This window comes from Protomyctophum bolini (assembly GCF_963924005.1).
Source record: "Protomyctophum bolini genome assembly, chromosome: 16".
Lineage (NCBI taxonomy): Eukaryota > Metazoa > Chordata > Actinopteri > Myctophiformes > Myctophidae > Protomyctophum > Protomyctophum bolini.
In genome coordinates this window covers 2831310-2975488 of record NC_137877.1, presented here as the reverse complement: position 1 = coordinate 2975488, position 144179 = coordinate 2831310, and the positions used below count along the sequence as shown (strand labels likewise).

The 144179-nt window shown below is 43.4% G+C and overlaps 4 protein-coding genes and 1 long non-coding RNA gene across 20 annotated transcripts in view; 4 read left to right on the top strand and 1 right to left on the bottom strand.

Moving 5' to 3' along the window:
• spegb (striated muscle enriched protein kinase b) overlaps window positions 1-3931 on the top strand; it is a 103353-nt gene extending 99422 nt beyond the window's left edge. For all 5 annotated transcript variants that reach the window (XM_080786189.1, XM_080786186.1, XM_080786188.1 and 2 more), the window contains 3 exons: window positions 1-48; window positions 2162-2311; window positions 3035-3931. The exon at window positions 1-48 is cut by the window's left edge and continues 28 nt beyond it. In XM_080786189.1, coding sequence (XP_080642315.1) covers window positions 1-48; window positions 2162-2311; window positions 3035-3296 — 460 coding nt within the window. In that variant the 3' untranslated portion in view covers window positions 3297-3931. The remainder of the gene's footprint in view (window positions 49-2161; window positions 2312-3034) is intronic.
• Window positions 3932-3993: 62 nt separating this feature from the next.
• Window positions 3994-7440, top strand: LOC308330650. Its single transcript, XR_013965511.1, has 2 exons — window positions 3994-4980; window positions 5251-7440. It is a non-coding gene; the product is annotated as an uncharacterized lncRNA (long non-coding RNA).
• An 876-nt stretch (window positions 7441-8316) lies between these two features.
• On the top strand, window positions 8317-11414 carry LOC308331083 (SPEG neighbor protein-like; the record flags this gene model as incomplete). Its single annotated transcript, XM_080786229.1, has 4 exons — window positions 8317-8426; window positions 9289-9605; window positions 9755-9896; window positions 11183-11414. 4 exons carry the CDS (start codon window positions 8317-8319, stop codon window positions 11319-11321), a joined length of 708 nt encoding a protein of 235 aa, XP_080642355.1. The 3' UTR covers window positions 11322-11414.
• Window positions 11415-39190: 27776 nt separating this feature from the next.
• On the top strand, window positions 39191-57275 carry LOC308331072 (uncharacterized protein). 2 transcript variants are annotated; one of them, XM_080786209.1, is made up of 7 exons: window positions 39191-42595; window positions 44880-44981; window positions 50789-50845; window positions 54042-54134; window positions 56054-56239; window positions 56783-56924; window positions 56976-57275. In XM_080786209.1, exons 1-6 carry the CDS (start codon window positions 39206-39208, stop codon window positions 56912-56914), a joined length of 3960 nt encoding a protein of 1319 aa, XP_080642335.1. In that variant the 5' UTR covers window positions 39191-39205; the 3' UTR covers window positions 56915-56924; window positions 56976-57275. The 2 variants fall into 2 exon arrangements, with proteins under 2 accessions (XP_080642335.1, XP_080642334.1); XM_080786208.1 differs by having other exon boundaries at window positions 56783-57275.
• Window positions 57276-62461: 5186 nt separating this feature from the next.
• On the bottom strand, window positions 62462-142543 carry obsl1b (obscurin like cytoskeletal adaptor 1b). 11 transcript variants are annotated; one of them, XM_080786195.1, is made up of 38 exons: window positions 142166-142543; window positions 139198-139246; window positions 137926-139128; window positions 132172-132441; window positions 129391-129651; window positions 128223-128534; window positions 127193-127459; window positions 126235-126510; window positions 125746-126021; window positions 124955-125230; window positions 124345-124620; window positions 123658-123975; window positions 123109-123429; window positions 122916-122990; window positions 120887-122122; window positions 120088-120369; window positions 118377-118658; window positions 116745-117026; window positions 115950-116228; window positions 115389-115667; window positions 112480-112755; window positions 112078-112350; window positions 110998-111273; window positions 109790-110065; window positions 108148-108423; window positions 107497-107775; window positions 105745-106017; window positions 105003-105269; window positions 103448-103723; window positions 100487-100753; window positions 97173-97439; window positions 89995-90107; window positions 86339-86492; window positions 81510-81671; window positions 79523-79627; window positions 76554-76820; window positions 72302-72577; window positions 62462-63165 (listed from the first exon to the last, which is right to left on the bottom strand). In XM_080786195.1, the coding sequence occupies exons 3-38, from the start codon at window positions 138944-138946 to the stop codon at window positions 63155-63157; spliced, it is 10683 nt and encodes a 3560-aa protein (XP_080642321.1). In that variant the 5' UTR covers window positions 138947-139128; window positions 139198-139246; window positions 142166-142543; the 3' UTR covers window positions 62462-63154. The 11 variants fall into 11 exon arrangements, with proteins under 11 accessions (XP_080642321.1, XP_080642318.1, XP_080642323.1 ...); XM_080786192.1 differs by having other exon boundaries at window positions 137926-139246; XM_080786197.1 differs by lacking the exon at window positions 115389-115667 and having other exon boundaries at window positions 137926-139246.
• Window positions 142544-144179: the final 1636 nt, after the last annotated feature.

The following is a 144179-nucleotide window of genomic DNA, read 5'->3' as shown; positions in this document are numbered from 1 at the left end:
GGGACCTCCGGCCGACATCTGGAGCGTGGGCGTCCTGACTTTCATCATGTGAGTAGTGTGGCTTAACACAAGGGTTTCTCCCACCCCAGTAAAAGGCCTCTTAAAAAGGCCTTACACAAGGGTCTCTCCCACCCAGTAAAGGCCTCTTAAAAAGGCCTTACACAAGGGTCTCTCCCACCCAGTAAAAGGCCTCTTAAAAAGGCCTTACACAAGGGTCTCTCCCACCCAGTAAAGGCCTCTTAAAAAGGCCTTACACAAGGGTCTCTCCCACCCAGTAAAGGCCTCTTAAAAAGGCCTTACACAAGGGTCTCTCCCACCCAGTAAAAGGCCTCTTAAAAAGGCCTTACACAAGGGTCTCTCCCACCCAGTAAAAGGCCTCTTAAAAAGGCCTTACACAAGGGTCTCTCCCACCCAGTAAAAGGCCTCTTAAAAAGGCCTTACACAAGGGTCTCTCCCACCCAGTAAAAGGCCTCTTAAAAAGGCCTTACACAAGGGTCTCTCCCACCCAGTAAAAGGCCTCTTAAAAAGGCCTTACACAAGGGTCTCTCCCACCCAGTAAAGGCCTCTTAAAAAGGCCTTCCACAAGGGTCTCTCCCACCCAGTAAAGGCCTCTTAAAATAGAAGATATATTAGTGATATTACCATGAAACCCTTTTGGTGTCTAGAGTTCTGGCGCTGAAAACAACCTTCCTGAATGATGTTTGTTGTAAATAAATACATGTAAATGTGAACAACGGAATTCTATGTACTGTAGATGATGATTAAAGTTTCTTTATTAGGAAAAAAGACCCCTTGAGATGTACCGTCTCGTTTTCGAGGGGCTCCCAACACAGATACATGCCACAGCATTATTGTACATGTAAAACAGTAAAACAAAACAAATTACATACACCTCACATGGACAGGACAAAACACTGAAACCTTGAAAACCTTACAACCTCATTACGGCTTTGAATCCAATAATATAATGTAGCACATTATGAAGATTCTATGTCCTATACAGTGAGTGCAAAAAATAAAAATAAATAAAATAATGATAATAGTAGTAGATTGATTTGACATCCGTGTTAGACTGTCAGCCCATTTATACAGATGATGGATCAGATCTGGACGGTCGGACACATGTACAAATCAGTCAACCTATTTTCAGCTAATGTACACTGACTGACACACAGGAGGTGTAAGTTGAGACAAAGTGCAATACTGTGGTGACTTGCTTAGAATAGAAACATGCCGGAGTTATTTACTATTAGGCCTGTAAAAACGAAGCCTTTGTTAGAATGCTGTCAAGCAGCCCAGGGGTTCGGCCGGGGGGTAGCTCCTTATCTTGGTAAACAAGGAATCTCAGGAACGCTATAATGTGTTGACAGCTGGACGTATACAGTGTGACGTATATTAGCAGCGACATTGCCTTCATATGTAGTTTCAAGGCTACATTAATTCCATTTTCTCCAGAAACTGGCTGTATCAAATATGAATGGACATCATTAATAACGACGCACAGCCACACCCCCCTGACCGAAAGGCCGGGGTGGTCGGTTTATTTTTCAAACACAGTTCTTATATGAAGTGAGACCTAAAATCGCCCTATGGAGATTTCAATGTCAGACTTCGGTGCTCTATATGATATAATATATCCATATTCTGATGCCAACATTTAAAGAAATAGTCAATCTATCAACTCACAATGAGTGGCTGTTTTTTTAGTTTAGAGCAGGGGTGCCCACACTTTTTAGACTTGAGATCTACTTTCAAAATGACCAGCTAGCTCAACCAGATCTACCCACCAAAAAAAAATATATAGGCCTATTATCCCATTGCTGAAAATAGTTACATATTAGACAAACACACTTGGAATGGGAAATAGAGGAGGAAATGAAAGAAAAAAAAAAAGAAGTAAATAACTTTGTAATACTGACGTTTGTGCAAAACTCTTGAGCTTCCTTTTTTTGTCTATTAATCAAATGAATCAAGTGAAGTCACTTTAATTCAAATGGGAGATGACAAAAATAGTTTTTATTTATTTAAATTATATATTTTAGGCTGCATGTCATGTGGTCTACCTGCACAGCCTGTGTGATCTACTAATATACAGCCCTGGAAGACTTTATCTTATATGGTTCAAGCAGCAGTTTCACAAAGATTGTGGTTTGGTTTCCAGGCTGAGCGGCAGGTCTCCGTTTACGGACAACGACCCCCAGGAGACCGAGAGCAGGATCCTGGCGGCCAAGTTTGACCTCTCCAAGATGTACCAGAACGTTTCCCAGAGCGCATCTCTGTTCCTGAAGAAGATCCTCTGTAGCTATCCTTGGTAAGCTGCGCTTCAGCCTTATTTACACCCATTTTGACCCGAGATCAGATTCTAAAAATGTCTTCTACAGTTTTCTGAAAAAGCTATATGTTTCTGTCAGTCGTTCTTTGATTTTTCAAAAATAGCAGACCTACAAGCTCGTAGCGCTACGAGCTTGTAGGTCTGTTATTTTAGCTTGTAGATCTGCTATTTTCAATAGCTAAAGCATAACATAATGCTAACGCCAAAAGGGGTTCCCGCCCAGAATGGGTTAACGTCCATTATTTACATGAAATCTCTGTGCTTATAATATTAGCTGCTTATGAGATTTTGCTACAGCCTGGACTGAACAAAGTTAATGGCTTATATTAATACAGATGCTTAATTATTAAACATATTTTTTGTCATTAAGACTAGGTAGGAATATTGTACATTTTAGAATACATTTTTTTATTTTTAAATCACGTGGGTATGCGTGCGAGTTACGGCTGCTCAACAGTGCCACTCAGTGGTCACAGACGGTACTTTTTTTTACTGCATACATAGACACAGACAGACAGACAGGACACACACAAATGCAGGCCTCAATAGCTGAAACAGTTGATTTACAAGCTAACAATGTCGCAATGCACAACGTGTTGTGAGCTTGAAAATCTGCTGTTTTCGAACTGCTTTGCCTACAATGGCAATGCCACGCATGCATACTGTGTATGACTGTTCCGGGTCTCGTTCCAAACCCCACAGGGCCCGTCCGACCGTCAAGGACTGCTACAACAACTCCTGGCTGCAGGACGCCTACCTGATGCGCCTCCGGAGGCAGACGCTCACCTTCACCACCACGCGCCTCAAGGAGTTCCTGGCCGAGCAGCAGCAGAGGCGCGAGCTGGAGGCCACCTCCCACAAGGTGCTGCTGCGCTCCTACCAGAGCTCGCCACACACGCCCACCAGCCCCACCTCGCCCGTCCCCTTCCCGCCCACCTCGCCCGTCTCGTTCGTCGCCCAGTGAGGAGGACGATGTCCTCTACGACGACGCGACGAAGGGGGGGGAGGGAGGGGGGCGCTCGGCCTCACACAAGGCAAGACACCCAAGACACGGGGCCGAGAAGGTTTTAGAGGAGGGTCTCTAGTCTCCGGGTCATACGTTGTTGGGACAGCTGAGTTGGTTGACCAAGAGGTAACGACAAACACAAAGAAACCAGCACTGGCTCCTCCTGTCTTCTCATCTAGCTGAAGAGGCTCTGGGTGAAATGAGGTGTTTTCTGGTTCTGGGAGAAAGAAAAATGTGAAAGAATGCTGTCAAGAGAAAGGCGCGATTCATACTCCTGTTTTAGACCCGAATAAAAGTCGGTTCGGCTCGGGGGGGGGTACCGTCCTAAAGTCGTCTCTTCGGTGCTACTGAAAATTTCTGACGAGCCGAAATCATTTCGGCACTACAGCGGTAAAATAGGAGTATGATTCGGCCCTAATTAAGACCCAGAGGAAATTAGGAAACGGTACCTGGGCTTGATGGCATGGCTTTAGTGTCAAATTGTCAAATTTTAGTCTAGGTTAAAACAGCTCAAGGTTTGTACCTTTTTTGACATTTTTATATATTTGACCTAAAATATTTTCAGATGAGATTGATATTAGATTGGTGAGCATTGTTTTATTGTGAAAGTGCATCAGAGAGAGAGAGAGAGGGAGAGGGAGAGAGAGAGAGAGAGAGAGAGAGAGAGAGAGAGAGAGAGGGAGGGAGGAGAGAGGGAGAGAGAGAGAGTGTCTAGCTAGGTAAAGCTTTAATGTCAACAAAATAACAGAACTTTAATGTTCAAGACAAAAAAATAACAGAACTTTCTTAATGTACAGCGTATGCAGCAACTTAACTAAATAAGGAACACAAAGAGAGGTATTTATTGCAGTGAGGTGTTTTTGCTGTAAAGGGCTGTGACTTGTAACCGATTATAAGTCCTCATACAGAGCAGTGCAAATCGCACAATCATTATCATAAAATATCTCTTATTGTTCGCTGTGGAGATTATATAGTGTCATCTGACCTGTAGTGATGCATGGCGCCCAAAGCTCTGAACCCGGGAGTTTGAGGCCACAAAATCTCACTGGCAAAACCTTAAAACCTTAAACCACCTCCAAGCCCACGTCTAAACCATCTATAATGGAAATAATTCAAATTATTACCTGAATTACCTGAATGAATGAATGGATGGATGGATGGATGGATGGATGGGTGGACCTGAATTGTGTTGTGAATTGTGGATATGATGCTGCCAATTTCAGGAGCCTACGTACCTCAAGCAGTGACCTTTAACAGATTTGGATTTTAATCATTTTGAAAAAGAACTTGTATAATGGGGTTCTAGAAGAGGTTATATTGGATACTCTGTAAGGGCTATCGGCACAGGGCAGTTATGCAAAAAAAACAATCCTAGACTAATATTCTCTCATTTTCAAAGACAAAGAAACCGAAGAGAATGGAGGAAAAAAAATCATTATCTTCCAGTTTAAACGCCCGTGGTCATATACCTGCTAAAGCACAATGTTAAGTGGATATGAAACCATATCGTAAGCCAAACCAACAACCACCAACCATCACATTAGTGCTCCAACTCCGCTGAGATTATTGAACACACATTTTTATAATAGTGACCCAATGTACTGTAAAGCCACTACAGTAATTTTTGATTTAGGCATGCTTTGTTACTCATACTGTAGCCTCGATACCCAGGCTTTCATTTCGTCTGCGCGAAAAATGGAAGCCTGGAGGAACGCATTGGCTGCCTTGGTCTAGAAGTGGGAGTCAACGCTTCCGGGTGGGTGTCGCTCCAAATTATGTGACGTAGCGCTTCACTAGGTGGGAGAGGAGTGACCAGGGCTGACGGACAGATCGGTCAGATCCAATCAGGGCGTGCGCAAATCTCAGCCGCGACCCAACCCCTATAGACCAGAAACTTAACACGTTAGCTCAGGCTACTCATACTGGTGATTTCACTCCGAATGGTTTACTGTTGTGCTGAATGGACCGGTCGGTCATTAAACGTGCTGTCATCATTACACAGGTTCACCCGACGTTTACAAGGAATGATACAAAAATGGGTTACACAAGACGAGACACGAGGGTGCTTCCCAAGTGCCCTTATTCACATGAACGGAGGGAATAGTCAATGGAGAAGCTCGCAAAACAAGTTGCAACGCGACCTGCTGTGAGTTTGTAGATTGTTCATTTTTCCCCCCGAATATATATATATATATATTTGGTGTAGAGGGGCCCTAGACCAGTGGTTCCCAAAGTGGGGTCCGGGGACCCCCAGGGGTCCTTGAGGGAGTTCCAGGGGGTCCCCATCAGCTAAATGATAGTCAGGAACCAAATGGACCCTTATGGGTCTGTAACTCTGAGAGTGTACAAATGGAACCTCTCAGAGTTCAAATTAACTTTGATTTTACAATAAAAATGTGGGGGTCCCAGAGATAGAAATGCCATTAAATGGGGGTCCGAGTAGAGTAGACTAATGCATGTCAAACTGGGGGGTCCTTGAAATGAAACTGGTTGAGAATCACTGCTCTTATGGGGGTCCCTGGCATGTCTCTTCAAATGGGGGACTAATTGGTGTCAATTTGGGGGTCCTTGAAAACAGTTTGAGAACCAGTGACCCCTGGGGGTCCCCTGCCTGCGTACAGTATTGGGGATGAAGTGGTTTTAGAGTTATAGCTCTAGCATTAGCTAGCATGAAGGCCATTTATGAGATGTATTCTCAACACATTGCTGAAAGCAAGCCCGTTGATTTCTGTTATTATAACTTACATTCTTATAGCAACAGCTTGGGGAAATGTTTTGTATTTGTTTTTTTTGTTTTTTTTGTAGACACTGACAGTTTTTTGAATAAGAGGTAGTTTGAGTCCAACCTTTTTGTTTTTCGAAACACAGGAAGGGCTGAGGGGGTCATGTTAGAGATTATATTAGCTTATATTATACAATGGTCATTTGGGCCATGATACAAAATGAATTCAAGCGATTAGATATCGTTGATAAGTCGAATGGTTGCATTTACATAACCTAGCCACCGCAGAGTGAATCAACCTTTATACATTTGCACCAATTTCAGGTCTTTAACAAAGTTTGGTATATTTTGGTTTCTTTCATATAGAGCAAGTATGGCAGTATATGACAGTGACATATGGCTGCTTGAGTGACATGTCACTAAAACTATTATGTACAAAGTTGAAACACGTTTTCATTCTGGCATTGGCTGAGAGGGAGTTTTAACAGAAAACATCATGAAATGGTTCATTCATTATAGACTGTGGAGTATTTTGCCCATTGCCACGTTAATCACTGCCATTCTTTTATTTATTTGTCTTTACTGGTTCAGTCAATGTATTTTAACCCATTCTGACCGGGAACCCATTCTGGTGTTGGCATCATGTTATGCTTTAGCTATTGAAAAATAGCAGATCTACAAGCTCATAGCGCGCCACCGAGTGGCGCGCTACGAGCTTGTAGGTCTGCTATTTTTTGAAAAATCGAAGAGCGACTGACATTTTTAGAATCTGATCTCAGGTCAGAATGGGTTAATCAGACCAGTGTGTGTCCAGTGGAAACCTCGTATGAATCTGATCTCAGGTCAGAATGGGTTAATAGGAACGGGGGAAAGGTTTATTTTCACATGAATTAAGAGCAAGGATGTTCAGCATGAAAAATACGTTATTGCGTAACAATGTTAATTGCCTCTCCGATGTATTCATTTGGCTCTGTGTAAATCATCTGAAATGAAGTTGCAGCCGTTTGTAAATTCAGAGCAGGGTTTAAAACGCAAGAGCTCCACATTTTTGTACCAAACAAAAAAGGGGAGAAAAATGAATCTACAGTATTTTGTGGAAATTGAATGTATTGCAGTGCCTCATGTGACGGGTATGATTGAACCCCCAAAAAACTAAACGGCTTGTTAATTAAATGACCGACTTTATCAGGTCCTTATTTTTAACATTATATATTAACTGGATTGCCTTTTGTGTGTGTGTGTTTGCCATTATTTATTTATTGATGGTGTGATTGTATTTTGGTGGTGCGGCTTCTGCTCTTTTTCCTTTTCTGTTCTGTGAAGTCTCAGAGTCTGGCATGGCTGATAAGGCTGTGAACAATAAAGGAAATCACATAAATATTATGAGTATGATGCAAACTTTTTGTTTTCAGCATGGAACCAGGAAAACACTGAAACTAATTTCCTCTTGTATACTAAAAGATTCTTAAGACTTTTAGCTGTACGTTTGATATTTGGGTTTATTTTGAGTTCTTTGTTTCATTCAGTATTCCTTAAGCTTATAATAATTATGAAGTGAATTTCTCAATTGATCATATATTCATACAGTAGCTTGTCTGTTATCTGTTGACAACACCTTAAACATTTTTAACTTGAAAAGTCTATAGACTTCATACTACTTTTCACCAAGCAGAACTTTAGTTAGGACCGACCACACCCTTTATAGCATGAAGGGTGTATCTCCATCTTCTTCACCTGAGGGAGCACTTCCACATCGCAATCTCATACTTCAGGCAATTAAACTAAACTATAAACTGCTCTAATCATTCTCTGGAGTATTTAATGTAGAGGACCATATAAGGATCGACAGACTCGTCGACTCCAGCATTTGGTGTGCGTCTTCAATCGGCCCTCATGGCCCTGGCCCTGGCTCATGGCGTGGCAGTTCCCAAATACGAAGCCCCGTAGAAGGAGAAGGAATGTTGTGATGTCTCTTTTCCTTGCCTTTGGTCCCTGAAGGGCCCGCCTGGCTCCTCTGGACCCTGGGATATAAAGCCCGGCCCAGCCTCATCGTGCCTTCAGTTCTGGAGTGAAGAGGAGCTCCAGAAGAGATCTCACTCTCTCCACAGGGTGAGACATTATTATATTATACCAAGTTTTGACCATTTTTCTAGTGTAAGTTGAGCATGAACTTTGAAGCTTAATTATGTGGAGAACTTTCTTCCCAGGTTCCCTCTCTAAGCGGTGACTTATTGTTATTGTTCTGACCGGCGCCAGATGTCCAAAGCAACGATGGCTGGGCCTCCTCCCGGCTGCGCTCTGAACATCAATGATCTTCAGATCCAGGAAGCCGCCATTCGCATCCAGGCGTCTTTCCGAGGTCACAGGTACCGTATATTCCCTTATTTTCTTATTATTTTAACCCATTTTGACCTGAGATCAGAATCTAAAAATGTCTGTTTGAAAAAGCTATGTTTCTATGTCAGTGGTTCTTCGATTTTTCAAAAATAGCAGATCTACAAGCTCATACCGAGTGGCGCTCTATGAGCTTGTAGATCTGCTATTTTTGAAAGATCGTGAAAATGTAGTGCAAATCTTTGAATATATATATATATATTCTTTCAGAGCCAACGTTTTTAACTCATATCTTTGCTTCTGGGGGGTCCCTGGAACAACATATTTTGGGGGTCGGCGGCCAAATACAAATAATTTTGGGGCTCCTTGACATGAAAAAGGTTGAATACGACTGACATAGAAACATAGGGTTTTTCAGCAAACTGTCAGGATTTAGAAGACATAATGTAGAATCTACCAGCTCAGTGGCCTTGTGGTTAGAGTGTCCACCCTGAGACTGGGAGGTCGGGGTTCGATCCCCCGGCCGGGTCATATCAAAGATACAGTCTGGGACCCAGTGCCTCCCTGCTTGACACTACTCAGCATCAAGGGTTGGATTGGGGGTCAAATCTACTAATCAAATGATTCCCGAGCGCGGCACGGCTGCAGCTCACCGCTTTAAGAGATGGGTCAAACGCGGAGAACAAATTTCACTGCCGTAACGTGTGTGACAAATAGTACGACTTTGACTTTGAACTTAGGTCTAAATGGGTGAATCATTGAATCCTTGAATCATTGAATCCTTGAATCCTTGAATCATTGAATCCTTGAATCCTTGAATCATTGAATCCTTGAATCATTGAATCATTGAATCCTTGAATCCTTGAATCCTTGCGGTCGGCCCGTCTCCCACAGGTCTCGTAAGGAGCTGAGGGAGAAAGGCCCGCCCCGGATCCTCCAGGACCTCAAGGACGTGGTTCTGCTGGAGGGCAGCGCCGCCAAGCTGGAGTGCCGGGTCAGCGCCTTCCCCGACCCGTTCATCGTCTGGTCCAAGGACGGCGCCGGCGCCAAGGAGCTGAAGGACGGCCCGAAGTACCGCTACGTCTTCGAGGACCCGGACTTTGTGGCGCTGGTGGTCCGGGACGGGGTGCTGGCGGACCTGGGGCGGTACACGGTCACCATCAAGAACCCGTTTGGACAGACCTCCGGGTCCGCTTGTATTCTGGTGGAGGGTGGGTACAGTTTTTGTTTGTTTATATTTTGGGTGGGAACCCCCTTTTGGTGTTAGCATCATGTTATGCTTTAGCTATTGAAAAATAGCAGATCTACGAGCTTGTAGATCTGCTATTTTTTGAACCCATGTTGTTGTTCTCCCTCCCAGTTCCTGCCAAGGTCACCAAAGGTCCGTCCAACGTGAAGGTCAAGAGGGGAACCACGGTGGCGCTCAGGGCAGAGGTCAGCGGTGAGCCTCCTCCAGACGTGGGCTGGCTGAAAGACGGAGAAGACATCGAGGAGGATAAAAGGTATCTTAAAACAGCTGCATTTATAGTCGTTGCATGGAGGCTGTCGCTCATAGCCAGGTGGTATGCTGCTGCGTTCACACCAGCAGATGCAAAAGATGCAACAGCTATATACACAGTGTATTTTGTAGCTTTGCATCTTTGTAGCTGAAACCAGCTCATCTTTTTGTAGCTTTTCTATAGCTTTTGCAGCGACTACAAATGTATCTTTGTATGTTCGTGTCGCTTGCATGGCTTCCATTGAAAATGAAAGGCGGACTGCATCTTTGCATCTGCCCGTGTGAACGCAGTAGAAGTGTTCATGTCGCTGCTGTCTTCCATTGAAAATGAAAGGTGGACTGCATCTTTGCATCTGCCCGTGTGAACGCAGTAGAAGTGTTCATGTCGCTGCTGGCTTCCATTGAAAATGAAAGGTGGACTGCATCTTAGTTTAGTTTTAATTTTTCTCGTTAACAACAGTAACTGAATATATATATATATATTTTTTTTTTAAATGGTAGGCTATATATATATATATGTTATGTTGAGTTTTTTTTATTACACAATAGGTCTCTTTACTCAGAACTTTTGGAATATTGCACCTGACAAACAACTCAAAGTATGGAAAAAGAACTAACACTAAAACTAATAAAAAACTAACTGAATTAGAAAACTAATTGTCAAAACTAACTTGATGTTCAACTCAATAAAACAATAAAACTAGGGACAGTAATATGGAATGGGTGACATTCTTAATGAGATAATGTGACATTGTGATGAGAAACTATAGGGAACAATAATATGGAATGGGTGACATTCTTTTTTTTAATATATTTTTTATCCCACGATTTTTGTAACCCATTTTTCACCCCTGTGTCAATCATCTAATGTGATCCTGGGCTCTACACACCCTCCACCAACCTAGTCCCCATATATGGGGGACAAGGGGAGAGCAACGGACTTGAACTCATGCTCCCTTCATGCCTGAGTGTCCAAGTTGCTCCTTTACAACCTGACAGGGGGGAGTTTCCCTGGTTGGACGTAGCGCGTGGATTAGGAACACGCTATTCCAACCAGTTCCTTTCCCCTCCATCAGGCGCCCCGGCTGGCCAGGGGGAGGCAGTTTATAGAGACCAGGATTACTGCATGTTTATGTGAGGGTACCTACCCTAGGGGACACGGGGAGAACATGCAAACTCCACACAGAAAGGGTGTACATTCTTAATGAGATAATGTGACATTGTGATGAGAAACGATAGGGGACAGTAATATGGAATGGGTGACATTCTTGAGTCATTGTGTTGCTCCAGGGTGTTCTATGAGGTCGGAGACAGCAGCTCCGTCCTCACCATCAAGAACGCCAATCTGTCGGACGCGGGAAAATATGAGGTTTTCGTGGAGAACAAGCTCGGGACAGACCAGTCCTTCGCCCGAGTGGACATCCTGTGACTGACGACATCATCCTCAGTACTGTGTGTGTTCTACTGTATATGTCTCTGACGACATCCGCCTCAGTACAGTGTGTTCTACTGTACTGTGTGTCTCTGTTCTTACTGGAATGCAACCGACAAATCACTGTTGCATTAACGAACATAACATACTGTATATAAGGCAAATAGTATGTTCAAATAGTATACAGTACATAATAAACCATACATTCTAATAAAGAGACCTTTTGCTATTTTGTGAGTTTTGCTATTTGTCTTCCTGATTGTAAATGTAGTAGCTAGTAGAAATTCAGAAAATGCACTTTATTTAATGCTATACCACAGTGATACTCAACCTCAGGCCCGCGGGCCACATCAGGCCCGCGGGACCATTATGACTGGCCCACAGACAGCTACTCATAGACAGACAGACAGCTACTCATGGACAATTGGACAGGCAGGAAGGCAGACAGCTACTCATAGACAGACAGACAGCTACTCATAGACAATTGGGCAGGCAGGCAGACAGCTACTCATAGACAGACAGACAGCTACTCATGGACAATTGGACAGGCAGGAAGGCAGACAGCTACTCATAGACAGGCAGACAGACAGCTACTCATGGACAATTAGGCAGGCAGGCAGACAGCTACTCATAGACAGGCAGACAGACAGCTACTCATGGACAATTGGACAGGCAGGCAGGCAGACAGACAGCTACTCATAGACAGGCAGGCAGACAGCTACTCATAGACAGGCAGACAGTAAGACAGCTACTCATTGACAGACAGACAAATAACTACTCATGGACAGACAGGCAGGCAGGCAGGCAGGCAGGCAGGCAGGCAGGCAAAGAGCTACTCATGTTATGTTATGTTATTATAACAGCTACTCATGTTATGTGCAGTTATGGAAACAGCTCTTTGTGTTTATGCAAGAAAATGTAACACATTTATTTATTTACATATTGTGTGCATGCACATTGTACTTTGATACATTTTGCGAAAATAAAGCAATTGAAAGAGAGAAGTTATCAAGTATCATTAATGTCGTAATTTTATCTACTGGCCCCTTGCCATTTTTGTAATGTGGCCCACAGGTAAATCTATTTGAGTATCCCTGTACCAAGTCGGCCATATTATGATTATATGATACCAACCATGACCACCACACATTTGCATTCTAAGACAGAAATACAGTATCTAACTTTGCCCTGTGTTTACATAACACAACAAAACATACATGTTTTACCCATCATCTCTATTCTACCAAGCCTGTGGTGGTGTTTAGTGTTTACGCCTGCTGAAACACACTGCCCTCTCACAGTATTAGGCAGGCCTGACGTCGAAATGTATAAAATGTTCACGTTTTTTTTTCTCCAAAAATAGCAGACCTACAGCTAAATTATAACGTAATGTTTAAGGTGTTTTTCACTTGTTTGTTTTGGTTGTTTTGGTAGCCCAAAAACATCCCCGTCTACAATTTACAATTTTAGATGTAACAGACGCTCTTGATCCAGAGATTTACAGTATAAAGCGCAATTAACACATGATAAATCAAATACATAGAAATGGTCATCAAGTTAACATTAACTTAAGGAACTGTTCATACAGGGTGTTGTCTACTATTCCAGGAAGTCTGCAGGCAGGCATGCAAGATTAAGCACACGCACGCACGCACGCACACACACGCACACACACACACACACACGGACCCTCAACGTGTGCATACAGGCACACACACACTTGCACTGCACATGCTATAACATAGCAAGTTAGCAACACAAGCACAATAAGGTCGTCGACCTTACAGGCGTATGGCATGCAAACAAAGGCTCAACTTATGTCACTTAGATAACATTTGACAAATAGCCCTATAGTGGCTATTTGTCAACAACAATAAACCTCCAAAGGCCACTGAGGCACCGGGTGTAGTGGATCTTACGCAGGGATAAATGAGTCGATGTCGAAACAGCTCTTAACAGGTTGGTGATATTTTATTGTTTTTCCTTCATAGACGAGTATGGCAAACATGATGGAAATAACTGCTTTGACCCTGTCACCCTGGTAAAAACCTGTGCACCTTCCCAGTGCCAAACTGAAATCTGACTGAGTGCCTGTCTGTCTGATGACAGTTAAATTAAATTCACCTGTGTACACCCAATACCTTCAAAATAAAAGCCTTTAACTGGAACACAAATAAACTGAAATAATAATGCATACAATCATTCTACCAAACAAATCCAACAAATAAATGTGAAATACAAGATAGTGAATATAGCTCCAACACCAAGCCCTATATATGCCGCACGGCTTACAGTTACAACTTTACAAAAATGGTTAGATGAGGAATCCCCCGCCTGCACATAAAGTTATGGTAGGAAAATATCATGTCGAAACTGCCAATGGAGAGGTTATCATTTGTATTAAGACTATAGGAACTCTTGCTGACTTTGTTAGAGATTGGTCACCTATTGCAAGGTTTTTAAAAGAAGAAGAGTCATATTACGTATGGGTGTGACAACTGTATGAGAATAAGTTAAACTGTATGATGGGAGTATATATACCATACGTGACTGCTACTTTTTTCTGGATTACTATTTGCTGGCATGTTGTTGAGGGGCCGGGTCCCCGGCCCGGACCCCGCGAGTACCCACACTTAATGGCATTTCTATCTCTGGGACCCCAATTTATATTGTAAAAATCAATGTTAATTTAACTCTGAGTGTGTACAAATGGAACCAAATGGACCCGTTAAAGAGTTTCAGACCTATAAGGGTAGATTTTGGTTACTTACTTACTATCATTTAGCTGGGGACCCCCTGGAACTATCTCAAGGACCCCTAGGGGTCACCGGACCCCACTTCTGAACTCTGAACCGACGAAACGTTGCTCAATAAATCTAACTCAAGTGAAGACACAAACACAAACAAGGGACTAAATTAATTTCGCTCCTATGCCACCAAAATGCGGAACGCCCTACCAACAGTCATTAAGACATGCGAATCCCTTGACTCCTTCAAAACCGCCCTCAAAGGGCACCTATATGGCTGCAATTCGAAACTGGCCCCCGTAAAATCTGAATCCCCCCCCCCCCCCCCACCCCTTTCCCCCTCACTGTATATTTTTATTTTTATTTTCATTTTTTTATGATGATTTCCTGTTTTGACTATATAGTTGTGTATATTCGTACGTCTCTAAATGTTTTGATGAATTGAAAATGGTGGACCCTGTTGTAAACAAGTGTAATGCTTTATGGTGTCGTCCACTCACAGTTGACAGTTGAATTGAGTTGTAATTCTGCAAACTGTTAATAAATCAATAAAAAACAGTGTGCGGGGATTATTTTTCCTCTACTTCTCAGTTCCAGTTATCCGTTATGGATGCATTTTGATGAATTGAACAATGTGGACCCTGTTGTAAACAAGTGTAATGCTTAATTGGGTCGTCCACTCACAGTTAACAGTCTTTGTATTGAGTTTGTGCTTGAAATGTACTGTAATTCTGCAAACTGCAAACTGCAGAAGGACTGCAGTGAAACTAAAAATAAATAAAAATACTTGAGTATTTCCATTCATTTTTACTTGATTGATTGAAGTATGTATTCACAGTAACTTATGCAGAAAGGGACTGGGTACACATGTATGGGTACAAACGAAAGCACAACTCAATACATAAACCTGTTACTGTGTTGTCCAACACCACATTATTAAAGCATTACACTTTACAATATTTCCCACCATTTCCAATTCATTAGAACCATCATTTTATAACAGCATGCATTTTAAGATGCAACTATTTTACGTTTTATTGTTTTGTGTCTTATTGCAGAGCACCCCCGGCGGCTGTGAGAGGAACTGGACTTTTTTATTTAACTTCAGGGTGCGCACTTTGACGACCGTCCCTAAACTGCCCGTCGGTTTCAAGGCCCCCCCGCTGCCCTTCAAAAGTTGGAAGTTGGAACACAAACTTAATACAAAGTACAAACAAACAACAATTAACAAACCTCCCGGTTGACTGTAGTTGACTTTCTGGGGAAATTAGAATTTTTAATTCGCTTCAGAATCATGAATAAATAATTAGAAATAACTGGGTTTTTTTTTTTTTTACACTCAATAATATCGATGCAGGGGGTTTGTCTTAAACGTATAAAACAACAGGCAACTGAAGGCAAGACAAAATGCCATGTCTAAAAAAAAACAATGAATTCCATCATTTCATAGTTTAAAATGTGAACCCAGCCGTAAACAGATGGTTGTACTACTAAACCGAAGAAACCCACATCCTGCATTGTGGCTTTAAGAATGGGGCTTCCTTGAAACCGTCAAGGTCCATGTTTGTATCGTGAAATTGATGAAGTTGTTGAACTTAAGCCCATATAGAAACAAAAAAAGTAATCGATTTGGTATTGGTTCTTTTTAGCCGTTGTTGTTTTTAAATTGTTTTTTATACGCTATTATTATTAAACTCGCTCCGAGATGTTCCGCTCTGGGTGAAGCTTCTGGACTCGGTTTTATCAGAATAATGTTCGGGTTTTACGCGCAGCAGTATGCGCGTATGTAGACAGGGAGTGGCGAAAATATAAATATTTTTCCCCCTTCCTTTTTTGGGCCATAACTCCCAGATCTATCCGTATTTAGAGCATTCAGCAACGGGGGGCTACTGTTATAAAGGATAGCGGATCTCTTCATGGACCATTCGTCGTCAATAATCACTCAAGTTACTCGGGATGAGGAGGAAAACAACAGCGCGGGTCGTCGAGAGGAAGGAGGTGAGTTTTGGGAGAGAAAGTAGTGTGTTGTTGTTTTTTTTTAAGTCAGTCTTCTTTTAGAATTGTCCGTGTTGGCGTTGCGCATGACACGCTGTTGTTAAAAAGTGGCAACAAGATATAGCGCTGCTTGCTTGGGTTGCAAACTAAGTATAACATTGTGTGTCATCGACATCAAAGCGTTTGACGACATTGATCGGATACGTGTTGATTCGCAATGCATCGGGAGAAACTTTTCCGCTGAGTGGAATCGACTTCTGAAGTTTACTGTAACTTATTGCAGCAGCCCCCGGGGCTGGTGTACTGTACTGTACTGTAGTACTGTGACTGTAGGCCTTTATCCACGGTGGGGAGCCGCCTTTTAATGCGTCATTTTTTTAATCCTTGTGTCGCCTGCCGAAAAGATCTGTAAAAGTGAGCTTGTAGATCGGTTTAGTAGGACTATAGGATCAGCCCCTGTTCGACAAGAGACACCCAGGAAGAGAATTAAGAGAGACATTTTAAACGGAACTTTTTTTACTGAAGTAAACCCTGCACTTTATGACTGTAGACCCCAGACGTGATTATGTAAACACTAGCTTGACGAACCTTAGAATGAAGCATGATACAGAGTAGTCTATATACATACATACAGGCCATCAACTAAACTTATTATAACTTATTAAACTTATCTAATGCAGGGGTGACCGGGGTCAGAGTTGTTGGCTATATGTTTTGACAGTTAGTATGTCAAAAGCTACTATGTTGTAGCTAGGAGGCCTATAGCCTATGTTTTGACAGTTTGTTTTGGACGTTTAGCTATTATCTTACACAAATCCTATTATTATTATTGTTATTGTTATTGTTTTAATATTGACAGATGAAGGACAGATGAATGTAAACAAACCATAGTGCTTTCTTGGGTTATACATCCTTTTAGCAGAACTTGTTTTGGACTGTACTTTCCTGCCCATATAGAACTGTTGTTTGGGTTTGTTTTCTACACAAACAGACCATCACAGTCTAGACATTGTTTTTAATCAACTATCTGTGAACAGCAAAACATTCACTCTTCTTTATTCCATTCATGGAAATTGCCCTTGATGTCACAAAGTCCCTAGGATATAACCACATCCATCCAGATTTCAGATAGCCCTATACAGTATATTATATTATATTAAGTAACTATAATTGAGATTGAAGTTTTATATTGTAATCGGCAAAATAATGCAGTGTCTTTAATTAATGGCACCGGTCTTTTAAACCTGCAATACATAATGCTGAAAAGCTAAATAAACAAACATAACACAATTCCTCCTGCTGTCTAAACATTTTGTCAAATAATATTGATTAGACTGTGATACGAACATATAAATAAACTCTACTCTTCTCCTGCTCTAGACGGGTTTATGTAGTGATGAAAATACATATTAAAAGCTTTATGGACAAAGTCAGAATTATAAGGCTGGGTGACAATCTTGAGCCAATTGAAAAGCCACATTATATTAAAAATGATGTAGAAAATGTTCCTGTAACATTCCTGGATTCACATTTTATGATTTTAACTTAAGTGGCGTCATCAATTCAGCAAAAAAAACAAAACATCTTGATTTATTATTTGTGAAATTCAGTTGTGTTTCTGACTACATAAAGCACTGACATCTTTTGACTATAGTGCAGGCCCGGCCCTTCCTACAGGATGACAGAGCAGGGGGGCGTTGTGGGTCGCCCAGTGACTCCCCAATGTCTGCCCAGTGACTCCCCAGTGCCTCCCCAATGCCTCCCCAATGTCTGCCCAGGGCCTCCCTAGTGACTCCCCAGTGACTCCCCAATGTCTGCCCAGGGCCTCCCCAGTGACTCCCCAGTGACTCCCCAATGTCTGCCCAGGGCCTCCCTAGTGACTCCCCAGTGACTCCCCAATGTCTGCCCAGGGCCTCCCCAGTGACTCCCCAGTGACTCCCCAATGTCTGCCCAGGGCCTCCCTAGTGACTCCCTAGTGCCTCCCCAGTGCCTCCCCAATGTCTGCCCAGGGCCTCCCTAGTGCCTCCCCAGTGACTCCCCAATGTCTGCCCATTGCCTCCCCAATGTCTGCCCAGTGACTCCCCAGTGCCTCTGCCTCCCCAGTGCCCAGTGTCCCCCCAGTGCCTCCCCAGTGTCCAGGGGGGGGGGGGGGGGCACGAAAAATCCTTCTTGGGGCGCCAGATTGCTCAGGACCGGCCCTGCTATAGTGACACATGTCCAGCAACGACACAGAGTTGCCATGTTGAAAGTCGTTAAAAGCATAGTGCGTGTTAACAGTGACGCTATAATGGGGTACATTTTGCATCCCAAAACGCAGATTATTGTCTCCACCAGGCCGAAGGCATATCAATCAATCAATCGAAGTTGACCAGAGTGCTTCACAACAAAAGACAACAATAAACAAATTAAAATACTATACAGTGGCTAAAAAGGTTAAAATCAGTTCACATTAAAAGCCAGGGAAAAAAGGTGCGTTTTGAGAAGGGATTTGAATATATTGATAGATTGAGCAGCTCTAATATGGGGGGGAGAGAGACTATGTTTTGCTGTGTGAGTGTGAGTGTGAGTGTGAGAGATTCAGTACCAGAAACACACAAAGCACTGAACGACCATATAAACGCGTCTGTAACTCTGAGAGCGTTCAAATGGAACCAAGTGGACCCTTACTTATACGGGTCCATTTGGTTCCATTTGTACACTCTCGTTCGTCATCATAGTTAACCCATTCTGAACGGGAACCCCTTTTGGTGTTTTAACTAAGCATATACTTTAGCTATTGAAAAATAGCAGATCTACAAGCTCATAGCGCACCACCGAGTGGCGCGCTACGAGCTTGTAGGTAGCTATTGGTAGGTATAGCTATTTGTGAAAAATCGTGAAAATGCGGCACAAATCTTTGAATATTTATTCTTTCAGAAGACTTTTTTTTATTTATTTCGACGTCAGGCCTGGATATAAGGGGGATCCCTGCAAATAAAACATTTGACAACCACTAGTACTAGTGCACTCATAATGTGTGCTAAATCAGTGTCATGTACTTATTCTGAGTAAAACCCTGTAGACTTGACAATAATTGGGTCTTAAGTTGTGATCAAAATGAGAACAGTGTTTTTCTGCAGGTAAACACCACCACACCACACTGCGGCGGGGACTGATAATGGCTGATGATATGGAGAGAAATGGTGGGGGAAACAATATTTATATTTTGTAAACATAGTCACATACTACGTGCCGTTTTTAAAAGAGTACCTGCAGCCAGGCATACTATAGCATCTGTCATGTGCTTCTTGTCTGAGCTTGCAGTTATTCCACACAGTAAAATATGCTCCTCAGTGCTCTTTTAACTACTTGTACCTGACGTCGAAATTTTAAAAAATGTTTATTTTTAAAATGTATTTTTTCCTCATGTTTTTATATCAGTGGTTCTCAATATTTCATGTCAAGGACCCCAAAAATTATATGTAATATGCCGCCGACCCCCATCTGAGAATATGGTGTTCCAGGGACCCCCCCCCCCCAGAAGCAAAGATTTGAGTTAAAAACTGAAACTCTGAAAGAATATATATTCAAAGATTTGAGGCACATTTTCACGATTAAAAAAAAAATAGCAGAACTACAAGCTCATAGCGCGAGCTTGTAGATCTGCTATTTTTCAAAAGCTAAAGTATAACATAATGCTTCAAACATCAAAAGGGGTTCCCGGCCCCGCCCAGAATGGGTTAAAGGTTTTCTTAATTTCCTGAATAATGTATATTTTTAATTTAACTGCAGCTAGAGATACGATCCTGAACAGTATTGACTTCACAGCTACTGGAATGCTGGCGCTGTTTGATTTGAACAGGGAAAATATTGCTTATCGTCACTGTGGTGAAACGGTACAGTCGTGCAACGGAGTCAGCAGACCACAAATTGTTGACAAACAGACAGAGAGGTCGGCCTGCGAAAATCCATAACTACAGTATCCATAAACCCTGCGTGCGTGACGCAATATGTGGTTGCCACGTTTACTTGGATTAACCTATTCTGGGCGGGAACCCCTTTTTGTTATGCTTTAGCTGTTTGAAAAATAGCAGATCTACAAGCTCATAGTGTGGCACTGAACTTGTAGGTCTGCTATTTTTTTTTAAATAGTGAAAATGTGGTTCAAATCTTTGAATATATATATATTCTTTCAGAGCAAACGTTTTAAACTCAAATCTTTGCTTCTGAGGGGTCCCTGGAACAACATCTTTTCAGATGAGGGTCGGTGGCCAATTCCATATCATTTTTGGGGTCCTTGACATGAAATATTGAGCACCACTGAAACAGAAACGGGTATTTCAGACATTCTTTTTTTAATTTCGACGTCAGGCCTAACTGGGTTAAGCCTCCTGCTTGTGACCAAAGTTGCCGGTCTGAATCCCTGACACTGACGCTCTAATTGCCTTTTGTCCCTCACTATAAGGTCCTATTATAGGACGGACTGGCCGCCAAATCCGCCCTAAATCAGATCTGCACCATATCCAGATTGAAATCTGATCTACACGTACACAAACGGGTCACATGGAATTCGAGTGCCGCGCTATAAGCTTGTAGGTCTGCTATTTTTGAAAAATCATGAAAATGTGTCGCAAATCTAGAAAATATGTATTCTTTCAGAACGAACGTTTTAACTCAAATCTTTGCTTCTGGGGGGGGGGTCCCTGGAACAACATATTTTCAGATGGGGGTCAGCGGCCAAAAACAGATAATTCTGGGGCTCATTGAGAACCACTGACATAAAACTCTCATGATTTAGAAGACGATTTGTAGAATCTTTTCTCAGGTCTAAATGGGTTCAAATCCGATTCCAGGAGATCCGTCTCAGTCTGAACGGCAGTAACCTGATCTAAACCACCCAAATCTGATTCCAGGAGATCCGTCTCAGTCTGAACGGCAGTAACCTGATCTAAACCACCCAAATCTGATTCCAGGAGATCTGTCTCAGTCTGAACATGCAGTAACCTGATCTAAACCACCCAAATCTGATTCCAGGAGATCTGTCTCAGTCTAAACGGCAGTAACCTGATCTAAACCACCCAAATCTGATTCCAGGAGATCCGTCTCAGTCTGAACATGCAGTAACCTGATCTAAACCACCCAAATCTGATTCCAGGAGATCTGTCTCAGTCTAAACGGCAGTAACCTGATCTAAACCACCCAAATCTGATTCCAGGAGATCCGTCTCAGTCTGAACGGCAGTAATCTAATCTAAACCACCCAAGTCGCATCAAACATTCCAAGACGTCACTTGCAGCTGCCGTCTATCCACGGTAACCAAAGCAGAGATGACGTCGATGTGGACGCAGGGCAGATATGTGGACGCAGGGCAGATATGTGGACGCAGGGCAGATACTGTATGTGGACGCAGGGCAGATATGTGGACGCAGGGCAGATATGTGGATGCAGGGTAGATACTGTATGTGGACGCAGGGCAGATATGTGGACGCAGGGCAGATATGTGGACGCAGGGCAGATATGTGGACGCAGGGTAGATATGTGGACGCAGGGCAGATATGTGGACGCAGGGTAGATATGTGGACGCAGGGCAGATATGTGGACGCAGGGCAGATATGTGGACGCAGGGCAGATATGTGGACGCAGGGCAGATATGTGGACGCAGGGTAGATATGTGGACGCAGGGCAGATATGTGGACGCAGGGCAGATATGTGGACGCAGGGCAGATATGTGGACGCAGGGCAGATATGTGGACGCAGGGCAGATGTGTGGACGCAGGGCAGATATGACGACGCAGGGCAGCTCTGGGTTGACGTTGTTAAAACCAGTCTGAACACACAGATCTGTGTGAACAGTCCCGCCAAAAGATCAAAAGGATTTGAGAAATAAATCAGTTTTAGCTGAATTTGACTGCAGTCCTATATTCCCAAACTGCATGGGCCCAATTGTGTCTTTGAGCAAGGTACATGAAAACTGTTCCAGAGGGTGTCTGCTATTTCCTATAGTTTTGTAATAGGCTGACCCCAGAGTTAACAGACCTCATGGGTCCATTTGGTTCCTGACCTGTCAATTGAACCCACCTACCAGGGACAAGGGAGCTCAAGGGAGCTCATAGCTCAGTCTACGAGCTTGTAGGTCTGTCATTTTAGAAAAATCAAAGTACGACTCACATAGAAACGTAGCTTTTTCAGAAAACTCAGGATGTAGAAGACATTTTTAGAATCTGATCTCGGGTCAGAATGAAAACTGTCAAGATTCAAGATTCAAGATTCAATAATTTATTTGCCATGTCAACAAGTTGATAGGAATTTGTCTTGGTTCATACTCAACATATACACAAACAAGAAGGACAGTACAATACAAAAACCAGCAGCATATGAAATTACATTCAGTTTTTTTAAAGTGCTATATGCATATACTGTACTATTGGTTCAGATGTCTAATGGCTACTGGGTAAGTGCTATCCCTGAAGCGACATGTAGAGCTCTGGATACTTCTATATCTCCTGCCTGATGGGAGGAGATTGAAGAGGTGATGTGCAGGATGGGAGTTGTCTGCAATGATTTTGTTTGCCTTCCTAATTATTCTGGTGGAATAGAGTGAGGAAAGTGTAGGGAGGCTGCATCCTATGTTTTTTGATGCGCGACGTACTACTCTTTCCAGGGTGTAGAAGACATTTTTTGAATCTGATCTCAGGTCAGCATGGGTTAACATTAGAGAGCTTTGTGGTGCTCATAGACTGATATCTTGTTGAGTACGGAGTGTACCTGCTCGCAGTTCACTTCAGTTCGCTTTTATCTTCAGAGTCATTGGACAAAGAAAGCAGAATAAATAAACAAATAATGGTAATAATAATAAAGAAATCTATACAATAATTTATCCCTGAAAATGGGTCGGGGAGAAGCAGCATGCTTGTCGGGCCCTATACCCCCTGCTAACATGGCAATTCATTTAGAAAATATGTAATTGTTTTGCACGATTTAAGGTGCATTCATCTTCCTAGAGTTTATAACAACTCCATCTCCACTCGCACAGACACACGCATATATATATAATATATAACCTACTGTACATTACAGTACAGTACACACTCCCCCATTCACTGGGGCCAAGATGGCAAAGAGTAACCCATGTTGTTAATATAATACATTATACAACAAAATAAAACAAATCTGGTCTCAGTCTTGATTTGGCCTCGACTACAACACTACCACACACTAGGGGCATTAAGCAACTAGTCCACTAGTAAATCCACTAGTCGACCTTGTTGGTACTAGTTAACTACACACTAAACCCAAGTGTTTAGGTTATAAACTGTTTTAAACACATCATTTGTAACACTTTTTAAACGTGTCACAGTGTTTAGATTATAAACAGAAGAACATGTTTAATCCCTGTAACACTTTTTAAACACATAAACGTGTTTAGTTTTTACAATCAAAGTCAGTCATATAGGTGTTTAGAATTTGAACACTAGGTGTTCTCGTGAGGTGTTCTGAGTGAACTCGTGTTCTACTGTATTGTATGAATATTAATAAACACTTGGCATTTAATTATTAAACACATCGTGTTTATGTTTTAAACGTGTCACATGTTCCAGGGATTTACAGTGTAGTTGACAAGAAAAAACAAAAAAGTTTAATTTAATTTTTTCAATTTTCCCCCCCGATTTTGTAGGCCTCAAGATCAGGTAGATTGTAGTTATAGTCACCAATGTACATTAAATGTAGAAATATTTATTTAAAAAAGAAAGAAAATCTCTCTTTTTATTTTTACATAATAGGTACTGTAGTTAAACAACTAGTAAACTAGGCAACTAGTAAAAATCACTAGAAGTGAATGCCCTACCACTTACTTACTGTATAATTCAACTCCAGAGTTTCCTTTCTAGTACATAGTTTTGGTCAGCAGGTGGCACTACTGTCAAGGTAACCTAACCGTGTTCACAGAGGCCAATTCCAGCATGCCCTTGGATCACTTCCTATTGGCCAAGGGTCACGGGCCGCCCAATGACATGGCTGCATTCCTGACTGGAGGAGCCAGAGAGACTGTGAGAAGGAAAGGGGAGGCTGTGTTAACTTGTTTGGATCTTCTTTTATTTCAACCGAAAGGCTCCAAGCAAAATGGACGACATTGACAGAACCATATAAACTTAATTTACTACCCTGCGATGTTTCAAAAGCTTCAGCACAGGAAGAAGTTTGAGCAACAGATGTCGCTCAGACTTCCAGAGGATGCCTTTAACCCATTCTGACCGGGAACCCGTTTTGGTGTTAGCATCATGTTATGCTTTAGCTATTGAAAAATAGCAGATCTACAAGCTCATAGCGCGCCACCGAGTGGCGCGATACGAGCTTGTAGGTCTGCTATTTTTGAAAAATTCGAAGAACGACTGACATTTTTAGAATCTGATCTCAGGTCAGAATGGGTTAATCAGACCAGTGTGTGTCCAGGTGGAAACCTCGTATGAATCTGATCTCAGGTCAGAATGGGTTAAATTGATCTGCTTCCTCAGCTAATATTCATGTCACCATGGTGACGTCATGGACAGCTGATTTGCACAAGCTTTTCTCTGGGGACTATTTTCAGTAAAGGAAAGGAAAGGAATCCACTCCTATTTAACAATTAAAACATAACATTAAAACAATCATAATTAAGATGATTATGACAATTATGGGCAGGGAAACATGCAAAAACCACATTCCTTTTTTTATAGGTTATACATTTACTATAGTTAATTTCAGGCTCTACGATTTGGTAATTGCAATAGTTTTCATTTCAATTATTTCTCTATTAATTATTCAATATTCAATATGTCTCCCCCCCACACACACACACACACACACACACACAGGCACAAAACATTTGGATTCTTATCAGTAATGATCAAAATGTTTTTGAATCGGGGTGTTGAAGACCACCGTATCAATCTCCAACACTATGAACCTGTCACTCAAGTCGCCCTGGAAGGGCGAGAAGCATTTTGTTAGATTGTAACTGCGTATCGCGTGTCAAAGTGGGCTGTGGGACGAAGGCCTCATTCTCTCTGCTGTCTGGACAGGAATAGACGCAGTAAAGAGCCATGCATGCATATCCCCCCCCCCCGGAAATATACCCCGGAAAGAGGTCATGTCTCTGTCCCGTCAGCCCCTGACCCGTATTACCTCAGCCTGGGCACCATTTCATTTAGGGCAGATGATCCTGTCGGGAGCGGATGATATGGTTACGTCATGTTGTAGTCATTGTTTTGTAGTCATCAGGATGATATCGTTACGTCATGTTGTAGTATTGTTTTGTTGTCATCATGATGATATCGTTTTTAGAGAGCTTTTATTGAGAAAAATCGTTTTTTTAAACTCTAGACGGGCCTGTTGACTGATACCTGTCCATTTAAACTCTAGACGGGCCTGTTGACTGATGCCTGTCCATTTAAACTCTAGACGGGCCTGTTGACTGATACCTGTCCATTTAAACTCTAGACGGGCCTGTTGACTGATACCTGTCCATTTAAACTCTAGACGGGCCTGTTGACTGATACCTGTCCATTTAAACTCTAGACGGGCCTGTTGACTGATACCTGTCCATTTAAACTCTAGACGGGCCTGTTGACTGATACCTGTCCATTTAAACTCTAGCGGCCAATTACATATAATGTTTGGGGTCCTTGACATGAAATATTGAGAACCACTGATATAGAAAAAGGCCTAAAAGGGTTTAAATACATTTCCTGTGGGAGCTATACACAACGGTGTGCAGACTATTTCTTCTTCTCCCCTAAACCTCGGTAAACAAAAACAAAATAAGCTGTGCTTAAACCTTACCTGACCCTAACCTAAAGTAAAACTATGCCTGCCCGGCGGGAGCCAATCGGTCTACCCTAGAACATTGGCGGGATTCATAATCACGCACACCTGAAAGGTGATCTCCAGCTATGTGCCTGCTTTTAGACGGGCGGCAGGCTGAAACGCACCGTGTGCGTCTGGTGAGCAGTTAATTGTCACTTTGACCTCGAAAATGTGTCACCTCACTGTCACTATCTTTACTTACTCTTTAACCCGTTCTGAACGGGAACCCATTTTGGTGTTAGCATTGCGTTATGCTTTAGCTATTGAAAAATAGCAGATCTACAAGCTCATAGCGCGCCACCGAGTGGCGCGCTACGAGCTTGTAGGTCTGCTATTTTTGAAAAATCAAAAGAACGACTGACATTCTTTAGAATCTGATCTCAGGTCAGAATGGGTTATAATCAGACCAAGTGTGTGTCCAGTGGAAACCTCGTATGAATCTGATCTCAGGTCAGAATGGGTTAATTAGGAAGAAGTGGTGTGAGACATTTTTTACCAAAGCCCCAAAACATAAAGAGGGCAGTTGGTCATGTCTTAAGCCCCATTCAGACCGAAGAAGCAGAAGCTAGCTTCTGCTTCTTCGTCCCATGTTATCTCTATGCAGAACAGCTTCTGCGTTTAAAAGCTGGAAGATTAGCTTTTTTTTGTTTTTGCTTTTTTTTTTTCTCACCGAACCTTAACTTTAAAGCAGCTTTTAAAAGCTGGAGCTTTAAAAATCTGCGTGTAGCCAATCAGAGCACAGCGTGGTTTGAGGAGGCGGAGTTGAGCTCATTTTACAAAACCGAAAACCCTCTGGAAAGCTGTCCGACCCAATTGTCCGCATTAAAAAATAAACTTTTTGAATATGGGCTGTATATGAAATATGAATGGATATTTGGCAAGACCATAGCATATTTTGTGATAGAAATTAAAGTTTATATGAGAAACAAGTTGTCGAAGCGGTGAAAACAGGTTGTGTTCCGTGTGCCGTCGCGAGTGTCACGTTTCTGGGGACAAGTCATCGTGCATTCACCCCCCCCTCCGGTTCTCATCGAAGCTATGGATGGACTACTGAACTGAACTCTCCAGAACGCTATCCGTCGCTTGTGGACTGTTTGTGGACTAAACAGTGCACGCACACACACACGGTTGATAAATTAGCAGATATAGATAGATAGACAAACAACTAAACAATTATAGTTGTGTCAGAGTTTTCCCAAAAACAGCAGCCCGCTGTCAGCGCGTTTCTGTGCCGGTCCTCGTGTGTTTTGCTGGACGTTTCCTCGCACTAAAATTAATTGCCCTTGTCGCGGGACCTCGCCCTGAGCACAGGGAGTTGACCACTGGTGTACGCTCCTCGACACCCAGTCTCAATTTAGGGGGTCCTCCGCGGGCCGGGCCACAGGGTCCAGAAGTCGGTCCACTTTCGCTCGAGGTTTCTCCTCGACGACGGGGTCTGGCCGCAGGTCACCCGAGGCACTATCACCGTGGTACAGTGGCGCTAGTAATGTACGTACTACAGGAGTGGGGCCTTGATCATACCTTATATCAGTTGTATGTACCCCCTCTATTTATGCAATATGTTGCCCATGTTTTGTGATTGGTTTGCTGCGTTCTGAATCGATAAACCAATCGCATATAAGATTTATTTGAGGGAATCATTTAAATTGGTCTATTGCGTTCATGTAGGCCTATCGATGAACCTCATACCAAAAGTTGAAAGATAGTAGATAGCCTATATTTATAGATAGATAGAACACGTGTGTGTGTGTGTGTGTGTGTGTGTGTGAGATATTGAGCACCGTGGACGGTGGAGGAGCCGACACGGGGCTCACTTGCGAGCCAGTTCTCTCTCAGTGCCCCTGCAGTAATTACCCCCTCCCGGTTCCCACCGAGGTGAACAACTGAACCCCGTAGCTGTCTCTGACCGTGGACTAAACACACACACGGTTTATAAATGAGCATATATATATATATAGTCTATAGACAAAGAACTAAAGTCCAGAGTCCCCAGCGCGTCGTATGCACCGCGTGTGTGTGTGTGCGCGAGAGAGATCAATAATTAATAGCCTTTATTATAAAGGCTATTAATTATTGATCTCTCTATGCACATGCATATCATACAACTGATATAAAGTTTATATCAGTTGTATGATATGCATGTGCACATGTCCGTTGCACTGGACTCCGTTCCGGTGATAATATCACCGTGATATTGATTATTAATTAAGTAATTAAAGTATGCATAGCCTACTACTAGTTGGCACAATGTTTCACATCATCTGCTAATTAAAAGCAAACTTTAAATGTGCTGATGCTGTAGTCAGTGTAAACGGTGAGGGTCCGTGGGGGTGGTGGAGGAGCGGTCTGACTCTAGGCTACTGCCACATATAGCCAGCCGAGGTCAGTGACAGACAGACAGCGCCGAGATGGGGGCTCCCTTCCACGGGAGACTTGGGACTGAATGTCCGGAAATCGCACGTAAACATAAGCTGTTTTAATTGCTTTTACGACGTGCTGGATATATACAATTGTATTTCTACGGTATGCTCTTTCTAAATCAACATTAACATTACATACAGAGCCGCCATTTAAAAAAATGCCCGGAGGGTTTCGCTCGTGGCCAGCTGGGGGAGAGGAGAGCGGAGTGGGGGGGAGACATGAGCGCTGAAGACGGGGAGGATTGAGATCCGGTCCGTTCGGTTATTTACAAACAAGTTTACCAAGATTATATTATTTATTCATCCATACATAGGTTATGATGTAACTAAATATATAAGTATGTCTCCTCTACAGTCGCTATTTTACATTTTAGACTTTCAAATGCGCATCTGCTCAAACTGCCTGTCTCTCGTCTCAAAGCCAGACAGCCAGTCCAGGCAGCTTGAGTGACAGGTACCTTGTACACGCCCACTTTCTCAAAAAAAAGCTGCGTCTTTTAGATTTCTGCTTCTGCTTTTTAAAGCAGCTTCTTCGGTCTGAACGGAGCTTTACTGTAAGGAAAATGAGCCGGCCTAGATTAAATGTAATGTTTGGCCTGGATCACATTCACCAGGCTGAATGTGAAAAATACAATAAATGAAGAAAAAAAATATATATACAGTGTATAGCCCCGAAGTGGTTACATTCTTCTGTCTTTCCATTCCTGGGATATACAGTATAGGCCTACAGTATGGCTAATTGGCATTTTCACCATGACTGTGACCTTGACATTTTTTTTCATCTTGTTTGGGCAGTATACTTTTATTTACACACACACACACACACACACACACGCAGATCTACAAGGCGACAACGCAACGTGCTGCGCAGTGTTGTTTTTGGCAGCACATTTTGATTTTAGTTTTAGTCATGGGAGGCGGCCTTTTTTCCGACAGCATTCTAGCCGACGGGGCAACGGTCCGATCCGCAGCGGGGGGACATTCGCTGCGATGCGAAAAAGCGATGGTCCGACATGCGCTGCTCCCGTGCTTGCGGTTAGGGTTAGGTTAGGATTGAGGTTTCGGATCAATATGCTGTCGGAAAATGTAGTCACCTGGAGTGTTTTAGTGTTAGTCTAGTTTTAGTCTACTAAAACCTTATGATATTTAGTCGACTAAATCTACAGGTGATTTAGTTAGTCGACTAAAATGTGTTTTCGGCGGGCCTTGATGACTTGATACTGGATCTCTCGTCCACTATAGTCCCTTCCTAACATTTTTACGTCTAGTTTTTATTTGTTGACGAAATCGCCCGTATATTTAGTCTTTAGTTTTAGTCGCTGTAGCTTAGTTTTCATCAGTGAAAAAAGGTAGTCGACGAACATTCTTTTCGTCATAGTTTTAGTCGACGAAATCAACACTGGTGCGACACTTTGTGAGCCTGTAGATCAGCTGTTTTCCGTGTTGCTACACAACGACGCACGACGAAGTACAAAGCAGGCATCGCTGTGTTCTGTTGTGCTTTTTGACCTCTCTAATTCAGTCATAGTACCAGGAGACAGTGTTGTCTAGTGCAGGGGTCCCCAAACCTTTTCATGTCAAGGACCCCCAAATTGACACTAATCAGCCCGCGGACCCCCATTTGAAAAGATATGCCAGGGACCCCCCATGAGAGAAGATTATTAAGGCTCTAGCAGTGATTCTCAACCAGTTTCATTTCAAGGACCCCCAGTTTGACATGCATTAGTCTATACGGACCACCATTTGGTTCCATTTGTACACTCTCAGAGTTCCAGACCCATAATGGTCCATTTTGGTTACAAACTATCATTTAGCTGGGGACCCCCTGGAACTCCCTCAAGTACCCCTGGGGGTCCCCGGACCCCACTTTGGGAACCAGTGTTGTCTAGTGGGCACCCTGTATAGTACCAGGAGACAGTGTCGTCTGGTCACCCTGGATTGTGTTTATGTTGACATTAAGCAGATGTAGACTTGATCCCCCTCCCTCCCCTCCCCTCCCCTAGCTTCCCCAGCAGGGAGACACCAACTTAAAACATGATTTTTTTTAATAATATACTTGCTGACACTGAGACACTCAGACAGTGTTCATGTGCACCGGATCAACACACGCTTAAAACATGTGTTCATGTGCACCGGATCAACACGCGCTTAAAACATGTGTTCATGTGCACCGGATCAACACACGCTTAAAACATGTGTTCATGTGCACCGGATCAACACACGCTTATACTAGGCTGAAGCAAATCCCCTTCCTGTGTGCGTTGGAGAGGTGAAAAATAGGTTTTGTTTGTGTGCCTCCGTTTATGGACGTGTGCGTGTGCGTGTGTGTGTGTGTGTGTGTGTGCGAGTGTGTGCGCGCGTACACGTTCACGGCAGCACAGGGGCTATAAATAATACCACATGGGTCCCAATCCTTAACCGCTGTCAGCAGCTGCCGTGACGAGCTAATTTAAGCCCTCTTGATGTGTAATATCAGAAGAGATGATGCGCGCGGGGCAGCGTGATGTTTTCGAACACTGCCAGTACTCCTTCTTCTCACCTGCCCGCTTCCCTCAACACGGGTTCTCACACAGACCTTTCAAGTAGGGACCAAGACAAGTATGCTAGCTGGACAAGCATACATGCCCCGGGGGGTGATACACTGATATGACCACTCCAGGGGGTCAGAGTCCGATTCTGACCCCAATTGAATGTAGCAGTCATTCAACCCAACACATTGGACAGCATGCTTGAAAGTGGGTCAGACTTGTTTGGTGGATGAATCAATTAATATTTTTAGTTTTATTTCTGTCTTTTTGATTGATTGATTGAAATATTTATTAACAGTTTGCAGAATTACAGTACATTTCAAGCACAAACTCAATACAAAGACTGTTAGTCTGTGAGTGGACAACAACCCAATTAAGCATTACACTTGTTTACAACAAGGTCCACCTTGTTCAATTCATCAAAACATTTAGAGACATACAAATAGACACTTCTGTGTAGTCAAAGAACAGAACAGGAATTCATCATATAGGAAGCAAAAGGGGAAAAGATACATATACAGTGAGGGGAAATGGGGGGGGGGGGGGGGGGGGGATTCAGATTTTACAGGGGCCAGTTTCGAATCGCAGCCGTCCGTAGGTGCCCTTTGAGAGCGGTTTTGAAGGAGTCAAGGGATTCACATGTCTTAATGACTGTTGGTAGGGCATTCCACATTTTGGTGGCATAGGAGCGAAAATAATTTAGTTCCTTTGTTTGTGCCGAATCTGGGTTGTACATGGTTATATTTATTACAGCAGCAAAAGCATTTTACATGTTTGGACCGAAAAAGGTGTAGGCTGAAGCCATAGCTTATATATATAGTGCCTTATCCTTTTTGCTTTTTTTACTTTAATGCAAAATAATAACAAAGACGAACAACAACAAATAGAAATAGAAAATAAGGGTTTTTTTTTTTTTACATCCATACATTTGGTAGAATCATATGGATGGAAATCGTGCAATATAAGAGGTTTTATATTTTTCTACTATATTAATTTTTAAAGATTTTCTTGAATTTGCAATATTGCAATTTTTGTGGTCATTGTCCATAATTATACTATTCCATATCTCTGCTGCCATTACAGATAGATGGACATCTTTTTTTATGTTAGTTCTTGCTTTTTTTTAATTTCAAACATCAGTTTACGCCTCATGGATGAGGGTAAAAAGCTGCACGAATCTGTAAAAAAAAAAAAGTACATTTAGTTAAATGTTTATTTTTATTTTCACCCTAATTTGCATTTAAGATTAACAGGCTTTTTATTGAGGAACTGTATTCTATGGAAAAACTAACATTCATACTGAGACTACAAGAGGATAAATTCTATAAAAAGTGGGAAAAGTGGAATCTATTCTCTCAGCCTATAGCGATATTGCAATAGGATTTCATTAAATGTTTGTTGTAATATGAAAAATGCAGCCTTTTTTCTTTTACTTTTTGTCCTTTTCTTTTCTTTTTCTTTCCCGTATTGTCTTGTTAGTTGAGTTCTTTTTTTTTGTCTGTTCTTCCTTCAATAACAATTAAGTGAAAAAAGAAAAAGAAAAGATTAACAGGCTTAACGTTGAGGCTAAAAACATCTGTGGGCAACATTTTACAGGATGTATAACTGATATTAAACAAGTTAGGAAACTTCTGTCCTACCATTCTACCACCACCTGGTACAGTAGATCGTCTTTGGTCGTCTTAACGTGCAATTCATTTTCCTGGTGTGCCATTTTTAGATTGACTTGTGACCTAAAAATGCTTGCTTAATAGTTTTGCATTCTTTTTGCCCCCAAAGGTTTTATTCTACCTATTATTTTTAGATTTGTTTTTGTATTCAGTTATAGGACTGTAGGGTTTCTTTTGTTTGCTTTACTCTCCTAGTTTACGTTGTCCAAACGTGGCTGGGAAATGATTGTATCAGATTGGTTTCTGTAGCAACATAAATTATTCTAATTTATGTTGTATTGATTATTTGTGGGTCAGCATTTCATTATAAGCCATCTCTTTTAACATTGCTATAGTACGCTTTATTGTCGTAGAGTAAAAATAAACATTGCTTTTTTTTAAAATCAACAACAAAATCTCTACAGTTGTAGGCCTACAGTATTCAGACAACAGAACAGTCTCAATACAATAATACATTATTTTCTCAACGAGGTATAGTTATTCTTCTTGAATATTCCAGCAATTAGCTATATTCACACGGCTGCCATCTTGATGCCAGCAAGGTGATACCTAGGTGACACTTCCCACAGACAGCCCATTCATCCAAACAGAAAAGTCTTCTCTAATTATATTAAACCACGTCAAAATCACCAACATTGCAGCTGTAGGGAAAGCTTGAATTATCCTCTTTCAATCTGTAAAGTGTTTGTTTCATAAAACTCCACTGTAGACATTTTATGAGCTTGCAGAAATTCCTTGTTTGGAAGCGCTCGATGACTCTCACTCAACGGCCCAGGCGTACCACCTGTTTTTAATGTGCACATAATGCAGGAGGCAGCAGGATGTTGCTTTACTGATAACGAGCGCTTCCAAACTCTGACACTTAGAAAATAATCATCTGCAAGGAATTTCTTGACAGGAAGTAGGCTAGCTCATAGAATGTCTACGGTGGATTTCTATGAAACAAACACTTTACAGATTGAAAGAGGATAATTCAAGCTTTCCCTACAGCTGCAATGTTGGGTGACTTTGACGTTGTTTTAATATAATTCGAGATAATTACTGTTCTGTTTGGATGAATGGGCTATCTGTGTGAATAAGTGTCACCTGTTGACATTTTTAAGAAGTCACTGAAAACATATCTATTTCGTTTGTATTTTGAGCTGTGATTTGTCGCTTTTAATTGATAGTTTTTTACTTTGTTGTACAGCACTTTGTAACTGTTGTTTTGAAAAGTGCTTTATAAATAACATTTACTTACTTACTTACTTACTTACCTATAGGTATCACCTTGCTGGCATCAAGATGGCAGCCGTGTGCATAGATATCATCAATTAATTATGCCACGTTTGCAGCACAAAAGCAGCAGCGAGTGGTCTGTGATGAGTGTCCCGCTGTTGCCACACAGGGCTGTGTGGCCTGCGTGCTAAAGCGTCCACGCTGACAGCTCTGACCGGGCCGTCAGGCCTCAGCTCATCCGTCAAGCTCTGTTCTTCTGTCAAGCTTTTTCTCGCTAACGTCACCTTCTCGGTCGTCTTCTGTCGCCTGATTTTGTAACAACATTCACCTCTGGGTGAATGTTGTACGTTAATTGGACAGTTGATCTGGAGGTCTATATTAAAGCCACTTTGACTCCACACACCTCGCCCCGCGTGACGGATAGCGTACATGGGCTAATCTGCAAGCTCAACACGTTGTCATGATGTGAACATGTTGTGAGCTTGTAGATCTGCAATTTTCTGAAAGTAATTTTAAATACATATGCTTGCTTACAGTATAATGCCGGGTTGAAAGTGGTAAAAAGATAATATTCTGGGCGATTTTTTCTTCTAGTTTATCCCATTCTAGACGGGAACGCCTTTTGGTGTTTTAACTAAGCATTATGTTAGCTATTGGAAAATAGCAGATCTACAAGCTCATAGCTTGTAGCTCTGCTATTTTTGAAAAATCGAAGAACGACTGACATGGAAACATAGCTTTTTCAGAAAACTGCCAGGATCTAGAAGACATTTTTAGAAATCTGATCTCAGGTCAAAATGGGTTATAATTATATTATTGGCAAACATGTGAAAGATGAGCCAGTGGGGTCAGTTGGGTGTGCTGGACGTCCTAAATGGATCCAGCCCGGGTCGGAATACCGTGGCGTCCTAAATGGGTCCAGCGCGGGTCGGATACCTGGACATGGATGGACTGAGCATGTGTCCAGCATGTTGTGGTTCGCCTGGCTTGTCTGTTCACACGTAACTGTTTTCGTAAAGGACACCGGCGTGAGTTTTGTTTTTCAATATATAATTTCCAGACGGGGCGCGTCCGAGGCAAATTGAAACGCAACTTGGGAGTTTATTGCACACCGAATGGCAGCGTAGTGGAGTAGAACTAATATTAGAAACGGTGGCATATATTGGTTGGTACGTACTACGTATACGTTAGTATTTTTGTATTTTATTAAGATAAAATCGATTTCTGGGAACCCGTCTGCAAAACAAAAGGGAAAACAGCACCCTCTTCAAACAGTCTGTCTCGAGTACGGGAACACCTTTTGGTGTTTTAAGCATCATGTTATACTTTATTAGCTATTGAAAAATAGCAGATCTACAAGCTCATAGCGCGGCACCGAGTGCCGCACTATGAGCTTGTAGATCTGCTATTTTTTTTTAATCGTGAAAATGTGGTGCAAATATTTGAATATATATATATATATATATATATATATATATATATATATATATATATTCTTTTAAAGCGAATGTTTTTAACTCAAATCTTTGCTTCTGGGGGGTCCCTGGCTGGAACAACATATTTTCAGATGGGGGTCGGCGGCCAATTACAGATAATTCTTGGGGTTCTTGACATGAAAAAGATTGAGCACCACTTACATAGAAAACTGAGAAAACTGTCAGGATTTAGAAGACATTTTGTAGAATCGTCTTCTGGTCTAAATGGGTTAAGATAATATAAGATAAACCTTTTATTGATCCTGTGGAAATACAGGTGTCATAGCAGCAACTGCGGATAGGTACAGGTCACAGGTCACAGGTCATAGGTCACAGGTCATAGGTACAGGTCAGAGTGAAGAGCTAAACCCAGATGCATTTGAATAAATAAAATAGTTCTACTTTTTAATTAATGGCACACATTATCGGTAGATGCTACGTGTCCAACTCTAATTAGAAAGACAATGAATAAATAATATTTATTCAGTAGTTGAAACTTGAAGATCTGTTCAAAAGACTGCATGTCATACATACGTATTTTCAATTTAAGTGTCACTTTGTGTCACTTTTTTAAATTGGTGTTTTTGGCAGCAAATTCAGATTTTAGTTTTAGTCGTACTTGAATAGTTTTCATTTAGTTTCACATTTTAGTCACCTGGAATGTTTTAGTGTTAGTCTAGTTTTAGTCAAATTAGTCAAATAATATTTTGGCGGGCCTTGATGCCGTCGTAATGACTGTTTTTTTTCCACAAAATATTCAGCATGCAACCAAGTGTAAAATGACTTATACTGGATCTCTTCCACTAGTCCCTTCCTAGCATTTTTGTTGACGATCGTCAGTATATTTAGTTTTAGTCACCATAGCTTAGTTTTCATTTAGTTTCCATTTAGTTTGTCAGTGAAAAAAGGTAGTCGACGAACATTCTTTTAGGCTTAGTTTTAGTCGACGAAAACAACATTGATCAGAGAGTTTGATTGATTGAAATATTTATTAACAGTTTGTAGAATTACAGTACATTTTAAGCACAAACTCGATACAGAGACTGTTAACTGTGAGTGGACGACCCAATTAAGCATTACACTTGTTTACAACAGGGTCCACATTGTTCAATTCATCAAAACATTTGGAGACATACAAATAGACACTTCTATGTAGTTAAAGAACAGAACAGGAATTCATCATGAGGTCGTTGTTTTATTGCGTCCCTTAACTATAAACTGCGTTTTGAATGCAAAATGCACCCTATTTTAATCCGAGTCCTGCTCTCTCTCTCCTGTCTGTCTGTCTGTCCTCCAGGTGCCAACGATGCCGTCTCTCCGCCACCGTCGTCGTCGTCCTCTAAGAAGCCTCGTGGCGGTCGGGGCCTCTTCCACAGCCTGCTGTGCTGTCTGTGTCACAACAAGGAGACGGAGCCGCCGCCCGTCAACAACAACGCCCCCTTGCTGGTGGAGGAGAACGGGAGCGCTTCAAAGGTGAGTGCCCTTAACCTCTTACAGTAAACTGTTCCCTTTTCTCTTTCACAGGGACCGTTTTTCATGAAGTTTCAACCTGCAATATGTTTGCTTGATCATGATGTTTGTATACTATATTTAACAATATTACCATTTGTATACTGTCATGATTAATTTGGATTATAATGATTCTTTCTTATTACTTTTCATGGGTGTATTGAGCTCTTTATATGACTTTTTTGTTCTCATTTAACCACATGAGTACCTGTCACCTTAAGTTGAGTGATGTCATGTCATTTCGTTTGTTCTGATAGGCTTACCTTTAGGCCAGACAGCCTACAAAAAGGATGCTTTCTCATTTGTGTTCATAAAGACAGCCTGATGAAGGCCGCATAGGCTGAAACGTTGCTATTTCCCTAATAAATGTCACTGCATTTGAAGACAGTGTGCGGTTGTCTTTTTCCTTTTTCAAAAGTAAGTGCCCAAAATGAGCGCCTAGCGGCCGAATGGCCCAACGGCCCACCCACCTGGCCCAACCCGCCGTGTCCCCCAAAGCTCAACGGACTGACCGAACCGAACCACTTGCCAACAAAGAGCTAATTGAGCCACAAGAACGCCGAGATGTTCTTTTTATGGCAAAGCGAAAATGTCTTTAGCTATGAAATTATAAATGATAGGCTTCACTCTTGCCCTTTGTGGCCGTATCGTCTGTCTGTCTGTCTCTCCCCTGGCCGTCCCCTCTAGGACCATGTAGAGGTCTTACATGGTCCTCCGTTACGGAGCAGAGCAGAGCAGGAGGCCACGGTGGTGATTGATAGCCACGTGATCGGCCAACACATGCCTTTCACTGCACATGAAGCCCACGTTCATGTTTACAAGAGCGTCGTCAGGGGACTATTGCGTGTCACTGTTGAAAAGGACTTAATGTCCAACCATATATCAAGCCGGTGGGAGTGTGAAGAACAACAGGCTTTTAGGTCACAAAGTCAATTTACAATTTACAATTCAGGCATTTATCAGACGCTCTTAATCCAGAGCGATTTACATTAAGCAAGAACAAAAAAGCATGGGAATACATCACATAAAAACATTTATCATGAAACATGTGTAAGCTAAGAAAGTAACAGTGGAATATCTATATAATGAAACTATACATATGAACTATACATCTATACTACTATGCTATACATACGTGCTATGACTACATACAATACAATTCTAGTGCTGTCTACATAACATGCTATAAGTCTGTATCAAATGCTATCTAAGTCTACAGAAATGCTATCTATGGGGTGGGGTAAGTGCTATGGGCCATGATGGAGTCTGAAAAGGTGGGTTTTCATAGATCGGTTCCAGGGGAAAACCTTGCGGTTGTGTGACAATGAAACTCATTCTGATTTTGTGGTGTGTGTGTGTGTGTACATGTATTATAAAGCAAGGCAATATTATTGTTCAGCCATTGAATGGCAGCCCTTAAAGGTAGCTTTTCATCTGGGCACTCTGCCCACAATAACTAGTGGAAGGTAATAGATTTAGCAGGGAGGTGATCAGGGTATCGGAGGGTGGGGGTGGGTTAGTGTCACATGGGAAGGCACTGAATATAACAAGCATGTGTGCTTAGGAGACCTTCCTTCCGTAGCTAAATAAAGGTTAAAAATATCCATAGTTGTAAATCACTGCATAGATCAGTGCAGTGATATTGAGTGTAGCGAGTGATATTGTGGCCTGTGTAAAGTTGAACGGTCGAACCGTTCAGATAGTCGGTGTTTCACACCGACCGCCTGCTCAGCCACAGATTAACGACCCGTTTTGTCTACGTAACGGTAACACATACTCGGTCAATTGACAATGCCCCCCGCGGCTTCTTGCTGAGCGCATTCTACACAACATGGCAGCATACCCAATGCCCCCCCTGTGGCTTCTGCACTGAGCGCATTCTACACAACATGGCTCAGCCATAGCAGCCACCGTCGTCCCACCAACGGCGGGCCGGGGGAGAGAGATCAAGTGGTCAAGACCCTCTCAGGTGTCGCTCTCAGATTTATGCCCTACTTCAGCTTTTTATAGAGATTTGATCTTCCAGGAGGAGTTATTTGTCACGCCTCCCAAAATAAATTGGTTCGCGGTCTGCCTGCCGTGGTTGGTAGGGGGTGTAGTTAATGCTGGTCTCAGTGTTGGTTGTGACAACCCCCCCCCCTCCCCTCCCACCCTCCCAACCTGCCCCCCCTCATGCTGTCATGTCAACGTGCAACGCTCTTGCTGCTGCTTCTTTGCTCTCCCAGGCGAGCTGTGTCTCTGTGACTCCCCCTCCCCCCCCCCCCCCCCCACCCGTCAGAATCCTGTTCTCAGTGGACCTCACAGAACACCTGCTGGCCATATGCACTTTGGACTCTGGAGGGAGGAAAGCACTGACAGACAGTGGATCCTCTCTGACAGGATGTTTCAGAAACTGAAAGATTAAAAAAAGAAAGCCTGGAAAGCGTCGGAGCAAAGATTTTTTTAAGTCTCTTGCAACAAAACGTGTGTGAAGTGTGAAGCCATCTGGTTAAAAATCATGCCTGCTGAGCACTGCAAGGTCCCGATGGAACCTATGGAAGGGATGGAACCGATGGAAGGGATGGATTTAAGCAAGCCGTCGAAGGGACACACCGAGCCGGTGATCGAGGCCCTGGTGGAGTACGCAGAGCAGCAGCGTCTGGCGGGAGGCCTCATGGGCCCTTCTTCGGTGGCGCACCACGGTCTCGTAGATCACGAGACCGCCGCGTCCCGCGCAGCGCGCTACAACAAGAACCTGGAGAGCTTCGAGCTGCAGTGCTCCACCAGCGAAGAGTCGTTCGAGTTTGACCAAAGTCTAGACCGCTGCGAGGCTTCCGAGTCGTCGACGAGCGAAGTATTCGGCCAATGTGCTCTTCGACACAATGAGCGCTTTGACCCCCCCGGGTGCTGCGCTAACCGCGGCTTGGCCTCGGAATGTGGCCCCTGTTGTGAACATTGTGGCCCCTGCTGCTGTGAACACTGTGCAGGACACCTCCAATTATCTCAGCAATGCAAGCCTTCCGATCAACGGTTTGAGTCGTTGCTGTTTGAGTCGGAGCCAGACACATTAGCGGTGGTGAACTGTGAGGCGGCTTTTGGCCAATGCAAAATGTCTGATTTCCAGCCCGGCTACACAGACCCCCTCATGCTGTTGAAGCGATGGGAGGCTCGTGACGAGCAATCTGAATATTTTGAGTGCGAGCCAGAGACGACGTCGACAGAAGACATTGAGGCTTTTGACCCACGCCGAAAGTCGGAATTTATACCCGACATCTCCGAATACACCCAATCCATCGCGGATTCGTTTGACTATGACACTGGGCTATGTGAGTACTATGGAAACCAGGGGGGAATAATCCATGACTGTGAAAGCTGTCCGTCTGAACAGGAGGACGAGCAGTTTGAAATGTGTGAATGTTCCGAGGACAACAATAATGACATGTTATCGGAAGAGAACAATTCTTCCAATTGTGACACTGACGTTGACCCTGACCAGAGAACACTCACTCCCTCTGTGACTGAACGGTGTGAGGAAAGCCAGCCCGTTCACTGTGTCGCTGAATGCCACACGTCCGCACAGTTATGTGAACTGGCTGAGCTCTGTCTCTATGAGCAACAATATGAAACAATTACAGTACAGTGTGAGACAAATCAGAAAGTTGACTCTACTCTGCAGTGTGAGACAAATCGGCAAGTTGACTCTACTCTGCAGTGTGAGACAAATCGGCATGTTGACTCTACTCTGCAGTGTGAGACAAATCAGCAGGTTGACTCTACTCTGCAGTGTGAGACAAATCAGCAGGTTGACTCTACTCTGCAGTGTGAGACAAATCAGCAGGTTGACTCTACTCTGCAGTGTGAGACAAATCAGCAAGTTGACTCTACTCTGCAGTGTGAGACAAATCAGCAGGTTGACTCTACTCTGCAGTGTGAGACAAATCAGCAGGTTGACTCTACTCTGCAGTGTGAGACAAATCAGCAGGTTGACTCTACTCTGCAGTGTGAGACAAATCGGCATGTTGACTCTACTCTGCAGTGTGAGACAAATCAGCAAGTTGTCACAAATAACCAATTGGAGATAATTGAACAATATGAGACAGATGAACAAGTTGAGACAACTGAACAATTTGAGCCAAATGAACAATATGAGACAACTGAATATGAGACAACTGAACAATTTGAGACAACTGAACAATATGAGACAACTGAATATGAGACAAATGAACAATTTGAGACAACTGAACAATATGAGACAACTGAATATGAGACAAATGAACAAGTTGAGACAACTGAATATGTTGAGAGGGATGATATTGAGACAGATGAAGAATTTGAGACAAATGAAAAAGTTGAGATGGATGACCAATTTGAGACGACTGAATATGAGCCAAATGAACAATTTGAGACGACTGAATATGAGCCAAATGACCAATTTGAGACGACTGAATATGAGCCAAATGAACAATTTGAGACAAACGAGCAGTTTGAGGCAACCGAACAAGTTGAGAGGAGTCACCAGAGTGACGCGAGTGAACAGCATGAGACTTTGGAGCGGTGCTACTCTCACGAGACCTCCGTCGGTCGCTACGAGCAGACGGATGATGAGACGTTGTCGTTGGACCGCGGCCCCGAGGAGGACGTCTACTCGGAATGCTCCTCCAGCGAGTCAAAGTCCTTCAAGACCTGTCCCGAAGGCAGCTTCCCTTCTGAGCCGTCTGGTTCCCAGGACTCAGTGGAGTCAGAGAAAGAGGCTCAGGAGGTGGACTCCGCTGAGGAGGACTCGGCTGACGAAGACTCCGCTGACGAGCAGACCCAGTGGGAGTCCTTCGAAGAAGAGGAAGATGAGGGAGAAGAAGAAGAGGGAGAAGAAGAGGAGGGAGAAGAAGAATGCCACGGAGGAAAACCCGCCACCGGTGACGTCATCGTCGCCGAGCATTACTTTGACTTTTTCGACCGATCCGACGACGACTGCAGGAAGCATTTTGTCCAACGGCGACGGCCTTACGCTTCCATTTTCGACGGAGGAGACGTGGACGAACACCTGCACGTTGAACAGATGAAAGCAGAGGTGCAGAAACCCCACGTCATCAAAGCCAGCGGCCGAAAGACGCGCAGACGTCCCTCTGAGGAGCAAACCAACGAGGAGTCTCCTCCGGTGGAAACCGGTGTTTCTGACAACACTACCTGTGTAGAGGTGTCGTCACACGAGGCGGAACCCAGAGAGGCTTTTGTTGAGGAGGAAGCCGAGCCTGAAGTCGACGCCGAAGGCGAAGCTCGCGAAGTCGTCACCCCTAGTATGTCTGCGCCGCTCGCAAACGCCATCTTTGTCGGAGGCGACGCCTACGAGTACGAACATCAATACGATCAATACGATGACTACGATGACACCAGAACGTCGAGTGAGCTGAGTGAGTCGAGCGAGGAGGAGAAACACGACGAAGACATTGTGTTCACGCTGTGGTCGGAAAGGGAGCCGTATTATTGGTCACTCATAGACGACGGAGAGACTCATGAGCCCGGTGTGGAAGAATACTATGCTTATCAATTGATAAGTATTCAGTCATCTGTCGACCGATTATTGGCTCATAGAAAAGACAATGGGGACGGCAAGTGTCCAGAGACGAGCAAAACGTCGAAATTTGGAATTATCGAAGTCATCGATCTGAGTGAAAGTTTAGTGTCAAACGAGGACATGACAGTCAGCGAACGAAGCAAGACCCCTAACGACCAGCCCACAGCGAGGCCTGCCGTCAGCGTCATTACCTCGGTACCCGCCGTCAGCATCATCCACAGCGTATCCCAGCAGCAGGAGGACTCTGAACACGGCAGGGATTCAGACGAGGAGCACAGTGACGACGAGTCCACCGAGGCTTGTGAATGCGAGTACTGCGTTCCACCCTCGGAGCAGGTATTAACAAAAAGACTTTGCGCCCCATAGCTGCAAAGCACTTGTAGCCTCTCTTTTGATTCACGTTTGGACAGCTGTGACTTGAACTTCCCACACCGCAAAATAATTACCCCCTAAATATAGGCCTATTAGACGAGCATTTAACTTTGAACAGCAAACTTCAATAGACTTGGTGGTGGTTCAGTAAAATACATCCTCGATGATCTTGTCCTACTTTACTGTGACATTAAATATGTATCGCCTGGCACACGGACGGCTATTCTTGTTAACCTTTCAGGAGATATCTCTGCTATTCTCTTGACCTGCTAATTTGCTCTACAGGGATACAAACACATACTTACACGCGTGCCATTTTCAACCTAACTCTAAAGCCGCCAAGAGTTATGCGTAGCTGCTGTGTGCCACGGGAGTTCTGCTGTGTGCCACGGGAGTTCTGCTGTGTGCCACGGGAGTTGCACACCCCAAAAATAGCAAGACGCACATCATGCACCTAATTCTAAAACTCTTTTTTTTAAAACCATAACCATAACAACCATTTCCAAAGCTTTCCCCTTGTGAAAGAGAAGACCAGGAAAAGTGTCTCCTCTCCATTTAAATTCTACTACACTTGTGGCCTCACAAGTGTAGTAGTACACACACACACACACACACACACACACACACACACACACACACACACACACACACACACACAGTCACACACACACACGCGCGTGAAAAGGCCAGTGTAGTGGGTAACACTAGCCTGTTCATTCATGCCAGCTCCTTTCAATAACACATTTTGACCTGAGATCAGATTCTAAAAAAACGTCTTCTATACATCCTGACAGTTTTCTGAAAAAGCTATGTTTACTATGTCAGTCGTCCTTTCGATTTTTCAAAAAATATCAGACCTACAAGCTCGTAGGTCTATGTAGCTATGAGCTTGTAGATCTGCTAAAGCATAATGCCAAAACACCAAAAAAAGGGGGTTCCCGACCAGAAAGGGATAATGGAGTGGGTTTCACCAACACTGAGCTCTGAACACGTTGTTGAGGGAAGAGATGGGGCTTTTAAGTTAGGCCCTTGACAACTACCGTGACATGTACACACTCCATCAACGGGGCAACAGCTGCTGGTGTGCGGCTGTCCGGCGCCCCCTCATGGATCAGCAACACAATCGCACCAGTGTTGTGTTTGTTTCAAATTCAGAGCAACAACAAACACAAGCCCAATGCATGTCGCGCGGTGGCGCTTACAAATTGAGACGGTAATTCCTGGCGGGCCTGAAACAATTTGTAAGTCGTCGGTCATGCTTGTATGTTTGGCCCACTGTGAGGCGGCTGTTATCTCTCCACAGAGTTCAAATGTGTTTTTAAACCATTCTGGACAGGAACCCCCCTTTGGTGCTCCATTTTCGTCACTGCTTTTAAACCCCTTATCCCTAAACTTCAAACTTCTTTGCCTTTTTTTTTACTATTTTGCTAAACATTTTTGAATAGTTAAAATGTCTACAAGCTCACAACGTGTCAATGTAGATTGGCTAGTTGAAAATGTAAAAAAAAAGGCAAAGAAGTTTAGGGATAAGGGGTTTAGCGGTGACGAAAATGGAACCCTTGGTGTTTTAATGTTTTATGTTATACTTTAGCTATTGAAAAATAGCAGATCTACAAGCTTGTAGCGCGGCACCGAGTGGCGCGCTACGATCTTGTAGATAGATATTTTTGAAAAATTGTGCAAATGTGGCTCAAATCTTTGAAAAAAAAAATATATATATATATATATATATATATATATATATATATATATATTCTTTCAGGGCTAATGTTTTTAACTCAAATCTTTGCTTCTGGGGGGTCAAATGGGGGGTCGGCGGCCAATTACATATAACTTTCTTTTGGGGGTCCTTGACATGAAATAGTTTGAAAAACCACTGATATAGAAACAGGATTCTCGGAAACTGTCATGATTTTTTGAAGAAGACCATTTTGTATAGAATCTGTTCTCAGGCCTAAATGGGTTAAGAAGTGGGTCACTGTGGCCACAGAGTTCATGTTTTTAATGTTCTAACGGTATAACCAGTTTGATATAATAATGTGTGTTTGGTTGTTCTGTGTGTCTCTCATCAGGTTCCAGCCAAACCGCTGCTCCCACAGATGAAGTCAAAGGATGTGATATAATAATGTGTGTTTGGTTGTTCTGTGTGTCTCTCATCAGGTTCCAGCCAAACCGCTGCTCCCACAGATGAAGTCAAAGGATGTGATATAATAATGTGTGTTTGGTTGTTCTGTGTGTCTCTCATCAGGTTCCAGCCAAACCGCTGCTCCCACAGATGAAGTCAAAGGATGCGGGGAAGATCTGTGTGGTGATTGATCTGGATGAGACGCTGGTGCACAGTTCATTCAAGGTAAGCCCCCCACCCCGGCAGCCATGACCTATATTCTGCCTCCCCACCCAGACCCAGACCCGACCCTGGCCTGTGTTATTTCACACTGCTGCGGTGGTGGACCGGGGCACATCACTGCCTGGCACTGCTGTTCAAATGGCCACTCATAAAAACCACTTAACCACCCTATGTTCCGAAAATACCAAATTTACAAACTCACAACCCCAACCGCGTCGCCACAGCTTGGATATCTGCTACTTTCTTTTTTTTTTAATACTGTTTTTATTAGGCATTTTTTGTATGACATCAGAATATTATCGACAATGATAATGAGTAGTTCAGTTAAATAAAATGAAAAAAATAACAGGCAATGTAAATGTTCCACATACAATACATAATAAAAAAGACATAAATGTGATAAACATGAAAAAACAGTTAAACAATGAGTTGGATATCTGCTACTTTCTAATTATGTTAGAGTTTACATCCTATACACTGGTGTGTGTGTGTGTGTGTGATGCCATACTGTATGTTCACCCCTTTTCAGAGTGAAAATGTACTGTATATATGCGTCTACGTTGGTCTAATAATTTGCCACTTTTTGTTTCACTGAAATGTTCCAAAATGCACCTGATATTCCTTCATGCGTATATCCTTCAACTGTACCGCTGTTTTCCCCATTTATATTATTTTTTTGTAAAGGTTCTTCGATTTAATTTAAACCTTTCACGAATCATGACAAGATCAAGATTATTCATACATACACAAACATCTTTTATTTTTGTAAGGCCTTATATTTTATTTAAATTGATCATTCTTTCTTGGGGACAAACATGTATAGAACCTGATTTATAGTTTATTGATTTATTGATCGATTTATTAATGTTGTTGCAGAACATTAACGCTAACCTTCAGACTCTCAATGAAACTCGGTCCTTGTTGGTCTGCTTTGCATGGCTTTTGAACATTACGTCATATGGCAGTCAAGTCTATGGACTTTGAGGATATTACAATGTTTGTTTAGAGCACTTAGGACATAAACAGTTTGTTAGCCAAGTCTATGGGACTTTGAGGATATTGCAATGTTTGTTTAGAGCACTTATGACATAAACAGTTTGTTAGCCAAGTCTATGGGACTTTGAGGATATTACAATGTTTGTCTAGAGCACTTATGATGTAAATCATTTGCCAGCCAAGTCTATGGACTTGTTTATGGCACTAAATGACGACGTGTGTTTTGGCACACGTCACCTTTTATACAATCTCTCAGAGCGTCCGTAGGCCGTTGGGTTGAACCTGGTAACTCTGCCAGATGGATACTTGAGCACTGGCAAATGATCACAAGTAGGGAATGCACTTTTCAGTGAGGTTAGCCTTACTAAAATAGCAGATCTACAAGCTCATAGCGCGCAACCGAGTGGCACGCTACGAGCTTGTAGGTCTGCTATTTTTGAAAAATCGTGAATTTTAGAAGAATTTTTAAAATTTCGATGTCAGGCCTAAATGGGTTAAAAATAATCATTAGACAAAAAATATCAAAGCTCCAGTAAAAGTATTATTTTCTCTAATTGTATTTATTCTGTGCAATCCAGCGAGTCAAACGCAATCATACAGTACAGTATGTGAGCTACTGTATACGCACTCGATGCTCTAGAGAGAGATCTGCTTTCCTGTGATATTGATTTAAGCAGATAATAATAATAATAATAATAATAAAACTTTATTTGTATAGCACCTTTCATGACATGAAATGCAGCTCAAAGTGCTTTACAGAACAATAGAGAATAAAAGAAAAGCAAGGCAACAACATTAAAAAAAAAGCAGTAATGCAATACAGTGAGGACATGAATAACAAAAAATAGAAGATCAATTAAAAGCAATGTTGTAGAAGTGGGTCTAATAAGTAACGTTTTAGCGGCATTTGTACAGTTTATATAGGATAAACTACATATTGTAGTTGAAGCAGGGACCCTCTACATATTGTAGTTGAAGCAGGGACCCTCTACATATTGTAGAGGGTGTGTAGACCCACTACTACACACTGTATACAAGTTTTGCAGACTTTTCATAGATTTACTAAAGCTTCATATACTTGTTTGACAGCACACTCACACTCATGTTAGTGTATTTTCAGACATTTAACCACTTAAACCCTTAGTAAACTTGACCTTTGGCTTTGTACTTAAGTAAGCCTTGAGGCCAGGAGGTTCACAGGGCAGGAGCCGATCTCCTGTTTCTGTAGCGTGAGGCATCTCGACGTGCTGATTTACTGCCGACTGCCTCGCAGGGTCCCATTTTTCCGTCTTTGGTATGACCCGGCCGGGGATCGAACCCCCGACCTCCCTGTCCCAGGGCGATCACTCTGACCCGGCCGGGGATCGAACCCCCGACCTCCCAGTCCCAGGGCCATCACTCTGACCACAAGGCCACTGAGCAGTCACGCATGGTACAGTCACGCATATGGTACAGTCACAAGAACATCATTCTATCTAGACAGACTTTAACAGAGAGCAGAAAATAGCAGATCTACAGTACAAGCTCACAACTTGAGCTTGTGTAAGTAGGTCGGGAGTGTCTTATTGTTTTATTACGCAGGAGTCTTGTCACTGTTCCAATGCGCTATAAACCCCTCTGGGAGATGACCTGCTGAGGTGGAGCACCACACCGAACATCAGCTCCCACGACTTAAACCGCACGACTTGCCGCACGACACCCAAGCCATGCTACTCTCATACACGGAGATGGCGTTGCCCAGGATCGAACCCATGACCTTCAATTAAATTTTTATCAAAGTGTCAATAATTCACAGCAAAGTGTCTCAAGACACTTTACATGTAGAGCAAAGGACTGCCAGAGATCCCACTCTGAGCAAGCCACTCTGCGACAGACAGTGGTAATGGAAAAACTCCCCCTTTTTAGGAAGAAGCGTTGAGCTGAACCCGACTCTAGGTTGGGTTCTACCTTTTCTACTAAGCTCACAACAACACGTCCCATTATGTGATCCTGTAAGGGTTCTTTTTAATTGAATGTTCACCTACAGTAGGGTACAGCGGTGGCCGAACGGTTTGCGGAGCGGTCTTGCTATAAGTTCGTATCCCCGGAACCGGCCGGCCGGTTAAAATGACCACCGCTGAAGTGCCCTTGAGCAAGGCATTGAACCCCGGCCCTACCATGAAATGTTCTATGAGCAGGGCCTGGCTGTATAAACAAGTTCTTGAGCTTATAGTCCAGTTACCCTGCAGGGTAAACATGGTAACTTTGCTTTTGCTTTGCTTACCTTATTATTATGTCATGCAAATAATTGGGGACACTATATAGACTTCATGTGGTTTATCGCTTTGATACCTTTTAAGGTAGCAAATGTGTGAACAGTAACTCACGGATGCCAGAAGGCCAGCACGCTAACGGCTGTAAAGGATGCCATACCTTTAGTTCCTACAGCTCGGGTCACCGTCTGCCCTCGGTGGATGTCACTGGATCTCGCGCCCGGGCCAAGAGTATACAGGGTCAGGCCCTGTGAGCTCCATGTTTGGTACAAAAGAGCCTCCATAAAACTAATTTTAAGGTTGACACACATAACTGAAATAGCATGTCGGAAAATGTGACATTTTGAGTGTCTGGAGATGAAGTTATCATCAGGAAAAGTTACTTTAAGGTCATTACGTTGCCCTCTGGTGGTGGTTTTCAAGAGTTGTATTTGCAACAAAAAAATGACACTTAATTCATAAGAAAGGAAAACCTACTGTACTGTACAGTATGTCTGCTCAGTGAACTTCTCCTGCTGTTAGAAGGCAACAAAGCATAAGCAGTTTGTGTTCCACGTTCCTGAGACTCAGCTTGTGTAGCCATTAGCAATAATTACAGTAATGTTTAAGACATTTGGGGCGGTTGTGTGTACGGTAACATGTTGCATTATTACTTTTTTGTATAGTTATTCTCCCGGAAACAATGGTTTGATCACTGAAACAGTGAAAGGGGGGGGGGGGGGGGGGGGATTCATGTCAGTGTTTACAATATATTATTTTTTGTCAAAATACTTTTTATTGAACAGATTATAAATTATTACAAACATTATGATATGAAATACTTTTTTTATGAAACAAAATGAAAGAAAAAATATAGACACAAAAGACAAAGAAATCCCTTAACCCTCCCACCCATACTGCTCAGTGACATTGCATACTATATAATAAGATGATAGAAAGCTCATGGAAAACATCTGAAAGGAAAATGGAGTACAGTCAACCATATCAATGGTATCCTGTCTATTAATCGTTTCTACTCAGGTAATGGACAAGGGGCAGCCAAACCTTATCAAACTGTCTCTCCCTGTTTCTCAGGAAATACCTTATTCTCTCAAGATGAAGTGTGTGTTTACAATATATTCAACTGCATTTTGTGCACGAAGCTCCATCACATTTTCACTACTGCACACTTTTAACCCATTTTGGGACGGGAACCCCTTTCGGTGTTTTAACTAGCATTACGTTATGCTTTAGCTGTTGAAAAATAGCAGATCTACAAGCTCATAGCACGGCACCGAGTGCTGCGCTATGAATGAACTTGTAGGTCTTCTTTTTTTTTAATTGTGAAAATGTATAATGCCTGACGTAGGTCACTGACTCACTGTGCAACGTCGGCGTGTTGTCAGCATGTCTTCATTCGTGATCTCAACATTTTAAGAGGCTTATTTTACCACTAACTAAAATAAAGGTGACATTTTATGAGTGTTGTAAGATACCCCCATTACCCTGCGGTCCATATCTGCAGACCGTATATTATAATTATGAGCCGTATTAATTACAAAGGGTCGTGTTATTTGCAAGACGCTGAGCCTGCGTCTTTACTTTGGCTCCCCCATGACACAGCTCCACTGCTCCACATGTTGTTCTTGCCAACGCTTCACTGTCTCCAGTATAGAAAGACAATCTAAGATTTTAAAACTGGATAAAGTAAATGTTTTAAATTCTGTGGTTGATTCTCATTTTGACAGCCGGTGAACAATGCAGATTTTAAACTGGATAAAGTAAATGTTTTAAATTCTGTGGTTGATTCTCATTCTGACAGCCGGTGAACAATGCAGATTTTATCATTTAAAACTGGATGAAATAAATGTTTTAAACTCTGTGGTTGATTCTCATTCTGACAGCCGGTGAACAATGCAGATTTTATCATTCCAGTGGAGTAGATTTTAAAACTGGATGAAATAAATGTTTTAAATTCTGTGGTTGATTCTCATTCTGACAGCCGGTGAACAATGCAGATTTTATCATTTAAAACTGGATAAAATAAATGTTTTAAACTCTGTGGTTGATTCTCATTCTGACAGCCGGTGAACAATGCAGATTTTATCATTTAAAACTGGATGAAATAAATGTTTTAAACTCTGTGGTTGATTCTCATTTTGACAGCCGGTGAACAATGCAGATTTTAAATGTTTTAAACTCTGTGGTTGATTCTCATTCTGACAGCCGGTGAACAATGCAGATTTTATCATTTAAAACTGGATAAAATAAATGTTTTAAATGCTGTGGTTGATTCTCATTCTGACAGCCGGTGAACAATGCAGATTTTAACTGGATAAAATAAATGTTTTAAACTCTGTGGTTGATTCTCATTCTGACAGCCGGTGAACAATGCAGATTTTAAATGTTTTAAACTCTGTGGTTGATTCTCATTCTGACAGCCGGTGAACAATGCAGATTTTAAATGTTTTAAATTCTGTGGTTGATTCTCATTCTGACAGCCGGTGAACAATGCAGATTTTATCATTTAAAACTGGATAAAATAAATGTTTTAAACTCTGTGGTTGATTCTCATTCTGACAGCCGGTGAACAATGCAGATTTTATCATTCCAGTGGAGATTGATGGCACCGTTCACCAGGTATGTACCACACACCACACCAACGTGCTCCTTCATGTTGTCTACCTGTAACTCCAGGATAAACAATAATATATCTACCTATAACTTCAGGATTAACAATAATATATCTACCTATAACTTCAGGATAAACAATAATATATCTACCTATAACTCCAGGATAAACAATAATATATCTACCTATAACTTCAGGATTAACAATAATTATGGTGCAATATATCGACCCAAATAGAAGTCACACTTATTATGCTTGAATGAATGTATTTTATTTATACAGCACCTTTCCAAACATACAGTTACAAAGTGCTTTACGGACATGGGTTTAAAAACGACAATCATAAAACGACATCAAAACATCATTCAACAAAACAAAAAATAACAAAGCATAAAATAACAAATCATCAAAGACGACAAGAAAAACAGTATTAGCAGGAGGGTGTGTAGAGCTAGGATCACATTAGATAATTGACACGGGGGTGAAAAATGGGTTACAAAATCGTGGGATACATTTTTTTTAAAGACGACAAGAAAAACAGTATTAGGAAAAACACTTGACATAAAGTACAATTGTGTTTTTAATAGCTGTTTAAAAGATTGCTTGCTGTCTCACCCCCCAATCAAAAATAGTTTTTGAGACTCCTTAGTGCTAAAACATGGAGTTATATTCATAATATATTTGTTGTTTTGTTGGTTTGTAAAAAAGGAAACTCCAGACATTTTCTTAATCTTCACCCATTTTGAACCTTCTATTAATTTAGTTTAATTTGGTCCGACTCCTCACTCCTAATCTTCATTAAACGATGGCACCATTTTTGTCTACTCGCTCTGTGTCCTAGAGCAGGGTTTCTCATCCCATGGGTCGCGACCCCTCAGGGGGGGTCGTCAAATTATTTTGAGGGGTCCCCAAATTATTTTCCAAAAAACAAAATATATATATATTTTCTTTTAATGAATGGCTGGAAAATGGAAATGAAGAGTTTACATAGTACTTGCATAAACTTTCCATAATGATTATATGATTTCAGTATTCATTTATGATTTGTATTGGGGGTGGGGAGGGGCTGGGGACTCCTGGAAATGCTTTTTTGAAAAATCGAAGAACGACTGACATAGAAACATAGCTTTTTCAGAAAACTGTCATTTTCAAACAGACATTTTTAGAATCTGATCTCGGGTCAGAATGGGTTAATTAATAAATACAATAACAAACCTGCCTACCGATTATATCACTAGTAGGCACGTTTTCTTTTTACTAGCCACAGCCCTTCTTCTCCGAAACGTTGAACAAGTAAAGACAGAATTTGGTGTCGTCTTATCGCCATAGCTTTAGGAACCGAATGGAACACATGGTGTTCCTCTTCATTGGAATCAATGAATGCGGAACACCCTGTTCATGCAGGGCCGGATTAACACCTCTGAGGGCCCCTGGATGCCCAAGGGCCCCTGGGCACGTGCCCAAAGTCCCCATATGGTAGATCCAGCCCTGTGTTCATGATAAGCTTCGGCTTCAGCCCAAACCTTTTCAGTCAAACTGTAACTTTATTGTAACCCTCATTCTGAATGTTCAACTGTATTGTTTAAAAATGACTGAGATAAATAAACTCACTAACTAACTAACTTAGAATGGTCGTTCTATATATGAAGTTATAGGTTGAAAACGGATGAAGACGTGGTTCTTTAAAATAATACTTCATACAACAAATAGGTCTAGACAAGCGGAAATAGCCCATTCTACAAGCTCAGGACGCATTCGCGCTGCGGCACATTGTGAGCTTCTAGATTGCATTTAAAATAAAAATAAACAAAAATGTTGACACATTTTGAAATTTGAAACAAGGCTGTCCAAACATGTCCAGACTACTCAGTCTGACCTGAAGCAGGGATAATAATGCAACTGAAGAGCTGAGGCATGGATCCCTCAACCCCCCCCCCCACCCCCCCTTACGTCTGGTAACCAAAATATATATTGCATACGTTACGTTATCTCTATGACTGTACATACGCTAGGAGACGATGGCGGCGGTCTCACTCTCAGCGGCAGCTCTTAGTAAAGCTAGTGGGTTTACCTGACAGTGTTGATGGCTTCCAGCAGCAGGGAGAACTATTTCCATGGCCTGACGACATGACGAAACTCTGGATGCCTTCTCAGAAATCACCCGCCATCAATCTCAGCCTCAGGCCGTGTAGTTGCATGATACGCCCCGTCTCGGTGGCCCCGTCTCGGTGGCCCCGCCCGGCGGGCAGCGACTATCGGCCCGGTCAGGTGGCTTTAAAATAGTAACTGTGTTACCCTGTTGTGTGTGCCGGTCCGGCCGGTCGGTCAGTCAGTACCTCCCAGGAAGACAGAAGAAAGAGCCTTGTTGTGTGGAGGGTTTGGGTCTGTCCTGGTCGGTCGGTACCTCAATTTACAATTTAGGCATTTATCAGACGCTCTTAATCCAGAGCGACTTACATTAAGCAAGAACAAAAAGCATGGGAATACATCACATAAAAACATTTATCATGAAACATGCGTAAGCTAAGAAAGTAACAGTGGAATATCTATATAATGAAACTATACATCTATACTACTATGCTATACATATGTACTATGACGTGCTATGACTACATACAATGCACTTATGCTGTCTACATAACATGCTATAAGTCTGTATCAAATGCTATCTAAGTCTACAGAAATGCTATCTAAGGGGGTGGGGTACCTCCCAGGAAGACAGAAGAACGAGCCTTGTGTGGAGGGTTTGGGTCTGTTTCAAGTAATCCAGGATAGGCTTGTTTTTTGAAAAGGGGTTAAAGCCTATTCCGGATGACTTGGTTCAGAACCAAGACCAACGGCATCGACTAAGATTAATAAATACAGGAAATATATCCTTTCATTGAAAGTTTAAGTTTTATAGCTATTTTTTCATAAAGGAAAAACAAATAAAACCACAACAAAAAAAAGTATATGACTTGAAAAAAGAGGCAATAGGATAAAGGATGTGGATATATATATATATTCATAAAACATCACCATGAAATGAATAGTGTTTTTGGTCAATTATTTGAACTGAAAGATTTGCTAGATTCATTCATACTAACTGACGTTGGATGATGTCAAGGAGATGATCAGGCATGTTTCTTTAGGATGAGCGGGCGTTTTTTAAATGAATGGGCTTTTTACTGACGTTGACAACCTCCATGTTTTCTGCCCCCACAGGTGTACGTGTTGAAGCGACCCCATGTCGATGAGTTCCTCAAGAGGATGGGCGAGCTGTTTGAGTGTGTTTTATTCACCGCGAGCCTGTCCAAGGTGAGACTAACGATCTAAATGTGACTATAGCATATTATCTAATATACTAATATATTATATTATGGCTGATCTCTTTTTTTTTTTTTTAACAATATATTTATTGCATTTTTTTTTGGACAAACAGACAATACAACAAAACAATACATAATACAGACAATACAATACAATGCAATTACTTAAAAATGAAAAACAAACAAAAAACAAAACAACAACATACAGTACGTACATATAAAAGTACAGTACAATAAAATAATGGCACTTAGAATGGTAACAACAACAGAGTCAAACGACAAACAAGACCAAACAGCTGCAGAGAACACAATTAGACAACTTCAGTTTCCACCATTAGTATACGTGATTCTTTCCAGAGGAAGACACAATGATAACTCCCTAAACCACTTATGGCTGATCTAAATGTGACCAACATATTATCTAATATCTAGCCTGTCCAAGGTGAGAGACTGGCCGGTCTAAATGTGACCAACATATTATCTAATATCTAGCCTGTCCAAGGTGAGACTGAGATCTAAATGTGACTATAGATTGATTGATTTGATTGATTGATTGTTTCTTTATTTTCGTGTCATGCACACCTTGTGCCCAACCCTCATGGGTTTATAAGACACCATTTCACATTTGCAATTACAGCATGTTTTACAATACATAATTTATGCATTTTACAGCATGTTTACATTACACAATTCATTATATTACACCTCAGATGTATACAGAGTACTCTGTCTTCTTTCCCAAGCTTGACAAATAAAATCTGCTACAACCAAAGTCCCTTTGGCAAAACATATCTCCATTTTCACATAGTCATTTAAATCTAGGAAATCCCCACATATAGAAGACATCTTATTAACCAAAATATCCCTTAAGTCATCGTATTTAGAGCAGTAAAACAGAAAGTGAACTTCGTTTTAAATTTCATCTAGATCACAGAACAGACAATATCTATTGTCTATAGCATATTATCTAATATCTAGCCTGTCCAAGGTGAGACTGGCCGGTCTAAATGTGACCAGCATATTATCTAATATCTAGCCTGTCCAAGGTGAGAGACTGGCCGGTCTAAATGTGACCATAGCATATTATCGCAGCCAGACTGACAGGTTGTAAAACAGGCTGTTGATAATCTCTCTCTGCTGCTGACTGAGCATGGGAAAGAAATATATTTTGTGTTGTGTTTTTTTGTTTGTTTTTTACTGGCATGCTATTTTCCTCCAGCTTTGATTTACTAAGAGCACTGACCTATTCACACAGGCATGCAGACACACACACACACACACACACACACACACACACACACACACACACACACACACTAGTAGTATTCTTTATGGGAGTGATTTACAATTGGTCCCTAAAACACCAAACTAATTATAGCCATACAACACAGAGGTGTTGCATACACACACACGCACACACACACACACACACACACACACACACTTAACCTTTAACACGTGTAATGCCCAAATCCTGGCTTAGTCTACATTTTAAAGGCTTTTTATTTGAATCCGTCTTTCAGTACATACATAAGACTAATTCTGAATCCTAATTTCAATCATTAACAATGTTCACAAGTTCACAACCGATTTCTTTCTTTCTTTTTTAGACCTTTGGGGTCTCTGATTTGTTTAATTAGTTTAGCTTACATGGATGATGTTAACATTTCACACGCACAATCAGCATTTTAGATTCATTTTTTTTACGCTTCAGCAATATATAGTCATACAACACAGACACACACGTGCTTGAACACACACTTAAATATAACCATATAATGTAACACACACACGCACACACACACACACGCACACGCACAGACACGCACACGCAGACGCAATACAAACTGGGTGCTATTTCGGAGCGTCTTCACAACATGTGTGTTTGTTTTTCCCCCGGGGGGTCAGTACGCGGATCCCGTGTCCGACCTGCTGGACAAGTGGGGAGCGTTCCGGAGTCGCCTCTTCCGCGAGTCGTGCGTTTTCCACCGAGGGAACTACGTGAAGGACCTGAGCCGCCTGGGCCGGGACCTCAACAAGGTCATCATCATCGACAACTCCCCGGCGTCCTACATCTTCCACCCGGACAACGCTGTACGCTCTCATCTTTTTTTTTTCTCCCCTCAGTACTCTCCATTTCCATTTTCCAGCCATTCAGTTGCAAAAAAAGAAATAAATAATTTGGGGACCCCCCCAAAAATAATTTGTCGCCCTAAAAATTTAAATTTTGTAATACAATAAATCATTGTCTTCGTGTAAGTAATCAATTGGGGTAGTTTCATGGTGATAACAATCTAATAATATAGGTATGGTTTTGCTACACTCAATTCATAATTAACTTTCCAATTTTGGAGCTCGATCTGGCTCATGGACTAAAAAACCAACCCGGTGGAAAAGGGGCCATATAACAGCCCTTTTTGAAACTAGCTCCTCGACACTCGCCCTAGACACTTCCACTCGGTTTGAGCATAGATATATAAATAATAGAGACAGCACTGGGATTCACCTCCCATCCAGTGATCTATGTTCAAACCGAGTGGAAGTGTGTATGGCGAGTGGCAAGGAGCTAGTTTCAAAAAGGGGGATGGAGTAGTTTTCTAATCTCTTCCGTGCCGTGTTTTCCCTCTCTCCCTCCAGGTTCCCGTAGCTTCCTGGTTCGACGACATGTCGGACACGGAGCTCCTGGACCTCATCCCGTTCTTTGAGAGACTAAGCAAAGTGGACGACATCTACGATATTCTCAAGCAGCAGCAGAGGACTTCCAGCTAACACAGAGCGGCTAACAGAGCAGCTAACACACAGCAGAGGACTTCCAGCTAACACAGAGCGGAGCAAAAAAGAAATGTAAACGAAACATATTATTCACCAGCGACTCTTCTCTTATGGGGCCACTGCAGCCATGGGAGTGGCGGCTCCACGTCGCTCCCCCCCCCCCCCCACCACAAGGAGTGGCAGCTCCATGTTGCTCCCCCCACCACAAGAAGTGGCAGCCCCCCCCACCACAAGGAGTGGCAGCCCCCCCACCACAAGGAGTGGCAGCTCCATGTTGCCCCCCCACCACAAGGAGTGGCAGCTCCATGTTGCCCCCCCCACCACAAGGAGTGGCAGCCCCCCCCACCACAAGGAGTGGCAGCCCCCCCACCACAAGGAGTGGCAGCCCCCCCACCACAAGGAGTGGCAGCCCCCCCCACCACAAGGACCACAATGGAGGAGAAAATAAAGTGCATCTTTTTTTTTTATATATATATTTTTTATCCCACGATTTTGTAACCCATTTTTCACCCCTGTGCCAATCATCTACTGTGATCCTGGGCTCTACACACCCTCCGCCAACCTGGGGAGAGCAACGGACTTAACTCATGCTCCCTTCATGCCTGAGTGTCCAAGTTGCTCCTTTACACCTGACAGGGGAGGAGTTTCCCTGGTTGGACGTAGCGCGTGGAGGGAACACGTTATTCCAACCAGTTCCTTTCCCCTCCAAAGTGCATCTTACCAATGTCATTTAACCACTTAACCCATTCTGGGCGGGGAACCCCTTTATTGGTGTTTTTTTAAAGCATTATGTTACAATTTAGGCTATTGAAAAAATAGCAGATATACAAGCTCATAGCGTGCCACCGAGTGGCGCGCTATGAGCTTGTATAGGTCTGCTATTTTTGAAAAGTCGTGAAAATGTGCCTCAAATCTTTGAATATATATATTCTTTCAGAGTTCCAGTTTTTAACTCAAACCTTTGCTTAAGGGTTCCTGGAACAACATATTTTCAGATGGGGGGGGGGGGGGGGTTCAGCTATTTTTGGGGTCCTTGACATGAAATATTGAGAACCACTGATATATAGAAACATGAAAAAAAAAGACATTTAAAAAAATCTACGTCAGGCCTGAATACTTAGTTGACCCGAATCCTTCAGTGTTCTACACTAGGTCTGCTCCTGGTTTTCCCCTCCACTCTAACTTCTAATCTTTGTCAAAAATGTCTGTATTTTTGACCAAATCGGCTCATCAAATTGGAGTGAGATGTACAGTATAGAAAAGAACACGATGCGGTTTCATATGTGCCTTAAGTGATTCAGGTCAATTTTAGCAAATTGACTGAAACTGCATTTAGAAAAAATGTTATAATACTGTGTAGATAACTCACTTTTTTCCCCTCTCTGGCTGCTTTCTTTTTATTATTATTATTATTAACATTTTAAGACTGAAGAAGAGGAGGAGGTTAAATGACTTCCTATAAGAATGACGCCTGTTTGCAGTGCAATGCAAAGCTGGCAGAATCTTGGTCAACATTCACTATTATTCTGTTCCCTCAGTGGAATTTGTGGCAATATGGACTTTTTAAATGGTGACGTAAAGCTGGAATGTGTAAAGGCAGGCATCGTTGTGCCGATCTTTAAGTGCAACTCGAACTCTCGCAATCCTTTTTATTCTCTCTCCCAGTATACAGTAACGGAACATTCTAGTGATCGTTGTTTTTGTTGTTGTATAATTAACATTTGAACAAGTCCTTCCATAGACAAATAACAGTTTATTGAACACTTCTTTGTTTTGGAAGACTAATGATGGACTGAATTCTGTTTCTCACATACTTTTAGACGATGTTTTGCCTGAAAAACCTAAAAAAAAAGTATGTACTTTACTTACTGTACAGACAATCAACAGTTCAATAATAGTTAGAAAGATACACTTTATATATAGATTTATACTTCACTACAATATGGACAATATGTTGATGTACATCAAAAACACTATTTGCACCTTTTAGCAGAATGCTGTGCCAATAAGCAATCAACAGATAAATGCCATATTTAAAGATTAAATAAATAGTTTCATGGTATTTTGACATGAACGAAAAAAGGCCAAGCAGGCAGTAAAAAAAACCCACCATGGTTTGAATGTAGTTCTTATAAACTACACAATACAAGATTATTTACCATAATCACTCAGCCCTGAAAATCTGGAATAACAATATTGCGGTATTATGACCATTTCAGCGACTATATTGTGACGCCCAGTCTGACTTCTGACTCAGATTAGGTCATCATCTTTGACTGATCGCTTTTTTAATACTTAGACTAGACTTTTTTTTGTTGTTGTTTTTAATCTTGTTGACTTCATACTTATCGACACAAGTCTTGGAGAAGCAGTGTTTTAAACCCATTCTGGGCGGGAACCCCTTTTGGTTGTTAGCATTATGTTGTGCTTTAGCTATTGAAAAATAGCAGATCTACAAGCTTGTAAGGTCTGCTATTTTTGAAAAATCGTTAAAATGTGGCGCGAATCATTGAATATATATTTCAGAGCGAACATTTTTAACTAAAATATTCGTTTCTTTTGAGATGGGGGGGGGGGGGGGGGGGTCCGTGGCCCAACAGAGATAATTCTGGGGGTCCTTGACATGAAAAAGGTTGAGCACCACTGACATAGAAACATGGGGTTTTTCAGAAAACTGTTAGAAGCCGTTTTTTTTAATAAACCTCAGTCCAGAATGGGTTAAATTGAAGACTGGACATTCAAATCAAACCAGCTCTCTCCAGAACCAGAACCCAGTTGGACTTCTCAGCATTATCTGAAAACGAAGTGCCATTTTTTTTTGTGGACATGGTGAGATTATTTTTGTACATAATATCAGGATTTTTAGGTAATCTTTTTTTTTTTCTTTTCTTCTTTTCATTTAAATGAATGCCATGAAAGATGTAATATTTCCCGTTTTGTTTGTTTTTGTTGGTTCTTTTAGATGAACAGATGATGCCAGCAATGGAATAAAGCGGTTAATTCACCCATTGACGATGCAGTGATGACAATTGTGTCTGCATGGGGAGGTAGAAATGGTTTATGACGGGCAAAGAGAGAGAGTGTGTGTGTGTGTGTGTGTGTGTGTGTGTGTGTGTGTGTGTGTGTGTGTGTGTGTGTGTGTGTGTGTGTGTGTGTGTGTGTGTGTGTGTGTGTGTGTGTGTGTGTGTGCACAATGCAATCAAACATGACTTTTCTATGTCTGGATGTATGGGCTATGAAGGCCATAAGGTCGTTTTTTACCACTCAGTGGCTCTTAGAGTATAGCTCAGGGGGGGGGCGGCTCTTTAGTAAAAACAGGGAAAAAAAGAAAAGTAATTCAGGTCGGGACACCAATTTTATCCAATCAGGAGAGAGTGATGGAACTAAGCCTGGAACAACAGGTACAAGGCTGTCTTTGTGGGGTTCACTCGCTTTGACATCCAGGGGTGCATAATTAGTTTAGACTAGTCATTGGTTTAGACCAGTCATTAGTCCTACAACTACAACCTATCTCAAACCCTCGCCCTAAACCTAACCTCCCACGGGGCAGCACACCTAAACCTAACCTTAACCCATGTCTAACCAATGACTAGTCTAACCTAACCTCCCACGGGGCAGCACACCTAAACCTAAACCTATAACCTTAACCCGTGACTAGTCTAAACTAAGAATGCACGCCACATGATCTGTTTATTGAAGAGCTGGAGAGACTCCTGTTACTGAACAAACAGATTATACCTGTTACAGATCTAACTTTATTTAATTTATGTTAAAATCACCACATTTAACTGTACCATATACACCGTTGGGAGTTAAATGGATAAATGAACAGAACACCCAGTCTGTTGATATGTGTTCCAAACCGTGTCTATAGGTTTCTGTGGGACTACATCCAATGTGAGTATTTCCCTTAAGGGTTCATAACTTTGAAAATACGTATCTGTAAATGTAACCTAGCTTTTTATGAAATAATGATTTAACTTTAACACCAAGATAATGTTGTTTTGAGTCTTTAAGTGGCTGCAGGCGAACGTTCCAAGTTTGAAAACAAAAGACAGGCTATAAGGCGAGTTTGTACTTTGCATCAATAAAGCGTGTTTTATTGAAAGAGGAGAGAATTTCAGTACACTACATTTTCCATACGACCCTAATGTTCAAGACAACACGAACAACACCAACAACGAGTACAATGGAAAAATGGAATATAGAATAGACTTCGTATGAAAACATCTTTCGTTCCCCCTTAAGTTGAAATATCAAGACCCTTCGAACCTTTTAAGTAACTATATAACAACTACACAGTAAAATTCCCAGTGTTAATTCAACTCTCGAGCGCAACAAACGGAACCCAAAATGGACCCCATTTTAACACTCAGGATTTTCCTGCGAAGTCATATATTATTCAACCACATCTCTTTTTTTGTAAATCAAATTATTTTTTGGCCCAATGTATATTTACATTTCAAGCCTTTTTTGTTTTATTACGAGACAGAAACACCTTCCTTTCACACAACCTTTGAACCCTGACTCATCAAAAATAAAATGTAAAAAACAATGACTATACAATGGACAAATGATGAAAAATACACAAACACTTTTAAAGGTTAACGGTCATTTCTCACAAACCCCCAAATCTCTCTAAAAAAAACAAAACATAGTGGTTGGAGCCCCCTATCAATTTAAAACCTAACGGAATCTAATCTTGAGATGCAGGAAAAACAGCTGAAAATTATTAATGGTAATGGCTGCTGTCTAGAGAAGATTAGCATGGTATTTTTTAATATGGTAAAATATAACCACAAAAATGTATCCTCTCTCTTGCTATGAATAATATAAATCAGAGAGCCACCACAACAGCCACACAAACCATGCCGTGATATATTATGGAGTCAAATTGCACAGAATGGAAGAAATGAATTGTAAAAATCCTCCGCTAATTTAATTATAGTTATAGAAATGGATACACTGAGCACTTCATTACAGTACAGTTACAGTTACAGTACATTGCTTGGACAGAAACCTGGTGAATAAATATGTAATGAGTAATAATTATGCACATTATTTATGCTAGTTGAGAGAACATCTCAAGTTTAGCTCCTGTACCCTCGGAAACCCTGTGATCAATCACTCTTAACCCATTCTGACCTGAGATCAGATTCATACGAGGTTTCCACTGGAGGACACACACTGGTCTGATTGACCCATTCTGACCTGAGATCAGATTCTAAAAATGTCAGTCGTGAAAAAAAATTCCGCAATTCCGCAATTTCCGCAATTTCCATTTCCAGCATTTCCGCAATTTCCGCAATTACCATTTTCCCAATTTCCGCAATTTCCGCAATTACCATTTCCGCAATTACGCAATTTCCGCAATTTCCATTTCCGCAATTTCTGCAATTACCATTTTCCCAATTTCCGCAATTTCCGCAATTACCATTTCCGCAATTACGCAATTTCCGCAGCAGACCTACAAGCTCATAGCGCGCCACTCGGTGGCGCGCTATGAGCTTGTAGATCTGCTATTTTTCAATAGCTAAAGCATAATGCTAACACCAAAATGGGTTCCCGTTCAGAATGGGTTAAAAACTACATCTAATGCAAACTTTTTCGCTCTGTGTCTGAATTCACTTGGCTTTTTTTTTTAAACCCCATTAGGAATTAATTTCAACATGACACGGAAGCATAGACTGCATGGGTTCCTTTTACAAAAACAAAAAAAAATGTAGAATTAATGATAAAGAATAGGAATAATTATCGCTTCTTGAATAAATCCACCATGTATATATATATAATGTATAGCCAAAGTGCCACTGAACTTCTTAGGTCAAAAGCCGTTCAAGTTCACAACTTTAGGCTATATTCAATATACTTTGTAGTTTATATACCTTTAGACTTTGCATTTTTAACCAGGAAAGGTGTCAGTGAAATATAAATTATAAGCTGATGTAAGTATGCTGACTGTCAATTTGTTTTTAGGTTGAATGTAAGAACTTTTAACAAGCACAATATTTCCACTTGTTGTAAAAGAAAAGAAAAGAAAATAAAGAAACTTCCATTGATTCATTTGATCTCACCCTTGCTCTCGACTACTGTAACTACAGTGAAAACATCTTAATCCCATAGCCACAGCGGGGGCGCAGCCTCTTCGGTTTCACATCTTGAAAAAGTAAAAAAAAAAAACCAAAGAATCCATTTTTTTAATGGGGTGACGACACTTTGAAGACGACACCATCACTTCTAGGGATCACCTGCGAAACGAGAGCAGAGAAAACATGCATGTGAACCGGAGAGCTTCCATATACTGTAAGTACGGTATGCCTGGCCCTATTCTGTCAAAACGCACACTTAAGTTTATGCTTCAATATAGAGGGTATGCGCATGCTTAACCCATTCTTCTGACCTGAGATCAGATTCATACGAGGTTTCCACCGGACACACACTGGTCTGATTATAACCCATTCTGGCCTGAGATCAGATTCTAAAAAAATGTCAGTCGTTCTTCGATTTTTCAAAAATAGCAGACCTACAAGCTCGTAGCGCGCCACTCGGTGGCGCGCTATGAGCTTGTAGATCTGCTATTTTTCAATAGCTAAAGCATAACATGATGCTAACACCAGAATGGGTTCCCGGTCAGAATGGGTTAAAGTGAATGGCACACCGAGTGGCAAAGCTCCAGGCAAAGTGAGTTTAACATTGTTTAATGTTGTTTAATGCAATCAGACAGGACTTTTCTGTGTGGATGTCTGGGCTGTCGAGGCCAGAAAGTAGTTTTTTTGACACTCAGTGGGCGTTCCTGCATAACTTCCTGGTTTGATGATGATGTCACGCGCTATACCCTCTATGGAAATACAGTAGTGTTGTCCACTGAACCCTTTTCAAATTCAATTATCAGTATCATCATTATTTTTGTGTAGGCAAACATTTTCAAAAGGTTAAATCATTTTCAGAAATGTACAAATGGCATCACATGAACCGTTTTGGCTAGTTTCATATATAGAATAGGTTAATGGCATTAACCACATGAACTGGTTGCTTCCACTGTTTTTGTGCAGCGCCATATTGTACGACAATTTGACAAAGTGTAAAACGAGGCTTAAGTAGTGTTGTGTCAGACATCTGATATGATGATAAGACTATATGGTGACATCTAACATATGGATGGAAAAGATAAATGATAGCTTCACAGAAGTAGTAATTTTGCATGTCAAATTAATTGTTTAATATATAATGTACAGTAAAAATGGGTTTCTCGATTACTTGCTTAATCGAAAAAGTAATTCATACAATCTCTAGGAAAATAATCGATATTCACAGCCTTATTTCAAAACTCATCACAAACGATGAATGGAAAAAAATGGGGGGGACATTATTTTGTGTTTTAAGTGTCGAGTATTTCAGAAATGTCAACCGGAATTCTTGGTCAATAGGTGGGAATTCAGCTTCTACAAATGCCATTCTAGAAATACTTGAAGGGTCAAGTACTGTGATACTTTTTTCCAATGGGCTCGCATAGCGATCTACAAGGCCCGGAAGGTCCCGCATAGCGATCTAGAAGGCCCGGAAGGTCCGGACTCACTTCATCGTTTGGAAAGGAATCAGAACACACTCTGCACCACGGACCATACCTACAGTACCTCCCTAACCTGACTAAACTCACTCATCATCATAATTTATTTAACTCACGACCATGATCACATGGTTTGGAGCACAGATTCATAAAAGTATACAATCGAAAGTATACAATACATAACAGATTACACGATATACATGGACATATCGGAAGGCTTTCCCTATTTGTACAGTGGAAGAACATTTTTCAGAAAAGCACCCAATTTATAGATTACTTTTTGTTTTTCAGATTTTAGTAATGCAATTAATTTAAACATAGAAGGGTGAGTAAAAAAATACAGTGTCAGGTATTTTTGCCTGAAATTCATAATGCCAGTATTCTTACATTCCAACAGAACATGATACTCATCTCCAATTCTGGCTTCATTACATAGATTACAAATCCTCTGACTTCTTTCTAATCCTTAGATTAGAAAGCGTATAAATACCAATATAAATATAGGTATAAATACCAAAAGCTGGAAATAGCTGACGTTGACTCTTATTGGTCACTAATCAGTTCCGTTCTGTTTAGTTTTGCGTTATAGTTTTGTACAAAAACAACAACAACTGTACCTCCCTCAAGTCAGACGAATGAACCTAATACTCCCCTATTGGCAACATAATAAAACTAAAAATAGTTTACTATCCTGGCCTAGTCGCATCCCTGCAGATATGGGTTCCATATCACTTGACCTCTATGCCCATGAATAGAGTTGGATCATAAAGGAAGAATTTAGCACATACAGGAGCCAGCAAATGTATACTGTATATGTTGCCTCGACAGGGGTCAACGTCACCACGTTGGTTTGTGGATGACATTTGTGTCAAAATGACATTTATTTTTGCCACACGGACATACAAAATGAGTGGACCTCATTCAACAAATGTCTTCTAAATCCTGACAGTTTTCTGAAAAACCCCATGTTTCTATATGTCAGTCGTTCTCAAACATTTTCATGTCAAGGACCCCCAAAAATATACATATGTAATTGGCCGCCGACCCCCATCTGAAAATATGTTGTTCCAGGGACCCCCCCTCCCCCCCGCTCCCAGAAGATTTGAGTTAAAAACGTTCGCTCTGAAAGAATATAGAAGAATATAGAAGAATATAGAAGATATACCTGGGCCTAGGCCCAGGTATATCTGAACTCGATCGGCTCAGCCAAAAAAATATTATTATGATGACAGTAGCGTAATTGCATAACATAATGTGAATGCAATCACTGCATTCAATTTAGCAAAACATGGCAGTAGGTGTAGGTATTATCATTAATTTGTAGCCACTGGCAATGCCTCTAGTTTGTCCATCTGTACCTGCATAGATTGATTGGTCATACCTGTTCATCTGTACCTGCATAGATTGATTGCTCATGTCTGCCTGAGGCCTGTCATCATGTGCTTGTTTCTAGAATGCAGCAGATTTGTTTGTCTTCACACCAGAAACTTGTGTCTTTGTTTATGATTAAATATGAATGAGAAGCTCCTAAATGTTAGCCTCACAATGTCACACGTCTATTGCAAAGTTTTTGGAAAGAAATGAAGTCAGCAGTCCCTAGAGGAGCTAGAAAGTTGTATCCTGAGGACTTCAGCTTTACTGGGCAACTCCACAGCAGCATCTGCCCTTGATTATGGATTACTACATCATTGAAGACATCAAAGGTCAGCATTTAATTGATTATTTTTGCTGAATGGATTTTCATAGATTGTGCCCATGTTGTCTGCTGCTATGCTATGGGGTGCTGCCCATGTTGTCTGCTGCTATGCTATGAGGTGCTAACCATGCTGTCTGCTGCTATGATATGGGGTGCTAACCATGCTGTCTGCTGCTATGCTATGGCCCTGGGGTGCTATCCATGTTGTCTGCTGCTATGCTATGGGGTGCCATCTTGCTAATTTGTCATTTGGAAGTGAGTTGAAAGAAACTAGCTGTTGTTACACTCTGCAGTCTTCAATACTCAACACTACTACTTATACTTCAATACTAGTAGGCTGTCTGGGAGAGTGTACAACTGTACATGCTGAGTGTTGTTTTATGGTTGTTGAGCTGTATGTCCAGCTGATAGTTTATGTACACAGCCATTACATTGTGTAAACACAAACATTGTGTAAACACAGACATTGTGTAAACACAGACATTACATTATGTAAACAGCAACATTGTGTAAACACAGACATTGTGTAAAGACAGCCATTACATTGTGTAAACACAGCCATTACATTGTGTAAACACTAGCCCCGCAAGCAGAACCCGAATGTAGTAAAGTTTCTGACACTTTTAAGACTTTACTGCATTGGGTCCTGCTTCACGTGGGGCTGTCGCCAGTTACGCACAAACAAATACAATGTAAACACTCCATGAGACGGACTTCTGCGCGCTTTTACCATGGTTATTCATGTATTGACTTACGAATGTGCGAACTATAAGTACCTTACATACCATACCGACACATCTCCTGTGTCGCGGAAGCCGTTAAGTATTTTTAATCCATGATTGATTAAAAATGTCGCTTCTTCCTACCTTGTTTATTGACACCTCATTGTACCGCCTATCTGGCTAGCTAGTGGTGCTACAGCTATGACGGAGCAGATCAGAGGAAGGGACATAGCCCGCAAAGCCAACCGCACATCGAGAGGCGGTACAATAAACGGTAAATAAACAAGAAGAAATCAAAGCGACATTTTTAATCAAACATGGATTAAAAATACTTAACGGCTTCCGCGACACAGGAGATTTTATCAGAGGTATGTAAGGTACTTATAGTTCGCACATCCGTAAACAAACACAATAAAAAGCGTCCTAATTCCGCGCCGATGGACTAAACGATGAGTTTGTGTATATCCGCGTCCCAACAATCGCATTGAAAAATCTTAGCTTGACCAGGAACCCTACGGGTCAGCCCGGTTCGGTTCGGATTGGGCTGACCCAGGGGGTTCCGAGAGGGGCTATGTAAACACAGACATTGTGTAAACACAGCCATTACATTGTATAAACACAGACATTGTGTAAACACAGACATTGTGTAAAGACAGCCATTACATTGTGTAAACACAGCCATTACATTGTGTAAACACAGACATTGTGTAAACACAGACATTGTGTAAACACAGCCATTGAATGCCATTGATGTCCAGCTTTGAATGTCTGTGTAAACACAAACCTTGAAGACGAAGGTGTGATTTTTAGTCTACATTTGGGACTGTGATGTGATGAAGTGTCTTGTAGCAGCCTGACATTACACCTGTCAATCTCTAAGACACCTGACTTAATATTTTTAGGAAATTGAGGCAAAAATGAACACAAGGCTGCTGTACTTTTATGAGGTATAAAGTACAGCAGCCTTGTGTTCCTATTCCTAAAACAGAAATATTGGGTATTGGGTAAGACTGACGTTATGTATCTTTCAGGACCTTTCACTGCTTCGTCTCAACCATTACTCTATGGCTCTGGTCTCAGACACCGTCACACCGCGGTAGATATTTTGACATTTGTTTTCTTTGGAATGTTGCCACTACTGTTGGAGCAGCCATAAACTACACAGGTTCATCCCGATGTTCTGGGCATGTTAGTGTTAAAAAGCAGGTAAAAGAGTAACGTTTGAGGCAGACTAACATATCAGTCACTTTTCCATTCACTGTAGTAGAAGGAGGGTTTAAACCTCCGCCTACAGGAAATACGTTGTCTGCGACCATGAGACCCGTTTCTGAATCGGTCTATAGTGTAGCCTACGGTTTGTAGCACTGTTGATTTCAGTGACTAAAACTAAGACGAAAAATGTTCGTCAGTCTACCTTTTTCCACTGACGAAAACTACCTGGAAACAAAATGAAAACTAAGCTATGATGACTAAAACTAAGACTAAATGTGTAGCGCCGGCTACAAATGTACTGTTTGTTTTTTGTGGTGTGGCAAATATAATAAGTCATAGTGCCAGACAGCACAATTCAACCATGCTGAATTCTGTTGTATAACCCTAACCACCATGACTTTGACTTATATCAATCAAATGGCTGATCAATCATTCAATCAAACTTAATTTACATTAAAATGCATACTGTTCCTTTTATTTGGACGTGCACACATGAAACGGAGATAATAATAATTGAACAAAACACAATCAAATAATTGAACAACAACAATAAAGTCTGTTCGTTTAGGTTTGTGTGTTTTGTTCACAAACATGGATCATGCTTTGTAGCCTGTACTGCATTTTATGATTTGTATTGTGATGTTTTCTTTTTTGCCTGGACCCCCCAGGAAGAATAGTCTTATAGGGTGTACTAATGGGGATCCTTAACCCATTCTGGACGGAACCCCTTTTGGTGTTTTAACTAAGCATTATGTTATACTTTAGCTATTGAAAAATAGCAGATCTACAAGCTCGTAGTGCGCCACCGAGTGGCGCGCTACGAGCTTGTAGGTCTGCTATTTTTGAAAAATCAAAGAACCACTGACATAGTAAACATAGCTTTTTCAGAAAAACTGTCGGGATGTAGAAGAACATTTTTAGAATCTGATCTCAGGTTTTAATAAAATAAACTAAACTAAACTGGTGGTTCCAGGCGGGCTCACTAAGAGGTCAGTGAGCCCGCCTGGGGAGTCGGTCCCCGGTACGATTCCAGGGCCAGGTCAGCGATGTGTCCCTGAGCCTCTCTTCACCTCTTTAACCCCTGAAATGCTCCCTGAGCTCGTATAGAATGGCTGCTCTCTCTCTGCTCCAGGTTGTTATAGGATGGGTGAATCTCACCTATGTGCTGCTGTGCATAGTATAGAGGCCTACACAGTGTATATATATATATAGAGAACCCCACAGGTTTGTAAGTGTACTAAAATGTCACTTAGATTAATTGGCACGTTCACAGTCATTGAACCCATTTTTACGCTTTTTCAGCGCTGCAGGTTCAAACTATTGAAACTATCACTTCACTGTAGACATCAACTAATATTCCACAGAGCTGTCAGTCAACGGACATTCTTAAATGTAACCTGTCCTAAGACGATATATATATAAACACACACACACACACGCACCATAAAGAGTGGGGACTATTCTAAAAAGGATATCTATGAGTGCAAAAGGATACAAAGGGAATCTTAGAATCCAATCTAACTATCTGACAGGCAGACAGATCGAAATGTACTGTAATTCTGCAAACTGTTAATACATATTTCAATCAATCAATTAAGCAATCAATCAAGCAATCAATCAATCAATTGACAGTGCAGGGACCTTAAGATAAGAGTGATGTTTTAAACTCTGTCTGGCAGAGATAGTGAGTTGCCACTGCAAGACTAATAGTAAAAGTTAATATTGTCCCCCATCTAGTGGTGAGTGTTTGGAATTACAGGAATGGAGTGACAAAAACAGGCCCAGAACCAGATAATCACAGAATGTGTTTGTCTTTTTCAAATGGCTGTATTTACACACATTCAAAATACATGGTGGCTATTAGACAACCTGTTAAATGTAGCATTTTATGGTTATTTCAGAGGGGTTTCCTTCTTCTTATGACAGCTGGTGTTACCAATGTAGCAGAACCTTTCCTGTGAGCAAACACAGAACACACACCTGGCATTAATCTGTGTTTCATTGGTAGCAGCTGTGAAGGAAGTCTGTATGTTGTGACAGGACATATGGAGGAGAGGAATTCAGATCAGCTACACATCTGGGGTCTGTAGCCGTGTTAAGATTTTACTGCTATATGTACAGTATATCATAATTATGATGTGCTGGGTTTCAGCACACTGAAAACACCAGTACTTTGTTACCTTCTATCATTGTTCATAAACAATTACCTTCATAGCGGCTGCGGCTGTGGCTGTCAAACAAAGCCCTTTGGCTTCCAATTGCTGCACGCACCCACAAAACCCTGGCACTGGACTAGGGTGACCAGATCCAAACTGTTCATTTGAGGGACAGAAGTATCGCTTGTGTGGGACAAGTGGGATGGGTGGGGACCCGTCCCCCCCCATCCCACTTGGCTATCATTTATAAACTCCTCTGGTGTCTCACATTTTGTTTTAAAATCATGCTTTTTTTTATGTCTATGCTATTTTAACAGGCTTAAAAACACATCTTGCAGGAAGAGACAATGAGAGAGCTTTACAACAGAAGGCCAACTATTAGGGGACTAAACTATTAGGGCATTTGAACACTGATACAATTGCCTGGCTCAATCTGGGACGCCTGAAAAGTCTTGGAAATGAGGGAAATGACCCTACACTGGACTAAAAGGCAACCAGTATTGATTGATTGATTGAAGTATTAACAGATTGGAGAATTACAGTACATTTCAAGCACAACTCAATACAAAACTGTTAACTGAGAGACCCCCCACAGCCCATCTTATCACAAAAGGTGGCAGGGCATTTGCAACCCGGGCTCCCATGTTATGGAACGCCCTACCTATTAATTTAAGACTTGCAAAATCTGTGTCATGTTTTAAATCCCTTCTAAAAACCCACCTTTACGTTAAGGGCTTTCTCTTAATTACCTTTGGCATACCTTATTCTATTTTGTGTATATATGCTTTCATGTTGTCCTTCATGCTGTCATTCAATGATATCTTGTTGTATAGCTGTGACTACGTTGTTGTTTTTTTTACCCTGTTATGTAAAGCACTTTGTGACTATATGTCTTGAAATGTGCTATATAAATAAATTCATTGTCATTATCATTAACTGTGGACGACACCATAAAGCATTACACTTGTTTACAATAGGGTCCACCATGTTCAATTGATCATAACATTTAGAGACGTACAAATATACACTTCTATATATGCCTATATAGCCAAAAACAGGAAATCATCATAGAGTTAAAAAGGGGGAAAAAACATATACAGTGAGGGGAAAAGGGTTGGGGGGGGGGGGAATCGGATTTTACGGGGGCCAGTATTGAATTGCAGCCCTCCGTAGGTGCCCTTTGAGAGCGGTTTTGAAGGAGTCGAGGGATTCACATGTCTTAATGACTGTTGGTAGGGCGTTCCACATTTTGGTGGCATAGGAGCGAAAATAATTTAGTCCCTTGTTTGTGCCGAATCTGGGTAGCACATGTTTGTTGAACTCCCTCTGGTGTTGTGGGTGTGGACTTCGCTGACATAATCTTTTTGTACATGGTACATGGTAACATGGGTATTGAATCTTGTGGACCAGACCCATTGCAATATGCTGTACTCTGTCCTCATTTAGTTTGTCACATTTTAGTTTTAGTCGACTAAATATAAGATTTTAGTTGACTAATTCTACAGTTGATTTAGTCAAACAAAATGTATTTTGGCGGTCCTTGATGCCGTCGTAATGACTGTTTTTACACTTGCTGAAAATAGCAGAACTACAAGCTCACAACGCGTTGCACTGCGACGTGTTGTGAGCTTGTAGATCTGCTATTTTCAGCATGCAACCAAGTGTAAAATGACTTATACTGGATCTCTTGTCCACTAGTCCCTTCCTAACATTTGCCGCCTTTGAGTGGAGCATGCATGGGTCTGCTCTTGTTGTAATGATTTGGTGCCTATGATAACTATTGTCTGCCTTTTTTAATATTATGTATTTATGTACTGTATGGATGTATTTCCTGAATGGGAGTCTATCAAAATTCGAAAGCCATTATGGCTCATTGTCCTTGTCATGTCTTTGTATATTCAATCTTTTTATTTACAATAGTGTTTCTTTTCTGTTTGTTATTATGTTCTTGTTGTGTAATGTCTTTTGTGTTTGTCTTTAGAAAACCAATAAATATACTAAAGCATAATAATTGTGCGTTTTATAACTCACTCAGGAGGACACGGAGCTGTGAACTGCTGGAGACCTTCCCTAAGCTGAAGTCCACGGGGCCGGTCATGTCCGGAGAGGTGTGCCTCAGCGTCAGTCTGTGGACGGTCCCCAGCCTCTCGATGCGGACCCTGGAGCTGGGCGCCAGCGGGGCCCCGTTCAGGCTCCACAGGGGCCCCTTGAGGATGGGCACCGACACCTCGCACTCAAAGCAGGCCTCGTCGCCGGCCCCCACCGACACGTCCTCCAGCCCCCGGACCAACGTCAACGCAGCCTGGGCTGTGGATCGGGTAAGAGAGAGAAAAGAGAGGAATAACTTCCTGACAGTTTTCTGAAAAAACCCTATGTTTCTATGTCAATTCAATTTAAATTCAAAGGGCTTTATTGGCATGAGAACATACATACATACGTTTACATTGCCAAAGCAGAAAGAACAATACAACAATACAGCAATACAATCAAAACAAAAATTATGTACATTTGAAGGTCAGAATCTTCAATAGATCAAATTCTATGTACCAAGGTCACTCAATAGGTATAGTGCAGGAATATACACAATGATTAGTCTTTAGGGTGGTTGTGTTCCATTTGATATCCTTCTCCTATCACAGCAACTCACAAATCTTGCTGCAGCACATTGTTTTACTTCGTCCAGCAGATATGGGAGTTTTTTGTCATTGGTCATGTTTTCTAAACCTCCGTGTGTGGTTGTAATCAGTGGGAAGTATGTGTCTCTGATGTCTTAGTACAATAATGGACAGATGGTTAGGAAGTGTAGCTCGGTTTCCACTTCATTTAGTGTGCAGTGGGTATGTCATGTCAGTTCATGTCAAGGACCCCCAGGATTATATGTACAGTAATTGGGACCGTGGACCCCTATCTCAAAATATGTTGTTCCAGGGACACCCCCCCCCCCCCAGAAGCAAAGATTTGAGTTAAAAACGTTGGCGCTGAAATATATATTCAAAGATTTGCGCCGCATTTTCAAGATTTTTGCAAAAATAGCAGATCTACAAGCTCGTAGCGCATCGACTAAATCAACTTTAGATTAGACTAAAATCTTAGGATATTTAGTTGACCAAAACTAGACTTGAACACTAAACCATTGCAGATGACTGAAATATGACTAAAACTACATGACATTTCCTTCAAAAGACTTATGACTAAAACAAAATCAAAATGTACAGTAAAATAAAAAAACAACAAATGACTGAAGTTTGTTTTTGGCCCCCCGATCAACCGGAATAAACCGGAGTTCAGCATTAGCATAGATCAGGGGGGTGCCCACACTTTTTTGACTTCAGAGCTACTTTCAAAATGTCCAGCTAAAAGAGATCTACCCACCAAAAATAATGTTCTCTCATTGTTGAAAAAAGTACCATTGGAATAGTGGAGCTGGTGTTACATACAGTTGTGATCAAAAGTTTACATACGTTTGTAAAGGACATACTGTCATGATAGTCCTGCCTTTCCAATAATTTGTTCAACTCTTATTCTTCTGTGATAGGTTGATTGGAGCAAATACTTCTTTGTCATACAAAAAAATCTTGAATTTATTTGTATTTTTATGAATGTTTAAGGGTTTTCTGAAAATGTGACCAAATCCGCTGGTTCATAAATATACATACAGCATACATATTATGTCCCATATGGTAATGTAGAAAGTTGTGTCAATCAAATTAGCTTTGTGGCATGGCCTCTTAACTTAAACTGAGTGATTATGATTGACTACTTCTGGTCTGTTCACTTCTCTGAGCCTTATTTAGGGCTCGTTTGGCCACAACCCACAAACAATAAAATGGGAAAGTCAAAGGAGCTCAGCATGGATCTGAAAAAGCGAATAATAGACTTAAACAAGTCAGGAAAGTCATTTCTAGTCAGCTACAGGTCCCAAGATCAACTGTGCAAAAAATTGTTTAATACTTTGTATGCTAGAGTTTAAAGTGAGCTCAGGCCTGGTGGTGCTAAGCGATTAACATTGGACTTTTGAACTTTTTAGGGGCCCACAGCGAGGGGCCTCTTATAGCGAGATAAATCAAAAGAAAGCCTAACTTGTCCACTTCAATTTTAAACAAAAATCATGATTTTACCATCTTCCATTCTGGAGATATTTACCTTTTTCTAACACCTGCTTTTGCCTGCACTCTGCTCGTTTGAAAAAACAGCAGAGATATGGAAGGTTGAAGTTGACAGACATTGACAGACAGATATAAAAATGAACACAAATAATATCATATACATACTACACACTGAATGAAAGCCCTGAATGTCTACTTTTAGGAGGGAAACAAATACACGTTGATCCCATGTACAGTTTGTCAGTAATTGGCTATTGAATGCAGCTTGCGCTCACCAGAGAGAACTTTAGAGAAGGCATGGACCTGAAGAACTATTATTCACAAAATAAGGCCTATAGCGACATGTACATACTATATACCGTATGAAACAGAAGACTCTCTGCTTTCATAAGAAAAAAACGAATACTGTAATAATAATACAAATCACACCCCTGTGAAGTGAGCAGTGCAATTGCACTGCAATTGCACTGCAGTTGCACTGCTCACTTCACAGGGGTGTGATTTTTTTTATTATTACAGTATTAGTTTTTTGCCAGAAGCTTGTGGAACAATGTGGATGGCTACCAAAAGCGTCAAATTGGGGTGAAAATGGCCAAGGGACATGCAACCAAATATTAGCATTGCTGTATGTATTCTTTTGAACCAGCAGATTTGGTCACATTTTCAAAAAACCCTTAAACATTCATAAAAATACAAATAAATTCAAGATTTATTTGTATGACAAAGAAGTATTTTCTCCAATCAACCTATCACAGAAAAATAAGAGTTGAACAAATTATTGGAAAGGCAGGACTATCATGACAGTATGTCCTTTACAAACGTATGTAAACTTTTGATCACAACTGTATAAAGTGAAAATGTAATTGGTTGTTTTTTTTGCTATAACTTTGTCATGCTACTGACGTTTGTGTGCAACATTTGAGCTGACAGGCCATTTTTATGTCAATCAATCAAGTCACCTTAATTCAAGTGATAGATTATATACATTTTAGAGGCATCCCATGTGATCTATACCTGCACAGCCTTTGTGATCTGGTGGTAGATCACAATCTACCTTGTATTCCCCATGCTTTTTGTTCTTGCTTAATGTAAGTCGCTCTGGATTAAGAGCGTCTGCTAAATGCCTAAATTGTAAATTGTAAATTGTACCTTGTGTGCACCCCTGGCATAGATAGATGGTACTCAATTAATACACTTCGCCAGATGGGGGCAGTATTGATTCACAAGTTCACAACACTCACAAGCCTCCATCACATTGCGGTGTTCAGAGCAGTGGCGTCAACTCCGTGGGTTCAGAGGCGCGACTGAACCCCCTGGCATTTTGGCAAAGGCGCGACTGAACCCATCACAAAGCGACTGCTTTACTGTTTATCATTGATCATGTTGAAATGTTGCTGAAACAATTTAATGTGTTCTTCGTTGTGAACTGAAACACTGTGTTCATTAACAAACTGTACCAACCGAAAAAACAAAACTCGTTTTTTTTCCACCGCTGGGGGGGGGGCGTGGCTGCATGAACCCCCTGCCGTTATAAGAACTTTCCGCCACTGGTTCAGAGTATGGGGTTTTTTATGCCGTTCAGAGTAGACTATGGCTTTTATTATATGGGTAAGTCTCCCATTGGCTTAGCCTTAGAGGTAACCCAGAGGCAGCCAATCATGAAAGTGTCCACTATACGGTCGTCACTACGGTCGTTATAGTAAAATGTAGATCAGCTCTGCAAGCTGATCTATAAATGATATAAATCTCCTACCTTCTACCGTGAGATTTGAACCGCTGATCTATACATGATATAAATCTCCTACCGCTGATCTATACATGATATAAATCTCCTACCGCTGATCTATACATTATATAAATCTACCGCTGATCTATAAATGATATAAATCTCCTACCTTCGACCGTGAGATTTGAACCACTGATCTATAAATGATATAAATCTCCTACCTTCGACCGTGAGATTTGAACCACTGATCTATAAATTATATAAATCTCCTACCTTCGACCGTGAGGTTTGAACCACTGATCTATAAATTATATAAATCTCCTACCTTCGACCGTGAGATTTGAACCACTGATCTATAAATTATATAAATCTCCTACCTTCGACCGTGAGGTTTGAACCACTGATCTATAAATGATATAAATCTGATCTATAAATGATATAAATCTCGTACCTTCGACGGTGAGGTTGGCGGAGCACGAGTGCTCCCCGACCTGCACGCTGTACGTGCCCTCGTCGTCCAGCGCCACCTGCTGGATGATGAGCTTGCGGTAGCCGCCCTCGCTGCAGATCTCGAAGCGCTCGCCGGGCAGCACCACGTTGTGGCCCTTGTACCAGCGGATGGAGCAGCGCGGGTTGGACACGGTGCAGTCCAGCAGAACACGGCTCTTCTCCACCACCGTCTGGTCCTGGAGAGGCTTCACGATGTTCACCGGAAGCTCTGAGGGAGAGGGAACAGACAGAATGTTCACCGGAAGCTCTGAGGGAGAGGGGGAACAGACAGAATGTTCACCGGAAGCTCTGAGGGAGAGGGAACAGACAGGATGTTCACCGGAAGCTCTGAGGGAGAGGGAACAGACAGAATGTTCACCGGAAGCTCTGAGGGAGAAGGAACAGACAGAATGTTCACCGGAAGCTCTGAGGGAGAGGGAGCAGACAGGGGGTCGTCAGAATGTCCTTAGTCCAGTTACCCTGCAGGGTAAACATAGTACCTTTCCTTTCCTTAGTCCAGTTACCCTGCAGGGTAAACATAGTACCTTTCCTTTCCTTAGTCCAGTTACCCTGCAGGGTAAACATAGTACCTTTCCTTTCCTTAGTCCAGTTACCCTGCAGGGTAAACATAGTACCTTTCCTTTCCTTAGTCCAGTTACCCTGCAGGGTAAACATAGTACCTTTCCTTTCCTTAGTCCAGTTACCCTGCAGGGTAAACATAGTACCTTTCCTTTCCTTAGTCCAGTTACCCTGCAGGGTAAACATAGTACCTTTCCTTTCCTTAGTCCAGTTACCCTGCAGGGTAAACATAGTACCTTTCCTTTCCTTAGTCCAGTTACCCTGCAGGGTAAACATAGTACCTTTCCTTTCCTTAGTCCAGTTACCCTGCAGGGTAAACATAGTACCTTTCCTTTCCTTAGTCCAGTTACCCTGCAGGGTAAACATAGTACCTTTCCTTTCCTTAGTCCAGTTACCCTGCAGGGTAAACATAGTACCTTTCCTTTCCTTAGTCCAGTTACCCTGCAGGGTAAACATAGTACCTTTCCTTTCCTTAGTCCAGTTACCCTGCAGGGTAAACAAAGTACCTTTCCTTTCCTTAGTCCAGTTACCCTGCAGGGTAAACATAGTACCTTTCCTTTCCTTAGTCCAGTTACCCTGCAGGGTAAACATAGTACCTTTCCTTTCCTTAGTCCAGTTACCCTGCAGGGTAAACATAGTACCTTTCCTTTCCTTAGTCCAGTTACCCTGCAGGGTAAACATAGTACCTTTCCTTTCCTTAGTCCAGTTACCCTGCAGGGTAAACATAGTACCTTTCCTTTCCTTAGTCCAGTTACCCTGCAGGGTAAACATAGTACCTTTCCTTTCCTTAGTCCAGTTACCCTGCAGGGTAAACATAGTACCTTTCCTTTCCTTAGTCCAGTTACCCTGCAGGGTAAACATAGTACCTTTCTTTCTTTCAACATGGTAAACATACCTTTCACCTCCAGGCAGGCGGTAGACTCAACATGGTAAACATACCTTCCACCTCCAGGCAGGCGGTAGACTCAACATGGTAAACATACCTTCCACCTCCAGGCAGGCGGTAGACTCAACATGGTAAACATACCTTCCACCTCCAGGCAGGCGGTAGACTCAACATGGTAAACATACCTTCCACCTCCAGGCAGGCGGTAGACTCAACATGGTAAACATACCTTCCACCTCCAGGCAGGCTGTAGACTCAACATGGTAAACATACCTTCCACCTCCAGGCAGGCGGTAGACTCAACATGGTAAACATGTAGTCTCAACATGGTAAACATGGTAAACATACCTTCCACCTCCAGGCAGGCGGTAGACTCAACATGGTAAACATACCTTCCACCTCCAGGCAGGCGGTAGACTCAACATGGTAAACATGTAGTCTCAACATGGTAAACATGGTAAACATACCTTCCACCTCCAGGCAGGCTGTAGACTCAACATGGTAAACATACCTTCCACCTCCAGGCAGGCTGTAGACTCAACATGGTAAACATACCTTCCACCTCCAGGCAGGCGGTAGACTCAACATGGTAAACATACCTTCCACCTCCAGGCAGGCTGTAGACTCAACATGGTAAACATACCTTCCACCTCCAGGCAGGCTGTAGACTCAACATGGTAAACATACCTTCCACCTCCAGGCAGGCGGTAGACTCAACATGGTAAACATACCTTCCACCTCCAGGCAGGCGGTAGACTCAACATGGTAAACATACCTTCCACCTCCAGGCAGGCGGTAGACTCAACATGGTAAACATACCTTCCACCTCCAGGCAGGCTGTAGACTCAACATGGTAAACATACCTTCCACCTCCAGGCAGGCGGTAGACTCAACATGGTAAACATACCTTCCACCTCCAGGCAGGCGGTAGACTCAACATGGTAAACATACCTTCCACCTCCAGGCAGGCGGTAGACTCAACATGGTAAACATACCTTCCACCTCCAGGCAGGCTGTAGACTCAACATGGTAAACATACCTTCCACCTCCAGGCAGGCGGTAGACTCAACATGGTAAACATACCTTCCACCTCCAGGCAGGCGGTAGACTCAACATGGTAAACATACCTTCCACCTCCAGGCAGGCTGTAGACTCAACATGGTAAACATACCTTCCACCTCCAGGCAGGCGGTAGACTCAACATGGTAAACATGTAGACTCAACATGGTAAACATACCTTCCACCTCCAGGCAGGCGGTAGACTCAACATGGTAAACATACCTTCCACCTCCAGGCAGGCTGTAGACTCAACATGGTAAACATACCTTCCACCTCCAGGCAGGCTGTAGACTCAACATGGTAAACATGGTAAACATACCTTCCACCTCCAGGCAGGCTGTAGACTCAACATGGTAAACATACCTTCCACCTCCAGACAGGCGGTAGACTCAACATGGTAAACATACCTTCCACCTCCAGGCAGGCGGTAGACTCAACATGCCTGGCGACAAATTTGATCTCTCCAGAATCCTCTCCCCTCACGTTGCACATGAGAAGAAAGTGTTTGGTCCCTGAAATAATAATAATGACAATGAATTAATTATTAGCCATTTAATTAAAACCCATTTTGACCTCTGATCAGATTCTAAAAATGTCTTCTACATCAGGACAGTTTTCTGAAAAAGCTTTGTTTACTATGTCAGTCGTTCATCGATTTTTCAAAAATAGCAGACCTACAAGCGATACTCGGTGGCACGCTATGAGCTTGTTGTAGATCTGTTTTTTTTTCAATAGCTAAAGCATAACATGATGCTAACACCAAAAGGGGTTACCGCCCAAAATGGGGTAATACAGGCATCCCAATTCTGGGCATGCCATTATAGGCAAAAAATATAAAAATCACTTTCAAATAAGTAGTAATACTTATAGTTTACTCAAAGCAATAGGTCTATTAAAGTTAATTAATAGATCTATTGCTATGATTCATTGTTATCTGCAGTGTTAAGCTGTGGCTGACCCAACACTGCAAAACAGTGAATCATACGTAGCTAATAGGCCTATTCATAAATTGTAATATACCTATTGCTTACTCCACTATTACGTGCAGGTATTCGAGCCTTAATTCTTACTGTAAAAAAAATCTAATAAATAATTAAAACCAGTGTTGGGCAAGTTAAGCTACATGTAGCTGACCCAACACTATTACTACTGCTACTACTACTACTACTAATACTGTAGGGCAGGCTATATTATGCATGCATATATTTTAACTGTGTTAGCAAAAGTTTGTTTTGGCATTTCTAGCACCCTCTGGTGGACTGAGGGACTGCCATTGGATTTTTTTCCTTAGTTTTTTCATGTCATGTGAAAGCAGGGAATCATAGCTTCAAATTGACATATTGGTTGTTCAGTTTGACCCACCAGTTTTGGAGATATGGCTTATAGAGTATAATGTCTTGCAGAGAAACAGCGAGTTGAGAAAACAGGCTTGAAAGGTTCACTTCTGTGGTCTCTAACATTACACCTAGCTACATGTTTAAGCATTTATTTCATATTTACATGTCTTCTGTGGTCTCTAACATTACACCTATAGCTACATGTTTAAGCATTTATTTCATATTTACATGTCTTCTGTGGTCTCTAACATTACACCTATAGCTACATGTTTAAGCATTTATTTCATATTTACATGTCTTCTGTGGTCTCTAACATTACACCTATAGCTACATGCTTGGGCATTTATTTCATATTTACATGTCTTCTGTGGTCTCTAACATTACACCTATAGCTACATGTTTAATCATTTATTTCATATTTACATGTCTTCTGTGGTCTCTAACATTACACCTAGCTACATGTTTGGGCATTTATTTCATATTTACATGTCTTCTGTGGTCTCTAACATTACACCTAGCTACATGTTTGGGCATTTATTTCATATTTACATGTCTATTTCAGCTCTGACACTTATTTCAGACAAGCTCTAGTTAGTATGTGATGTTTTTCTCTGGTGAAAAGCTGGATTTTGCGCGATGGCAGGCTGTCAGTCAAATCTGGTCACATATTATTTGCATAAAGTAAACATACTCATAGGAGCTCAGAACAGCTTGGGATTGTTATCATCAGGGAATTAACCCATTCTGACCGGTAACCCATTTTGGTATTAGCATCATGTTCTGCTTTAGCTATTGAAAAATAGCAGATCTACAAGCTCGTAGCGCGCCACCGAGTGGCGCGCTACGAGCTTGTAGGTCTGCTATTTTTGAAAAATCGAAGAACGACTGACATTTTTATAATCTGATCTCAGGTCAGAATGGGTTAATCAGACCAGTGTGTGTCCAGTGGAAACCTTCGTATGAATCTGATCTCAGGTCAGAATGGGTTGATTGATTGCGTTCAGATATAAATGACAAACGGCAGTACTGTCCACACATACTGTACTCCGTACTGTACCTTCTTGGCGGATCTTGACGGTGGTGGTGGGCCGTATCTTGTCTCCGTTCCGGTACCACTCCCCCGGGACGTCCTCCATGTTGATCTCACAGACGAACACGGCGTTCTGGTCCTCCTGGATGTGCAGGTCCTCCAAGCCCTGCAGGATCTGCAGCTCGCGTTCTGTCAACAAATACTTAGATCAGAACCCACAGAGCAGTGGTTCTGTCAACAAATACTTAGATCAGAACCCACAGAGCAGTGGTTCTGTCAACAAATACTTAGATCAGAACCCACAGAGCAGTGGTTCTGTCAACAAATACTTAGATCAGAACCCACAGAGCAGTGGTTCTGTCAACAAATACTTAGATCAGAACCCACAGAGCAGTGGTTCTGTCAACAAATACTTAGATCAGAACCCACAGAGCAGTGGTTCTGTCAACAAATACTTAGATCAGAACCCACAGAGCAGTGGTTCTGTCAACAAATACTTAGATCAGAACCCACAGAGCAGAGGTTCTGTCAACACATACTTAGATCAGACACCAAAGACCAGTGGTTCTGTCAACAAATACTTAGATCAGACACCACAGACCAGTGGTCCATGCAGGGACCCCCAGACAGACAGTGGTCCTTGAGGTGGGGTTTCAGTGGTCCCTGAGGGGGTTTCAGTGGTCCCTGAGGGGGTTTCAGTGGTCCCTGAGGGGGTTTCAGTGGTCCCTGAGGGGGTTTCAGTGGTCCCTGAGGGGGGTTTCAGTGGCCACTGAGGGGGTTTCAGTGGTCACTGAGGGGGTTTCAGTGGTCCCTGAGGGGGTTTCAGTGGTCCCTGAGGGGGTTTCAGTGGTCCCTGAGGGGGTTTCAGTGGTCCCTGAGGGGGGTTTCAGTGGCCACTGAGGGGGTTTCAGTGGCCACTGAGGGGGTTTCAGTGGTCCCTGAGGGTGTTTCAGTGGCCCCTGAGGGGGTTTCAGTGGTCCCTGAGGGGGTTTCAGTGGCCCCCAGACTCCCCAGCTAAATGATGGAGAGTGAGTTGGTGATTTCATTTTACAGAGTAAAATTATTGTTAAACATCTGCATTACTTAAGTTAATTCTACAATCTACACCAGGGGTGGGCAACTTTGTATATGGTGAGAGCCACTAAATTTCCACACTCAATCTGGGGGGCCGCATTGTTTATCGGCAGTCCCGCCAGTAGTACCCCATCACTCAAATAGCCCATAATAGTCACAGATGTGATAAATAAGGCATATAAACAATTATAATTCGTTGTAACTTTGTTTTTATTCCATTTCAAATGCATTTAGTAATGCTTAATTTCAACTTTATGAATTTGAAAGTATTGTTGTGTAACCCAAATATACAAAAATGACCAAAATTATAATTAAGGCTTCTATTAAAATAAATGTATGAACTTAAAGCCCACTACTCAACAAAGAACAACCACAAAGCAGCATTCCTGCTGCATTTCACTACAACAGTAAATCAAAAGTGCAATAATAAATGCTTTTGTTAAATGTATAAACTTTTATCTTGCTACTAAACAAAACATTCCTGAGTGCTTCATATCCATAACATGCATTTCAGTGTTATTAGTGTTATCTGAACACTACAAAAGTAAACGAAGTCAAGTGCAATACTCATCAGAATAATTTTAGTGCAATTCTACATGCCTCCCATTGACCCTTTATCAAACTGGCATGACATTCTCCCTCCCCCCACAGTGGGTCAATAATGGCTCTGTCTTTAATGAGACACTTGTGGTCTCTCCTGTTGGCGAACAATAGAAGGAATGTCAACTTCAATGTTTGTGCATGCGATCTGCATCAGATGAAATAACGTTTCATCTGACAGCCTATTTCTCTCCTTTGACTTAATGTGCTTCATGTTTGAGAAATTGCTCTCACAGATGTATGTGCTCCCAAACATACTGGCCATAGAGAGGGCAAAGTCCCTGAGGAGTGGGAAGCGGGGCTCAGGTAGCAGTTTCCAAAAAGAAATTCCACTCTCGTTTCTCTTTGCTTGAAAAAAAGGATCTGACTGTAGCTCGCACAGTTCTAGCTGCAACGGTGGGGGCTGCTCTGACACCGTAGCGGTGAGGGGGGCGGCAAACAGCGCTATCCGTGACTGCATGCCGTTGAAATCTACAAACCGATCATTGAATTGCGTTTGCAGTGTTTCAATGTCGCTCTTGTATTTTCCGAATTTGTCCTTATATTTTGGGTCAGCTTCGCGCATCTCTGTGCGCATTTCTTCACATGCAGAAAAGTGTGTCGACAAGTCTGGGTGGTCAGATGCAAGGCAATGTTTGAAAAGGGCAAGTTTCATCTTAAAGGCGTTCATGTGTGCATAGAGATCCGATACCGTTTGATTTCTTCCCTGCAACTGCAAATTGAGGCGATTAAGGTGCGAAGTGATATCCGTGAGGAAGGCCATGTCACAGAGAAACGCTGCATCTCTGAGTTTAGTGCAGTATGCGCTTGTGTCAGTGTTCAGTTGCTCCTCCAAGAATGTGGGGATTTCTTTACGCAGCGCAAAAAATCTCTCCAAGCACTTCCCACGGCTCAGCCATCGGATTTCTGTGTGTAGCTGCAAGTCGCCATAATCAGTGTCCATCTCTTCCAAAAAGGAGACAAACTTTCTATGGTTTAGTGACCTGTTGCCTCCACGAATTAGATTGGTAACCTTGGTAACTAAATCCATAACATGGCTGAAGTCAAGCTTCTTGGCACAGAGAGCCTCCTATATCAGATTTAAAAAAAAGAAAATAAAAACTATTATGAATAACGACTCTCGCATATAATTTGACTACACTCGACTTGCATTGGTCATTATTAGTGACCCACAATAGATGACAATTATGTTAGCAAACTTACCTGATGTATAATACAGTGCAGGATTGGACACTCAACGCCACTCTGTCTTAGAAGCCCGGCGAATCCTGTGTGTTTTCCTTTCATTGCTGGTGCTCCATCGGTAACGACAGCAGACATTTTATCAAACCCCCCATATTGCTGCACGGCACTTTCAACAGCGTTGAATATGTCCACACCCTTGGTAGTGTCATGCAAAGAGGCCAGTTTCAACAGCTCCTCGTGTACCTCAAATGAGCTATTAATGGCTCTCGCGTATATAAGAAGTTGACTGACATCTGTCACATCTGTACTTTCATCCAACGCCAATGAGAAGTACTTGCAGTCATGCATGACTTGTTTTAGCTTTCCCTCGACGTGATTCTGAATGTCAAATATTCTACGCGTCACTGTACGACGCGAGAGAGACACGGTTTCAAAGTTCTTAACCATGTTGTCATTGCCAAAAGATTTTGCCATAAGTATTGCGCATTGCTTCGCCGTTTCACCGTCTGACAATGGCTTCTTTTTTTTGGCAAGCTCAAGTGAAACGGCATAAGATGCCTTGAGGCTGGACTCCTGTATAGTTGTGGCTTTGGTAAACAAGCTCTGTTGGCTTTTTATTTTTGTTTTCAGGTCAGCGACAATAGCAGCTCTGGCAGCTCCAGTGTACTTCTCATATTTGTCTTTATGGCCGGTGACGGACATATAATGGCGACTTAAATTAAAATCTTTCATGGACGATTGTGTCTGTAGGCACACTAAACACATTGGCTTGCCTTTGAAGTCTGTGAAAAGATAGTCCATTTCCCATCTTTGCTGAAATGTACGATTTTCTTGGTCAATCTTTCTTTTCGCGCACATGATTGTTGTTTTCCGCTCCTCCTCATTGACTTTTCCTTCCTAGTTCCTTCCCTGTTCCCTCCACCGTGACGTCATGTGGCCTAAAGGAGCTCTTGCCAGTGTCGAGAGCGCGCTCTACTGGTGGACGGTTGTAATTGAAATGGATCATGGAAAGTTGCGTGTGTTTAACAGCTGAAAATAATAATAATTTATCAATATTCGGATATTGGCCTGGGGCCGCATGGAACGTCGGTGGGGGCCGCATGCGGCCCGCGGGCCGCCAGTTGCCCCTCCCTGATCTACACAATTAGAGAATGTAGACTCATTCTCTAATTGTGGAGATTGTAGAATTATAACTTAAGTAATGCAAGGACTCCCAAATTGACACTAATTAGCCCCACGGACCCCCATTTGAAAGGGTATGCCAGGGACCCCCATGAGAGAAGATATTTACGGCTCTAGCAATGATTCTCAACCCGTTTAATTTCAAGGACCCCTGCCATAGACCACGTGGTTATCAGACTGCATGTTTGTACTCCCAAATGAATATGTATTTGGACCGCAGACCCCTTCAGAAAATATGTTAGTTGTGCGATACAATATTTGTGCTGTTAAAATGTTTAATAATTATGCAATCTTTTTTTCAGTTTGAAAGTAGCATATCTACAAACTCACAACACATTGCATTGTATGAAGCATTGTGAGCTTGTAGATCGTCTATTTTCAAATAGCCAATGCATAATATAGGTTTTAAAGTGGTTTAAACAGCTTTTTATGCTATATTAAGGACATTGCTGTGTGTGTGTGTGTGTGTGTGTGTGTGTGTGTGTGTGTGTGTGTGTGTGTGTGTGTGTGTGTGAAGTTCACAGAGAGAAGAGCACAGCGGCGTGCACAGCGGTGCCAGGGGTCCACCGACCACCGCTGCTGCCTTCCCCTGCCCCTCCTGTGACAGAATATGCGGATCACACATCGGTCTGAGCAGCCATCAGGCTATGCACAGACGACAGACGCAAAAGTGATCATCCCATGAACCATATTTGGAGCAACGTCATCATCGACATCGATGGACTGCCATAAGCAAAGTAAGTGTGTGTGTGTGTGTGTGTGTGTGCGTGTGCGTGCGACCCGTGCGTGCGTGCGTATTGTATAAATATCGTTACCGTAGACCTCGACGGTACAGTAGGTAGAAACCTCTCCAGAGTCACAGGTGTAGACGCCAGAGTCGCTGACGTCACATTTCATGATCTGGAGGAAGCGCTTCCGTCCCATGGCGTAGATACGCATGTCCTTACACGGCTTCACCTCAGCCCCGTCCTGGGGAGGAAGAGAGGAGCGTTAACCCTTTACACGGCTTCACCTCAGCCCCTTCCTGGGGAGGAAGAGAGGAGCGTTAACCCTAGCATTCACCTCAGCCCCGTCCTGGGGAAGAAGAGAGGATTAAATTCAAGATTCAATAATTTATTTGCCATGTCAACAAGTTGATAGGAATTTGTCTTGGTTCATACTCAACATATACAGACAACCATAGATACACAAACAAGAAGGACAGTACAATACAAAAACAAAAACCAGCAGCATAGGAAATTACATTCAGTTTTTTTAAAGTGCTATACTGTATGCATATTCTATGAGTTCAGATGTCTAATGGCTACGGGGTAAGCTCTGGATACTTCTATATCTCCTGCCTGATGGGAGGAGATTGAAGAGGTGATGTGCAGGATGGGAGTTGTCTGCAATGATTGTATTTGCCTTCCTAATTATTCTGGTGGAATAGAGTGAGGAAAGTGTAGGGAGGCTGCATCCTATGTTTTTTGATGCACGACGTACTACTCTTTCCAGCTTTGATTTGTCTTGAGAGGTTGTGTGACCAAACCAGACAAGCATAGAGAAGGTGAGAACACTTTCAATAGTGGCCCTATAGAAGTGAGTCATGGCTGCTTGGCTGACTTTGAACTTCTTAAGCTGCCGCAGGAAATAGAGACGCTGGTGTGATTTGCTTATTATGAGACTGGTGTTAAGATCCCATGATAAGGACTGATGGATGGTGGTCCCTAGGAACCGGAAGGAGGAAAGTCTTTCTACCTCTTCCCCATTGATGAAGAGGGGTGGGAGGGGACACGATTTATTTTTCCTAAAATCTATGAACATCTCTTTGGTTTTAGAGATGTTTAGACTCAAGTTGTAACTCTCACACCATCTCACCAGCTCCTCTACTGCTCTGCGGTAGTCGGTTTCAACCTCGTTGGTAATAAGACCTACTAAAGATGTGTCATCAGCAAACTTATACATCATAACTGTACTAAAGTGAGATTGACAGAAATGAGTGTATAATGAGTACAGAAGTGGAGAAGTGGGGGGCCCCAGTGTTTAGGAGCCTCGACAGCGAGACGAGGTCACCTATTTTGACCACCTGTTTCCTGTCACATAGAAAATTAAAGATCCATTTACATAGATGTGATCTGACGCCTAGCTCTTGTAGGGTTGAAATCAGCTTCCCAGGCACTATTGTATTAAATGCGGAGCTGGAGTCAACAAAAAGTACACGAGCATAGGTGGATCTGGATTCTAGATGTTGGGTAATAGTGTGCAGACAGAGGGACACTGCATTAAGACAGGTGATATTATTTTTCTTTGGGACAGGAATGATAACCGCAGATTTAAAGCAAGCAGGCACAGTACAGAGTTCAAGTGACCAGTTGAAAATGGAAGTGAGGATAGGTGCAAGTTGGTCGGCACAGTGCTTTAGTGTGGCAGATGACACGCCATCAGGCCCTGCCGCCTTTCTGGGGTTTTGCTGACGGAGCAACAGTCTGACATCATGTTCATGTATATTGGGTGGAGAGTCACCCTGCTCTCTTGGAAAAGAGGGGGACTGATGGTCTTCACTGTCGAACCGACAATAAAAATCATTAAGCCTCCTCCCAGGAAGGGAGGGGTCCAGGTCTGGAACATGGTGCTTGGTTTTATAGTCAGTGATGTCCTGCAAACCCTGCCATACACCTTTGATGTCATTTGCTTGCAGTTTGTTTTCAAGCTTCACTTTGTAGGAGGCCTTAGCCTTAGACACAGCACGCTGAAATTCATATTTCAGTCTCTTATAATTCCCCATATCTCCACGTTTATAAGCAGCATGTTTCTCCCTACAAAGCGATCTCACTTCATTGTTGAACCAGGGCTTGCTGTTGTTAAAGACCGTAATGGTCCTTGTGGGAATGCAAACACTTTCACAGAAGTGAATATAGGATGTAACGGTGTCAGTGTACGTGTCAATATCCTGACCGTCAGCCCAGAGGTTAGTCCATTCTGTGGACTCCAAACAGTCCTGTAATGTATCTATGGCTTGTGTAGACCATTTCCTGGAGCGTTAACCCTAACACGGCTTCACCTCAGCCCCGTCCTGGGGATGAAGAGAGGAGCGTTAACCCTAGCATGTCCTTACACGGCTTCACCTCAGCCCCGTCCTGGGATGAAGAGAGGAGCGTTAACGTTAACCCTATATCCAGTTAAGAGAGGGTATGCATAAAGTCAATGGGAAATCGAGTGGCAAATCGACTTGGCAAAGTGAGTTCAATGTCGTTTAGAGGTTTGACCCGATGCGATTCTTTGGCACAATCAATCAAATATATATGAATTACATCGATAACACACGCGTAGCCTATAATGTTTCCCCCTCTATATAAAAATGACAATATAAAACTCTAATGTCATTTCGTCTGACTCTGAGCAATGTGCCTGGCTCTGGCTGTTACAATAACGTGTGGTAGCCTATTTTATTGGCTCAATACGGGCAGTGTTTGCTGCGCGAGGGTATTCAATATAGCGCTCAGCCTCACACCGTCACTATAATTATAGTTTGGTAAACTGAAATGAAAAAGAAAGAATAACTTGAGTCGTCCTGTAGAGTTGAAACTGCTGCCTTGAAGTCGGAATGTGACATTTACAAGACAATGGCAAGTCGTCAACCCCCCCCCCCCCCGCCACGGGGGGAGAGGTGTGAAGAGATGCAGGGAGAGAGAGAGTAGCCAATGGAATTGCACAAAAAACATGGTCATCTTGACCCTTAGCAGTCATATTAGTAGTGATTTTATTTCAGACATGCTAGTGTTTAATGCAATAATTTCTGTGTGGATGAACGGGCTGTCGAGGCCAGAAAAGTGTAGAACCTTTGTGTAGAATCACGTCTATTCACAGGAGTGTGTCGGGCGTAGCCTCTAGGGTCGCTCCTTGTGTGAAAAATCCCTTAACTCTTCACTTAACATGGCTTGTGGTTTGGTGTGGAGATGCCCTGACACTAGTCAAAACAGTCAATAGACCTACAGTAGTACTGTACACATTTTACTCTGAGCGTACACCTTAGAGTATATATTAATAGAGATGGCACCCCAGTTCTCCTCCTCATCCACTTGCATTAAGTTGCTCAAAAGCTGCATGAGGCGATTTCACTCCTCCTTCCGGGTAGGAACAGAGTGCATTCTGGGATGGATTGGACCCAAACACATGAACGCGCTGGTCTGTTGACTATCATCGCACGCGTTCACGTTTGAAACAGCGCCGTTCACGTGTCATCATGAACGAAGTGCACAATGATAGTCAACAGACCAGCGCGTTCATGTGTTTTGGGCCAGAACTGCAATACCAAATTTCGACCTCCGGGTGCCGCCTCTATTCATATCTACTCTTTAAGATGTACACTTATACAATTACAAATGGACCCATGGCAGGATCCTCAGCATTATCATAAGTTTGCTCTCGTTTTACAGAAACATAAATTACAGATAAAGATATGAGATAAGAAGAGAAATGCCAAAATACTCGCCTTGCTCCATTTGACGTCACCGTTGTGTCGAGACAGCTCACATTCAATCGATACGACGGATCCTTCAGCACATCTTTGGTCCTCCAGCTTCTTCAGGATGCTCACCGGGGGCTCTGATGGGTGGACAACAAACATGTTAGGATGGTCACCGGGGGCTCTATGGGTGGACCCAGAGAAACAAACATGTTAGGATGGTCACCGGGGGCTCTGGGTGGACAACAAACATGTTAGGATGGTCACCGGGGGCTCTGGGTGGACAACAAACATGTTAGGATGGTCACCGGGGGCTCTGGGTGGACAAACACGGTGGTTTAGTTAGAGAAGGGTTTCACACTGGAGTCACGCCACCAGGGTTCTTTTGACTTAAGTAAAAGTACCAATACTGCAATTTAGAACTACTTCGTTATATGTAAAAGTATGGAATTGAAAATGTACTTGAGTAAAAGTACAAAAGTGTCGGCATCAAAATGTACTTAAGGTACTAAAAGTAAAAGTATGCATATTGCAGAATGTTCCATTTCACAAGTTCAAACTGTACAAAATCTTTTGAAAATAGAAGATCTACAAGCTCCGAGCTTGTAGATCGGCTATTTTCAAATGGCTGAAATGTATAGGGTTGAAGTGGTTTTCTAATCAAAATTAAAGTAACTAGTAACTAAAGTTTTCAAATGATTGTACCGAAGTAAAAGTACACATTTTGGCTCCGAGATGTAGTGGAGTAGAAGTAAAAGTATACTGGAAATTGGAAAGCCTCAAGTATAGTACAAATACCTCAATATTGTACTTAAGTACAGTACTTAAGTAAAAGTATACTTAGTTACTTTCCACCACTGGTGAGGCAAATGCTGTTTAATTGTAATTGTAATGTAAATGCATTTAAAGATTACTTAAATGATTACTTGAAAACCCAAATCTCCCACCAGGTGAGAGACCACATTTTCTACATGAGATTTTTCAATTTTCATTTTGCAGTTGCAGTTCTATGTGTTAGCCAGCAGGTGTCCTTTATGGCTCTATGGGTAATATGCATACTAGTTTATGTCAGGGGTAATATCTGGCTAGGTGGTCGTTGTGGGGAGATAATTCACCCACAGGGAGTTAATCACACTGAAGGTGAATTATATCCCGACAACGACCACCTGTAGCCAGATATTATCCCGCTTATTACATAATTAACCTAATATAAATTAATACATTGATGGATTAAATTTGATCAACTCACTTTTTGTTGTTGTACTGCTAGTCTATTTCTAGCTCAAATATTTTCAGAAACATTTTTGAGAGCAATATTTAGCTGTAAATGGCATTGTGTGTCACAGTGTGTGTGTCTGTGTGTGTGTGTGTGTGACACACACACACACACACAGACACACACACGCACACTGTGACACACAATGTGTGTGTGTGTGTGGGTTTACATGGCTGTCATGTTGGAAACGGCACTAAATCAAGCGGGGTGCAGCTGCAGTGCGATTAGGCAGCGGTCTGTTATCAAGAAATAACTCACGGCTGAATTCAGCGATTGACCAAATCAGAATCAAGCGTTCAACGAAGCCATGTAATGAATTGCAATAACATACGGTGGTATTCTATCTTGCAGATTGTTCAAAAGTCATGAGGGAACTCACGGGGTTTCGGCTTTAAATGAAGCGTTTGAACTAAATAAAACATTTAAATGTTTATTTGCTTCTATAACCGATTTAGACCTGAGGACGCATCTGAGAAAACACCTGGCGGCGGGATCTCCAGGCAGACACCAAGAGGCTGGGATGCACCTGGTCGCAGATAGAAAAGAACGCCAGTGACCCAGAACTCTGGAGGCCCCTTGTCGACGGCCTAGACCCTGGAAAGGGTGTCAGGCGTAAGTAAGTAACGCATCTGTGTCGCCTTAGCTTTTAAACCGTTATTTTAAACTTTAGCTGTGATCGTGAAAATGTGTGCAAATCTTTGAGTATATATTCTTTCACAGCGAACATTTTTACCTGGTACAAAACATTTTTAGACGGGGGTCCGTGACCACATTCCCTATATTTCTGGGGCTTGTTGACATGAAATAGTTTGAGAACCACTGACAGAGAAACATAGGTTTAGAAGACAATAAATGTCTTCTAAATCATGAGACCAGATTCTACAAATGTTGTAGAATCTGGTCTCAGGTCTCAATGGGTTAAGTGCATTTAAAAAAATAATAAAACGATAAATTAGTCGCTGACTATTCAATTTTTTTTTTTTTTTACCTAGTTGTAGTAGTAGTATAGCATAGATTTGGCAACTTGATTATAAATGCATGCTAAGGTTTTGACAGTGTGCTGTTATTGTGTAAATATAGCCAAAGGCAGCTATACTAGAATGTGTGTGTGGTTTGGAGCCCGCTGACATTGCATTGGTAGTACTTAGAATGGAGCTATTTGCAGGTCCGTCACCACCATGAAGCACAGCGCAAACACACAGCCACACACGCTTCTGTTTCAGGGTTGGTTCTGTTTCAGGGTTGGTTCTGTTTCAGGACCGCCACCATCATGAAGCACAGCGCAAACACACAGCCACACACGCTTCTGTTTCAGGGTTGGTTCTGTTTCAGGACCGCCACCATCATGAAGCACAGCGCAAACACACAGCCTGACACGCTTCTGTTTCAGGGTTGGTTCTGTTTCAGGGTTGGTTCTGTTTCAGGACCGCCACCATCATGAAGCACAGCGCAAACACACAGCCTGACACGCTTCTGTTTCAGGGTTGGTAAATCACAAATGTACTCCCAAGTACTGCTTAACCCATTTTGGACTGAGGTCGATTAAAAAAAAAGGCTTCTAAATCCTAATAGTTTTCTGAAAAAACCCATGTTTCTATGTCAGTTGTGCTCAACCTTTTTCATGTCAAGAGACCCCCAGAATTATCTCTATTGGGCCACGGACCCCCCATCTCAAAATATGTAGTTCCAGGGACCCCCCGCCAGAAGCCAATATTTTAGTTAAAAATGTCCGCTCGGAAATATATATTCAAAGATCTGCGCCACATTTTCACGACTTTTCAAAACTAGCAGACCTATACAAGCTCGTAGCGCGCCACTCGGTGGCGTGCTATGAGCTTGGGATATTGGGCGCCAATTTTGAATGCAGGACTTTTTATTTGTAACAAGACTATTTCTACAGTACATTATGGTATTGCTACTACTTGTGTATAAAATCGGAGTACTTCTTCCAGAAGTGGTATTTAGTGTTAGAGGTGGGTTTGGTGTGGTTATTATTATAAGGTCATTGTTTATAGGAACTGGGAGGTGTGGTTTTAGGAACTGTGATCTCTCTTCGTTTGGCTGAAGTTCTGTGACCTTCGATAACTTTGAGTCAACTAGTGCACCTGTTCATTATGTGTTCCTTGTAACAGCATCCTGGTTTCAAACGTTTATTAAGTAATGAAAAACAAAATGTATGTAATCTGAATTCCAAAAATAACTATAGTACAGGAACTATACAGTAGCAACAACCGTATAACCTGTAGCTACCGTACAAATATGATTAAAATATTCTGTATACTGCTCTAGGCCGTTTTAAATCGTTGTACTGTTGTACTGTTGTACCTTTTTACTTGTGGCACACACACACACACACACACACACACACACACACACACACACACACACACACACAGTAGCTTACAGTATAAATATACATACAGTACACACTATGGGAACTCCCAATGTACGGTGATAATAAGTGTCACCCCTAGTCCTTTTTGGACTCCTGGCTCAGCGCGGTACGAGACATATACCGAATGACTCCGCCGCATGGCGCGGATTATCTTACGGCATTGGGAGGTTATAAACTGGTGTCTGACAGACAGACAGACGGGGAGAGAGAGAGAGAGAGAGAGAGAGAGAAGACGACGACGCTGCGCGGCCGGCCGGCCGGGGTCGCGCTGGGCTATTTCATTATGTACCGTACTGTAACGTGAGCCTGGATATTATACTGTAGGAGCAACGAAGAACGGTAGCAGAGGAGCTGTCACTGAGTTCTATTATCATGCTGCTGTTTTGGCACTGGGTTCGAAGCGTCTGGCCACCTGTCTGCTCTGAGCCCAACACCACCAGAATAACAAAAACAAACGCAGCTCACAGTAAAGATTGATACTGTCTATACTCTGAGCCCACCACCACCAGAATAACAAAAACAAAAGCTCACAGTAAAGATTGATACTGTCTACTCTGAGCCCACCACCACCAGAATAACAAAAACAAACGCAGCTCACAGTAAAGATTGATACTGTCTATACTCTGAGCCCACCACCACCAGAATAACAAAAACAAACGCTCACAGTAAAGATTGATACTGTCTACTCTGAGCCCACCACCACCAGAATAACAAAAACAAACGCAGCTCACAGTAAAGATTGATACTGTCTATACTCTGAGCCCACCACCACCAGAATAACAAAAACAAACGCTCACAGTAAAGATTGATACTGTCTACTCTGAGCCCACCACCACCAGAATAACAAAAACAAACGCTCACAGTAAAGATTGATACTGTCTACTCTGAGCCCACCACCACCAGAATAACAAAAACAAACGCCCACAGTAAAGATTGATACTGTCTACTCTGAGCCCACCACCACCAGAATAACAAAAACAAACGCTCACAGTAAAGATTGATACTGTCTACTCTGAGCCCACCACCACCAGAATAACAAAAACAAACGCCCACAGTAAAGATTGATACTGTCTACTCTGAGCCCACCACCACCAGAATAACAAAAACAAACGCTCACAGTAAAGATTGATACTGTCTACTCTGAGCCCACCACCACCAGAATAACAAAAACAAACGCAGCTCACAGTAAAGATTGATACTGTCTACTCTGAGCCCACCACCACCAGAATAACAAAAACAAACGCCCACAGTAAAGATTGATACTGTCTACTCTGAGCCCCACCACCACCAGAATAACAAAAACAAACGCCCACAGTAAAGATTGATACTGTCTACTCTGAGCCCACCACCACCAGAATAACAAAAACAAACGACCCACAGTAAAGATTGATACTGTCTACTCTGAGCCCACCACCACCAGAATAACAAAAACAAACGCTCACAGTAAAGATTGATACTGTCTACTCTGAGCCCACCACCACCAGAATAACAAAAACAAACGCCCACAGTAAAGATTGATACTGTCTACTCTGAGCCCACCACCACCAGAATAACAAAAACAAACGCCCACAGTAAAGATTGATACTGTCTACTCTGAGCCCACCACCACCAGAATAACAAAAACAAACGCTCACAGTAAAGATTGATACTGTCTGCTCTGAGCCCACCACCACCAGAATAACAAAAACAAACGCCCACAGTAAAGATTGATACTGTCTACTCTGAGCCCACCACCACCAGAATAACAAAAACAAACGCCCACAGTAAAGATTGATACTGTCTACTCTGAGCCCCACCACCACCAGAATAACAAAAACAAACGCTCACAGTAAAGATTGATACTGTCTGCTCTGAGCCCACCACCACCAGAATAACAAAAACAAACGCTCACAGTAAAGATTGATACTGTCTGCTCTGAGCCCACCACCACCAGAATAACAAAAACAAACGCTCACAGTAAAGATTGATACTGTCTACTCTGAGCCCACCACCACCAGAATATCAAAAACAAACGCCCACAGTAAAGATTGATACTGTCTGCTCTGAGCCCACCACCACCAGAATAACAAAAACAAACGCTCACAGTAAAGATTGATACTGTCTACTCTGAGCCCACCACCACCAGAATAACAAAAAAAACGCTCACAGTAAAGATTGATACTGCTTGGTTGATGTAAATGTCTCGTATCAGGGATATAGCGAAAGGAGCAGGGGCCAAATTAGCCTATATACTGTATATGGGCTGATGTGTGCAAAGTGATTGAAATTGGTTGCCATTTTAGACCTGAGGACTGTAGCCAATCTACAAGCTCACTGCGACGCGTTGTGAGCTTGTAGATCGGCTATTTTCAGCATGCAAACCAAGTGTTAAATGACATATCATTTTACAGAGATCCAGTATAATATTATATATATACTGGATCTCTTGTCCACTATAGTCCACTTCCTAACATTTTAGTCTAGTTTTTTATTTATTGACGAAACTGTCGATATATATTTAGTCTTAGTTTTAGTCATCATAACTTAGTTTTCATTTAGTTTCTATTTAGTTTTTGTCAGTGAAAAAAAGGTTAGTCGGCGAACATTCTTCGTTTTGTTTGAGTCGACGAAATCGTCACTGCTTCACACGGGTGTGATTTTTACACAGACGACAAATTTTACTGTGTATTTTTTTTTTTTTATATAAATATTTTTTATCCCACGGTTTTGTAACCCATTTTTCACCCCCGTGTCAATCATCTAATGTGATCCTGGGCTCTACACACCCTCCACCAACCTAGTCCCCATATATGGGGGACAAGGGGAGACCAACCTAGTCCCCATATATGGGGGACAAGGGGAGACCAACCTAGTCCCCATATATGGGGGACAAGGGGAGACCAACCTAGTCCCCATATATGGGGGACAAGGGGAGACCAACCTAGTCCCCATATATGGGGGACAAGGGGAGACCAACCTAGTCCCCATATATGGGGGACAAGGGGAGAGCAACCTAGTCCCCATATATGGGGGACAAGGAGAGACCAACCTAGTCCCCATATATGGGGGACAAGGGGAGACCAACCTAGTCCCCATATATGGGGGACAAGGGGAGACCAACCTAGTCCCCATATATGGGGGACAAGGGGAGACCAACCTAGTCCCCATATATGGGGGACAAGGGGAGAGCAACCTAGTCCCCATATATGGGGGACAAGGGGAGACCAACCTAGTCCCCATATATGGGGGACAAGGGGAGAGCAACGGACTTGAACTCATGCTTCCTTCATGCCTGAGTGTCCAAGTTGCTCCTTTACACCTGACAGGGGGGAGTTTCCCTGGTTGGACGTATAGCGTGGAAGGAACACGTTATTCCAACCAGTTCCTTTCCCCTCCATCAGACGCCCCGGCTGGCCAGGGGGAGGCAGTTTAGAGACAAGTTCCTTTCCCCTCCATCAGGCGCCCCGGCTGGCCAGAGGGAGGCAGTTTTACGGTGTGTATTATTGTCCTAACGTGCTCCGTACCGTACCGTACGTGTTCTGATGTATACCGTACCTTTCACCACGAGCCTGGCGGTGGTCTTCAGGTTCTCCACACAGAACATGAAGGTGGCGGTGTCGTCCACGGCCAGGTTGGGGACCGTGAGGCTGTGGACCGGGCCCGTGGCGCTGATCCGCCAGTGGTTGGTGGGCTTCAGCTGGACGCCGTTCTTCATCCAGCAGCCGGGCACGTTGGCGTGGGACAGCTCCACCTCGAAGGACGCCGTCTCCCTCTCCGTGGTCCGGATGTCCACCAGGCCCGTCTTTATGGTGATCTTCCTCGCTGTTGAAGGAAACGGAAATGGGACATTTTTGAGTGGTGCAACCACTCCTTTACGGAGCTGTGTGTGTGGGTGGCTGGGTGCGTCTGAGCATCAGCGTTGTTTTCGTCAACTAAAACTAAGACGAAAATTGTTCGTCGACTACCTATTTTCACTGACAAAAACAAATGGAAACTAAATGAAAACTAAGCTACGACGACTAAGACTAAATATACTGACAATTTCGTCAACAAATAAAAACTAGACAAAAATGTTAGGAAGGGACTAGTGGACAAGAGAGCCACTATAAGTCATTTTACACTTGGTTGCATGCTGAAAATAGCCGATCTACAAGCTCACAACGCGTCGAGGGCTTGTAGATTTTTGGGCTTGTAGATTTATTTTTTTGTGGGCTTGTAGATTTTTCAGCAAGTGTAAAATAAGTCATTATGACGGCAACAAGGCCCGACTAAATCACCTGTAGATTTAGTCGACTAAAACTAGACTAACACTAAAACATTCCAGGTGACTAAAATGTGACTAAGACTAAGTGAAAACTATTCAGGAGACTATGACTAAAACTAAAATAGAAATGTGCTGCCAAAAACAACACTGGTGGTGCAACCACTCCCTTACGGAGCTGTGTGTGTGGGTGGCTGGGTCTGAGCATGAAAACAGCATGGTTGTTTTTCACCACCTGTGCGTAACCTAACACACACACACAAACACACACATATTAACTGTATACGTGTATATGGTGATTTCGGGGGTGCCAGTACAGTACAGTACAGTACAGTACAGTACAGTAGAGAAACCCCCACACGGTAACTGTCATTTCTCAACCGTTTCGGACTTGGGGCGGCTCGCCGGAATCGAGCCGGCACCCTGGGTGCGTTCCTTGTGGTTCTGGAGCCCCCCCCCCAGGCTAGAGTTCATGCCATTTATTCTGATTTCACACGTGTAAGTCGCTATGCTTACGTGTGTGTGTGTGTCTGCCAAAAGCATAGATTGTAAGTGTGCTTTCCCCATGTTCTGTAGACTTCAGTATAACCACAGACTAAATATTTAACAGCAGACTGGGATGAGCAGATATCTTTGTCATTTCAATAACCAGGCTTTACACAAAATCCTGCTTCAAAACGTCCTTTATATACCAAGACGGATAGGCATTCCCCTGTGGGGAAAAAAAAGGAGTGTTTATTTTGGAGACCTGATGACAACAACCTTAGTTCTGAAGGCCACAGTGGGTAAATTTAGACGCCATGAGAGAGGAGATCCAAATCCGGAGGAGGTGCCAACAGCAGCCTGAAGTCCAGACTCACCCACGCTAGTGTTGAAAGAACAGCCTCTAACTCACCCAGCGGCCACACAGTCACCTACCAAGCACGCACAAAGAGAAACTTAACCCCTTTAGGCCTGACGTCGACTTTTTTTAAATGTCTTTTTTTTTGTTGGTAAAACCTCATGTTTCTGTATCAGTGGTTCTCAATATTTCATGTCAAGGACCCCCAAAAATATATGAAATTGGCCGCTGACCCCCCATCTGAAAATATGTTGTTTCAGGGACCCCCCCCTCCCAGAAGCAAAGATTTGAGTTAAAAAAACGTTCACTCTCAAAGAGTATATATTCAAAGCTTTGCGCACCACATGTTCATGATTTAAAAGAAATAGCAGACCTACAAGCTCGTAGCGCGCCACTCGGTGGCGCGCTATGAGCTTGTAGATCTGTTATTTTTCTAAATTATAACATAATGTTAAAACACCAAAAGGGGTTCCCGTACAAAATGGGTTAACACGTGGAGTTCGTACGTCTTAATCCCCAGAAGACGCCCAAACCTAAGTCCTTTATGGAGTGCAAAAAGCCAGTAGCACCAGCGAACAGCATGGAGGCTACAGGGTTGTGTTTCTGCCTCCGTGTAAACAGATTTGTGACCGTTACAGGATACTAGCATCCACACATGAAGTCTTTAGCGTCCCCAACGAACTGTGGGATTGTCATAACAGGCGAACATTCAGCGACCTACAGTACTATAGCTCACAATGTGTTGTGACGCATTGTGTGAGCTTGTAGATCGACTATTTTCATCGACGAGATTTGCAGTAAGGGGAGGGGAGGGGAGGCGGCAAAGTAGAGACCCCTGGAGGACCCTGGAGCACCCCCTGGACCCCCTGGAAGACCCTGGAGGATCCCCTGGACCCCCTGGAAGACCCTGGCAAAGTAGAGACCCCTGGAGGACCACCCTGGACCCCCTGGAAAAGTAGAGACCCCTGGAGGACCACCCTGGGCCCCCTGGAAGACCCTGGCAAAGTAGAGACCCCTGGAGGACCACCCTGGGCCCTCTGGACCACCCAGGAGGACCCTGGCAGACGCAGTGTTTAGGTGGCCAACGGCCATAGAAAATAAGCCGGCATGCAGATTAACTCAGCAGGCCCTTCCTTTGAACATCCGATCTGATCTGCTCCATGAAACCATCAGGGCTCTGGTGATATTGATCCTTCACTAAACCATCAGGGCTCTGGTTATATTGATCCACTGCCCCCCCCCCCCCCCCGATCATCACTCATATTACTCTTACTCAGTCAACTGAGTTTCCCTTAAAAACACAGCAGTGAAACAGCTGTGTGTGTGTGTGTGGTGGGGTCGTTTGACAACGGACGTAAACAAAGCGGTCGGCAACAATAATAATAATATAATGAATTGCATTTTTATAGCGCTTTTCCAAGGCTCAAAGCGCTTCACAAACGGTTCATTCATTCATACATTGGGAGGTGAAGCGGCGAACAGTCGACGCCAGCGTCCTCACTTCCCACATTCACACACCGACGGTGGCGAGCTCACAACGACCGACTCATTGCAGGCGATGTAGGGTTCAGTGTCTTGCTCAAGGACACTTTGACATGTGGACAGGAGGAGGAGGAGCCGGGATTCGAACCGCCGACCCAGGGATCATTGGACGACCTGCTCTACCTCCTGAGCCACAGCCGCCCTACGGCCCTACAACAGCGCATAGTGACGACAACAACATCGTGCGGAGCAGAGAGAGAGAGAGAGAGAGAGAGAGACACTCACGTTCCACGGTGAGCGTGGCCGTCGTGCGGTCGTGGAGGCTCTCGCAGCTGTAGGTGCCGCGGTCGGCGAGCGCCAGCCGGTGCACGGTGAGGCGGCGCGCGCGGCCCTCCTCCGCCACGGTGAACTTGACCCCCGGGTGGATCAGCACGCCCTGCCTCATCCAGCGCACCTCGCCGCCGTCCAGGCTGACCGCCACCTCCAGCGTGGCGTCGCTCAGCTCCTCGGCCGCCACGGGCGCCATGCAGCGGGTGAACAGCACCTGTTGCTCTGAACGGAACGGTGACATCATCGGGGCAGGATTAACACATTTTGACCTGAGATCAGACTCTAAAAATGTCTGTTTGAAAATGACAGTTTTCTGTCAGTCGTTCTTCAATTCTTCTAAAACCTCGTAGAGCTTGTAGATCTGCTATTTTTCAATAGCTAAAGCATAACATAATGCTAACCCCAAAAGGGGTTCCCGCCCAGAATGGGTTGGACAATACAACGGTGAAAATTATTATCTTTTTATATATAATTCAAAATTGTATTTGTTTTTCAAAATCGTACAAGATCTAGGTTCAGTACAAAAGCAGCATCAACATTACAAACCTTACAAATAGCTGCAGTCCAAGAAACATGAAATAAAAAAAGAAGAAAAATAACAGCAAGGAAATGAATGTTCTTATAAGGTTCATATACATCCAAAATTCATCCCATTCATTTAGCTTTCTGAACATTCACAGAGAAATCACAGAATTCATTCGCAGCAACATGTTTGCAGGACTTTTTCAGTGCAGGACTTTTGCAAAGGGGCGACCTGTTGGAGGAAGTGGCAGAGGCCAGTAAATGATTTAAGTATATATATTTTAAAGTATGTTTTACAGTCGTCGAACCAAATCATTTCAACTTAGACTCAACCACAGAGTTGTACAGTAACGTCTCACCAGCCCTGCATCCTGTAATGTAGGACAGTGACCCCCCCCTCCAACAAATAGCCACTGTGCCACTTGTCTCTGTCAGTTACCAGAGGAATCCTAACAGGAGAAGCTGCTAAGCGCCGGCCCGTCAAAGGCGCCTCTTCAACAATTTAAACATGTCTAAAGGCCCCGGGTCATTATTTATCACGTACTATTGGACGGCTTTGCTGTTCAGATTTGATTCCTTCATGGCCTCTGGCAAACACCAAAGTTTTAGCCACTCTGGCACAACAAGCATTCCTCCCAGTCGTAACATGAGAACCCGGGAGCCACTGTGCAGACAGCAGACAGACGCCTGGCACAGCCAACGACTCACCTTGTACCTGGAGGTTTAGTGAACGACTCACCTTGTACCTGGAGGTTTAGTGAACGACTCACCTTGTACCTGGAGGTTTAGTGAACGACTCACCTTGTACCTGGAGGTTTAGCGAAACGACTCACCTTGTACCTGGAGGTTTAGCGAACGACTCACCTTGTACCTGGAGGTTTAGCGAACGACTCACCTTGTACCTGGAGGTTTAGCGAACGACTCACCTGGAGGTTTAGCAGAACGACTCACCTTGTACCTGGAGGTTTAGTGAACGACTCACCTTGTACCTGGAGGTTTAGTGAACGACCTCCAGGTACAAGGTGAGTCGTTCACTAAACCTCCAGGTACAAGGTGAGTCGTTCACTAAACCTCCAGGTACAAGGTGAGTCGTTCACTAAACCTCCAGGTACAAGGTGAGTCGTTTCGCTCACCTTGTCGACTCACCTTGTACCTGGAGGTTTAGTGAACGACTCACCTTGTACCTGGAGGTTTAGTGAACGACTCACCTTGTACCTGGAGGTTTAGTGAACGACTCACCTTGTACCTGGAGGTTTAGTGAACGACTCACCTTGTACCTGGAGGTTTAGCGAAACGACTCACCTTGTACCTGGAGGTTTAGCGAACGACTCACCTTGTACCTGGAGGTTTAGCGAACGACTCACCTTGTACCTGGAGGTTTAGCGAACGACTCACCTGGAGGTTTAGCAGAACGACTCACCTTGTACCTGGAGGTTTAGTGAACGACTCACCTTGTACCTGGAGGTTTAGTGAACGACCTCCAGGTACAAGGTGAGTCGTTCACTAAACCTCCAGGTACAAGGTGAGTCGTTCACTAAACCTCCAGGTACAAGGTGAGTCGTTCACTAAACCTCCAGGTACAAGGTGAGTCGTTTCGCTCACCTTGTCGACTCACCTTGTACCTGGAGGTTTAGTGAACGACTCACCTTGTACCTGGAGGTTTAGTGAACGACTCACCTTGTACCTGGAGGTTTAGTGAACGACTCACCTTGTACCTGGAGGTTTAGCGAACGACTCACCTTGTACCTGGAGGTTTAGCGAAACGACTCACCTTGTACCTGGAGGTTTAGTGAACGACTCACCTTGTACCTGGAGGTTTAGCAAAACGACTCACCTTGTACCTGGAGGTTTAGTGAACGACTCACCTTGTACCTGGAGGTTTAGCAAAACGACTCACCTTGTACCTGGAGGTTTAGTGAACGACTCACCTTGTACCTGGAGGTTTAGTGAACGACTCACCTTGTACCTGGAGGTTTAGTGAACGACTCACCTTGTACCTGGAGGTTTAGTGAACGACTCACCTTGTACCTGGAGGTTTAGTGAACGACTCACCTTGTACCTGGAGGTTTAGTGAACGACTCACCTTGTACCTGGAGGTTTATCGAACGACTCACCTTGTACCTGGAGGTTTAGCAGAACGACTCACCTTGTACCTGGAGGTTTAGCGAACGACTCACCTTGTACCTGGAGGTTTAGCGAACGACTCACCTTGTACCTGGAGGTTTAGCGAACGACTCACCTTGTACCTGGAGGTTTAGTGAACGACTCACCTTGTACCTGGAGGTTTAGCGAACGACTCACCTTGTACCTGGAGGTTTAGCGAACGACTCACCTTGTACCTGGAGGTTTAGCGAACGACTCACCTTGTACCTGGAGGTTTAGCGAACGACTCACCTTGTACCTGGAGGTTTGCCTCGGACAGCAGTCCCTCGGCGTCCGCCGTCACCCGGCCGCTGTCCGCCACCTGGCAGCCGGTGACCCTCAGCGTGTGGCACAGGCCGTTGCTGGACACCGCGAAGCGCTGGTCGCCGTTCTGGGGCAGCGGCTGGCCGCGCAGGCGCCACGCCAGGCGGGTGTCCTCCGGGGAAACCACGCACTTGAACGTCACGTCCTCCCCCTCGCGCACCGTGATGTTGTGCAGCTCGGCGATGAACTCCACGATGCGCGGAGCTGAGGGTTATAGAGGGTTAGTTAGATCACCTTGAGTTAGTTATTTTTCCTTTCCCATTCTGACCTGAGATCAGATTCATACGAGGTTTCCGCTGGACACGCACTGGTCTGATTAACCCATTCTGACCTGAGATCAGATTCTAAAAATGTCAGTCGTTCTTCGATTTTTCAAAAAATAGCAGACCTACAAGCTCGTAGCGCGCCACTCGAGTGCCACGTGCTATGAGCTTGTAGATCTGCTATTCTTCAATCGCTAAATCATTATAACATAATGCTTAAAACACCAGAAGGGTGTTCCCGCCCCTTGATTGACAGAGAGTTCACATCACTGACAAATAATAATATTCATGGCTTGATGACTTTGATTCCTGCGGCGTTAAGCCTATATATAAATGGCCCGTTACATACCAGTGATGCCAGTGAACATTAGCTCCAGAGAGTCAGCTGTCGGTAGAAATGGCGAGATCTCGTTTTGTGAGTGTTGCTGCTAATGAGCATTCCAAACAACAAAGGTTTGTCAAAATAGATCACAAAAAGTATTTCACGGTGACCATTAAAGTGGCGTGCCGCCTTGATTTTCAGAAAGCATTATTTTCACTCAGTTGGACATAATAATAAACCTTAAAGAATGTTTTGCAATCTGATCATGGCACAATAAACCAAAACATGTTTTGGTGTATTGTTTAATGAATGTGTGCACGATGACATCAATTTACAGCTTTGTTTAATTGATGTAGTCCACTGTGGAGCCTACAAATTTAAATGCCATGTTTGGAATAGTTACGCAGCAAGATGCTAGAAATGAGAGCCTGCTGTTTTTGCAAACGGCCGACTCTGGAGCTAATATTTTAATTTCATTTTTTGAGACAAATTCTAGTCCATATCTAGTAACAACAATATCCGTTTCTTAAAACAAAATATATGGATTGTTTTTTTTTAAATTAAGTTTGTTTTTGCGGCTTACGCCTTTTATTGGTTTTTTGAAGGGACAGACAGTAGGCTGACAGGAAACGGGAGAGAGATGGGGGTAGGATGACATGCAGTAAAGGCCGTGTCGGGCTCGGGAGTCGAACCCGCGGCACACTGCGACTGGATCACCAGTCAGGTGCCCAGACGGTTACGCCACCGCCTGGGCTATTTGGTTACTTTGTTGACCCAGGGGTCCCCCAGAGGTCCATCCTTGGCCCCCCTCATCTACACGTCCGCCTATTATATAACATGGCCAGAGTAGGGACAAGTAATACTGTACATTTACAGTAAATATAAATGGACGTTTTACTTTCTAGCGTGACGGTGGCGGAGGTCTTGTCGTCCGTGGATTCACAGGCGTACTCCGCGGCGTCCTCGTCCTCCAGCGTGTGGACGGTGAAGCTCCGCTCGCGGCCCTGTGCCCGTATGGTGTGTCTCCGGCTGGGGGAGATCTCATGACCACCTTTGAGCCACTGGACGTCTCCTTTGGGCTTGTTCACCTCGCAGCGTAGCGTGAGGCTGCCCCCCTTCAGGGCCACCACGTTCTCCAGACGTTGGGTGAACTTCACTGGCATCTCTGTTTTTTTAATAGAACGTGTTGAAGATCATGAAAATATGACTGTTTCAGGGATTTGTTGTAACATATTTTTTAAATTATTTAAAGCTGCTATATAAGCAATAAAATGTCAAAATTTGAATGACCTTTTTATTAACAGCCAGCAATAGGTAGAAATGTGCCTCTGTGACACATCTAAGGGGCCGCAATCTGCATTCAAAAGATGTTCCATTGGTCGAAAGAAATTCGGTCGCAATGACTAACCAATCAGGAAGCAGACGGGCAACTCGACCAATGACAAAGCTTCTAGGAAAATCTTTGAATGCAGATTGCAGCCCCGAGATGTGTCACAGAAACAAAACATTTTTTTGGGAGCATCTACGTCATTCAAATTTTTTGACACATTATTGCTTATAGCAGCTTGAACGTGTGCATGAAATCAGTGCAGAATTAGAACAGTGATTATGGAAATGTGCGGGCGGTTGTGATTCCTTACCTTTGACGGAGACAGTGAAATACATCTCGTCTGTGTTCACGTCACAGATGTATTTTCCACTGTCCGACACACGCAGGGGGTTAATAGTGAGATGATGGTTTTTACCCTCACTTGAGATGTGAACGTTGTCTTCGTCCAACAACTGGCCATCTTTCAGCCATCGGGCGTTATTGGCCCTTTCTTGGTTCACTGTCGCACACAGGGTGACACTCTCGCCTTCGTAGGCAGAGATGTCGGTGTCTGCGTGTTTATTGACAAACTGGGCTGGTAGCTCTGTGGGCGAGGGAAAGAAAGAAAAAATCATCAACATCAAATCAAAAGCAGAAACATACACTGTAAATCCCTGGAACATGTGACGCGTTTAAACCTAAACACCATGTGTGTAATAATAAAATGCCAAGTGTTTATTAATATTCATACAATACAGTAGAACACGAGTTCACTCAAACACCTCACGAGAACACCCAGTGTTCAAATTCTAAACACCTATAATATGACTGACTTTGATTGTAAAAACTAAACACGTTTGTGTTTAAAAAGTGTTACAGGGATTAAACATGTTCTTCTGTTTATAATCTAAACACTGACACGTTTAAAAAGTGTTACAAATTATGTGTTTAAAACAGTTTATAACCTAAACGCTTTAGTGTGTATATATCATCATCACTGTCTTTGGGCCGATTCATACTCCTATATAAAAGTCGGTTCGGCTTACATACAGTACATACATACATGGGTCTAAAAACGTTGTTACTGTACTTTGGCTTCGTACGGCATTGTAGTCATCAGTCAGTGTTGTTTTTTAGCAGCAAAATTAGATTTTAGTCATAGTCTTTTGAATAGTTTTCATTTAGTTTTAGTCACATTTTAGTCCCCTGGAATGTTTTAGTGTTAGTCTATAGTTTTAGTCGACTAAATATCATGAGATTTTAGTCGACTAAATCTACTGTTGATTTAGTCGAACAAAATGTATTTCTTGACGGGCCTTGATGCCGTCGTAATGACTGATTTTACACTTGCTGAAAATAGCTGATCTACAGTAGATAGATTGTAGATCTGCTATTTTCAGAATGCGACCAAGTGTAAAATGACTTATACTGGATCTCTTGTCCACTAGTCCCTTCCTAACATTTTAGTCTAGTTTTTATTTGTTGACGAAATTGTCAGTATATTATTTAGTCTATGATATTTAGTCATCGTGGCTTAGTTTTCATTTAGTTTCCATTTAGTTTTCGTCAGTGAAAAAAGTCAGTCTACGAAAAAAATTCGTCTTAGTTTTAGTCGACGAAAACAACACTGCCTATACAGTATTTACTGCTCTTTTTATTGAATTTTAATCAGACAAACATGAAAACTAAACGACTGACAATTGACAATACAAAACAAGACAATATACATACAATACACACAAGGGGGAAAATCTGTCTCTCTCCTCTATTGATGATCAAAAATACAAGTACCTCAAAAAGGTGTATCTGCTTCTACAGGTTAAACAAAATAATTTAAACAAAATCAGGTCTCATTGTCGAGATATGAGCAATGCATCTAAACCAGTTATCTGAGAAGACTTCAACCTGGCCTCTAAAGCTGAATGTAATTCTTTCCATAATAAATATACCATAGATTAAATAAATCCATTCATTTATAGTTGGTATAACATTTGTAAGCCACTTTTTTGTGCTTTTCACATGCTCTTTTTAAAATATTCCGCCCAAGAAGAAGCGACGGCCCGTAGAAACAAAAACACGATACCTTGAACTTCCACCAACGTTATCATCTTGTCATCGACAGCGTCACAGATGTACTCTCCTGAGTCCGAGGCCTGGAGTCCCGACAGGACGAGCTTCCGCACGACGTCGTGGCTCTCGATGTGAACGCGACCGTCGTCCGACTCCAGCGGCGTGCCGTTGAACAGCCACCGCACGGCGGCGGCGGGCCGCGACACCTCCACCTCCAGGAGGAGGTTGTCTCCGGCCACCAGGATGTGACGCTCCGCGCTGCCAGAGTTCCCAACGATGCGTACAGGAGGCTCTGGAGGTACAGTAGGAGATACAATAGTCACACACACACACACACACACACACACACACGTAGGCATGTGAGGCGGCTGTATGCCTCACAGTACTCTGTGCTGTGCTGTGCCGTGCTACTCTGTCTATCCCCTCACTCCCCTCTCTCTCTCCCTCTGCCGCTATATGACGCTCAGCCAATCACAGCGCAGAATGTGTCTGACGCATTCTGAGGTTGCAATCTTCTCTAGAATCAGTCGTTAATAGATTGACATACAGGATATTTGCAATCACATTTGGCTTCCATAAATCGATCAAGAGATGAAAATGGGATTCATGTCTTCGTTCAACATTTTGAATACAACGCATGGATGGAGTGACGTCGTATAATGACCTTTGACGGTGATGTAGAACAGGATGTTGTCGTCCCCAGCGTCACAGCGGTACTCCCCCGAGTCCTCCAGGCCGGCGCTCAGGACCACCAGCGAGCGGAAGGCGCCTTGTTCCTCGCTGCAGAAGCGCTCGCTGTCGCCGACGAGCTCCTTGTCTTTGTACCAGCGGACGGACGCGTTCGACCGCGACAGTTCGCACACCAGAATGATGTCGTCCGATACCAAGAACTGCTTCTCTGTGTTGGCCTCAGTTTTCCCCAGGATTTTCACAGGCAGCTCTATGAGAAAAACAAAACGAGGAAACCTTAACTGTTAAAAGTGATGTTCTTATTTTGGCAGATTTTATAATCCATACTATTAAATGAGGGGAATCTCTTTAAAGGCAGGGGTGAGCTGTCGGTAGGGCTGTGCTCTCCAGGGCGTCACCCTGGTCGTTTCCGAGCGCAGACACAGTTTCCTAAGTCTATGGGTGTCTATGGATGTCTATGGGTGTCTATGGGTGTGTGACTCAACCGTTCTATGATTGCATGAGGCACACAGGCCACGACCTCTCACAGATGGCTAGTCTCTTTAGCTCCAGACATAGGACACACACAGACCCTCTCACAGATGGCTAGTCTCTTTACTTCCAGACATAGGACACACACAGACCCTCTCACAGATGGCTAGTCTCTTTACTTCCAGACATAGGACACACACAGACCCTCTCACAGATGGCTAGTCTCTCTAGTTCCAGACATAGGACACACACAGACCCTCTCACAGATGGCTAGTCTCTTTACTTCCAGACATAGGACACACACAGACCCTCTCACAGATGGCTAGTCTCTCTAGTTCCAGACATAGGACACACACAGACCCTCTCACAGATGGCTAGTCTCTCTAGTTCCAGACATAGGACACACACAGACCCTCTCACAGATGGCTAGTCTCTTAGTTCCAGACATAGGACACACACAGACCCTCTCACAGATGGCTAGTCTCTTAGTTCCAGACATAGGACACACACAGACCCTCTCACAGATGGCTAGTCTCTCTAGTTCCAGACATAGGACACACACAGACCCTCTCACAGATGGCTAGTCTCTCTAGTTCCAGACATAGGACACACACAGACCCTCTCACAGATGGCTAGTCTGTAGTTCCAGACATAGGACACACACAGACCCTCTCACAGATGGCTAGTCTGTAGTTCCAGACATACGACACACAGACCCTCTCACAGATGGCTAGTCTCTTTAGCTCCAGACATAGGACACACACAGACCCTCTCACAGATGGCTAGTCTCTTTAGTTCCAGACATAGGACACACACAGACCCTCTCACAGATGGCTAGTCTGTAGTTCCAGACATAGGACACACACAGACCCTCTCACAGATGGCTAGTCTCTTTAGTTCCAGACATAGGACACACACAGACCCTCTCACAGATGGCTAGTCTCTTTAGCTCCAGACATAGGACACACACAGACCCTCTCACAGATGGCTAGTCTCTTTAGTTCCAGACATAGGACACACACAGACCCTCTCACAGATGGCTAGTCTCTTTAGTTCCAGACATACGACACAGAGACCCTCTCACAGATGGCTAGTCTCTTGCAGAGCTACGCCAAAACAACAACAACAACATGACAATGACTTGCCTTTGACGTTGACCTGGAAGTCCATCACGTCGTCCTTTGCGTCACAGACGTACTTCCCGGCGTCCGCTACGGTCAGTGAGTGAATGGTCAGTTGGCGCGTCACCCCGTCCTCCAGGATGGTGACCTTTTTGGAATCTTCCACCTCTTCGCCGTTCTTCTTCCAGGTCACGTCGGCGTTGGGTCTGGACACCTCGCAGTCCAGAACCAACGCCGACCCGACAAGCTGCTCCACGCCGCTCGCCATCTTCCTCGGACGCACGAAACGCACGGGAGGCTCTGAGGGAAAACGGAAAGTGTGACATTATTAGATCTGGGCTGAGACATGCGAATCCCTTGACTCCTTCAAAACCGCTCTCAAAGGGCACCTATACGGACGGCTGCAATTCGAAACTGGCCCCCGTAAAATCTGAACCCCCCCCCCCCCTTTTCCCCTCACTGTATATGTTTCTTTTCCCTTTTTACCTCCTTTATGATGAATTCCTGTTCTGTTCTCTGACTACATAGAAGTGTCTATTTGTACGTCTCTAAATGTTTTGATGAATTGAACAATGTGGACCCTGTTGTAAACATGTGTAATGCTTAATTGGGTCGTCCACTCACAGTTAACAGTCTTTGTATTGAGTTTGTGCTTGAAATGTACTGTATAATTCTGCAAACTGTTAATACCTATTTCAATCAATCACTCAATCAAAACTTTGATCTAATTAGTCACATAAAAACCTAGTGCCCCTTTTCTGGGGCAATAATTGGCTCAAAATGGCTATTTTCAGCAAAGAGATGTGGTGCAGAGACCTACTGTAAGAGAGGACCTACTATTGGATTATTTCACGTATAGCGTCCGTTAACCCATTTTGTCGGGAACCCGTTTTGGTGTTGGCATCATGTTATGCTTTAGCTATTGAAAAATAGCAGACCTACAAGCTCATAGCGCGCCACCGAGTGGCGCGCTACGAGCTTGTAGGTCTGCTATTTTTGAAAACTGTCAGGATTTAGAAGACCATTTTTAGAATCTGATCTCAGGTCAAAATGAGTTAAAGAACCACCACTCTTCTGTCCGTTAGAATCTGATCTCTGGTCAGAATGAGTTAAAGAACCACCATTCTTCCGTAGCGTTAGAATCTGATCTCAGGTCAAAATGAGTTAAAGAACCACCATTCTTCCGTAGCGTTAGAATCTGATCTCAGGTCAGAATGGGTTAGCGTCCATACCTGCTATGTTTACAAAGAAGGTCATGGAGTCGTCGGCGGTGTCACACACATATTCCGCAGAGTCTCTGACGGTGGTCTCGGGGATGATGAGCCTCCTGTAAACGCCGTCCACCTCCAGCAGGAGGTTGGCGTTCTCCTCCACCTCCAGCCCGTCTCGGTACCAGCGCACCACGGCGTTGGGCCGGGAGATCTCACAGCTCAGCACCATCCTCTCAGACGTCTGCTGGCACAGCTCCATCTGAGACTGGCTGGGAGACACGATCCGAACCGGAGGTTCTGGAGGAAGAATTAGATTAGTTTAGCTCCTCTTTGTTAATCACACTGAACGCTGCAGCGTCCCTATTCTGGGCCATGTCGTAACGGGTCGAACCTTCTGACAGAATATAGGCGAACATTCTGCAGACTTAGCTTGTAGGTCGGCCATTTTCAGCCAAGAGATTTGGAGGGGAAAAAGGAGAGGGAACACGAGTATGGACCCCTGAGGGACGGACCCCCGGTCTGAGGGACGGACCCCCGGTCTGAGGGAGGGACCCCCGGTCTGAGGGAGGGACCCCCGGTCTGAGGGAGGGACCCCCGCTCTGAGGGAGGGACCCCCGGTCAACAACACAGGGAGAACTGTACACCATTGATCTGATTACATATCGCATCGCCCTGCCGATATCATTTTGTGTGATTTGACATTGAAAATATTGGTTAGTTTTGCAAAAAAATATGTAAAAGACAAAAACTCTAACCCCATTGTAGTCATAATACAACAGTTAACAGAGACAAATATTCTATCACGTTTCTACTATCCCCATCATAGATTTAGTAGGCGAGCACTGGCCTGGCAATCGATATACATAAACCTGATTAATATTTTCATACAGATGTCAATATCGCTATCTTGCCATAAACAATGCATGGTTATGATTGTGAACACAACAGAATTGTTGTTGTCTCACAACAGTTGGGGGTGAACTCTGTCTGGATTTGATTGATATCGGGTTCAGCCAATGAATGACGTTCAAAGAAAGGACCACAATTTGGACATACTATAAACAAACACCCACACTATGTACAGTACAGGTATACATTTACCTGTAATACCAAGATGAAAGAATATGGAATCGTCGGCCGTGTCACAGACGTACTCCCCCGAGTCCTCCACTCCGCTGCAGAGGATCTTCAGCCGTCGATACGGGCCTTCCACCTTCAGCTTGATGTTCTCGCTGTCCTGCAACTTCTGGCCGTCCTTGAACCAGTTGACGACCCCGTTCTGACGGGAGAGCTCGCAGCTGAGGATGATCTCCTCTGGGACGTGGCGGTCCAGGTGGACGTCTTCTTTGGGGTACACTATTTTCACCGGAGGTTCTTTAGGGGGTGGAGGGGGGGGTGGGGGCACATTTTAAAAGGACAGGTCAGGTCACCTGTACTTGGAATTCCAGTACAATTCTCAGGACATAATTGTTTTTACGAATAAGCCATGAACGCTTTTCTCACCTCGTACGTTAACCTTGAACATTAACGCGCCGTCTCCGGCGCGACACGTGTACGTGGCCGTGTCCGACAGCTGAGCCGAACGCAACGTCAGAGTCCTCGCGGTGTCGTCGGCTTGCATCGTGACGTTGTCACCGGGCTGTATCTCCACGCCGTCTCGGTACCACTGGACCGCGACGTCGGTCCGCGACACTTTGCACGACAACACGAGCTGTTCGTTTTCCACGACGCTTTTGAAAAGCTCCTCCTCTGGGACGGCGGCGAACGTTACCGGTGGTGCTGTGAAGAACAGTACATTAAAACAAATCAGTGATTTTTTTTTAATTTACTACGTGCGCACTCGCTCCTCATTTCTCCAAAGGTTAGCCATGCTGAGCTCAAGGCCTTTTCATTGTCTATAGGTGGCTTTAGACGGGACTGCAACATTCACTGTTGAAGCAAAAGTGAAACCGTTAATGAGGAAGTATAGCGTAATTAGATTTGTGAGGTGGGAAAAAATAAAGCGTCATCATGCCTTTTTCTTTCTTTTCTCCTGCTGATGATGGCCTAAAATGTTTAGAATATAAATGAACGGCATTCAAATGTTAAGGTGAAAAATACATTTTAAGAGGGAAGATGACTGATGAGTGAACGTCGTGAAGGACAACAAATGCCTCCTGATGAATTAGACTCGAGGAATGGTGTTGTGGCTCCTGGAGCAGCAAAGTGAAATGAACATGTGGCTTTGAGGAGGATCACACATCAATGGAATGAACATGTCAATGTCTCTGAGGATCACACATCAATGGAATGAACATGTGGCTTTGAGGATCACACATCAATGGAATGAACATGTCGATGTCTCTGAGGATCACACATCAATGGAATGAACATGTCGATGTCTCTGAGGATCACACATCAATGGAATGAACATGTGGCTTTGAGGATCACACATCAATGGAATGAACATGTGGCTCTGAGGATCACACATCAATGGAATGAACATGTGGCTCTGAGGATCACACATCAATGGAATGAACATGTGGCTTTGAGGATCACACATCAGTGAAATGAACATGTGGCTCTGAGGATCACACATCAATGGAATGAACATGTGGCTCTGAGGATCACACATCAATGGAATGAACATGTGGCTCTGAGGATCACACATCAATGGAATGAACATGTGGCTCTGAGGATCACACATCAATGGAATGAACATGTGGCTTTGAGGATCACACATCAATGGAATGAACATGTCGATGTCTCTGAGGATCACACATCAATGGAATGAACATGTCGATGTCTCTGAGGATCACACATCAATGGAATGAACATGTGGCTTTGAGGATCACACATCAATGGAATGAACATGTGGCTTTGAGGATCACACATCAATGGAATGAACATGTGGCTCTGAGGATCACACATCAATGGAATGAACATGTGGCTCTGAGGATCACACATCAATGGAATGAACATGTGGCTTTGAGGATCACACATCAATGGAATGAACATGTGGCTTTGAGGATCACACATCAATGGAATGAACATGTCGATGTCTCTGAGGATCACACATCAATGGAATCTGAAAATGGCATTTTAGTGGCGGCGTCACAAACAAACGTCTGCATCTATGGAGAAGCTTTGTGTGTCACCTTTCACCTCCACATAGAACTCCTTGAAATCTGAACCGTCGTCGTCTTGTTGTTGTTGTTTACAACCGGGCAGTCCGGAGCACGGCGGAGCGGTCGACTCCGATCGGACGACAACCTGTGTTCTCTTACTGCCGTCTGATTGGGTGCTTGTTCCAAATTGTGGCAGAATTCGCTGCTTCATTCCGTCCGTATGCCAACGGACGTGGCTTGTCGTAGGTTCTGATGGTTCTGATTTCTTGTCACGCTGTTGGAGTGTGACGGGGTGGCCTGCAGCGTCAACGGACCTGGGCCGTCGTGCGGTCTCTGAAACACCTGGTGGCCTAATTGGAGCTATGAGGTGCTTGGATTAATTTCATGTTAAATGAAAAAGGTATTCAAATCTAGTATGTGACCTTCAACATGCTGGAATTCATATACAACTGAATTGCTGTACAGTACAGTTAAAATACACACGGTAGGACGCTGCTATTGTTTTTAACAATTTAACCCCCTATACACGTCATTATACGTCAAATAGTGACAACTGGACGATCTACAAGCTCACTCATTACAATGAGTTTTGAGCTTTCAGATTGTTTATTCATGTAGTATTTTCACCCGATGTTCACATATCTGTGAATGAACCTATCCTCTCTGAACGTTTGGCTATTATGACTTGCAGAATAGGGACGCCAGAGAGCTCACGTGTTGTGAATCTGTGGTTCACCACCTCAGATTCAGTTTGTGTACATTACACTTACAGTATGTCACAATTGTTGTACAAACAATTAACAATTAACAAATAACCACAGCATTTTGTTCATGCCACATTATTGTATCAACATTACACAGTGACCACGGTAAGCCAGTATGAGTCAGCCATAGGCAGCAAGTTGAATAAGCTTGCACGATGCTTGACCAGCAGACACACGTACAGCTCTAAGGGCCGATTCATACTCCTATTTTACCGCTGTTTCGGCGCTGTAGTGCCGAAATGATTTCGGCTCGTCAGAAATGTTCAGTAGCACCGAAGAGCCGACTTTAGGACGGTCCCCGCCCCCCCCCCCCCCCCCCGAACCTCAAATGACGTCACATTGTAGGCTCTACAGCGCCGAACCGACTTTTATTCGGCTCTAAAATAGAAGTATGAATCGGCCCTAAGTTTGCACGAGGCTTGACCAGCAGACACACGTACGTACAGTACAGCTCAAAGTTCTGCACAAAGAGCCCAACAAACACGTAATATGACAGGGTTAGTTAGTGATTTGTGACAAAACTCAAAAATACTCAGATCACCTGCAACATCCACCTTGAATTCTACACGGTCATCCGCAGCTTCACAGCTGTAAACGCCAGAGTGTCTCACTTCCGCCGACTCGATGACCACCGCCCTCAAACTCCCTTTTGATTGGATGTCAATATTATGGCTCAGCGGGAGCAGGTCGACGCCGTCCTTTGACCAATGGACGTGGGCGGCGGGTTCCGTGACTTCACACTGCAGCGTAATCGGGCGGCCCGCTTCCACAAATTTGTTTCTGGCGACTTCTGGAAGTGCTGAAAACCTTGTGGGCGTGGCTGCGGATAGTTTTTTTTTGTTGTTGTTTAAAAACATTTTTGTTTTAATGCCAGATTATTTTTGTTGTTCGTGTATTGAAACAAATCGAATCGGTTGTTACAAAACTCTTAGTGATATTTTTTTTTACACATGCAATAAATTAACGCTCCAGATGATTCTGTCTAAAAAGTGTGAGGGTGAAAAGATGCACTAGGTTTATGGACAACTGGTTAATTAAATGTCACGTTCATAAAAACCTCTTTGGACATCATTAATAGATGCAATCAAAGCAATGAAATCACCTTGGACATCCACCTGGAATGTCACAACATCGTCAGCCAGTCTACAGCCGTAGAGGCCAGCGTCGGACGCCTTGGCAGAGTTAATCACTAGTCTCCTGGAACATCCAGTCCGTTTCATATCCAGGCCCGTTTTGGAAAAAAGCTCCACTCCGTCTTTAAACCAGGAGACCTGGGCAACGGGGTCTGAGAGCTCACACTGGAGGATAATCGGAGAACCGACGACAATTGATTTACAACTTTCGGACGCTGGAACGGGCATGATCCTCTGTGGCGATCTGCCTACAAACGGTGTTGGTGCAAGGGGGGAAGAGTTTGAAGAAAAAGACAATATTGGTCAAAAGTGCTGCTGAGCAAAAGGTTTTACCAGCCAAACTGAAGCACATCGTTGTCACTCTCCATTCTCACCAAAAAGAGCAAGATCGATCAAGCATAATTTGCACAGCAAATTTAGGAACGATGAAGGTTAGTATCAAAGCCATATATGTTTACATTCACTACAGCGGTAGTGCCCAAGCTTATTTCATATGCAGGAATAAGATACGTTGCAAGACAGGGAAGATAAGTAGCCTACGGGGACAGGACAGGACAGGAAGATAAGTACAGCCTACGGGGACAGGACAGGACAGGAAGATAAGTACAGCCTACGGGGACAGGACAGGACAGGAAGATAAGTATAGCCTACGGGGACAGGACAGGAAGATAAGTACAGCCTACGGGGACAGGACAGGACAGGACAGGACAGGACAGGAAGATAAGTACAGCCTACGGGGACAGGACAGGACACACACAAGTCACCTTCAATGTCCACTTTAAACGTGACGGTATCGTCTTCCGTCGAACACTCATAGGTTCCACCGTGTGTAAGATCGGCGGAAGAGATGCATATCTCCCTTGTCAGACCGTCGGATCGCATCTCCGTTCCGCTTTGCGGTTGAAGAAGAGCGACCCCGTCCTTGTGCCATCGGACGTGAGCCGAAGGATCGTGAGAGAGCTCACAGTGGAGGACAACGGGAGAGCCTTCCCGGACGGACTTGTGTCGCTCTGCCTCCGGAAGCTCTGAGAACCTCACGGGGAGATCTACAGGTTTTAATTGAGTGCAAAAAGAACGTTTTTAAAGGATCATACACAGTGGAAGTCCCAAAACCAAAACATCAACAGTGTTTTTTACACTCAGGATTTAGCCGTGCATCAATTTGACTAACTAATCAAACCAACGGATATAATTACAAATAATCTCAAGTTACAAGCAAGCAGGAAGATGGACAAAGAATTGAACATAAAACATATACACAAGAGACCAGACGCAAACATACAACATTAAGAGCAGCATAAGAACAAGAGTCAAGTGGTGTAGTTTTACACACAGTGGCCACACACGCTGACAGGAATAGCACTGCGGACAAGACACAAGAATGGCGTTAAGAAGAATGGTTTTCAACGGGCTAGCCACTAAAGCTAAGAATATGTGTTTAAAACACAGACAGATGTGTGCTCTTGGAAAAAGATTAAGATAGATCAAGTGTTGATACTGAAGTGTCTACTGAACACATTCTGGCATGCAAGAAGTACTCAGTGTCCTTGTTTTACCATAAATCTGTACTTTGCATTTACCAAACTGCAGCATCAACAACGTGGGACAGAAAGTGCTCAAATCATATTTATATACTGTATATTATGCTCCTGTGCGGACCTGGGTTCTAATTCACCCTATAGGGTTAATTAGAAGATAGAAATAGAGATAGATAGAGATTCCTCACATGACTCTCCTCGGTCTCTCTGCCCCTTGGTTTCCTGTCTCTCTCTCTACAATGATCTGAATTTTATTTCTTCCAAAAACGTAATCTTAGGAGGAAAAAAACTAAATCACACCCGTGTGAAGTGAGGGGCGTTCTTATCATCGTACATCATCATAATTATTCCGTGCTAATCTGAATTTGCGTCCTCACCTTCTTCTTCAATGTTTGTGTTGTTACATAATGTTTGTTTACACAAACAGTCAGTCCATTCATTGTCAACGGCATTGTTTGTGTTTGCACACACACTAAAAGCTGCACATAAATGGGAACTATGTTTCTTGGGGTGCCAGACAATGGCAGCATGTTAATGATGATTTGACACATTTTAAAACATGTATAGATCTACTTTTTTTATATCCCCATGTTTAAGAGTTTAATAAGCCAAAATAATCTGTTTTGTACAGTATACAATACAAAATCATTCTATATTGTACAAATAAGGGCAGCGGAGATTAAACTTCAGTTAGGTATAATCAGCCAAACAACAACTGTGGTATAGTTAGTTGCCAATGAATGCAGAACACACAGTCTATAGACCAATATAATTCACACGGCGGGGCCATCTGGGGACAAGATGGCCGCCACGGTGTGAGTATATCTGGTCTAGTAGCGTGTAGTTTCTGAGCGTCACCTTTTACTTCCACAGTGAACTGGACGGAGTCATCCTGCGTCTCACAACGATACACCCCAGAGTGAGACGGGCCCGCCGATTGGACAACTACGCGCCTCACGGCGCCGTCTGATTGGACGTCTACTCCGCCACCCTGATCAGGTAGGAGGCGCTCTCCGTCCTTGAACCAGTGGGCGTGGCCAGTGGGGTCAGAGAGCTCACACTGCAGAGTGACGGGACAGCCGGCCATGACGGTCTGTCTCCGCTCGGCCTCGGACACTGCTGAAAACTTCAGAGGTCGAGCTATAACGGGGTTAAATGAAGAATATTTGGTTACTTAGTTAAAATGTGATGGCTGCTGTCATAGCTCTGACAGCATCAAATTACTTGGTTCAATTTTGCAAGCTGGAATGTATAGTTGCTCTGGCCACGTCCTACTGCCACCTACTGTCCGTTTATTGTATTACACAGTGGGTGAAAAAAACACACCCCTTAAGACTAAACCACGCCCATCAGAGGTGTGGCTTACAGAGGTACCTTTCACATACAGGTACCTATAGAAGTCAGCCTGGTACAGACCAACAGAATGGGACTGTATGTTCCCCAATTAAGCGATTACTCCAATTTTAAGCAATTCCCATAGATTAGAAGACGCGGTCTGATGGTGCATCACACGCCACGTTAAATCATTTGGAAAAAGTACTCTTCTAGGGCCAATATATAAGGAAATACTGAAAGCAAATACCTGAATTAATCTAGAACCTGGAGACCTAGGTAGATTCACAGTTTCAATTAATGTTTTTATTAATCGATTTTCCTTGAATATGATCAAAAAAGTAATCTTTTCCCCCCCGTTGCTGAGTTGAGAACCTACCTTAACCAAGTCATACAACACTGCACCGATCCACAAGTATTGGCAATAAGTAAACAATAGTGCAGTGGTTTTCAACCTTTTTCATATCAAGGCCCATTTGAGCCACGGAATGTGATGAGATTTAGCCTCTCAGACCCAAAAACGAAAGAATACTTTGTTATCGTCGGATTCCACGCTGTATACTGTAAGTTGGTACCATTAGGAGAGATAAACAGGCAAACGATCAAAATAACAATTATTTTACATTATCTAATTGTGTATAGATGCAGATGTTTAACAATAATCTTGCTCTTGAGAGCATAAACTGTTAACACTCTCAAGAGTTAAAGATCTAGAAGGGTCCATTTTGGTTACCAACTTTCCATAATTTAGCTGGAGACCACCTGGAATCACCTAAAGGCTCATACATAGTCTGGATTGAGGTGACCACCGAACTACAACATGACGTCACGAGCCGCGGTGAAGAGCAAACCACCGCCACCGCTCCAGCCCTTCTCTCTGTTTTTACTCACCACCGCTCAACGTTATTTCAGCTCCGGTGGTCAGCTCACCACCGACAATCCAGACTATGAATAGGCCTTTACACCGGGGCTCTACCGGGCGTGTCAGCGTCGCGTCTCCATCACCGTCACCGTCACGGAAGGTTCCCTTTTTAATCAATGAAGGGTGGCTTGAAGGGTGCCCGCGTTGCGTTGCGTGACTGCATTCAAATTGCACCCGGTTCGTCTTTTGACGCACGCGACGGAGACGCAAAACACGCCCGGTGGAGCCCCCTGGTGCCAGGGATCACTGGTGGACGGTCCCTGGCTGGACCAATAGGTTGAAAACTACTGCAATACTGCAAACACAGCTTTTCACCTTTAACGTCCACATGAAACTGCGCCGCGTCATCGGTGGTCTTGCAGCTGTAAACCCCGGCGTGAGCCGGCATCGCCGAACGGAAGGCCAGCGTTCTTACGGAACCTTCTGAACAAATGTCCGGTTGGCCGAGCGCTTCGAGCATCAGCTCCACGCCGTCCTTGAACCAGGCCACTTGAGCTTTGGGGTTCGATATCTCGCAACGCAGCACTATGGGATCCCCGACTTCAACGGACTTGTTCCTCTCCGCCTCGCAAGGTGTTGTAATTCTCACGGGCAGAGCTGGGGAGGGGGGGGAGGTGTTTGAAGTGACATCAAGAGAGATATTGTATGACTGTTATTACAGTAGCTACGTGGCAGAAATCACGCTTTTTCCAGTATAGGCAACAAGAGCAAAATCTCACTACGGAGATTAGTCATGCCAAAGCCCCTCAAGAGTTAAGAGTAATTAGCACTAATAATGTCCATTAAACAAATGTATCTCGATACACAGACTTGTAATATTAGTGTTTGGACAAGAGGATTTCTTGGTTAGGTTTGAGATAATTATGCATTCAAGTTAGGATTTGCTTCTAATATTAACTCTATTCATTATAATTCCAAATGTAGCAGACCACCCAAGCTCAAAGTCTGGCACATTGAGTATCTTAAGTCATATTTAGTACCAAAAAATCTAAGTGAAATGTAGAAATTGCCAAAATGTCAAGAATTGCGATAAAGCAATCTCTTGATTTTACACAATGTCAACATTGTGGCCCATCCATTTTCTTGTTCTGATAATGCTAACCATTTAAATCACCTTCAACATCCACCTTAATTGCAATGACATCGCCATCCCAGTGACTGTCGCATGCCCTTGACAGATAGATATCCTCTGACAGAGCGGACGACGTCTGCTTGGTATAATAGACCTCTGTTGCCTGGGGGGTGGACGATCGCTGCACAGAGTTAACGCCGCGGTTTAACGTATCTTCCTCCGTCGTCTCCGTGATCTGAGACACCTCTTCGGGTCCAGCCGCCTCCCTTGACCGCTGAAGCTGGTCAGACTGGACGGGTAGCGTTGGCGTGCTGCTGTAATAGGTGTCGTCCGGTTCCACGGCTGCTCTCTGCAGCAGGTGGTAGAGCTTCCCCGACTGACCGGCGGCGGTCTCCAGAGAACGACATAACTCCATGGAACGAAGTGAGGTTTTCCGACCCCCGGGGTCACTGCAGAGCTCTCCTGGCCGGACTGAGTCCGCTGCTGCCCTGAGAGAGTCGCAAAGCTCCTCCGATTGGCCAGACGCGGTCCGTAAGGAGCTATAGAGCTCCTCCGATTGGACGACTGTCTTTTTGAGGGAGTAATAAAGCTCCTCTGACTGGATGGTTGCCGTCTGTAGTGACTTACAAAGCTCTTTTGATTGGACGGTTGCGGTCCGTATGGATTTATTGAGCCGGTCGGACTGTGCGGTGACTCTCCTCAGGGGGTTGGAATGCTCCGCCGAACGGGACGTCACCGGCTCGAGGGAGTCGCACGGCTCCTGTAATGCTTTTCCCAGGGAATTGCAAAGCTCCTGTGATTGGACCGTGGCGGTCTGTAGGGAGTTGCACAGCTCCTCCGATTGGTCAGTCGCAGCCCTTAGGGAACTATCAAGGACCTCGCACTGATCTAACGCAGGCTGTGTGTAATAAGCGGTTTGCTCAGGTTGTGTTTCTGTACGTCGTTTAGAGAGACGTTGCTCCTCGGACTGGGATACCGCCGTTGGTGATGAGTAACGGAGCTGCTCGGTGTCAGAACTTAGGCCCGATCCTTCCTGACCCTCGTTGGAGAGATCTTCCGAATGGAAGACAGTCGTGCGGTCAAGTCCACGCTCATGAGTTGGCCGAAGAGTTGGCATTTGCCCGGAATGTTCATCCAATATCCGAAGAGGATCTCCACTCTTGCTGCGGAAGGTCTGGGAATTTGCCTTGGAGACATGGTGGTCTTGGACGAGGTAGACCTCTTCGTTGGGGCTGTGCAGCTCGGTCTCTTGGTCAGGCGATAGCCACGGCGACGTAGCTATGGGCATTAATTGTGATGTACACAGAAAAAGGTTTTTCAATTTGTTGTTTGCCTCAATAGTTCTTCTCAAAATAGTAGTGCACATCATTGCAGGGTTAGCATGAAGGAGTTATGGGATAATCCATTGCAAAGACAAACACTTAAGAGGGTCGACCAGGGTTGGTCTGATATTGAAAACAATCATTCCTTGTTTTTACCACTAAATAGACCCCCCAAAACTGTAACAAGGACAAATCTGGTGCAGTAATTTTTCCATTCCATTTGGTTTTTGTAATTAAACGTTATCGAAATAGTTCCTGAGAAGAACTGTCATTGTCATTGCAACGGGGAGAGAATCGGGGGTGCAGCAAAGTGAATGAGAGGATCTGGTGATGGAACAAGACATAAGATGGAAGATGGGCTTCCGGAGTTGAAAGCTGCTTGTTACAAGCATACACAAGATGGCAGTTAAAAGATGAAGAATGACGTGACAATGACAATGACAGACATAAGATGGATGTTAGTATGAAGAGAAGATGCTCACAGAGACACCCCAACACACGGTTGATTAAAAGCCAACACCCAGCAGGAAATGAGCTCATGAGATCAGGAGTGGAAAACATGACAAATCATATACTTGGACAATAAGAATGATATCTACTGTACACACATACAGTCTATACAAATATACAGTATATGCCTCAGGGGGAGGTACTGGTTCTAACATTGACATGGACCACCGTTGTTAGTGGTATGTAATGTGCTATAATGGGTTAAGATGATGACGCTAATGTTGAAATCGTTGCATCACCTTTGACATCCAAAGTGCAGTGGGTGGTTGCCTCTGCTATCTCACCAATCCCACCACCCGAGTGACACTGCTCTGCTGTTTGGACAAAGCCACAGGGAAAACAGTGAGCCGGGCGATAGCTTCATAGGCATGTACTGTAACGTACTGTATAACTAAAATGACGATGGGGGGCGTGTTTTGCGGTAAACGCCACCTTTGACGACGTGACCACTAAACGGCGCGTCGTCGTCACCGGTTCTCTCGCGGCCCGGTTCTCTCCCGCCGTGGGATAATAAGCCGTCTGGCGGCTGGAGGAGGGGAGGGGGCAAGGTAGTCGGCGCGCCGCTGCTCTCTGATTGGCTGCTCTCTGATTCACTGTCAACCAATCGCCTGTCGTGTGGGTAGATCTGCCTTCCGTCTTTGTACCAGCATGCTTTGGCAATGGGATCTGAGATCTCAAACTGCCGAACAATGGGACAGTGTGCTTCTACGGGCCTCGCCTGGACCTCAGCGCCAAGATATGAATCAGGTGGAGCTACAGGTGATCATTGGGGGGGGGGGGGGGGGGGGGGGGTATAGGGGGATATCTTTTTAGTATAGATTATTCAGAACATTTTCAAATAAAATAAGTATTAGCTCTGTACGCTGAAAACAAGGTAAGAGGCCAATCCAGAAAAGCTTACATGAAGAGAGTTAGTTTGCAACTGACACACATATAAAGAACCACAAGCATTTTTGACATTTTTTAAAAACAAACAATCACCTTGGTTTTGTACAATTAACTGTGCAACATCGTCCGCTGTGGCACAATAGTACGCCCCAGAGTTGGACGGGTGAGTCGCTTCAATAACAAGGGTCCTCCTGGCGGCTCCCATTTCAAAGTCAGGATCACGTATAGATTGGGGCTCTGGTTCTTCTTCGTGCCTCTGCCAGGACACCTGGACCGCAGGCTCTGAGCTCTCTGGCTCAACTGGGCCGGTTGGGTCTGAGCTGTCACAGGGCTGCAGCTCAACTGGGCTGGGTGCTTCAAGCGATTGGCTCTTCGCAACCTCTGGTGAGGGTGCCAATGTCAACGGTGGAGCTAAAGATTGAGTATCCATGTTATAATTGTGGACTATTAAAAGTGGATAACTGCATTTTGATTGGGGAAGGGGTGGGGGGGGATGGGGTAGAAAAGTACAATGTACCCAAATGGACTAATCTGTCATTTCTCAGACCATCCTTTAAAGAGGTAAATTTCACAAATTCAAACGTTACAAAAAAAAACAACAACATTCAAGAAATGTCCATCGTTTAAGAAACATTTTGCAACATCACACACAGATGTTATTACAGCATGAGACAGACACATAAAGACAAGTTAGTTGCATCTACTCTTCAAAAGGGGATTACTGTTCAAGATTCAAACTAATCACAAAAAAAAATAAGTAAAAAGAAAAAAAGCAGTCACCTTTGATATCCACACTGAAGTGGATAGTGTCATCAGAGGTCTCACAGCCATACAGCCCTGAGTGAAAGACCTCCGCCGACACCATAACGAGTCTCCTTAACGTGCCTTCGGAACGAATATCCCACCCATTTAGCGGAACGAGCCGCACCCCGTCTTTGTACCAGCGGACCTGAGCAATGGGATCTGTAACCTCACATTCCAGTTCAAACGGTCGGCCCGCTTCCAGTGACCTGGTTCTCTCAACTTCAGAGATATCTGAGAACTTCACTGGTGGAGCTGGCAGTGGGGGGAATGTAGGACAGACTTTTAATACAACCAAAGCTGTGGGAAAGGTGGGGGTATGCAATGGACACTAAAGAGCTCTCATAATTAGCGTAGCTATGAGCACAAATTAATTGATTATCAAACAGTAAAGATTGCATAGTCCTGTGAGATAAGGCTCATGTACGGTAGCACTATTAATAACATAGTCCTGTGAGATAATGCTCATGTGTACGGTATAGCTCTATTAACCATCACACCACATGTAAAGCAGGGTTTATTAGTGGCATTTAGAAAGAGGGAAGTGGGGTTACGTCACTAGGGCACAGAGTAAAAGTGGTAAAGTCACCTTTGATGGTCACTTGAAATTCCACGGTATCGTCCTCTGTGGAGCAAGTGTACAGGCCAGACTGGGACGTCTCTGCGGACTGAACCACCAAGGTCCGTGTGTCGCCCTCCGAGTCAATTTCTAATCCCAAGTCTGAAAAAAGCTGTACCCCTCCCTTGTGCCAGCGAACCTGAGCCTCGGGCTCCGACACCACACACTGCAGTACAACGGGGCGTCCCACCTCGATGGACTGGGCTCGCATGTCTTCTGGGACTGCTGAGAACTTCACAGGTGGAGCTATAGATATGTTTACATCTCAAATGATCAGCCATATGTACTGTACATGCCAAACCTCAAGAAGTCAAGATTGATGAGACAGTTTAGCTGAATTCCTTTTGGGATGCAGAACACAAATTGTTTTAGCAAATTTTTGCTAACATGACAAATGTTGACAAAACAGTTATGAGGACAGGCAAAAGGTCGACACTCGATATCATCATCGTTAGTGGCCAATGCTGAGAGTGAATGGTTAACCACTTAAACCAAACACTGTCATGCGCTGAAAATAACCAACTCTACAAGCTCACAATGTGTCACTGCGACGCTTTGTGAGCTTGTACATCGGTTATCTTCACTGTGCAACACCGCCGGTGTACCATAATGTATACGATTAACTATATAAGACTACAGCGGGCTATGTTTGAGAATTGTTTTCCCGATATAACGACATAACGCCCAAAATAGGGCATGCCCTGCAGGCCGGGTTAATGTGCTCAACTGCTCAAAAACCAAAACGTTTAACTTTAAATCACCTTTGACGTCCACGGTGAAAGTGACGGCGTCCCCCTTTGTCTTGCAGCTGTACGACCCCGAGTGGAAGGCCTCTGCCGATTGGACTACCAGCGTCCTCCTCATGCCGTCTGACTGCATGTCTAGCCCACTCTGGGGGAGGAGCTTTGAGCCGTCCTTGTACCAGTGGACCTGGGCCGAGGCCTGTGAGACCCCACAGACCAGCGCCAAGAGGCAGCCCGTGTGGACCGACTTGTTCCGGTCAGCCTCCGGAAGGGCTGAGAATCTTACAGGTGCGGCTACGGATAATTTAAGATAACGACGTACTCTGCTCATTATTTATGCCTGTGTTGTGTGTGACTGGATTTATTACTGTCTTAACAACAGTACTTTTTTTATTTTGATTTCAAATTGCAACATGAAATCAGTTTCAAGAAAAGCAAATCGTGAGTAAAAAAAAAAACGTGTGACGTGTGAAATGTACAAGTAAGGGCTTTGCCCCGCCCACTCACCCTCGACTTCCACGTTGAATCGGATGACGTCGTCGATGGCGTCACAGCAGTACACGCCCGAATGCGAGAACTCTGCCGACTGGATGACGATCCTCCTCATGGTGCCTTCCGATTGGATGTGAAGACCCTCCACCGTCTGTAGCTCCACCCCGTTCTTGTACCAGTGGACCGGAGCCGCGGGGTCCGACAGCTCGCAGTAGAGGACGATGGGGTTCCCGACTTCCACGAACTTATTACGATCCATCTCCGACAGTGAGGAAAATTTCACGAGAGGAGCTGCGGAAAAAAATGTGCATTTTAATTTTGAGTTGTTAATTGTCATTGTTGCATATTGTGCGTTTTATGCAATGAAGTGAACTGGTATAAGTAACAACACAAGTTGTTACAGAACACAACTTGAAAATCACACTGGTTCTCAATATTTCATGTCAAGGACCCAAACAATTTAAAATTAACGTTCGCTCGGAAAGAATATACAGGTATATTCAAAGATTTGCGCCACATTTTCACGATTCTTCAAAGATAGCAGACCTACAAGCTCATTATGAGCTTGTAGATCTAGAGCTATTTTGTTATATCTTAAGTGTAACATAATGCTTGTTTAGAACACCAAAAGAGGTTCCCGCCCTGAATGGGTTAAAGGTCTGTAGACGTGGTTGCAACATGACATAATTTTTAACCCATTCTGAACGGGAATCCATTTTGGTGTTAGCATCATGTCGTGCTTTAGCTATTGAAAAATAGCAGACCTACAAGCTCATAGCGCGCCACCGAGTGGCACGCTATGAGCTTGTAGGTCTGCTATTTTTGAAAAATCGAAGAACGACTGACATTTTTAGAATCTGATCTCAGGTCAGAATGGGTTCATCAGACCAGTGTGTGTCCAGTGGAAACCTCGTATGAATCTGATCTCAGGTCAGAATGTGTTAAAAGGCAGAGGTTGGAATGTGTACTGTACCTTGAATGTACAGTGCTGCAGAGTCCCGGATGCCGTAGGCGATGAACGTGATCTCGGCTCCGTTGTCCGTGTCTCGCACCCCTCGGATGCGCAGGGATTGGTGCGTCCGCGACCGCCGCATGGAGTAGCGGTCGTCCTCCTGGAGCTGGGTGCCGTTTAGGAACCACGTTCCGATCACGGACGCCGACAGCTCAATGGAGAAGCTGGCGTCTTGTCCCTCTGGCACCAAGGCGTCCTGTAGAGGGGCTTGGATTCTGGCAACCGGGACTGGAACAGATGTCACAATAAGCCATGAGGATACATTATATTACTCTTCGTTGAATATGATGATTTTGAATATGTCAGTGAAATAGCATTGTTAACTTTGACCATACTGAGTCATTTGAGAGTCAACTAAGTAGACTTTGATACATTTTACAAGTGAAAGGCATAATTATGTAACTTTGCCTTAACAATAAAACTGTAGTGTTTAGATGGTTCTGTTATGACTGCATGCTGTAGTATTTAGATGGTTCTGTTATGACTGCATGCTGTAGTGTTTAAATGGTTATGCTGTCATAACAGAACCATCTAAACACTACAGTATGCAGAGGAGAAGTCATAACAGAACCATCTAAACACAGAACAATAAAACACCAAAATACAGCGACAGGGCAGTGTTCTTATGCAGTTAAAGCACCGCCACTACTCCAGTGGCTGATGGTTATAGAGGGAAACGATGGGTAAAACATGACATTGTTGATTTGTTATGTAAACACAGGGCAAAGTTACCATAGCCTGGAGAGAGATACCAGACATCGTTACAACTATTGGTTAATAATACTAGTGATAACTTGTACAACATGTGGTTTGGAAGGTCGATATTATTATGAATCATTTAGAAATCCCTGCGGTTTGAATCAATAGAATAAAGACTGGACCTATACAGTTATATCTTACCTACAGTAGGTGAACTGTTCCACAGTATCTTACCTAGGTGAACTGTTCTACAGTATATCTTACCTAGGTGAACTGTTCTACAGTATCTTACCTAGGTGAACTGTTCTCGGGAACTCTACGTTGTTGCTTCTGCCGTATTTGTTCACGCTGCAAATGCGAAAGCGATAATCGGCCTCGCACGGGACGCTGTCTCCCAGGATCTCCACGGACGTGGCGGAGTCGGTGGTCAGGCACTGTAGCCACTCCTGAGAGCCGGTGCCCACCTCCTGCCTCTCCACCACGTATCCGGACGGGGGGTTCTTCCGTGACTCCGGAGCGGGAACCCAGGAGAAGAGGACGGCGTTGGCGCGCTCCGTGTTGATCTGAACGCCCACGGGGCACGCGGGTGGACAATGCCTGGCCGCTGGAGGAGCAGAAGGAGAGAAAATGCCTCATGGTCAGATGTTGTTGTTGCACATGCAAAAACAAAAACAAGACTTTTGGCATGGATCTAGGGCAACACTTGGACCTTATCATTTGTTGAAAATAATTTTGATTAAGATTTGGTAAAAGAAAAAGCTTAGATGAACATTTGGCAAAAATATGAGAACATTCAGTAAAAATAGTGATTGTAATAAGCTTGTAGATCGGCTATTTATGGTTTAAGAGGTTATAAAACCATAGTTTTCAGGTGGATATAGAGACCGTATAGCTGCCTTTTCTCTCTCTCTCTCTCTCTCTCTCTCTCTCTCTTAAAATGTATCCCATAATTTTGTAACCCATTTTTCAGCCGGTGCCAATACCTAAACTGTAATCCTGGGCACTATACTCTCCTTCTGCCAATTAGGGACGGATTAACCCCCATGAGGGCCCCTGGGCCAGTAATATTTCCAGGGCCCCCATAGCACACGTGCGCGCGACATTTTCTTGTTTTTCCGTGTTTTATCATCTTTTTAACCTAAATGTAATGATGGTCAAGGGCCCCTGGGCCAGGGCCCAACTGGCCCAATGGCTAATTTGTCCCTGCGCCAATCTGGGGAGAGCCCCCAGCCCCGAATTGCTCATGCTTCCTTGAGGAGAGAGAGCCGACCGCTTCTTATCACCTGACAGGGGGGAGGTTCCCTGGTAGGACGCAGTACGCAAAAGAAACATTCCAACCAGTTCCTTTCCCCTCCATCAGGCGCCTCAGTTGACCATGAGGGGCATGCTGCTTTTAACCACATACTGTACACCATATACTGTACACCATATACTGTAGAACTGTACACCATATACTGTACCTTTCACCCTGAGCTGAGACGAGGTCTTGGATCTGCCCACGAAGAACGTGACCAGGCCGGCGTCTGTCGGCATGGTGTTGACAAAGACCAGGATGTGAGTTCTGCCAAAGGACTTGAGGATGGTCTGGTGGGTCTCACGCAGCTCCACCCCGTCTTTGTACCAGTGGATGTCCATCTCCTCCTCCTCCACCTCCACGCAGAACGCCGCGTTCTCCCCCTCCAGCACGTCCACCTTCCGGGGAAGCTTCCGCATTATCGTGCCTGTTCAGCAAACCATGGGGGGAAAAAAGACATTCACAGGAGGCTTAATTAAAGAAGTTAAAGCAGCACTATAAGCAATTATATATATATATAGCATATTATACCGCAGATCGTTTCGAGGAAGCAATCTGATTGGTTGAAACCACGTTCTAGCCGTGGATCAAACGAGCACCACGCCACACCTAATCAAAACAAATAATTCAGCTGCTCTGTTCTCCCAGAGCGCTAGCAGACTCGGTGGCTAGGCTAGCTAGTTTCTTGGGACGTTTCTGGTCGTAGTGACTACATCTGTAATTTCTTAGTTTTAAGGGTAACTGTTGTATAATTGCAATATTACAGTCGAGGGTGTGGTTTAACGTGATTACTTCAGTGATGCTTGCGGAACTCGACTACGTCTCGTTCCTGACCGCATCACTGTCGTGGCAATAATCACGTTAAACCACACCCTCTCGTGTAATATTGCTTATTGATTATTATATTGGGGGGGGGGGTCCCTGGTAAGGGTTTGACTATACAGTATTACTACGTATGTATAGGGGAGACGATGAGTCAGTCTAAGCGAAGACTCGCCAATCACGAGGCACGTCCTGGGTGGACATGCTTACAGAGACTCATGGGTAATGGAGTCATGCTTACAGAGACTCATGGGTAATGGAGTCATGCTGACAGAGACTCATGGGTAATGGAGTCAAAGACGTTGGCTGCCATGTTATGTGTGTCCAAAGTGGCCACTGATACCCCAAACGACATAGTGCTGCTTTAAAGGAATACTTCACACTTCTCAATTAATTACCCACCCCACATGCAGCCTCGACACAGCCTAGTCAGTGTCCACGGCTTTATATAGGAGACCGATGCAAAAATATAAAAATCATATAAACTCTCAAAGTGTTTTTTAATTAAACAAAATATCCTATATCATAACATAACTACAACAAACCAAATTGCGTCGTTGGAGAATTCAGTGAGTCATGATGATTTGTTTTAAAGACGTCCTGCTTCAATAGACAATTCAATTCAATTCAAAGGGCTTTATTGGCATGAGAAAACATACGTTTACATTGCCAATAAATTTGCTTCGACATACATGGGGCATACCATACGTGCGTTAGGAGGCATAGCTTGCCCTTGCTAATGTGGCAGCCGTGATGATCCACACATTGCACCAATGAATAGCAGCGGCCAATGTGGGTTTCTATGTGTACACTGCATACAGGAGAGAGGGTCCCATCTGCACTGGGAAGCTAAGTAAAGTGAGTGGAGCGCAGACTGAGTCAAATTGAGAGCTTGAGACCATGCAGAGAGTGGAAAAGCACCATAGCAACTCATGTGTGTTGCTGCTTGTGTATACACCTGTGATACGGTCGTCTGCATATCGCGGTCATTTAAATGTTTAATGACCTTCAGACTGTTGCCTGGGTTATGGTTGACAGCGCTGCCTGTCACCTGTTGCTGCTGGCCCTCCTCCACTCCTCCATGACAAACACCTGTGGCCGTGTTGCATAACGACCCTCTGCCCACATTCTGTACAGATGATGTCAGTTGTAAAGACCCCCCCCACCACACCACCAACAAGACCACCTTCACCAACACCATGACTCTTGACCCATCTTGTTCAACAAGACCCGGTAGTCAGAGTGTGTACTAGCTGTGCTACTATATAATTTGACAATAATTAAGTTAATAATATCATTAACTCATTATTATTGATCTATTATTTTAGCTACAGCGACCTATTATGGCCTATAGCCCTAGCTATGTGCGAATCGCACATACTAATGCGAATGGGAAGGGTGTCGACGTCACGTGAGTGTGTTGGTGGTAGTCTCGCGTAGCCAGACAATTTCACCATCTCCGAATACATATGTGACCAGATTTGACTGAGAGACAAACTCCAGCTTTTCACCAGAGGATAAAAACTTTCAAAAATGAGTTTATAGCACAGGCAGACTCTTCACATACCTAGAGCATGTCTGAAATAAGTGTAAATATGAAATAAATGCTTAAACATGGAGCTAGGTGTAATGTTAGAGACCACAGAAGACATGTAAATATGAAATAAATGCTTAAACATGTAGCTATAGGTGTAATGTTAGAGTCCACAGAAGACATGTAAATATGAAATAAATGCTTAAACATGTAGCTATAGGTGTAATGTTAGAGACCACAGAAGACATATGAAATAAATGCTTAAACATGTAGCTATAGGTGTAATGTTAGAGACCACAGAAGACATGTAAATATGAAATAAATGCTTAAACATGTAGCTATAGGTGTAATGTTAGAGACCACAGAAGACATGTAAATATGAAAGAAATGCTTAAACATGTAGCTATAGGTGTAATGTTAGAGACCACAGAAGTGAACCTTTCAAGCCTGTTTTCTCAACTCGCTGTTTCTCTGCAAGACATAACTCTATAATAAGCCATATCTCCAAAACTGGTGGGTCAAACTGAACAACCAATATGTCAATTTGAAGCTATGATTCCCTGCTTTCCCCTCAGTAAACTTTAGTTGTACCTTTCACAGCCACCTCTGCGATGCTCCTCCCCCCGTCCGGCATCTCGCAGAGGTAAATCCCATCGTCGTCCACGCCGATGTCTCGGATGGTCAGCCGTCGTTTGGTTCCCCACTCCTCCATGCCGTATTTGGCCCCGGGCTGCAGACGCCGGTCCTCCAGGTACCACGTGATGGGGACCGAGTCCTCCGGGACCTCGCACTCCAGAACCGCCAGGTCCCGTTCCCAAACCTCCAGGTCAATCAGCGGCTGTTTGAACCGCACCGGTGGCTCTGGTGGGGGGGGGGGGGGGGGGTGTGACATAGTATGGTCAAGGTTTGACGATTAGTATTTTCTTAAAGGTATACTCAGTGATTTCACTCAAAAAACCTTAGGTTTCGTTTTTGGCTGTGGGACCTAAACCTTTCATCCAATCAGGATAGAGAGCCAAAAACGAAGCCTAAGGTTTTTTTTTACCCCCAGGGGTTAACTGGGGACAGGGAGGAACTCCTTATATGGTCAGCACACTCTATAGTAGAGAGGATTATCACAACAAAACAAAAAAATAAGTGATATTTGAATTAAGTTAAATCACGGAATATACCTTTAAAGATGGGGTGCCATAGTTGGGGTGCATCTTAATACTGTCCAATACTTGGATAGGGAGTGGGTGAAATTATGACAGGCAGTTGCTGCTGTCAAAATATGACTTCCCCCAGTCAAAAAACCTCTGTTTTGAATAGATGTACTAGTTCTATTATTGCCATGATCTATCTATTATTGGCATGATTTGGGGCCCAAAAGATGAATACAAAATCAATATCATCATCTTAATACTGTCCAATACTTGGAGGGCGTGAAATTATGACAGGCAGTTGCTGCTGTCAAAATATGACCCCCTCCCCGTAAAAAACACTTTGTATTTGAAATAGACACTCATGCTTTCTAAGGTGTGATTTGGGGCCCTATAAGGATGAATACAAAATGAATATCAACATCCTAATACTGTCCAATTAATAATTAGATGGGGAGGGGGGTGAAAATATGACACCCGAGTAATGATCTAGTTAGTACTTTATACTGCACAAATATCAGTACTGGGGTTGAGTACTTTGTCCACTATATTAACACTTGGCTATGTCCTTAGTATGCTAGATAGATAGATAGATCTTTATTTGTCATTGCATTGCATCAGTGCATTATATCACAAAACAACATATACAAGCTAAAACAAAACACACATGACTTCTTGTTATTGCACAACCCCAGTTTGTTAATGCACAAACATGTAATTTCATCTGTTATCGCACAACAAACCCTTATTGTACTTTAAGATAGCAGATAAAAAAACTAAAAGTGTCGCAGTAACAGATCATTTTTTAGCAGCATTGAGTGCAACTACCGCTGTGGGATAGAAGCTGTTACTGAATCTGTTGGTCTTTGTTTGATTATGGTAAATTCTTAATTATATGGTATCCCTGACGAAATTATCGATGCCATAAAAGTTGCCATAGGGGCGTATCATTCTATATACAGGGATGTATATTCTATTAACCCTTTGACCTATGCTGTAATTTGCCCTCTGACCCAGTGTCTTCATGCTGACCACTGCACTGTGCTCGTTGTGTGACACGATGGCCTCTCTCTGAACCGGTGCAGAGTTCTTCTTCTAGTACACCACAGACCAGAGCTGGTCTGGTGAAGGTATGTGTGCTTGTTGTTCTATCCATGTGCGATATGATTTATGATTTATGAAATCATCCCGGCTTGTAGGACTGCCAGGTCGAGCTGACTTTCTCTGGCAGCACCGTCTCAAATGTTCTGAAGGGTTCTGAGGTGTCAAATTATGACAGGCAGTTACTGCCGTCAAAATATGTTTCCCAGGTGAAAAAACACTTTGTGTTTGAAATAGACACTCATGCTTTCTAAGGTGTGATTTGGGGCCCTAAAGATGATTACAAAATCAATATCAACATCTTAATACAGTTCAATACTTGGAGGAGGGTGAAATTATGACACTTTGTGTTTGAAATAGACACTCGTGCTTTCTAAGGTGCGATTTGGAGCCCTGGATGAACAAAATGAATATCAACATCTTAATACTGTCCAATACTTGAAATTATGACAGACAATTGCTGCTGTCAAAATATGACCCCCCCCCCCCCCAGTAAAAACACTTTGTGTTTGAAATAGACACAAGACACTGCTTTCTAAGGTGTGATTTGGGGCCCTAAGGATGAATGAATATCAACATCTTAATACTGTCCAATACTTAGATGGGGAGGGGGGTGAAAATATGACAGGCAGTGACACTCGTGCTTTCTAAGGTGTGATTTGGGGCCCTAAGGATGAATACAAAATGAATATCAACATCTTAATACTGTCCAATACTTCGATACGGAGGGGGGTGAAATTATGAAAGGCAGTTACTGCCGTCAAAATATGACTCCCCAGTCAAAAATAATAATAATGGTAACACTTGCTATGCATCCCAAATAAGCTTTTTATGATAAAGTTCATCGCTAATAGGGACACATGCATCAGTAAAGCAGGAACTGGGAAGTCTGGCGTGGCATCGTGAAATCCATGATCTCGACCGCAGTCGAAAAATGATGATGATGGTGATTATGCTAGCGATTGTTTTATAATGAGATGTGTAGCCTATACTATACTCTGTTGATTTCCTGAATGTCTGACAATACTTGCTCTCAGGGAAATGCATTTGGACTTTTCCCCCCATGGGCCATGTGAGAAACCTGACCCCATCCCCCAGAGACATGGAACACATGTTGCACCCCTAGACCTTTCACACGCTGAGTGGCTCCGCAGACCGTTGGTACGGCCACCGCGTTGCACCTCGAAGCTGAAGAACTTGGCCTGATATCGGCCAGATAGTTGGATGGAATATATCTGAGGTCAGATTTCAGATAATTAAGATGTTTAATGAATCGTCCCGGGGATTGGATTTCTCTCAGATTGCTCTTGAGTTAGCAGATGGTTGCTGTTTACACACACTTGCATCTAATTAGCTTGTTAGCGTGGTCGTTTTTTAACTAATCCTATTGACTGATGGTGTAAAATGAGTTTTGTCTGTAAAGAATCTTTGATTGAATTGCCATTTTTTTAATATGCAATGACATCCATTATTGTATGGTTGGTGGAAACGTTGCTGTAGACTGTAGAGGAAATAGGGCTTACTGTGTGATGATAAGAATCCCAAAAGGTTGACAAAATACCATTATATGATTATTCCCCAACATTTTCATTTGTTGCAGCTGTATGACCTATTAGGCCTACAGTAGATATAGCCTATTTGCTACAGTATGGGCTATTTGATGTTAAAAAAAATTTAAAATGAAAAAGTGATTGTTCCCAGACAAGGCACCACAGCTTTTTCCCCCATCCCATATACCGGAGAGATGATTGCTCTTGACTGCAATTGGCAGTTCATTGTTAGGCCAACCATCTCATCATTCAGTCAGTCAGTCAGTCAGTCAGGCAGGCAGTCAGGCAGGCAGTCAGGCAGGCAGGCAGGCAGGCAGGCAGGCAGGCAGGCAGGCAGTCAGTCAGTCAGTCAGGCAGGCAGGCAGTCAGTCAGGCAGGCAGGCAGGCAGGCAGGCAGTCAGGCAGTCAGTCAGGCAGGCAGGCAGGCAGGCAGTCAGTCAGTCAGGCAGGCAGGCAGGCAGGCAGTCAGTCAGGCAGGCAGTCAGGCAGGCAGGCAGGCAGGCAGGCAGGCAGGCAGTCAGGCAGTCAGTCAGTCAGTCAGTCAGGCAGGCAGGCAGGCAGGCAGTCAGTCAGTCAGGCAGGCAGTCAGTCAGTCAGGCAGGCAGTGGCATCCGTGCGTATATAGAGGCCACGAGGCCAGACAAACTTCACTTTGCAACCATGAGAAACCATGTGATAACAACTCTTAATCAATCAATCAATCTAACACAAGATATACTATAAGCCTCACTGAAAGATCCATTGAAGTTGGTGCTATATCCTGCGTGTGACCTCCATGGTTTATACATAATCGAGACTATACTACAGCCATTTTAAGAGTAGAGTCAGTTTCAATTGTCTTGTATTGCTATTCTGTAGTCAGTGCAACCTTACTATTGTGTCTTTGTATTTTTACATTCAAGTGCTCGTTTTCAATCCATTAGGTCCTAACTGACCCTTGGAGTATATATATTAGTTAGAGCTGGGACTCGATTAAAACAATTAATCCAATTAATCAGAGGCTTTGTAATTAACTAATCTAGATTAATCACATTTTAATCGCATATCAATATTCAACCCGAGAACAGCGAGAAACCTTTTTTTTATGTTTTTTGGTATCCCAGTGAATCAATGAATAGTGACTACAGGATACCACTCATTTTCAACATGTTACTGTCATTAATATACCTGTTGTGGAAATAATAATAAAAAGTCACCCCATTCTGTGTTGCCTAGAACTGGAGGTCTGAAAAACAATTAGTAACGGTAACAAGTACATCTCAGTGACATCACAAAGCTGTACTTACTTCATATTGTTACTGTTTTTTGTCAGACCTCCAGTTCTAGGCAACACAAAATGGGGTGACTTTTTATTATTTCCAGTTTTCAGTACTATAGAAAAGCGCCCAGTGAGAAACGTTCCGCGGTGAAAAAAAAGGTGCGATTAATTTATCTGTAGTTAATCGCGATTAATTTCTCTGTACTTAATTAATCTAAATTAATCGCAATTAGTCCCAGCCCTAATATTAGTACATATACTCTAAGAACTGACCCTATTCACCCAGCCATTTTAAGAGTAAAATGGCTATAGTCTGGGTTATGTGTGAACCGTGGATAGCACCAATTTCAATGGATCTTTCAGTGAGGCTTGGTATATCTTGCCACCCATTTTCAGAACAAATATTATGGGTAAATTCACCTTTCACAGCACCGCCACTCAAGTGTGGAATGCCCTGCCCCCTTCCCTCAAAACAAGCAGATCACTGGGTTCCTTTAAAAAAGGGTCTGAAAAGTCACCTGTCACTGTCGTCAGGTCAAAGGGAGAGAAGGTGATTGGCTGCCCCCCCCCCCCCCCCCCCCGTTTGTTTAATTTATGTATTTCTACTCCAACCTGTACATGTAGATTTAATGTGTTTGAGAAATGTTGTGACTGTCATTGTGAATGAATGCATGAGACCCGAATAGAAACAAGACCGCTAAGGTCTTTCTTCGGTGCTGTCCTTTTGGACCAATGCTGTGCTTGACTGTATATCCGGTATACTGTTTTGCATCTTGCATTGTCTAATAAAATGATCAATTTATTTGTATCAATAATGCTGGCCAGCCGGGGCGCCTGATGGAGGGGAAAGGAACTGGTTGGAATAACGTGTTCCTTCCACGCGCTACGTCCAACCAGGGAAACTCCCCCCTGTCAGGTGTAAAGGAGCAACTTGGACACTCAGGCATGAAGGAAGCATGAGTTCAAGTCCGTTGCTCTCCCCTTGTCCCCCATATATGGGGACTAGGTTGCTCTCCCCTTGTCCCCCATATATGGGGACTAGGTTGCTCTCCCCTTGTCCCCCATATATGGGGACTAGGTTGGTCTCCCCTTGTCCCCCATATATGGGGACTAGGTTGCTCTCCCCTTGTCCCCCATATATGGGGACTAGGTTGGCGGAGGGTGTGTTTAGAGCCCAGGATCACATTAGATGATTGACACAGGGGTGAAAAATTGGTTACAAAATCGTGGGATAAAAAAATATATTATAATAATTATTATTTTAATGCCAGAGAAGAATGTGTGCAAAGCTTACCCTTGACAGAGAGGTGCACAGCACTGAGGGTCTGTCCTGCAGTGTTGGACGCAGCACACACGTACACTCCATTGTCTTTCTGTTTACAGTACAGTACTTTCAGCGTGAAGTAGCCTTCCCTGTCCTCGTACAACAAATAACGCCTCCCGGACAGAATCAGCCTGCCGTCTTTCCTCCAGATGATCTCGGGTTTGGGTTTCCCCGTCACGAAGCAGCGGAACTTGGCGTGCTTGCCCTCCGTCACGGCGAACATCTTAACCTTGGTGGATTTGGTCACGGTGTCGCCTTCCTTGAGGCGGTTCAGCATCTGCCTGCCGCTCCTCTGCTTGGCCTGGTTGGCCTTCCAGTGGCCGTTGGTGTAGCCGTTACGGTTCCCCTCGTCGTTCTCGTGTCCCGGGCCCGCGTCCACCAGCAGCACGGCCCCCGCCAGCCCTTCCCCGAACTCGTTCCGGGCCTTGCACGTGTACACGCCGCCGTCGGGCGCGCGCGTCTTGAAGATCTTGAGCTGGAACCACCCGCCGTCCTGGTAGCTGACGCTGAAGTGCGTGCTCTCGAAGATCTCGTTGAGCTTCCGGCCGTCCTTCTCCCAGACCACCTCGGGCCGCGGGTTCCCCCACAGCTTGCAGGAGAAGACGGCGTCTTCGCCGCGGCCCACGCGGGTGGAGAGGGGCTTGATGAGGAAGCGGGGCTTGTTCTCCTCCCGTAGCTCCGCCTCCTGCGCCTCGCCTTCCACCTTCAGCGTGGCCGCCGCGTAGGTCTCCCCGATGCTGTTCTTGGCCTTGCATATGTACTGGCCGCTGTCCTCCGTGGTCACCGACGAGATGATGAGGTTGTAAACGTTCCCGTCCTCGAAGACCCTGTAGCGTCCCTCGGGGGCGATCTTCTCGTTGTTCCGCTCCCAGATGACGGTGGGCCGCGGGTCTCCGCCGATCTGACACTTCAGGACGGCGTCCGTGCCGCTCTGCACCACCACGGTGCGCGGGTAGGCCAGGAAACGTGGCGCCCCGCCGAACACGTCCATCTCTGCTTTATGCCAGCCTCACCTCACCCTTTAGGCAGGCCAGGGGGAGCAGAGGCAGTCACCTCACCCTTTAGGCAGGCCAGGAGGAGCAGAGGCAGTCACCTCACCCTTTAGGCAGGCCAGGGGGAGCAGAGGCAGTCACCTCACCCTTTAGGCAGGCCAGGAGGAGCAGAGGCAGTCACCTCACCCTTTAGGCAGGCCAGGAGGAGGTAGAGGCAGTCACCTCACCCTTTAGGCAGGCCAGGAGTCACTCTCACACGCTGGGGAAAAGGCCGTCAAACTTCTGCACCGTGCAACGTCCTGGACAAAGGAAATAATAGATGAATGTCAGTACAACATGTACTGTATACTATACAACAAGCAGCTTCGATCTTTTATCTGATGTGAAAGTACACAAAAGAGGTTAAGTATTAAATGTGGACATAATTTATTGAAAGCTTTATCTTCCATGTAACATATTAACATATGTTTATTACGCCTTGGGTGAATGATTGATTCTAATTGGTCATTCAGCGGTGTGTTATTTTTTCTTCTTCTAATGGCTGCACTGAACTCAGTAACACACCGCTGTCTTCCAACATGGCAGCCATGTTGTAAACAAACAAACACACGCCATTTACAGGTAACTATATTGCTCTCAAGAATGTTTCTGAAAACATTTGAGGTGAGAAATGGGAAGTGCAGTAAACACAACATTAATGTCATTTTATCAATACGTTGTTTTCCGAGGCGACACTGGCATAAATTAATGGAATAGTTTAATTACCGTAAAAGCAATGAAATCCTTCGCGTGTTATTTACTTTCGGATCAATGTGTTTATATGTTAAATAGCTGTGTAATAAGTGGGATAATCAATGGATCAATAAATAAGATTCACCCGGCTTATTTCTCAATAACGACCCACTCCCAGAGTCCCCACTGATTATCCCCTTGCATACAACACAGATGATTAATGAATATTCCTTCTCATTATGCAGGGTGTGCTCGATGGCTCTGTGGCCAAACTAATTTCCCCACAGAGAAATTAGAATTATTTATTTTCTCTCTACGCCTGGTGGCTAGCTAATTTGATGAATTGAACAATGTGGACCCTGTTGTAAACAAGTGTAATGCTTAATTGGGGTCGTCCACTCACAGTTAACAGTCTCTGTATTGAGTTTGTTCTTAAAATGTAGGCTACTGTAATTCTACAAACTGTTAATAAATATTTCAATCAATCAATCAATAAGCCAGGCCACAACACGCTCCTGGTGAGTCGTGCAGTGGACCCCGACTTAAAATCAAACTCCTGTCATAGTTTCTCTCGGGAACTGCCCATAGATCCGAAGTCCCGTTAGTCCGAACATGCACTGCTCCCGTGCTTGCGGTTAGGTTTAGGTTAGGGTTAGAGATAAGGATAGTAATTTCGGAACAATGAACCTTCTGACTAATGACATGTTACCGTTTCTCTCTGCCCTTGGTTTCCTGCTATTTCTCTAAACTCTCCTATCTGAGGAATTAAAGGGGGAAAAAAGCTGAATAAATTACTTTAAAAAGTAAACAGTAAACACCTTATATACTGTACTGTATTAGGCTATATGTCTAAAGTACACCTCCCCCTACCACCCACTATACGCCCCCCCCCCCCCCCCCCCCACATGTACTGTACTGAGTGCAAATGGACACGGTATGATCATTGCTTGTAATTGAATTAGCAGTGTAGCCTAGCTGCGTGAGAGAGAGAGAGAGAGAGAGAGAGAGAGAGAGATACTCTAGCTGCGTGTGAGAGAGAGAGAGAGTGAGAGAGAGAGAGAGAGAGAGACACACACACACAGGCTAGCCGTGGAGGGGCAACACGGTCCTGCAAACAGCAGCCGTACGACCCACAGCCAACACAGCTGGTGCTGTATTTCAATGGGAAGGAGCTTAATATAGTATGCCCTAAATAAAGACTTGCGAGGGAGAGAGTGAGTTAGTGCGTGTGTGTGTGTGTGTGTGTGTGTGTGTGTGTGTGTGTGTGTGTGTGTCAGGTATCACAAAGCACGCCCAGAAACCCGCGTGCTCACACACACACACACACACACACACACACACACACACACACACACACACAAACACACAGAGACCAGAACCCACAGCATGCCCACCCAGGAGACCTTGCAGTCAAAATATGCCATGCCTCCCTCACACCCTTTGTTGGCAGCCCTGCTGGTATAGCATTCCATCTTAAAATGTCAACGTTAAAATTGGTTTTCTCCTCCTGTCGGGTTTTGATTTCCAAATAAAAAGAGCCGCTGGATCGACCCATCATCCCCTTAATTCAAAGTTCCCAGCGCTATATGCTCTATTTTTTATTTTTATTTTTTTCATTTCGGTTTAAATTATATATTAGCATTTTGCTAATTGGTCCACATTTATTGGTCCACATTTTGTGTTGTGGTTTTGGCGTCTCATATTTGGCCGTAGCAGCTAAAGTATTGCCAGCACGCCAGAAGTCATCCATCAGGCTAGTTTATGTATTTTGGGACAGCTCACATACAGTGAGAAAATCCTGTGGGTCTCAAGGAATATAATACGTGTTGTTGTTCAACCTGTGTTGTCCATCTATTTCAATGGCTTTGGGATCCTTGTTTGTGTCACAAACAAACACCCCCTTGGTTTGTCTTCCTATATATCCTGCCGATATATTCATTTACCTTCACAGAATGATGAACCGCAGTTTTGTTTATAAGCTTTCAAAAAGCTTTAAATTAATATAGTGTTAAGTATTTACAATCGTAGCATTCTTGTTTTTCAGTAAGCCCTTTGATATCTATTGTGTTTCGAATGAAACATTATAGGTTTTATGTTGTATACCTAAGAGTATGTTCACAGTTTGTTATGGGTTTTACTGTAAATATCAGCAATGTTCATCGTTTCTAAAAACAAATTGCATTGGGTTGGCTTTATATTGCAATAAAATGAACTCAAACATGCATTTACATCTCACTCTCCAGTTGGTTATAAGATATCAGTGATATCATATAGGCTATTTCAGATTTCATTTGGACACAGTGGTGAAAATCATTTCTCACATCATGGTCCACACATTGTATTAAATTGTTTTGGACAAAGCGTTGAAATATTCCCCCTGGAGGTTTAAAGCAGGGGAGATTAACCCCTGTGTTTACTCATCTGGTTTAATTGGAACGACCCCTGACCCCCGTGAAGCTGTGCAGCATACCCCTCACATGACCTACCTCGCTTCAGTACCCAGGAACCATCGTCAACATACATTCCGCACTCGCCAATCTCCCCTCGAGGCTAAGGAGGCAAAGTCACCATCTCCAAAAAAAAGCTGAGTAATGTCCCAAGTCACTTTTCAGACATCAACCAGAACACTCTCCTCAAAGGTCCCGAGTGCTTCTTCACCCAGACATCTTGACTCAGTCGGGTCGGGTCAACTGGGGGAACGGGAAGGAGACAGAAATAAAAAACAAAACACTTTCAGCTTCCAGCTTCCCTCGTTCAACGACTTTCCAGTGGTTTCCCTAAACGCTGTGAACGCTCGGGTCCCTCAGACACCCCAAGTGTCATTGTTCGTGGAAGAACCGTTAAATGCTTTCGCAGCTGCTGCCGTCCCCTAAAAATACTGGCAGCCTCGATGACAGCAGCGGAGATAAGTCGGGCGCTAGCTTCCATTCACTCGCTAGCATGCATGGGCTAAAGATAGGTCTAGATGACCGGCCTAGGGCAGGCTAGCCTGCTTAGCTTACTTGAGACCTTGCAATAAAAAGCTAAGGAGGAAGAGCAGGCTTTTATGCATTGGTCTAAACATCTTTAAAACCTTCCTTAACTAATCCCCCTCTAACTAATTCTGTACTGAGTAAAACCGGACATTAAACACTTGTGAAGGCTTAACCCATTCTGTACGGGAACCCGTTTTGGCATTATGTTATGCTTTAGCTATTTAAAAATAGCAGATCTACAAGCTCATAGCGCGCCACCGAGTGGCGCGCTACGAGCTTGTAGGTCTGCTATTTTAGAAAAATCGAAGAGTGACTGACATAGAAGACATTTTTAGAATCTGATCTCAGGTCAGAATGGAAAACTGTCAGGATGTAGAAGACATTTTTTTAATCTGATCTCAGGTCAGAATGGGTTAAAGTGTCATGCTGGATAGACTAGATCTGTCAAAGGCGGATCAACTGTAACACGATGCTTCCAACAAATGCAAGTCATCGTACATGGGTTTTAGTTTTCCCCTGCCTACGTTTACTGTACCTAAGGAGAGTAATATCTCACATCATAAATTACATTACAATGTCTGGGGCTGCACAGGGAAATATGGTTCCTGCCCGCCCCCGTGCGGGCACTATATGGTTTTGAATTATTATCGACTGCGATGCCTCTCTAGTCTCTGGCACAAACACAGCCGGTCAGGGATGGTGATCTCTGTTGTTGTTGTTGCACTGGAGACTAGTGAATCCTACAGGTTGGTCTGGCTGCCTGTTCAGCAGGGAGACCTACTGTAGGTCATACAACATGACACAGATCCTCTTAACCCATTCTGACCTGAGATCAGATTTAAAAAAATGTCTTCTAGGCCTACATCCTGACAGTTTTCTGAAAAAGCTATGTTTCTATGTATGTCAGTCGTTTTTTTTATGTTTTCAAAAATAGCAGACCTATACAAGCTCGTTGCCTATTTGGGGCCATACTGTAAAAAAAAATTGCAACTTGCCACCCAGAATTCAATGCTGACATTCAGAAATAAAACTACATTGCTGACTATACATCGACAAGATCAGTATAGAGTTAAGTCCGTTGCTCTCCCCAGGTTGGCGGAGGGTGTGTAGAGCCCAGGATCACAGTAGATGATTGACACAGGGGTGAAAAATGGGCTAAAAAATCGTGGGATAAAAAATATTAAAAAAATAAAAAATAAAAGATCAGTATTACAATTAACAATGTAGGCATTTAACAGAAGCTCTGAAGCAGAGCAATAAGCAGGTAAACGCATACATTTCTACAGGTAAACGGCCCATTAATTTACGTTTGTAAAACGATGCTATATATTTTCCTGTAGAGGAAAATAATATGCAATCAATGTGTGGCAGCCACGTGTGTCTCTGATTGTCTGAACTCGCCTTACTACGTATGTGGCAATAGTAGTTTAACTGAAGTAGTTGTTAGTTGTTAGCAGTGTTGTTTTTGGCAGCAAATTTCTATTTTAGTTTTAGTCGTTGTCTCTTGAATAGTTTTCACTTAGTT

Bases quoted from the DNA above. Each gene is read 5' to 3' on its own strand.
- obsl1b (XM_080786192.1), bottom strand. From the start codon at position 138,946: ATGGACGTGTTCGGCGGGGCGCCACGTTTCCTGGCCTACCCGCGCACC. The intron at 106,018-107,496 runs GTATCGTGTTTT...CCTCGCCCACAG, and splicing joins AACGTTGGTGGAAGTTCAAG to AGCTACCAGCCCAGTTTGTC. The intron at 86,493-89,994 runs GCGAGTATTTTG...CTTCCTCCCCAG, and splicing joins GTGACGTCAAATGGAGCAAG to GACGGGGCTGAGGTGAAGCC.
- LOC308331072 (XM_080786209.1), top strand. From the start codon at position 39,206: ATGCCTGCTGAGCACTGCAAGGTCCCGATGGAACCTATGGAAGGGATG. The intron at 42,596-44,879 runs GTATTAACAAAA...GTCTCTCATCAG, and splicing joins GCGTTCCACCCTCGGAGCAG to GTTCCAGCCAAACCGCTGCT. The intron at 44,982-50,788 runs GTAAGCCCCCCA...TCATTCTGACAG, and splicing joins TGGTGCACAGTTCATTCAAG to CCGGTGAACAATGCAGATTT.